The sequence below is a fragment of the Nomascus leucogenys genome, chromosome 19 (assembly GCF_006542625.1).
Source record: "Nomascus leucogenys isolate Asia chromosome 19, Asia_NLE_v1, whole genome shotgun sequence".
In the NCBI taxonomy this organism is placed as follows: Eukaryota; Metazoa; Chordata; class Mammalia; order Primates; family Hylobatidae; genus Nomascus; species Nomascus leucogenys.
Window position 1 is genome coordinate 7,822,669 of NC_044399.1, and position 144,179 is coordinate 7,966,847.

At 44.7% G+C, this 144,179-nt stretch overlaps 1 long non-coding RNA gene across 2 annotated transcripts; it reads right to left on the reverse strand.

Annotated features, from left to right (window-relative positions):
- Positions 1-36,896: 36,896 nt before the first annotated feature.
- On the reverse strand, positions 36,897-98,981 carry LOC115831544. Of its 2 annotated transcripts, XR_004027056.1 has the most exons (5): positions 98,196-98,981; positions 97,314-97,456; positions 91,590-91,691; positions 39,129-39,269; positions 36,897-37,075 (listed from the first exon to the last, which is right to left on the reverse strand). It is a non-coding gene; the product is annotated as an uncharacterized LOC115831544 (long non-coding RNA). The 2 variants fall into 2 exon arrangements; XR_004027057.1 differs by lacking the exons at positions 97,314-97,456; positions 98,196-98,981 and adding an exon at positions 96,548-96,628.
- Positions 98,982-144,179: the final 45,198 nt, after the last annotated feature.

The window sequence follows — 144,179 nt, forward strand, 5'->3', positions numbered from 1 at the left end:
TGCAATGGCGCAATCTCGGCTCACCACAACCTCCACCTCCCGGGTTCAAGCGATTCTCCTGCCTCAGCCTCCCAAGTAGCTGGGATCACAGGCAGGCACCCCCACACCCAGTTAATTTTGTATTTTTTAGTAGAGACGGGGTTTCTCCATGTTGGTCAGGCTGGTCTCGAACTCCCGACCTCAGGTGATCCGCCCGCCTCAGCCTCCCAAAGTGCTGGGATTACAGGCGTGAGCCACTGTGCCCAGCTGAGATTCCACTCTTCTAATGAGCTCCCAGATGGCCCCTCTGCCCTGGCCCAGGGACCACGCTTTGAATACAAGGTTCTAGGATTCATTAGACATCCGCATAGCTCTAAGTCAGGCTAAAAGTCAGCGAATAACTAACTGGCCACCAGTCCTTTTGGTTGGCTGTCTGGACTATGTAAGGCATAAATCCACAGACTTCACCCTGTCCTTGATGACTTGCATGAAATGGCTTTGACCTCCCTCCTGCATGCCCAGGGAACAACTCCAAGTCCTCCCCAGATGCCTTTTAATTCGAGTCACTGATATTGCCAGGGGTGGCTCTTGCCCACACCTCACCTCATCTGACCCCATCAGGGACTGTCGTTCCTCTGCCTCACAACAAACCCATGGCAGCTCCCAGCTGACCTGTCCCCAAACACCATCACACCAATTAATGCTAAGGTTTTGTTTGCAGCACACTTGGCCAAAGATTTGGAGTAAAGGGGTTTTGTTACATCAGGGGCCTTCACTGCCAGGGACATGTAACTTGAATTTTAGATGCCCTTGTTCTCAAGAGTCCCATCAGCTCTGTAAGAAAAGATGTTTGCTCACCTCCACAGGCCTCTCCTTCCCATCTCCACCCTCAATTACTCATTTCTTCATGCAAAATAGGGTACTTTTATATCCGTATATGGTTTTCTTCCAAACTATGCCTTTCATCCCAAGCAGGAATTTTGCTTAAAAAGAAAACAGCATATACTCCGAACAGAATTTACACTATCCTCTTAACCACAACACATTGCAGTCGAGGTCTGCATTAAAACTTTTTATTTTCCTCTGCACAACACCTGGGTTAGACTAAGCCATGGAGAATCACTTATTCCACTGAGTCTTAGGAGCTGGCCTGGGACAGCTACAGGGGTTCACACAATCCACAGCACACCATGACCTTCCTACCTGCTTTCCCAGAGATCGACTTTCATGATCATTTCAACATTAGTCCCTTGTAGCAAAATTAGAGCAGCAAGTCTGATGAATTGAAGGGAAAAGAATAATCCAGGCCATTCATTAATTGGAATGATCCATGTCACCCCATCTTTCAGCACCATGGATAACTGAAAGTTGACTGTACTGTTAAATTAACATCAACATTAAGCTTTCACTATAATTAAACCTGCATTACATTATTCTTTAGGGCCAAGGCATAAATCCCTTGGTGGCTCATGAGTCAACACACCCAAGCCCAGGAGCTGGCTTTCATACGCACGCAGCCAGCCCGTGGAGGAGCCACACTAGCAGTCCTTATAACAAGAAGGCATCCTATTTTTATTCCAAAAGTCCTGGACCAAAAATCAGAAAGCGAAGCAGAAAGCATCTGAAAAGAAATGCACCATTTGGTTTGTCTCCAAACACACTTGTAAAGACACACGCCCTTCTGTTTCTGTATTTTCCCCTTCAGATTTATGACGTACACAAACAGCGAGAAGACAAACGTCCCCATTAAAACAAATTAATCCTGTAATGACAAAAATTATAATAAAACAATTGAGAGGAAGCTCACAGGTAGCAGGTATCCTCCAGGTCCTGGATAACCCTCCATCATGGCAGGTGTCCTGGAACATTCTAGCCGTCGGAAAATAAGACTTGAGAGGGATGGGTGCAGAGAGTCCTGGTTCATGTGCGTCTCCACAAGGATGGATGCTTGCTACTCCAAGTGTATCTGGACTCTGCCTGATCATGATGTGCAACTCGAAAACGCGTTTCCTTTTCGTTTTTTTCCCTTTGAACAAACAAAACCAGAACATGGGCATTAGTGCAATTGAGCCCCTTTATAAGAATCCCAGCTGCCAAATGAGAATGGAACATTGTCAGAATGACAGGAATCGGGCCCAGGAAGAACTGGGGCCCTGAAGCGCAGGGGCAGCTCAAAGGTGGCACTCCTGACACAAGGACACCCTGCCACAGTTGCACCAGCAAATGCGCTTTAGAGGGAGAGGAGAAGAAGAGCAGGGAGAGAGAAGAGAGATCATCCCAGAGTATGGAAAACTCACAGGATTTGACCCCAACCGAAGGAGCAAGTATAGCCTGACCAGGACTTGAGTCTCAGAACCCGTTTTGCAAAATGAGTGATATGACATGGCTCAGTCCCTGCCTGATCAGGAGCAGAGACTGTGCAGAGGGGGAGCTGCTGTGAGAAGTCATGGTTGGAGTGTGGAAGCACCCCTCAGTCTAACTGTCCTCAGCCATGAAGCTAAGCTGCTGGCTTTCCTCCCTAGTCCTCACCATCCCCAAGGCAAGGGGGACATATCCCATTTGGAGAGTGTTTCTAAGGGATATTAGTGCCCGATCTCATTCAATCTATGCACAAGCTGCAGGTGGGGCTGGGTGGTGGCGTGGTCACCCCTACTTTACAGCCAAGCACACACTACAAATAGTAGTAGTTACAGCAGAGAGATGCCCCCTATTCAGGTCTTCTAAACCCCAAACGCACAGCAACCGGTCCCTTCAGCTGATTATTATATCACCAAGACCTACACACCCAGAAAGCTTGTACAATTTCCATGAAAGAAAAGAAACAACAAGAGCACCCTTTATAGTTTCCACATTATGGTCGGTAGACATTGAAACTAATTCAACAAATCTTGAAACATTAGAGGAAAGCTCTTTGCCCTTTACTCAGCGTTTTGATGATAAAATGCAAAATCAGCATCAATTAACTAAACATTTTTTTAACTTTACGCTACAAATAATCACTGACTTCTGTTCTTATCTTTGTTTCTAAGCAATGGATAATGAGAATTATTATTATTATTATTATTAATGAGAATTGAGAGCTTTTTATTCACAAAGATACTTGGTCAACAACTTTTCAAGGGTTCTTTTAAAGGAAAAAACAAAAGCAAAAATCTTGGAACTACGTTTCAAATGTTAAAGCTAAAGTAAGATATTTAAGATTTACAACCAATTTATTTCTACTTTGACTTATGATTTTTCCTAGGTATACAGGGATGGTTCGATATAAAAAATATATATCAGTGGAATTCACCACATTAACAGATTTAAGGGAAAAAGTTATAAGGTTAGCTCATTCGATGCAGAAAAAACATTCAATAAATTTCAAAATTCCTTTAAGAAAAAAAAGCTTCTGAGCAATATATAAGAATTTCTTTAGCTACAGAAATAGTATTTAGCCAAACTTTCCACAATATCATCCTAATAGTGCAAACTGACCTCTTTCCCATCAATATCAGTAACAAAGTATATTAGTCCATTCTCAGGCTGCTGATAAAGACATACCTAAGACTGGGTATTTAAAAAAAAAAAAAAAAGAGGTTTAATGGTCTCACAAATCCACATGTCTGGGGAGGCCTCACAATCATGGCAGAAGGTGAAAAGCACATCTTACATGGCGGCAAGCAAGAGAGAATGAGAGCCAGGCAAAAGGGGCTTCCCCTTATACAACCATCAGATCTCATGAGACGTATTCACTACCATGAGAACAGTATGGGGGAAACTGCCCCCATGATTCAATTATCTCCCTCCTTCCTCCCACAACATGTAGGAGTTACAGAAGCTACAATTCAAGATGACATTTGGGTGGGGACACAGCCCAACCATGTCACAAAGCAATAGTCCCTACAGATGCCACTGCTACTGATGAGAGGGGTGGGAAACATTGACCCTAAAGCCAAACTATCAGGATTTCAAACCTAGCTGGGCTCTTACTATTGTGTCATCTCAGGCAAGATTTAAATTCTGTACACCTCAGTTGCTTACTGGCAGACTCTCTCCTCCACCAAACTTCAGTCAAGCTCGTCTGAGCCCTCTTTTCAACTGAGCCTCATCCTTGGGCCCTGCCTTTAGCCCACCTCTTCCAGTTGTAGCAAGAATTCCACTAAGTCAGTTTATTGGGAATCCCTGCCTTGATATCTGATCACCCTCCATAGGTGATCAGTTCCGCATCTTCTACCTGTGATATCTAAGTCTCCCACCTACCTTCAGCAAGAATCCCCTACTCTTGATGTCTCCTCTTAGTCATTTTCTATCTACACTCCACCCCACTCCCACTCTGCTCCTTGGCCATAAAGCCCCAATTGTCTTGCTGTATTCACGGTCAAGCCCTATCTCTCTCCCAATTGCCACAGTCTTGACACCTATTTGTATCACCCCAAATAAAGTCTTCTTTACTGTTTTAACAAATGTCTGAATTATTTTTTCTTTACCACTACCAATAAAATAGGAATAATGATACAACATACCTCATAGAGTTGTCACAAGGATGAAAAGAGTTAATGCATGCAAAGTGTTGAGAAGACTATCTAGCACTTAAAAAAACCTCTATAAACATTAATAATTTTTATCGTACAGTTATACATAAAAATATAAATGAGTGGAAAGCAATCAAGGAAAATGTTAGAAAAAGTATGAGAAAACCACAAATAAATTATTAAATATAAAGCTGCTGGGGCACAAAACCAGTTTTAAAAATCAATAGCAGTAATAGGCTGGGCGCAGTGGCTCACACCTGTAATCTCAGCATTTTAGGAGGCTGAGGCAGGCGATCGCTGAGATCAGGAGTTCGAGACCAGCCTGACCAACACAGAGAAACCCCATCTCTACTAAAAATACAAAATCAGCCAGGCGTGGTGACGCATGCCTGTAGTCCCAGCTACTCGAGAAGCTGAGGCAGGAGAATCACTTGAACCCAGGAGGTGGAGGTTGTGGTGAGCTGAGATCACACCATTGCACTCCAGCCTGGGCAATAAGAGCAAAACTCTTAACTCAAAACCAAAACAAAACAAAACAAAAAATCAATAGCAGTTAAAAACCAACACAATTTTTAAGTTAAACAAAACAAAATAATGTTTAAGTAACAACATAAAAATTCTTTAGTAGCAACGAACTATAAGTTGCCTGGAAATAACCTAACAAAAAATGGGTAAGACATTTATGAGGAACAATAGAGAGCATTTTTCAAAGGCAGGAAGACAAAGTAAGTTGAGAAGTGTATGTTAACATGTGGAAAGACTCAATAATCTATGCAATTCTCTCAAAATAATCTATAAATTCAATACTTGCAATCAAAATCTTAATATTGCTTTTCTCAGAGCAAGCAGAAAAATAGCAATGTTTGCTATGTTTACTCTCAGATATCAAGATTACTATAAAGCTATAGTACTTGAATTGCTCATCATTGATATAGATATGGTATACTAAACCAATGATACAAAATAGAGAACCCCAAAGCACACTTACAAAAAATAAAAAGTATAATACTTTAAATGAGATAGTTAACATTCACGGAGTATTAGTGCCAGGTTCTGCATGAAGGAATCAAAGTGCAGTATTGCTCGTTTAATACTCAAAAAGTAGTTACTCATAGTTTCTCCTCTTACAAGTACAGAGAACTGGGGCAGAGATGCAGAGAGTGTGTGTAAGCAGTCAAAGATGGCACACTTACCCCCTCATCAGTCATGGAGCCAGATTTTGGAGGCAGGCTGTATGCCTCCATGACCGCTGCTGTACTATGTCTTTTAGAAACATGGTACTCTACAGAAGCAGCCTTAAAATTCAGTGGGTAAAAACTAGAATATTCATTAAATTGTGATGAACAATTGGCTAACCATATCTAACACACACACAGACACACATACACACGCACACACACATTCCAGAATGATTAGACCTCAATTTAGAAAGTAAAATTTTAGAAGATTTAATTGAATGCCTTCATAGAGTTGGGAAGAGCTTTCCTAAACAAGTTACGAAAGCACTAACATTTTAGAAAAAGATTGATAAACTTAGCTATATTAAAATTTCAAATTTTTCTACTGCTTCTCACACTTGTGCATGAAGATTTAGGCACATAGATGTTCACTGCAGTGGTGTGCAGTGAATTTTACCATTAGATGCCTAACAACAGGAAAATGATTAACTATGTTGCCCTATGTTTATATGATAGTTATTAAAATGAATGAGGCCAATCTATGTATATTAACATGTCTACACTTCAAATATAATTCTAAAAACATCAAGTGCCAGAAACATTGAATACAAAACACTTATGTAAAGTGTAAAAACATATCACACAATGCCATCTATCTTTGGTGAGGGCTGGGGACGGGATTAAGGAGGAAAAAGTAGAAGACTTCACAAGCATGTGATCATTTCTTTGTTTAAAAAGATGATATAAAATAAAATGTTAACAACATTAAATCTAGGTGATAAATACCTGGATGCTCACTTTATCGCTCTCTGTATGTTTTGGAAGGTTTTAAATTATTGCTAATAAAAGTAGTTACTAAAAAATCACGCTTGGGGCAAGGCAGGGTGACTCATACCTGTAATCCCAGTGCTTTGGGAGGCTGATGTGGGTGGATCACTTGAAGCCAGGAGTTCAAGACCAGCATTGCCAACATGGTGAAACCCCATCTCTACTATAAACACAAAAAATAGCTGGGCATGGTGGTGGGCACCTGTAATCCCAGCTACTCAGGAGGCTGAGATAGGAGAATTGCATGAACCTGGGAGGCAGAAGTTGCAGTGAGCTGAGATCGTGCCACTGCACTCCAGCCTGGGCGACAGAGCAAGATTCCATCTCAAAACAACAACAACAAAAACCTCAATCTTGGGTGAAAGGTAGACCTCAGACGGGAAAAGCAGAAACAAAGACAGCAGTTGAGTGGCTGCTTCTCAAGCCCAGGCAGGAGGTGGAGGAAGCGTGGAATCAGTGATGGCAGCTGAGGTACTTTGCTCATAGATTAGATGCAGGAGGTAGATAAAGTAAATTAGAATAATCCAGAAGACTCCTGAGTTTTTTCTTCAGGTAACAAAGTGGATGGTGGAGCCATTAACAGCGATAGGAAGGGTGCAGAAAAACAGGTTTGGGGGAGAAATTCAGAGGCTTTTGTAGATATTTTGAGTTTGAGATCATTATTAAACATCCACATGAATTGTTGGGTAGACAATGCACACAGGTGGATACAAATACAAACCTGGAACTCAGGGGCAATGTCCGGAGTAGAGATAGAATTTGAAAAACCCCAGCTCAAAGAATGCATTTACAGCCACAGTCCTTGGTGAGCTCTTTTCCTCAGAGAGTGTGGATGGAGAAGAGAAGTGAGCAGAGAACCAAATTTGGGGTGCTCCAAAATTAAGAGGTGAATTTAGGGAGAGGGATTGTGGTCTGCTGAATAATGACCCCTCCAAGGCGTGTCCACGTCCTCATCCCCAGCACCTGTGAGTCATTCTATTATGTAGGAAAACGGACCTTGCAGATGAGCTCAGGATGCTGCAATGGGGAGGATTATCCTGGATCACCTGGGTGGGCGCCTGTTTGACAAGGGCCCTTAGAAGAGGAGGCAGAAGAGTTCAAAGCAGGGAAAGAAGATGTAAGACAGAAGCAGAGGCCAAAGAGGAGAGAAGATGCTAGGCTCTTAGCTTTAAAGATAGAGGAAGAGGTCACAAGCCAAGGACTGCAGGTGGCCTCTAGGATCTGGAAAAAGCAAGGAAGGAATTTCTCCCTTATAACCACCAGCAGGAACACAGCCCTGCCACCCCCTTGGTGTTAGCCCAGAAAGATCCTTGTTGAATTTCTAACCTACAAAAGGGTAAAATATCAAATTCACATTGTTTTAAGCCACTACGTTTGTGGTGATTTTTCACAGCAGAATAGGAAATTAATGCAGGGAGTCACTACCAGAGAAAGAGTGGCAAGTGAACCCGGGGAGAACAGCAGCCATAAGATTGTTTGTGTCCCACAAATCCATTGGGGAAACTATTTCTAAAAGAAAGGAGCAGAGCTCTGTGCCAGACTTTGCTGAAAGATACCACTGATGTAGAGAAAGAACTTTGCACAGGATTTGTTAAGGTAGAGGTAACCTTGATGGAGCAGCTTCATGAAGTATAGGCTTCCAACCTGCGTTGATTGGAGAGGATTAGAGAGTGAGGCATCTCAGCACAGGTCTCCTGTTAGGGGCTTGAGAGGCACGGGAGGTCAAACAAGGGTCCTGGGTTTACTTGAGAGGAGTTTGAATGCTGATGGGAATGTGCAGTAGAAACTGAAGAACAGGTCTTCATACAGAGGCAAAGCCAAGGAGTGCTAGGGGGATAGAGTGCAGGGCACGCTCCAAGACACTGGCCACAGAGAGAAGCTACAGGGGGAAAGGTGGGAGTGGAGGCAGCTCCCACCCTTCATCTCTGAAGTTGTGATGGGCCTTCAGATTTGTTCCAAGCTGAGACAAGGACTGGTCCTTTGCATTCCTGTATCAGCCAGGAATTGAACATGAGCCAACCTCCAGAAGGTGACTGACCCTTGAGTAAGGCAGTTCCCTATGGCTGAGGGCAATTCTCAGAGCAAGAGGCAAGCCACCCCCAGCTCCTGTCTGTCACAACTCAACAATAGATGTGTTGGCCCTGAAGAAAGATCTGGGGAGAGCACCACAGTCTCCTCTACAGCCCACCCTCCTTTACATTCACTTGTTTCTTCTAATAAGTGTGCCCCATCAGGGAACAGCTCTGCCAGGATCTTGGTTGGACTGGTTACCTGGGAAATTTACAAGAGAAGATTAGATAAATAAATTTCAACCACCACTGCTGCGATTGATCTCAAGTATGGAATGTGCATAGGAAGATATGGGTGAAAAGATGAAGTCGTTACCTGGGTGCCTCTGTCTGCTTAGGGACGTGAGATGGAGGAGAAAGGAAGGGAAGGGAAGGGGTTTAGGAGGTTGGAGGGGATCCAGGAAGTGAAGGTGTCATTTGGCAGAGCAGAAAAATGTCCCACCATTTATCAGGTAGAAGACCAAGGACAAGTTACTTAACTGCAGAGTTTCCATTTCTTCACCTTCCCACCAGTCCCATTCTTCAATGGTATGTTTCTTGAGTGCAGAATCCACTTCAAAACTGAAGCATCAATAGTCTAAGGTAAAAGGACACTAAAATAAATCATAGGTTTTCTCTTATATTCCCTAGTAAAAAACTTACAAATTCTCCCAAATATCATGCCTTGTATTTTGAGGAAAACAAATCTTAAAGGCAAAGCCTGTTTCGCGAACTTGAACATCAGTAAGATGGTCCCAAAGAATTAATGAGTTCAACAACTCAAGGTTCTCTGGAACAAGTTCAAAACATTAGAACTTAGTTTTCAGTGTAATTGTTATTAAAAGTCAATACGGGCCGGGCGCGGTGGCTCACGCCTGTAATCCCAGCACTTTGGGAGGCCGAGGTGGGCAGATCACGAGGTCAGGAGATCGAGACCATCCCGGCTAACACGGTGAAACCCCCGTCTCTACTAAAAATACAAAAAATTAGCTGGGCGTGGTGGCGGGCGCCTGTAGTCCCAGCTACTCGGGAGGCTGAGGCAGGAGAATGGTGTGAACCCTGGAGGCGGAGCTTGCAGTGAGCCGAGATAGCGCCACTGCCCTCCAGCCTGGGCGACAGCGAGACTCCGTCTCAAAAAAAAAAAAAAAAAAAAAAAAATTCAACACGAAGTTTCTCATCAGCTATATAAAACCTGTTATCATTTCTTAGCCTTTGTGGAACACAAATCTACATTGCTAACTGTGTGTTTCCAGAGGAAAAGTCTGCTATCACTGCCTCCGCATTTAATGAACTATTTTGTAACCATAAAAATGTGATTAGTTTATTTATATTTAATCAAAGCACACTACAAAAACTTGATAAACTTACTCCTGAGAGCTTTGCATCATTGATGAAAGATTAGAAAAAAGTATTCAGCAACTTAATCTGATTTACCATCATAAATATTCAAATTTTACATATTTATTCCTCAAAACAGTTGTTTAAGTGGCTTTAATTTATTTTCAATTTTATTGTCTCAACTGTATAATGCAAATCACTTGTTGAAATTGTTCGGAAACACAATCCAATAAATGTGAAACAGTCTCTCTCTCTCTCTCCTCTCTCTCATAAAGTGAACTAAAATGAACATGATGGAGCCTCAGGATCCCATAGTGCATCATGCCAATTTCAAAGTGTATATTTGCATCATACCAATTAAACGAGTTCCCTGCATGTGCAAAGTGAGTAGATGCTAAAATTTCACCATTATCGAAGTTTTCTTTGTTTAAAAAATTACCTCTAGGATTTCTGTTTCCAGTAACATGCAAGGCTGAGTATTTTGATCAAACACTAAAAATTCTGGATTAAAATGTTTTAAAATTCTTAAAAACATCTTTACTACATAATAAGGAATTATCAGGTCAAAATCTAAGGGAAAGTCGGTAACAAGAAATAAGAAGAGCAATGAAATAATTTCTACCTTGAAAGCCAATCTGGTGAACTTTCATTTTCACAGCCTTTATGAAAAAGCCCAGGTCCCATTAAAAAGTAGAGTCCAATAGGAGAGGCTTCTTCCGTAAGTCTGGGATCCCAGAATATTATATCTTCATTGTAAGGGCATAGGGGAAGTAAATCCCACACCCACAAACACACAGGGACCGCCCTTGGTGCTGAGAAGACTGGACTGAGAGCAGGGGAAGGCTTTGAGAATTTACAATGAAAAATAGGCTTTCTACTCAAATCAATGCAAATTTGCATTAACTAAAACAAAACTTATAGCTTGAAGATTTTTGGTCTTTCCGGCAAATATCACTACCAATAAAATGAAATTAGCTCTATGAATATCAGACGAAAATAAATTTTAAAGCAAAACATCCTTAGGGATAAAGAGAGTCACAGCCACAGCACAATAATAAAAGAAAATTCACTGAGAAACTTTTGTCCGAAGTTACATTGTTTTGTTTTATTTTGTTTTTGTTTAGTGAGGAGTCATTATTACCCTCACTCATGATTGTTTTTTCTAGAACCTGACATATTCCATAAAGCCTAATATCCTAAAGGCCTAGGATGTTCTAAAATCCAGCTTACAGGAAACAGCCTGAAATTGCATGAAAAAGGTTACCGAGAAGTGATATGGTTTAGCTGTGTCCCCACCCAAATCTTATCTTGAATTGTAGCTGGCATAATTCCCACATATCATAGGAGGAATTTAATGGGAGGTGAGTAGATGCTAAAATTTCGTGGCGGTGGCTCTTTTTCATGCTGTTCTCATGACAGTGAATACGTCTCAAGAGATCTGATGATTGTATGAAGGGGAATTCCCTGCACACCCCCTCTTCCTTGCCACCATGTAAATAAGACGTGACTTTGCTCCTCATTCACCTTCTGCCATGGTGGTGAGGCCTCCCCAGCCATGTGGAACTGTGAGTCCATTAAACCTCCTTCCTTTATAAATTACCCAGTCTAGGGCATGTCTTTATTAGCAGCATGAGAAGAGATTAATACAAGAAGTGTTCTCAAAGAAACCTCTTTAAGGAAGGAAGGCAGAGTTGGACAGAGAGAGAAGACAACTCACCATAAGGTTGCAGCGGAGACCTCAGCCTTCTCCAAGGATCTCTGAAGCTGTGATGGGCCTTCAGATTTATTCCAAGCTGAGACAAGGGCCAGGACTTCATATTCCTGTGTCAACCAGTAATTGAACATGGGCCTCCTCAAGGAGATGCCTTAACCCTGAATGAGTTCCCTACTCCTGAGGGCAATTCCCAGTGAGAGAGGTGAGCCACCCCTGACTCCTGTCTATCACAGCTGAGCAATGGATGTGTTGGCCCTGAAGAAAGATCTGGGGAAAGCATCACAGATTTGGTGGTGAACTCCCCTACAGTTCACCCCGCTTTAAATTCACTTGCTTCTTCTAGGAAGTGTGCTGCATCAGGGAACAGCTGTCCCAGGATTTTGGCTGAACTGGTTACCTGGGAAATTTACAAGGGAAGATTAGTAGAATAAATTTCAACCCCCATTGCTGCAGTTGATCTCAAGGCTATAACCAATATTCATCATTCTCCTCCTGCACCCTTGGTTGGAGATTCCCCCTAACCTCAATTCGCACCTCTGCTCATCTACGTAGCTTGCCTGGTGGGGCAGTCCAGACCATCATCTCTGAAGGGTCTGCACCTCTAGTTATCATCTTCTTTGCAAGCTTTGACATCTGCACTTGGCCACTTGTAGTTAAAACTGAGCCTGGGAGCACCAAGAGACACCCCGGTGCATCCTCCGAGCAACAATCACATTCTTCCCTGGCCCCTGTGCATCGTCAGTCCCACTTCCCCTAGTCAGCTGTGCCCACCAGGATGATATCTCCCTTTCTTTATGGCTGATCCTTGTCATGAGAGACTCTAAGTGACAAAGTGGCTGGTGTAAATTAAAGTTCATTGGGACTTTTGCTGTGTCCTCCTGCAGAGGCATTCTTGCTCTGCAAGCCAGGATCTCTGCACACACAGAACCTCATATGTGAAAGAAAGAAAGCACACATTCCCTAAGCAGGTCACTGGGGGTGATGGTAAGTAAGGCTGCTCCTACTACTATTCTTTTCTTTGGTTCCAACCTATTTGGGACACAGCAGCATTGACGTAGTATGTGCACTGTCCTGGAGGACAGTGGCCCATCCTCATAGGATATCATCTCTAATCTGGGCCCTTAACTATTTATAGAAGGCTCATCCACCTCTCTGTCAAGCTGGTAGCTTCTGGTGATGTCATATGTGATGGGGAAAGTGGAACCCATGGTCATGTGCCTACTGCTGAATTTCCATTGTGATAAAGTGGGTTTCTTGACCTAAAGCACTGTTAGGTGGAATCCTGTGTTGGTGGATGATGATGCTGGCATAGGCCCTGCAGGAAGGAAAGGTAAACTTATGCCAAGACTATCTGATGACCCAAGTCTAGAGGAGTCTCTATCCCCTGCATGGGAGAAAAGGTCCACAGAGCCAACTTTCTACCAAATAGTTGATTAGTCTCTTAAAAAGATTAATATGGGGGCTTGGTGTTGCTAGTCTCTGCTGCTAACAGATTAGACATTCAGCAGCAGCAGCATGTAGAAGAGCCACGGAGAGTGGGAGCCTGTGCTGATGGGCTCTTGCACGGCCTCATTTCTGCAACTAGGGCATCCACTGTTCCTGCACTGGGTGAGGCAATGACAGGCTCACTAATGTCCACCGGCCAAGTCGCCTATGTGGTTGTTTCTGCCCCTTCCACAGTGAGTGCTCTTTGCTGGTGATCACCATGTGATACCCAGATCTTCACACTCCGCACTCACCCTGATAGGTCCATCCACAGGCCCCTTTCCCAGACTTCCTTGTCTCTTGTGTTCCAATCTTTCTCTTTTTCTAACATCCTACTGCCCGTGAGCCTTGCCATAAATGTCACAGGGCACATATGCTTACCTCAGGCCACCTCACTTTCCCTACAAAGTGGATGACCAGAGGACCTCCCCAGATAGAAGTGCATCAGAAGATTTCCCCTCACTGCTGTCTCCCAAGGCCATCCCTGAGTGTTGCTGCCTGCAATCCATGTTAAATGCACATGCACCAATGCATCAAGCCATCCTGGCCTGAGAGAAGGCAATCAGTGTAAGCAGATGGAGAAAGAGCAGAAGAAGAGTGGTGGATGACCTGAGGGCCAAGAAAACCATTTGTGCAACTTCCTTGTTCTCTCTGGCCCTGCTCATGTTCAGTCCTAGATATCCTACTTCCCCTTCTGTTGGGCCCACCCAAGTGTATAAGCAATTGAGTCTGACAGAAACCAGCCTAGCCATGTGGTTACTCAACCTCCCATGATGAAATGCTTCATCTCTATCAGGGCTGAGAAGCACACCAGGAGCTACTTCTCAAATGATGTATTCTCTGGTGCTGATGGCATGGCCTTTCTCCAGAATGCCAGGAGTGCAGTGATTCTCCCAGGGCTTGCCATGAGCTCCGTACGATGTCCTTTCCATACCTCTGTGATGTATCATACGTGCATGTAGTGCCATCAAGTTCTGCCACACCACACCATAAATGCCATAGAGTACCATACAGTTGTCCAGGTCATATGGCACAAATGACAAGGTTACTTGCACCATCATCACCTGGACCTACTGAGAATGCTTTTCTTTCTAGGTCCCAATCAAAGATGACAGCCTTCCACACCACCCAGAAAATCGGCTCAAGCTGTGTTCACGAGGGCCGACTATGCTTCCTCCAAAAGCTAAAGAGGCGCCTCAGCACTGTGCTGCTTCTTTAATGGGAGGAGGTATGAAATGCAATCTCTCTTTACTTTGGAGGGACTCTCCTGTTAAGTCCCTAAAAACTCCACCAATGTGGAAGGCCTCTAAGTCTTCACAGGGCTGACCTCCCAGCCTCGCTATGCATGTGGCTTAACAAGACCTCCAATCCACTTGCCACTGCTTGCTTATCTGGTCCAATGAGCATGCCACATCAAAGTTGTGGGTAAAAGTGGTAGTCTATAGAATGTCCAGACAGAGCAGGTGACTTCAGACTAAAAAACAACAAAAGTTAGCATGCTTAAAAAATAACTGGGTAATTCTAAGCTCCTCAGAGACAACTGAAATTTGCCTCATTTAAAAACTAAAGATGCATTTAAAAATATAAAATCAACAAACTATAATATATGATTTAATCTCTACCATTATCAAAATATTATGATTTTATTTATTATATGAGGAGCCTGTTTTAGAAACAAATACGCAAAATAAACCATAAATAAGAATTTTTTTAAGCAACAAAGTGAGAGAGTTCACATGGACTTGGAGTGGGACCATAAAAGTATTCTTTGTTTGTTCCAGGTCAGCGTGAACTGCTTCTGATCCTCCTTTGTTCAAGGATGAAAAACAACAGTTCACCAAGTCAATAGCTTCCTTAGAGAGGCCAAAGACTCCGTTTAATCTTCTCTAGCAAAAGTTCCACTCTTGGCACAGCCACTGAAGGTGGAGATATGACTTGACTCACTGTATGGATATTTACTGTCCCCCATCATGGCCCACCAGGTCTGTGTGAGGGGCAGCCTGGTGAATTAAATGAGGCTATGGCAAGGGCCACAGCCCCTGCATCCTTTAAGTCTTTGAGGGTAACACTCATCTCTGACATTCCTGCCATCAACACAAGATGTGGTCATATCTGTGGTTTACGATCTCGTAGGGGAAGAGGCCTACCCCACTACAACATCTTTTATTCTAGGCCAAGGGGCCAACGTGCAGGTTCTGCCAATGAACCTGCCATTGACTCCTATTATACTAGAGAACCAGGGAAACGAAGAATGTGAGCTAGTCTTGAACCAAGATTCCATTTATTACCTGCCTTCCTGGTCTCCAGTCTAATAGGGCTACGGTAGCATCTTGGGTCTCCAAATATCAATGTTAGTTTCATAGTCCTTGAAAAGCTAAGGCATTCCTCTTTCCCCAGTATGCATTTGCCTGAATAAATGTCCTAGATACCTTTAGGAGAGAAGTGGGGGAATTATCGCTGAATGCACCTGCTGTAATATGGTACCATCCTTCCTGGGAGGAGCTCTGCTTCTCCTTCAGTCAACAGATTCTGGGGCTGAGAATTAGCTCCATTCAAGAAACTAGGCAAGAGATCCTGACTATTGTACCTCCTGGTAATCCACACATGCTTTCTTGGAGAAATTAAGCATTGCCTTTGTTGGGTGCCCATCTATCTCCCTCCTAAAACAATGAGCCTATTGAGAGCTCTCTGCAGGGCAGGAACCCCCTGGGTGCCCCACTGATCTCATCTCTCATTGTGATCATGGCCTCTGCCTTGCATCCAATGGTGAGCACACCACCCAGCCTTTGTAATCCCAGGATCCTGTCATCCCTATTGCTACCAGGAGCCAGTTCTGTGATGTCATCATCTGTCATCAGCTCTGGCACATAGAGCACAGCCATTCCTGAGCTCAGTGACTTTGGGGCCACTCTCACCAGTGCATTCCTTTGTACATGGGAAGTCCTCCTCACGCTAAGATAGTCAGCACCATGGATGCTAGCATGTCCACTCCAGCATGCCCAATTCTCTGAGCCATTTGGTCCCTCCCTCCACCATCTGCCTGAGTGTGGGTCACTGCTTTCTCTAGACTTTTAAGCATCATCTGAGTTGAGTCTTAGCGTTCTCTCCAGGGATCTTGACCAAGATGCTTAATCCTGTACCACCTAGAGTGCTCCCTCTCAATAAACTCAACCTTATTCAATTTTATATCTACACTCTTTGATCCAATCCCATGAATATATTCCCAGGTCCTCTGGGACATATTAGCTTGACCCCCCCCACAGCTCCTTCACCTGATATGCCCTTTTAGCCAAGCCAGCCCACTCATCCCTAGTCGGGCTGTGCTGAGATTTGGTTCTTGTTATTTGTCTGGTTTTGCCAACAGGAAAGATGAGGGTAGATCCTGATGGGTCAAGCATTGTCTTGTATGATGCCTACCTCATTTGAGACCTCTGTATGATCTTCAAAAAAGGGAAGTCTTCCTTTTTTTTTTTTTTGACCGAGTCTCGCTCTGTTGCCCAAGCTGGAGCACAATGGTGCAATCTCGGCTCACTGCAAGCTCCACCTCCCGGGTTCAAGCAGTCTACAATCTTCTACATGACATGAGAAATAGGCCATTTCTGCAGGCCCAGGGGAATCAGGGGCATGTAAGTGTTCAGGGTTCCCAACTGTCCAGGGCTCCCACCCTAAGTGTAAGGGTCTCACCTCTTTCCCATTAGAGCCCTGTGTCTGAAGGACTGAGAACTTAACCTACTCAGGGTTCAGACCAGTCCCCCAGCCGACCTGCCTTCCAGCTGCAGATCATCGGGGTTTTCGTAAATGCTGCCAAGGAAGTGCTCTGGCTTTCACAGTTTGCTTGCTTGAAACCAGTGATGAGTCATCCTGCACCTCTGCCTCTCTCTCTCTTCAACACTCAGTAGCCCCAGCCTCAGCCACCCAAGCCCACAGGCCTTCTGGTTATCATTTCATCAGCCGGCCACCTGCTTCCTCTCCAATTTTTCATTAGGGTCTGCGACTCACAACCACGTCCAGTGTCAGCTGCCTGAAAGGCTTCCTAGAAACAGAGTCTGAGATGGAACTTGCATGCAGAGTGCTGATCAGGGGGTGTTCTTGGGAGATTCTCCTGTAAAGAATCAGAAAGGCAGGATGCTGCAGAAGCTGAAGCTGGCTGCAATGAGGCTACACTTGGAGCCACACCCAGCCAATCCTAAGTGGCACTCTCGAGCTAGGATGGCCCATCAGAGTTGTCCCAAGTTGAGGCAAGAGGGCCGAGCCTTTGCATTCCTTCCTCGGTCAGTTTCAGAACCTGGGGGATATGACCTGAAATGAGGCCCTTCCCTGCAGCAGGAGGAGGCATCCAGTGCGGGCTCTGCCATGGCCATCATCAACTGTCACTGCAGCAAGCGGGGAGACCTGGGCAGAGCACCCCAGGGGTCACTGCAGCCGAAACAGGACTGCTTGTCTTTCTGCTCTCACACTCCTTACCTAGGGAAGAGCAGAGAAAGGGTTGCTTGAATGGGAGGAATAGCAAAGGGAACAAAGAAATCCCAATGAGGGGAATCCTCTCAGCGCACCAGCCTCACTGTGTACTGAGAGGCACCCACTCCCTTCCCTGCACTCCTTAGATCTTGTTCACGGGTTGTTGTTGCTGTTGTTGTTGTTTTTAATGTAAGAAACAGAATCTTGCTGTGTTGACCAGGCTGGTCTCAAACTCCTGGCCTCAGCGATCCTCCCCCCTCGGCCTCCCAAAGCACTGTGATTACAGGCGTGAGCCACTGCATCCAGCCTCATTCATCTTTTTGTACCACATTCTCTGCCCCACCACTCAAATATATCTCAGGTGCTGTGCTAGTGTCTTACACATCCTGGACCCTCAATGCGTAGCATGGTAGCACCAAAAGGTGTGAAATACAGAAATGAAATCATTAAGTGAGTCATTCATACCCATCATGGTTATTTATATGGTAATTTATATGGTCAAGCTTGACCGTCTTGGAGGGCCACTGTCATCACAAAGCAGAAGGCCCACCAGGGCACCCTGACTTCGTGCAGTGAGCCGGCCCTCAGGCTTGCACAACAACAACCCCCAAACCCTGGCATGTTCCCAGCTGAGCCAACATGCACCAGACCCACCCAAACGTGGCCACATCGGAGGCATCTAGAAACCGATTTGAACACTGCTTCTTGTGGTGAGGGACAGGAAACCAAGAGGACACGGGGGGCCGTGTCGAGGTTAACAGGGAGGGCTGCAAGGCCAGATCTCTGGTTTCTGTTCCTCTCCAGCGTTCGTCCTCTCCTACTGTTGTTAAAAATCAAACGTAAGATGCAGAGAGCCAGTCCAGGCTGCCCAGAGGACAGGACTGAGCCTCGCTCCCCACTCCATCCCCAGGGCCCAGCACAGGGCCTGGCACAGAGGCCATATCACAAGTCAAGAAGGAAATCTTTCCTTTCTGCCAACCCTAGATCTTCCCAGAGAGGAGCCCTGTGTCCCCTTGAGGGCAGGATGGGTGGTCAAGGCAGGGACGCAGTAAAAACTAAGGTCGTACACCAGCAAGCTATCGACAAGCATTTGGAAAGCTGTGTCTCAACCAAGATAGTTATTGCAGCTTTATTTGTGTTATCAACAGTCAAAAAAAAGGGAGGGGGGGCGGTGGGAAGACAACTTACTCTGAGCCCTAGAATGCCTTGTCATAGGAAGTTCTGGGGGTAGGTACACAGTTACTATTTATCTCATGAATAAAAGGGTGGATGGAAATAGGCCAGGAGTTGGGGAACTTCACACAACAAAATCCAAACTTAATGACGGTGACCAAAACACAAAAATAATACAAAAGACCCCAAATTGTTACTGTATTTAGAAATAAGATGCAAATTATTATTTAAAAAATTGTCAGATTGCTACAAGGCAATTTTTGGGGTGTTATAAAAGGCCTCTGGCCCAGGGGCCTAACAGCCTCCTAAAAGAGAATATCAGGAAAAGCAAGTGGCTAAATAGAAGAAAATAAAGGAAAAGGAACTTGTCATTCAAACTGCATCCTGCCTAGGAGGGAATCCACACACTCAGGGAATCTCAGACCCCAGGACTTCAGACTGAGATGGACTCGGCGTCTCTGGCCAATGAGAACCAAAGTCCTTCACGCATCGTGCTCCCTGAGACAAGAAAACGTAGGTGGGCTTTAGGGGAAAAACAAAAACAGACAAGGGCAGTGGGAGTTTTGATTAGCATAATCTTTACAAATCCTTGCTTTGGAATTCCAGCTCGGCCACCTACTACATCATTTGGGCAAGTTTCTTAACCTCCCAGAACCTCAGTGTCCTCATCTGTAAAATGACAATTATAAGAATGCTACCTACTTCATCATAGTGTCGTAAAGACTTACTAAGATAATTTCTGTTAAGTGCTTAGCATGTTGCCCTCTATGCAGTCTGTTATTTTTGTGATAGCGTCAATGTCACCATTCACCTGCTGTGCAGTTTTGAGCAGATGATGAACACATGTGTCCTCCAGGGGCTCCTTCTGCGATATCCCCTAGGCAGCCCGACAAGACTCAGCAACACAGTGCTAGGGCCAGATCCCTGGCTAGACACCGAGGTGTGGGTGGGGCCCTCGTCTCTGACCTGCCATTGAGTCACAGTGTGAAGCCTGAGCAAAGCCATTTCTCTAGGGACCTTGGCTTAGTTTTCTGGTAAAATACAAGTTTCATTCTAGGTGTTCTCTCAGCTACTTCCAGGCTGTTTTGGAGCCTGTGCATTGATACAAACACAGGCTCATGCTGGAGCAGTGATGGCCATGGACATCCTTAACTCTCCTAAGAGCCACCCAGGGCCTCCCAGGTCACCTCATCAGCTGTCCTCACAGGGAGCCACCCTCTGGGAGTATTTATATCCCTCTGCTTTGATTACAGCTGATTAGTAAATTTACAATGTGTTTGAATTTCACTAGACTTACATTTCACAACAGAGAGCAAGGTTTAGTCAACACTTTCACTTGCTAAGGGCAACCATCCAGGCTTAATAAGGCTTTCCCTAAACAGACACCTTCTTTACAAACTTCTAGGAAGCCAAGTGTCAAACAAAAGTCTAACGTGAGACTTTTCTCTTGATTCCCTATTATGGGCATTTGCAGTTTGCTTTGCAATTGCATTAGCAAGTGCACACTTGCGCACGTGCCTGGAAACGTGCACACACGCACAACGGAGCAATGTCCCAGGGTGACGGTTCCTGATGGCCAAGAACAGCACTGGGTACTTGCATGAATAAGACTTTAACAGCGTGAACAGGATTTTCTGAACAAGTCTGGGGATAAAATACCTACCAGCTGCCAGAGTAAATTACCAAAAAAAGCAAAGGAGAAAAGCAGTTCTTCCAAGACAGTCATCCAACCTCCTTACTCCCTGCACACAAATTACCAGGCTTCCCGGAAGCCAATCTTAGGTGAGATGAGGAGCAATGGAAGCTATTTACAAGTTTAAAAAAATCAAATTTTTGCTTCTGGACTCCCATGCTATGACGTCACTATCCTGTTGCACTGGTCTGAGAAAAAGAATTATATCTCTATGGGCCTCAGTTTCCCCATATGTGAAATGAGAGTTTTAATTAAGCACTATCTCAGATCCTTTCTGCCTTCAAAATCATGGGAAATCTCTGTCACAGATTTTTTAACCCATGTGAGGCCTTGGGTCATTATGAGTATCTGACAAACAGGTGGGTCTTCTCTCCAGAAATACAGACAAAGGCTCATAAACATGGAGAAGTTTACACAGAGTGGGAAAGAGGATTCGGAGAACCCCTGAAGCCTGTCCCGGAGGATGGGTTGAAAACTCTCAACTCTGGAGGAGATGTTGAAAGACAATTTCTCCAAAAGAGAAGGAGAAGATACAGTAGCTAGGGAAGTCTGGAAGTCTGAATTTTTAATTTAGAAATAGATATTGTGATTTTGTTGTGAGCTTTGAAAAATTGAGCCATGATTCTGTATAACGCCTCTAAGACAAGATAAGATGTTAAAGCAGGTTCGTGACCATGGTCAGCTATGGAAGCGGTACACAAGGCCAGTTAGCAGTGTGGAGTAAGGTTCTGAGAGATGAGGTGGTATGGGAATGTCTCGGGCTGTGGGCAATAAGTTGAGTGTTTTCCCAGATGTTCTCTCCATGTTCCAGAGAAGGTAGAAAGCTGGCTACCGACCAAATCCGATTTTGACATTCCTGTAAGATAGTGCCAAGCACTCAGATCTCATCGGCCCCGTGTCAGAGGCAGCAAGGCACCACACCATGGTTGGATAACCCCACATTCAATCCATTTTACTGAAAGCAGCACAAATAAACTAAGAATCAGAGCACTCAATGACTCATATCAGAGGTATGAATTGAAAGTCAACACTTGTGTATAATCTAACTGAAGGAGAGTTTATAGCGCAGAATTCTCTCTGTTGAAAAGAAAAACTCCAAATGCGTGTGTGTTTCTATGTGTGCACACTCACCATCTTACGCAGCACTGCTCATTCTCAGAAAACGAGAAAGAAGAAGAAAAAGCAACTCAAAACTTTTGTTTGATTTAGAAACAAAATTAAAGAATAATTGTCAAAGCTATCGCTGGAATAATGATATTAAAAGAGTGATTCATTCTGGTATATTTCTAGAGACAATGTTTACCAGGAACTCCGTACTCCCTCTGTACCCATCACTGAGCATGATATGTTTGCCCTGGCTTCAATTCTCTTTTTCAAAGGAATATTTTGGAGTATGCAGCTACCTGTACCTCTCTGTTTAGTGATGATGCCACTCAGCACTGTGTGTCAATTTAATACATGGGAACCTTCATCCCCTACTACTGTAGTAATATGCTTACAGGCCAAGGCCCTACACTCCTTGTTGGTGTAGCCCCACGACACCTAGTGTGATGCTTGGCACATAGGTGATTGTAAGTGTTGGTAAATTACATTAAAAGTTCGCTCTGGGCCAGGCGCAGTGGCTCACGCCTGTAATTCCAGCACTTTGGGAGGCAAATCACCTGGGGTCAGGAGTTCGAGAGCAGCCTGGCCAACATGGCGAAACCCTGTCTCTACTAAAAGTACAAAAATTAGCTGGGTGTGGTGGCGGGCACCTGTAATCTCAGCTACTCAGGAGGCTGAGGCAGGAGAATTGCTCGAACCCGGGAGGCAGAGGTTGTAGTGAGCCGAGAACTGAACGTAAGGTAGTGGCGAAAACACGGGCTGCGAGGCAAGGCACCGAGTCCTCATTTTGCCACTCACTAGTTGCTTTAACTTCAGAACTTCTTTTAACTTCCACCAGCCTCAGCTTCCTTAATAAAATCAAGAGTTTGGATCAAGTGTGAAATCCAAGTCCAATTTGGTTTTATCTTCTATGTGGGATTGTTACCGAAGGACTCAGCTTCAGAAGCGACTCACCTGAGCTCCTGCCCATCCAAGTAATCAGAGTATAAAGACACAGGCAACCCTTCAGGCTTACGTGCTGGCTCTGGGCCTTGGCGATGCATGGGTCGATGTATGGAGGCTGGCTTCCCTGTTTCTAGTGCCTTCTGATTTACATGGAGCCTGAAACCTATTCTGGAGGCTATCTGCATTTTAAAGGCCTTTTTAAATGGTCTTATCTGAGGATTGCATTTGAAACTTGCACTAAAGGCCCACGTTGCCTCAGGAAGAACCTGCGCTTATCAAAGCTCACAGGTAGTGAAATGGCCTTTATTTGGGGAAGCCTTTAGAATCCATTACAGTCATTGGAACATGGGGCTCTGGGGGGCTCTGGGTGGAAAAGCAGCTCCACTTTCCTGAACCCACTTGAACGCTGCCGAAAAGTGAAAAGAAAGGGAAAAAGAAGGGAGAGAAAGGAAGGGACGCAGGTGGTCAACCTCAGGAGGTCTGCTTTTCCCCCTCGACCGAGTGATCCCAAATGATCTCCCAGAAGCCAAAGCAAGAAGGTTTGGTGGGAAATCAGGCAGCACAGTCATGGAAAGGCGGCCTGAAGACTCAGGGTGCATCTCCTGCCGACCTCAGGGCCCTGCTGTCTGGCTTTTCTGCCTCAGGGTGACTTCTCAGTTCTCCCTCCTCCTGGGCGGGGTCTTCCCTGGCCCCTCCTCCACCCCCCACATACCATGCCCTTCCTTGCCACCAGGCCTGGCTCTCCTGAATGCCTGTCTTGTCTCCATTGCTGTGTTCACTTCATTGCAAGATGATGATCTGTGTACATTTGCGTCTCCCCTATTGGAATGAAGTTTCTTTGAGGCTAAAAGTTGGTGTATGTACTTTCTGTACTTAGCACACAGCTGGCACACAACACGAGTTCAACGAAAGACTAACTGAATGAGTGAACAAACGAATGAACAAAACTGGGAAGGTGGGGATGACCCAGGAATACATTTATCCAATAAACTCTTACTGAGGGCCAACTCTGTTGCTAGACTGAGGGGACAGTGGGACTCACAGGGTGGTGGGAAGACAGGGATGTTCTCAAGCTTTGCCCCCTCTCGAGAGGCAGGCACCCTTCTAGTACTTACTGGAGTGCATTGCAATTCTGAATTCTGTGTCTATGTCTTTGGTCTCCCAGCTAAATGAGCCAGCATGGAAACAAGGCAGCAAGTGCTGATAAGGGTCACTGCTGGTCACTTCTGGTCCACCGGGACATGCTTTGGAAGGTCCTGTCCTGTAAACGATCAGCTTCCCCTGGGAAAGAGCTGAGAAGCTGACAAGACTGGCAACCTGGGAGAAGGCAGCAGTGTTCTGAAAAGGAAAGCTGCGATCTGTGTCAGGCCAGACCCTCTAGGACAGCCAAGATCCAGCATGCTCAGCGCGCAGAGGGAACAGGACATTGACACAGCTGCAGCGATGGCCAGAGTGTGAAGGAAGAAGCTGCAGCAGGAACCCAGGAGGTGGGGAGTCCAGGCAGGGGACTGAAGCCCCGGCCAGGGCCAAGGCAGGATGTCTGTGCCTGATTTGCTCTGTCTTGTTCCAGCCTCCTGGGACAACTTACCAGGTCTGAGGTCAGGCCTATGACAGTACAATGGGATAGAGTCTGAAGTTAGCACATCAGAGCCCTGACAATCCTTTCTTTCACCCTAACATCCGGGACACAAGTGGTCTTGAGTATTTCACACTGTAAAGCATATGTGTCCACATATACATAGATTTTGAAACTGGACTGCTTGTGTTCAAATTCTGGCTCTGTCAATTACTAGCTATGAGACCTTGGGCAAATTCCTTAACCTCTCTGTATCTCAGTTTCCTCACATGAAAATGGGATAATCATAGTATCTACCTAACAGAATCGTTAGGATTATAAGAGGTAATTTATGCAAGTCACTCTGAATAAGCCCTGGCACATAGTCAGTGCTATATATGTTGTTGTTATCACGATTGTTAATATTATTTATATATTAACATACAGTTATGGAAAGGGGGGCATATGTACTCTGATTTTATAGTGCTGTATATTAAATGATGACAGGGAGAGAAGAGTCACCTGGTTAACATGGCTATGTTAAAAGAGAGGGACTTTTACTCCATCTGAAACCAAGTGGCAGAGGGCGTGTGGTGGCAATGGGTGGGGGTGGCTGGGTATGTCTGCATTCCCCGGATGGAAATTTATAGCGAAATGGGTGGCAATCATTTCTGGTTGTTAGATTACTTACCTGACACGGGGCTAATAATTAAGAGTCGCTGAGAAAGGCAGATGTAGTTTAGAGCAGAAGGGCACAGGATCCCATCCCCGAGTCCCGCAGTAAAGTGGCTGTGTGTGGCCTGGTCAAGCCGCCCACCGTGGCTGGGACTGGTGTTCCTCCTTTAAAATACAAGGGGACTGAAACTAGAAGCGGCATGGAGAATGACTAGCACCCCAGCTCAGCACCCTGGTGGCTTCCCGTGATTAACTCCTCCGACTTCTCGGCAGCTCCGAGAGACAGGCAAGCAGACCGAGCAGCTTAACTTTACAGATGGCGGCAAAGATGTGGCTCTCATGGGAGGCGGTGACCTGTCCTTGAGCTCGGATCTCTTGACCTCTGGGGTCTAAAAAATTACCAAGGCAAGCCTGGGGGAGTGGGCCCCAGAGAAGGAGGGTGCCCCACAAGTAAACAGGAGAAGTGGGGTGTCTTTCTAACGAACCCTCTTATCAGCGTTCCGAGTATTTGCACTCAAATGGTTAACCAAAGTGACACCCAAGGCAGAAACAGGCCTGGAAAGGTCTCTGATGAACAGAGGCTGGTGCGGCGAGAGGGTGTGTGGGAGGAGGGGAGGAAGTGGCACTCTGGTGGCTTTGTGCAATTATTTTCCAAGACTAACAGGATGCTGTTTTCTTCAAACAAATCTGATGTCCTTGTGCCCTATTGCCCTTGATTTAGATCAGTTTCAAAGACAACTTCCCCCAAGGTGATCCGGGCACGTGATGCTCCTTTTAAATTGTCCTTCAGAATGCCTTTGAAGTATTGGTCCTTGCTAGTGGGTACATTTTCCTTGGCCCAGCTAACTATCAAGTCGTTTTCAAAGTAGTTTCTTTCAAAAGTAGCCCCTTTGAAGTAGTTTCTCAGTAGACATTTCAGCATCAAGCTGTACAGACATTTATGTAAAACATCACATCAGCCACCAGGCTGCTTCAGAGGCCAAAAGCAGCCCAGGGTTTATCAAGATCTGAGCGTCCCACCCAGCAAGTGAGAGAGGGCTCCCAAAAAGGCAGAACAGAGACGAAGGTTGAAAAGCAAAGCCATCTCACTCCCTTGGTCACTTGCCCACTCATTTCAAAGAGGCATAAGGAGCCCCAAGTCTGCATTACCACTATTCTAGAGATGAATGAGGCACAGTTCCCGCCATCAAGAACCCCGCAGAATGAAAGGAAAGGCTGACACCAGCCACAGTGATGAGAGGGAAGTGCAGGACAGGTTAGGAGGCTCTGGAGGGCAGAGAGGCTATTGGCTGAGGCTAGAGGAGGCTTCTGGGATGGATCCTGGAAGGATAAATGGGGTTCCTCCATGTGCTCTATCTCTAGAATGCAGTGGCTTATCCAGAGGTGGGCTCAGTTGAAAAAAATAAAACTTGATTTTCAATGTTTGCCAATTTCCTTGTTGTAAACACTCCCGACTAAGAATAGCAAATTTTAAGTTACCGATGGAGACCAATGTGACTTCACTGAATGCAGAGTTGGGAAGAGACATGCAGTGGCCACCATGATATAGTATGTCACCCTACAGACGGGAGGGGCATAGAATACATTCAGGAAAATAGATCATAGCAAAATCATTAGGAAGTGATGAATTTGAGTATTTATCATCTTTTTGCTACTGTTTGTTTTGTTGTAAATTTTTTAAATTTAATGTTTAATAATGGCTGTGTTTAATAACCAGCTTCCCAGATTCCTCAAAGTGTAATAGTCAGCCCTCATGAACTGACACACGCCAGCTCGCACACTCCGGGCTATTTCTTCACTCACCTCTACAGCTGTGGTTTGAGCTACCATCGCATCTGCAGGAATGTGACTCTATCCTTCTGCTCAGTCTCCCTGCCTCAAAAGCAGTGGCTACTCCTCCCATTGTACCCTGCTTCCAACCCATTCTCCACAGGGTAGCTGCGGGAATCTTTCTAAAAGGCAAGTGTGACCCTGCCATTCCCGTGATTGAACCCTGTGATGGTTCTCTGTGTTTTTTCATTGTCCCTGTGGTGTGGACCCCTGCCCATGCCCTGAGTCCTCCCAGCCCCATCTCCTGCTCTCTACATTCACAGGACCCCAGGACTGCCCTGCCCCAGATGTCTGGAAGCCCCTTCTCTCGTTCTTTATGACGGGCAAGCTCCCGCCTGTCCTTTCAGATCTTCACTTAGATTTGACGTCTCCTGGGAGATTTTCGTTGGCCCCTGAGATCAGAGGTGGTGCCTCCTCTGTGTGCTGGTGGGGTCCTAGGCTCTAGCCACAGAAGCACCTGTCAGCTAGATGTTGGTGAGATGGTTTTATGGCACCTGGCTCAGCACGGGTCCTGATGCAGACGGTCCAGGTGTGACCCCTGGCTCTGCCATTCACTGGCTTTGTGTCCTCTGAAAAGCCACGTCACACCCCTAAGCCTCTTTCTTTCCCTATAGAATGAGGATAACAGCAGCCTCTCCATCCTCCTTCGGAGGGTTATTTTGAGCCTTGAATGCTTTCATGTGGACTGAGTGCCTTGAACATGGACGTATTGTCAGTGTTAAATACGAGTTAACTAATACCCGCTTTGTCTCCTGTGTCTGCCCCACACCTGATCCCCATGCCCGTGGAGGCTGTTTCCATCTTTCGTCTGTGGTCTCCATAAGTGAAGCCAGTGTTGAACACCCAGGAGAGGCTCAGGCACTGCTGAAATGGAAAATCCAGAGAATGAGGGGCCCATGGAAGGCAGAAGACGTGGGCCCGCCTGCTGAGGGAGAGCAGGTGAGGAGGCCAGAAACTTATTCCTCACAGTTTTGGAGGTTGGAAGTCCAGAGTGAAAGTCCAGCAGGATTGGTTTCTGGTGACGGCCACCTGCTGGCTATGTCTCCACATGGCCAGAAATATGCACATAAACTGAGAGGCAGGGAGCTCTCTGCTATGTCTTCTTGTAAAGACACAAATCCGATTAAGTCAAGGCCCCACCGTTATGACTCATTTAACCTTAATTACTTCCTTAGAGGCCCCATCTCCAAATACAGCCACACAGGCGGTTAGGGCTTTAGCATAGGAATTGCAGAGACACAAACATTCAGTCCACAGCAACCTTCTTGCCCTAGCCCCCTGGCTCTGTACATACACAAAAAGAACAACACTGTCCTCCCCGCATTCTCTGGTGTGGAGAGGTGAAAGGGAAAATCATCTCATCAGCACTCCACCTAAGCCAGCTGCTCTAGCCACGACTGCTAATGACCAGCTAAGCATGTCCATTGATTCTGGAGCCTGAGAATTTTTTTTTTTTTTTTTTTTTTTTTTTTTTTTAACAAGGGATGTTATTAGCTGCTAACTGCTGAGATGAGAAAGTGTGGTCAGACCATTCAGGTGCTCAGCCTTTCAGCTGAAGTCCCCTCCCAGGGGCCTGCCTCTGCCTCGGCATACTCAGAATTTTCCAGCCAGTTCGGTTTCTGTCAAGTAATTATTTACAAATTAGATTCCCAGGGAATACATGATCAGAGAATGTAAGCATGGCACCCTTAAATCGCAACAAACTATTGCTCAATAAAAGACAAACCACTAACCCAATAGCCACTGTTAGAAAACTCAGGGACCTGCCACAGTACCAGCCCACAACTGAGAGCATTTATCACCACTTAGTCTTCCTGAGTACAGCTGAGAATTTATACAGGGACAGTGACAGATAGATGCTCTCTAGTCTTAGGGTATCAGTACACAATACTTTTTTTCAAATCATTTTCTCAATTCAAAATACTTGAGCACTCTATAAAATATGGGAATTATTTGTGGTTTCATTAAAGCTATCATAATTGCTTGTTTTAAAGCATGTACTATTGCTAGGAATAGGTTAGGTATTATGACATATCCTGCAAAATATCTTCAAATAGCCAGTCCCTCTGCCTCCCTAGAACACGGCATATGTTACTCAATGTTACAGATATTCCACTGGAAAGACTACATTTACCACCCTCTGGCTGCGTGTGGTCATCTGAGCTCTGGCAAAGGCTGTGCAAGATGAAATGTATATGTCAGGGTGAAATGGCAAGGCGTGGGGGCTTTCAGAAAGGCTGCCTCATAAAAGCAGAAGGGAAGGGAGTGCCACTCTTTTCCCTCTTCCTCTTTTCTGCTTTCTGAAATATGGATGTGATATCTAGAACACCCACAAATATCTTGACCATGAGATAACCTTGAGATATAAGCAAGCCATGAGCTAGGATAGTTGAAGAATAAGACAGGAGGGGCCTGAGTGGGGGTGACCATGCCACAGTCACCCAGCCATCCACAGCTTGCACAGAGAGAGTGAACTAGGCTTTGTGTCATCAGAGCCTCTGTTCGTGATGTGCACCCGCACCTGTTCCTCAGTGCTGCCATGCCCATGTCACGCTAGGGTCCACAGCGGGCACATTCATCTGAAACCCGGAGCTCATTTACAGACAGCGCATTTGTGATTCTTTCATTGATTCACTCACAAATTATTTGCTGAAGCTCTGTTTGCCAAGCTTCCAAAAGCCAATTCTGTCCCCTAAGGTTTCCAATCTAGTTCAGACATAAAATCAGCCATTATGTTGTTAAGATATAAGGCAAGATATCTCAAGCAGGACAACTCTCCTGTGCTAGAATTGTACTAGTGTCAAAATATTGGAATTGGATATGGCTAGTCTTTCTTTCTTTTTGAAGGTCTTCAGGATAGAAATTTGGGAGAGAGGTGGCCAACAGGGCAATGCGTGTGCTTGTGTGTGTGTGCATACATGTGCTCTTGTGCATGTGAGGATGTTGGAAGATAGAGAAGGAAAGATAGAGAAACAGAAGAAAAGCACGTGACGCTGCAGATAAATGCAACCAAATTAACATTTCCTCCCAAAGTACTATGATTCTTAACATTTACATCTAAGCACTAACTTATCTGCACTTAAGGGCTGTGAAAACTCTAGCCACCATAGCAAAAAATTTAGTATAATAGCTCAACTCCATATAATTTTATTATTTCCAATAAAAACAAAATGTTAAGTATATAACTAAATAGAATTGAGTTTTTATGTTTATGTAAGACTCTTCACATCATTGGACTCACCCATCTATAAACTGCATTTTCTACCATGGCCCCAAGTATAAAAAGGATGATATGATTACCGTAATCTCATGACATCTACACAATCCTGGGAAAAACCCAAACAACTATGAATCTCCCAGGGGGGAAAGGTCATTTTGATATTTCTCTGATGTTAGTTATTACTAAACTCACAAATTTCAAATTATAGTCATATTATTTGAAATTATAAATATGATATGCCTAGAATAAGCCCCACTAACATGTGAGCACAGCTCAGAGGTAGAATCAGCCACATCATGTACTTTACACTGAAATTCCACTCTTTTTCAAGAGTGTGTTAATGGCCTCTGCCTGCAAGTGTGGGCCCATGTGCTTTTTTCCAAAAACCAAAATGACAATAATTAAACCAGGCAGCTGCTGCCCCTAGCAATATGACAACCTCTCCCTGCTCCCTGGAATTTGCTGGAATCACCCTACTCGAGCTCATCCCGTTCGAATTAGCTGCTCCCTCCCTGTGCCCTGGCAATCTGGGTGAGTTTCCCATCTATTAGCTGAATTATTCAGATGTTTTCCCACAATGGCCCTAGCAGTCCTCATATAACTAGTTTCTAAATCAACAGTGAATTACATTATTGACAATCTGAGCAGATTAATTAAGAAATCTGTCAGGAATGACGAGATGAGAGCTGGCTCCTGTTCAAGGCGGATCCGCGGTCTTCAAGACAGAAGCACGCCTGATGTGGCTTCAGAAGTGAGGGGTGACGAACAGCAGCAGACCCAGGCACAGGCCACACCCACTGGGCTTAGCAGCACAGCCGCGTGGACAGGCTGGGCTGGAGGTAGTAAGTCTCACACTCACACAGCTTCACAGGGCTGCCGGCTGGCTTGCATCAACTAAAGTGTGGGGCTGAAAAAACATTCTGTGCCCTCAGCACTTTTTTTTTTTTTTTTTTTTTTTTGAAGTTCGCTGTGCCAGCTGATGCATGCCAACTCGCTCCTGCCCCCCCCCCCCCCCCCCCCCCCCCCCCCCCCCCCCCCTTATAGACCCCCCCCCCCCCCCCCCTCGCCCACTTTTTAATGTGAGCTATGTATTGTTATTCCCATGCGCAGATCCTGGGTGACAGAAACCATCATAGCTATGTCAGAAGCGGCTACTTGGCTTTTAGGCTTTTAAATGCCTGTGTTTTGGGGGGTTTTCAGGCCCCCCAAAAGCCAAACATCCTAGAAAACCCATTCTGGTGCCCAGCAACAAGAAAGCAAATTCTATTCTATATCCATCTATTCCTTCATGCATTAGTCCATTTTCACACTGCTATAAAGAAATGCCTGAGAGTGGGTAATTTATAAACAAAAGAGGTTTCATTAATTCACAGTTCCACTTGGCTGGGGAGACCTCAGGAAACTTACCGTCGTGACAGAAGGGGGAGCAAGGCACGTCTTACATGGCAGCAGGTGAAAGAGGGAGTGAGCAGGGGAAACTGCCACTTTAAAACCATCAGATCTCGTGAGAACTCCTTAAAACCATCAGATCACATGAGAACTCCCTCACTACGAGAACAGCACAGAGGAAACTGCCCACATGATTCAATCACCTCCCACCAGGCCCCTCCCTCGACATGTGGGGATTACAATTCCGGATGAGATTTGGGTGGGGACACAGAGCCGAACCATATCACCTCATAATAAAATTATAGTTGCTTTCGCCACAGAATCTTGCAATCGAAACCCAACATAAATGCAAGTAAATAAATAAGAATTAAAAATCAGAATATCACAGAGTTCTGTTTGATCTAATTGATTTAATTTGAGGATTTTTTTGAGACCCTACTAGATCCATCAGCAATAATTTTGCAAATTTTCAGTGGATAACACAAAAGATGTAAATTCCGAGGTCCTAGGTTCAAGTTTGAATGAAGCCCTTAGGAACTGGGTAGCCTTGGACCTGCCACTCCCAAAGCTGAGTGTTTTCACCTGCAAAGAAAAGATCCCTGCCTCCCACGCTGCTGTGAGGATCAGGTAGAAAAATGTGTTTGAAAGAGGGAATGGCTGGTGTGTTATCCAACACACAAATATCTCATTTCACTTAATATTTACAACAACCTGCAATAAATGCATTATCTCTGTTTTAAGAATAAGAACATGGAGGCTTAAGGAAGGTGAGTACATTTGTCAATATCAGAGGGTTGCTAGTAGCAGAGGCTGGCCCTGAGTCCCAGGCATCAGGCTCCCACATGAGGTTAGGGGTGTCCTGGGGAACTTGGTTTGTAGCTGAGCTCCAGAGGGTGAGTCAAGGTTTTCAGATGATAGGGAACATGGTGAGGACAGGAATGCTGGGAAGGAGGGTGCCCTGGGCATCCTGTAGAGGAGCCACTGTAGGACCGGGTTGCTGTGTAGGTGCACGGTGTGTCTGAGAACCAGCAAGTCATCTAATGAAGCCAAGTGGTGCCAAAGGAGCCAGGCAGAAGGTGAAAGAGAGGCCGTGACAATTATCCTAATAGCAACAACCACAACAGCAACCTGATTGACACTAACGAGAATGAGCTAGGGGTCTGATGGCATTCAGGGTGTTTCACACATGCTAATTAACCCAGTGCTCCTCTCACCACGTGATCAATGAAGACAGTGAGGCCGAGAGGGGTGATGTCACTGGACATTGGTTATGAAGTGGACTTTGAGAGCCTGAAGGACAAGAGGAAATGTGTGGCCCCGAACAACAAGAGACCATCATGAGAAGGGCAGGTGGCCGCATGAGCAGTGAGCTTCCCATCACTGAAGCTTTCAGACAGGAGTTAGAAGAACATTTTCCTGGGATGTTGTAAAGCAATTCTGACATCTTATCTCTTCCACCTCCAGATTCTGTAAGGCTCAGAATTGGGATCAGTCTCCTGACCTGGTGTTCTTAAAAGTCCTCATTGTGCACACCCAGTCACCTAACAGAACCAAAGGCAAAGAAGGGTAGAGTTTACCAAAAATGGGAATAAATTAAAAGGAATATCTTCCTAGATCAGAGACGAGACCGTTCAATCCATGATGATATGCAGTTGGCACACGGTCAGGAATGAAAAGAAGCTACAGAAATGCAAGTCAGGAAGAGAGACCTTGACCAGAAGGAATGAATGCAGATAAGACTGTCTCCAAAGACTCAGGGCAGGCCAGGCACAGTAGCTCATGCCTGTAATCCCAGCACTTTGAGAGGCTGAGGTGGGTGGATCACTTGAGCCCAGGAGTTCAAAACCAGCCTGGGCAACATGGTGAAACCCTTTCTCTATCAAAAATATAATAATTAGCCAGACATGGTGGTGCACACCTGTAGTCCCAGCTAGTCAGGAGACTGAGGAGGGAGGATCACTTGAGCCCAGGAGGTAGAGGTTATTGTGAGCCATGATCTGCCACTGCAATCCAGCCCAGGCAACAGAGCAAGACCCTGTCTCAAAAAAAAAAAAAAAAAAAAAAAGACTCAGGGCTGCCTGCTGGACCTGCTTGGACCTGCAGGGTGGGTGCTGATTTAGGACAAGAATAGTATCAATTCGAGATGGATTCTAGAAGCCACTAGTCTACAGCGGCCTCATATCTCATCACTCACTGCTGTTTGCTTGGAAATCTGCAGTCTTTAGTTCCACTACTCAACTGAAGCATCCAGAGCTCTGGGGGTTCCTCTCAGGGACGGGCTTGGGGCATCAAGCATCCTTTTCAAGCATTCCCCTTCCCCCACCCTCAGCCAGAGCGAGAGTCTCTGATTAATTTATCATATTTGGTTTATCTTTGAGACTGTGTTGAATAAAAGGGTTTGGCTGCTTTTGTAGACTAAAAACGCTCTCCAAAAACATTAAAGACTGTTTTTAACCTGCTCTGTAAAACATCTAATTCTATGCACTATGCTGAAATATTTTTGGGGGTGGCAATGTAATTTTCACATAAGAGTGTCCTGATTTTCCCGAAATTCTTAGATTCTAAAATTCTGCATTTTCTGACATTCTGATTTGCTATTGCCAATCAAAGAGTGACAGTCCACACCTGCCTCTTCACCCCAGGTTTTCTGTGGTAGAAACTTCCTCTCCTTAATGAGCTGGAAGAGTTTTTGAAAACATTAGAAAGGAGACAATATTAAAATGACAAAGCCTGTGAGTAGAAAAAATTCAAGACCAGAGAATAGAAGAAAGTCTCCTGCTTTAGTTACTGAGACATTCTCCACGAGGTAGCCAGCCAGAGGGACATACAGTGATGGAGATAGCCACGTTCATCACACGAAAAGCCAAACCCCTCCATGAACCCACCCAAGCATATACCTGTCTCCAGGCTTACGTAGTGGAGACTGAATCATTCCTTAAGTTGCTAAAATCTACCTTTAAAGGTTCCTGAAAGATGTTGCAATCATTGTGGGAAATAGATCTATGTGTCATGCAAAATGAGCTCATCAACATGATGCATAAATTGGGCACCAATACAAAGTTTAATATTTCAGAGTAAATGGTGAATCTTTAGGAATTCATCTATTTAGAAACCAACAACTGACTAGGAGGATACATTATTTCTTTTGATGGGCTTTTTACCTATATTATCTCATCTAATCCTTCAACAACTCTCAGCATAGCTGCTATTATCCCCATTTTATAGATAAAAGAACTAGGGCTCTGCAACCTCACATGAGCTACTTGCCCAAGCTATCAGTACTTGAGCCCAGGTCCTCTGATTAAGCATCTTGCATTCTTGCTCCTACAGTGAAGGCTTTCAAACAGTGGCCCACAGAGACCCCAAACTAACAACAACAGTAATAATAATGATCCTAACAGCCATGATAATAGCTCACACGTATTGAGTACTTAATATCTACCAGCCACTCTGTTGAGTGTTTTAGACACTTTATCCTTTTAACTTTCTCTGGAATCCCATGAATGATTCCATCACTTGACCAAAGTCACACAGATAACATGGGGCGAACCTGAGCTGAAACCCAGGAGGCATCAGGTTGACCCACCAGCACCTCTCCTTCTATGGGATACTTCAGAGACCATTTCTGTAGGTGGGAAAATGAGAGGTGGGCACAGCAGCAGGTCTTGGGGCTCCCAATTATTCCTCAAACAGAGCAGCTCTTCTTTCTGTCTTAGGATTCCATGAAGGCATTGATAGAGCAGAGGGTCACAGTAGGGCTTCAACGTGGCCTTTAGCCCTACCTTCTCTGGACTTACACAATCTCCTACCCAGCACAAATGAACACATCCACAAATTAGAAACAAGATTCTTTCTATGCAAACACACGTGCAAGGCAAGTCCTCAACCAAAGGACTCATCTTCACACCCAGGTACCACTTGGGATTTCATTTAATGAAAGGGTTCTGTGGCAAGCATAAATAATTTACTTAATTAAAGTTTCCAAATGGCTGCAGTGGCAGCCAAGCAATGGTATTTCTACTATTCCAAGAGAGGGTGCTTCAGACTCTTGCTTCTCAAAGAAATAGCCCACGGACCGGCAGTGTCAGCCCCGCCTGCCAGTTAGTTAGAAACTCACAACCCAGTAGATTCCACCCAAACTGATGAGTCGGAACCTGCATTTTCATAAGATCTCCATGAGATTTGCGTGGAGATGAAAATTCGCAACATAGGGCTCTAAAAGACCACCAAGTAAGGCGATTTGAAAAATGGGACGAGATTCCAAAACTTTCAAGTGATTTCCAGCACTGACTTGGGATCTCTCTTCTCCATTATCCATTTGATGAAGGCTGTGCCTTCAGAAATCCCTCAGCATTGGTCCATTTGTCCTCATTAACATCGCATAGTTCATCGCAGACTTATCCTGGTACAGAGCTTGCCCCTGAGAGTGGAGCAGAGGCCAATTATTGTAGCCTCACACAGAAGCATATGACTTTCTTTTAATCCTCGAATGGGGAAGTGAAGTCATCTTTGGAGGTCTGAAGCTGTCAAAGACGAGAAACTTCTTTTATAATAAAACCCAGAGGGAATTACACCTTGTTTACTTTAAAAGTTTTAAACGGAACATATGTGCACTTAGATTCGGAGTCCATGGAGAGGATTAATCATATTTTACATGAAGAAAGACCTACTCACAGGACCCTGGGCAAGTTACATAGACTTTCTGAGCCCCAATTCTTTTCATCCATAAAATAGAAATAATAGTATCGACTTCACAGCATTGATTGAATATGCGCAAAGTGCCCAGAAGACACAATAAGTATGTATATGGCACACACACACACACACACACACAGAGAAAAGAGTTAAAAGTTAGTGTGTTATTTCTGCACAGTTAAATTCCAGAAGTAGGGCAGTTATTATTTTCTTCCTTACACTATTCTGTATTTTCAAATTTTCTACAATGACTGTTATTTTAATAATCAGAAAAGATAATCATTTTTAATGAGGATGATATGTCACTACAACTGGCTAACAGAAAGCCATGACTTCTGGAAGGCTGGTGGTGGAGAAGCTGTGGAGGATAATGAGAAAAGCACAGAATTACCACATCGTGACCTTGCCACTTCGGGGCTATTACACCTTGGCCAAGTCCCTTTGCCTCTCCAGACCTCATTTCATCATTGGCAAAATGGAATTACAACGTCTTCTCTGTAACTCCACTGCATTTCTAAGAAGGTCAAATCTGATCATGTATATAATGTGCTTTCTGTAATATAAAAGGCCTCCCTGTTATTATTTCTGTATTATTATTATTATTATCATCTATGGGCAGAAAACATTAACACTCAAGAAAAAATATATTCACATTTTTTACTTTATATGAAAATGTGGACATAGATTATATCCATTCTTTTAGGAATATTATGTTGGAGATGAAAATAACACGGGTCCCTTCTAATATGGTTGAGTTTTACTGATATTCATTTATCTATTGATACAGGTTGAACTGCTTTAAAATATAATTGATTAAACAAAAAGCTCAACCAGTGATGTGGCGTGTAAGAAAACAGCTTCCTCATATCATTCTTCCCAGTTTTAAGATGAAAAGCTATGGACTGTTGAGTCCAGACTGAGTGGGGGCTCCTTCACTAGGAATACAACATACTGTTGAGAATTATTTCCCCCCGGCCAGTTTTCCTTGGTCCTGACACTTTCTTCTTCAATCTATCTAACTAAAATATATTTACCCTTAGCAAGTCCAATCCTTTTCAGAAAAAACTACAAATGGTCACGTCGAATAATCACGAATTTATTTATTCTAAATATTATTACCACAGAAACCTGCAATGTAAAATACTTTCTAACCTCGCACTCCACATTCAAACAAAACATATTGTGCAGACTCTTCTTAACTTATGACCAAGAAAATGCAGCTAGAAAGATGGAATCTTCTCATTTCAGATGATTCTGTAAATGAAAACAAGAGGTTTGTCATTAAGTGGTATTGATGATACCCACAGTGTTCATATGTTTGTCAATTTCATTAACCTCTCAAATTAGGTATTCATAATGTGTTAATGACAGTGTAACACATCATTACATTATTCAATGTAATTTTGTGGATATTATGTATAGTTTGTAATGTTAGAATCTCTTGTCTTTACAGCTGTTAGAAAACATTATACTTTCCAAGATGATTAGGGACATGTGAATACCAAACGGCAGAATCCACAGCTCAAACAATGGTCCCTGCTTGGCCTTGAATTCTGATCAGGGTATGACTAGACAGTTTCCACTGACAAAAGACTAAGCTCCCTTTAACGTGTTATACAAGAACTAAAGAATCACAAAGCTGACAGAGAGCTTGAGAATTTGTCAATCAAATTTCTTCCCTTCAGGTTGGTGGTGATAAATTGAATTATTATCTATCAAACAGTCCCTCCCTCTCTCATTGGAATAGAGCACACTTTGCTGCCCCACTGACTATTGGGGGGATTGGCCAGTGTCTTGTTTTGGCCAAGGAAATGTAAGCAAACCTGATAAAAGCAAAGGTTTTAAATGTCCTCTCATGGCTGGTTTGTCCTCTTGCACTCCTGTAATCCAGCGTGAGAAGAATATGGCCCAGAGAGCCCCTTCCCCTTTAGTGTAGGCCCCAGAATAAGCCCCCTGGAGCAACCCTGAGCCTGAACTCAGCTTGGAACAAAGCCTGCTCAAGCCCAATAAGATTAGCAGAACCTCATCCAAACCACAGATGCACGGCTAGCTAAGAAACACAAATATTCATTACAAGACACTGAGAATCCAAACTTTTTTGTTACACAGCATTCTCGGGGCAATGGTAGACTCATACAATGGCAGAACTCTTTAACTGTTCTGTTAAACTGACAACTGTTGCAATAGGATCATGGAATCTTCTGAGCTTTGATTTCAGAAGACAGCATTTCTGTCTCTTTCATTAAAATCTTGGCACTTATACAAAATGATATTGGGTATATTGCTTAACTGTGTGTACTTCAGTTTTTTAATTCATTCATTTGATAAGTCAGTCACTCACATACTTTTTTTAAGTTCTTGTCATGTTCGTTCATGTTTATTATGCTAACCACTGCAAATAAAATAGGGAATAAAATAGACATGTGTTTTTTGTTTTGTTTTTTAACTACAGGTACCCACATTCTATAAAATGGGTGTAACTCCTGGTCTGTTAACCTCATGAGGTAAGTGGAAGAGATTATAAAAGACAGAATGCAGTAAGATCATCTTTGTGAAAGTACTATAAGAGTTGAAAGCCATGAGCAAATTTGAGGGAATTTTATTTTGAATTTTTAGGATTTTTATTGTTTGAAATCTATCCCAAATTTTAAAAGATCCATGATCCTGCTTATGATAAGTCTATGTCCAACTCTGAAACAGCTCTTCTTATCTTCAGCTTGCAGGAAAATGGAAATTTTCATTTGTTTCATCAAATATTGTATGTGTTTTATATTAGCCAAGTTCTGAATCCAGCATAAGAAAACTAGGAATCCCTTACTTCGTCTCTAAGGCTATTAGAGAAAAGATGAATGAATTCTTCCCTTCCAATTTTTTCGGATTTATTTATATTTTTCGAATTTGTGTGTGAATTGATGCTAATTCCTTCACTTTGGCGATTGTTTAGTAACAAGGTTTAAAATGGATGCATTTGAATGGCAGGACTTGGTAAGTGGGTGTCAGTGAAGTGAGAGACAGCCCAAGGATCATAGACAAGTCAACTCCTAGAGCAGAAAGACACTGGAAGCATCACCCAATCAAACCCCCACCCGCATATGCAAAAGCTCAAACCCAATGGCTGCAGGACCATACTTCGGAAGAGCAAGAATGACACTGGCAGCTCTCGACCACAGTCCCATGTCCTCACTTTAGTTAAACTTTACAGAAAGTGAAACAATCAGCTAAGAAAAAAAACCAACAGGCAAGTATCTTTCATCTGCGATGCTCAGTTCTGGGTTGGGAGATGGGTAGTAGAGATGTATGTACTTACCCAGAAAGCATTTCCAGTCTCTAGGTGATCTGATCAGCTCAGCCAGGCAGCCTCCTTCAAAGTCATCATGTGCTTTTTCTCTTTGAACCATCGAACCCAGCAGTCAGTTGAGTCCCCGCAAGGCGCTTATCTTGTTTCTGGCTGTTGGGGTAATGATGTGTCACTGACAGCTGTTGCCCACATTTGCTCCTTCACTCTCCCTTCTGTGTAAACATACAGACGCAGTTTGCATCCATGGAGCACCCTCTATCCTCTCTATCCAGTGGCTTTGTTTTCACTCTCTCCTGGCCCACCAGCTGTATATTAAAGTAAAAGTAAGTGACTTGAAACAGCCCTCTCTACTTCTTTGCATGTATTTTACTTTTGATCTTTGCAACTCTTTGAGGTATCCATTATTATCCTCCTTTTACAGATGAGGAAATCAAAGCTCAGAAACTAGCTTGCCTAGGGTCCCACTGTTAATAAATATCTGAACCAAAATTCAAATCCAGATCTGCCTTCAAAACATTTCCCCTTCGCACAAAGGCACACTTCTTAACAACGGAAGGAGCTCTGCAGCCACGTGGCTTTTTCTGCAGATGAATCCAGCTGGTCCTACTTCTAAAACCCACAAATATCAAATGAAGCAGGAAAATGAAAACTGGGAATTTCATTTACATTTCACTCAGCTCTATAGCGTTACCTATGCTGATAAAGCCCTTCTACATTTCCTCTAAAAAGGAAATCAAAAGGTTCTTTGTAATACCTGAAACTCACCCAAGATCTTGTCATCCTGCCTCACAGCCCTTAAAGCCCCATTCGCATCTGCCTGGAAAGTATCTCTTGGTTATCACAGTTTAGAAAGAGGCATTCATCTCACTAAGCTACTGGAGGGGTGAGTTAGACAAGCAACCCAGTAAGGTTTAAAAATATATATAAAGCACAAGATGTTCTTATATCTGCCAGTGAGAGCATGTTCCTTGAGACTCAGAGAAGAGGCAGGGGAGGCAGCATGGGGAGACCATGGCCAAGCTCAACCTAGAAGAGAATTAGGGGTGAGCACTTAGTTAATGACTGCAAAGTGCTTTGAAAATGAAAGTGTATCTTAATCCCAACGCCTGCCTGGTAAACCATGGTTTTTCCCGTCTTGTCGCCCCAGAGTAGTGGATGGAGGCAGTCAATGCTCTCCCAAAAAAGCCAACAGTGGTGGTCACCACCTTACATAGTCCTCATGCCTCACCCAAGATGACAACATATTCAAAGTGGAGAAAGAAGTCATTTTTTGCATCAACTTAAAAATAATAACAGTTCTGCTTCCACTGCTTAAGGCCATAGCAATCTTTCTCTCGTGGGGAGTGAATGATGGAGCTCAACTCTGCATCCATAGAGAAGGTTAATTTGACCCACTGAAGGCTGCCTTTCTCATGGCTGTTCACATTTACCAGGGACTGTCTAAACACACTTTCCTGCTCTCAGAGGAGACAGGCATTTTGTGTCATCAGCGGACGTCTGACAGACACAGCTGACCCAACTGTCCCCAGTGCAGGACTTCAGCTGCCCTCCTGACTTGGGAAGTGGCTGCGGCATTGAGTGCAATGGTGAGAACCAGGTCCCCTAGGGTCCTGGGCTCGGTGGACTTGCCTCTCAGAGTCAGGCTGTTCTTTTCACACCTTCAAGTGAAGCCAAACTCTGTTTGTCAGCTTTACAGCACTGTTGTACCCATCGACAGAAGCCTGCTTGCTGGCAGCCCCTGCCTGGAGCTTGCCTCTTTGCCTCCTTCACCCCCAAACCCCTCCTTTGGTGGAAGCCCTCTACTGTGGCCCAACATCTGGTCTTTCTCTTTATACTTCAAAGTCAGCTCTGGAAGCTCCATGGTGAAAAGACGGGGCTGGTGTTCCTGGGAGAAAGGGAAGAATGAAAACCTGCTTCAGTGTCATGGAGTGGAAAGAATATAGGTTTCTGCATCAGGCAAACCTGGGTACAGCTTCCAACTCAAGTCATGCACCATCCAGGGGACCTTAAGCCTCAGTTTCCTCATTATTAAATGCCAAAGAGTCAAGTGAATGAACTTGGGCAAAGTTTTGGGGACATGGAAGATAATAAATGGTAACAATTATTAACTATTTCAAGAGAAATTAAGTCAAGGAGGGTAGACTTCCACTGAGTAGCTCCAAGTGACAACTGACATTTATCACACACTTGCTGTGTGTCTGGCTTTGATCTTCTCTCATTTACTCTGCTCAACAATCCTATGATGCAAACATTGTCAATATCTGCATTTTCCACAAGATGACCGTAAAGCCCAGAAGGATTAAGTAGCTTCCCCAAGGTCACACAGTAAGTACTGTGATTCAGACACAGACAATCACCCAACAGAGGCCATTCTCTAAAGCACCAGGACATATCTGCCCCCTCCACGGAAGCTGGTGAGGCTCAGGGTTTCCATCTGAGGACCTGTCATTCCATGGCTCTCTGTTGTTGTTTTTCACCAGGGAAGTCAGAGTAGAAGAAAAGTTGACAAGTGTTTATGAATGCTGGGAAAAATTAGTGCCGGAGCAAGAGCGGAGCGGAGAATTGTCTGCAGAATGAGAAAACACAGGTGGCAGCAGCTACCTACAGACGTGACTTAGCCCAGATTCCCCACCAAGCAGAAACTGAGGCCAACTTAGATGCTAATGTTTTATTGAAAGATCCAATCCGTGGGTAGAAACAATGAGAGGAAAGGGAAGGATTGAAAGCAAGCACAGGGTCGGTGTGTAAACACGTGGTCGTTGGTTCCCAAGCCACCAAGAGATTTAAGGGTCCCTGGGCCACGTGGGGCCCCTGGAAACAGGCTGCACGGAGAACCGCCCTAGAGCAGCCTGCCCAGGAGGCCAGGGGAGGAAGTGGTCTGCCAGCTCCCTCATCTCCCACCTCCTGTTAGTCACAGTCACCCCACAGGCAGTGACACCCATACTTCCCAGGGGGTCATCTAGCTTCTCCAGGTAGCTACAGGGGACACAGATCCCCCTCTGAGGCATTTCACTCTGGCCTGGGAGGGGTAGGGGTCAGGGGCCCCCCAAGCCTAGTGCAGCCTCAGCCAACAGAGTATGAGAGTGGCCATGTGGCGTCTGTCGTCACCTCCCAGGGATCGGGGGCGTAGGAGGGTAGCAGCTACCTGGGTGCTTCACAAGTAAGAACCCAAGGCTCCTGGAGACAAGTGAGGCCCAGAGAACTCGAGGACCCAAGAGGGGCCTTAAAACTGTGACTAAACAGGACCTGGAGTCCCTCTGAGGAGTCACAGGTCAGGCACAGGAGGCCATGCCAAGCTGCAGTCCTGGGCTAACTCACAAGTCTAGGGGCTTGGAGGGGCTCCGTCCAAGAATACCAGAGGTTCCCGGGCACCCAGAGCCATAGAGTCAGGCCAGCTAGGGCAGCACACATGGCTGTCCCCACTCTTAAGACAGACCAGAGCCCAGGCCGCCCCCAGGGCTGGGCAGGAATCATTCTGACCACCGGCCTGGGGAAGGCCACTCATCCCAAGGGCTGGTGTCAGGAAGAGGCTCCTGGACTCGGAATGAGAAGTTGCCAATTCATGACCCCCCCGGCCTCCTGCTAGCTGCACACCTTTGGATGAGGCCTTGAACCTCATCTCTGCAAAAGCAATCCTAGCCAGGCCCTGCCAGCCCCTGGAGCCTCTGTCTCCTCACCTGTAAAATGGGGTAAGGGTCCAGGCTGGTCCAACTCCTGGGGCTACTGTGAGGATCACAGGGCTTTGCCGATGAAAACCCTACTGCCCTGCCCTGCCCTGCAGGTCTGTCCTGCGTGCCCCTGCTCATCCACCGGGCCCATGGGCCTGAGGTCAGGGCAAGGCATGGCCACCCTAGCTCAGTGTCAGCCCAACCCTTCCTATCGGAGGGAAGCAGAGATTGCCCTGTGCAGCCTGCTTCCTGCCCCATGACGAGGGGCTTCCCCTTAAGATGATTTTGTTTGTCACAGCCCATAAGGGGAAGGGTATTCCCTGAACCAGCACAGCCCTTTGATGGGACCAGGGGGCCCCTGTCCTGCATCCAGCACTCCTATCATGAAGAGAGGGACAGGAGAGTCGATGGGGGAGGGCACAAGCCTTCCCAGGGAGACCTGACCCCATCCACGCCTTGTACCCAAGCCCCCAGAATTCCTAGCCTAGATGTTTCCAAACCTACTTCCAGGGCCCAAGTCCGATCCCCTGGACATCCCAGAGCCTGGGGAGGCCCAAGGCCCACCCCTGTGGGTGGAGCACCCTGGCAGGGAAGAGTGAAGTCCAGGAAGGGAGGAGAGGAGATGTGAGAGGGGGAGGGGAGGCCGAGGGCAGCAGGGGCTAGAAGCAGCTTCCTCCAAGGCCTTCTGCCGGCCTGAAGTCTCAAGGAGTCTGAATTCCAAATTTGAACCCAGCCATCAAGGTCAAGGTAGTAGGAGAGAAACCATTTTACTCAACAACGTATAAGCAGAACGTGTCATTTTTTAAATATGAAGATCTTTACCACGTGGGCCCCATTTGAACTCTTGCTCTGGGGACCTGAACATGTTCGGGAGCTATGTCCTTTTACTCAGCCTCCTTCCAGCACCTTCCATCCTCTGCTGCCCTAAACCTCATAGCCCCAGGTGCAGTATTCTCCTAAAACCTGGCTACTCCCTTCTGGTCCGCAGGGCATCTGTTCTAAGGCATTCACCTTGCCTTGATCATGAAAGGAACGTCCTTTGAAAAGGCCGCCGTCCAAAATATTCCCTGCTGTCCATTCATTCACTCATTCATTCCTTTATTCAACAAATGCTTGTGTATCTCCTTCTGCACCAGGCCACACTCTGGAGATAGTGCAATGAACAACACTGGCAGGAGGCCCTGCCCTCATGAGCTTCTATCCTGGTGGACAAAGACACACAGCAAGCCAGTGAGCACGTGAGATGAACAGAGCATCAGGAAGGGCCACCAGCACCCCACGCCTGCATACCCACTGTGACTGCCCACGGCTGGGGGCCTGGCCCACAGCACTTCACACGGTGGACAATGAAGCCCTGAGGACTCCCTGTGGCCCTTAACTCCTAAGCGACTGGGCTGGGATTCCCACTCAGATGGTGCTGAGGCCAAAGGTCTCAAAGGCTTTCCACCGCCAGGTCCCTCGTGAGTCAGGACTAGCATTAATTATAGTAACAGTATCAATTAGCTCCTCTTGGCTCCAAAATATAATGGCTGCTTCCTCTGGTACAATATTAGGAGCAGGCACCAGATGAAAAAGCAAACGGATCGAACACCACCCACAGAGATAAACTGGCCTTGTGATCAACGATGGTGGATTTTTTTTCAACACAGATAAACAGGAAAGGAGTTTTGGTTTTGAAAATCAACCGATTTCCTTGCTGTAGCCGTATCTAGGTTGGGTATCGAAGAAAACAAAAATAATTCTGGGCACAGAAGGAAGATGGAATATTTCTGCACTCAACACTGGGCCAGTTTGGCTCATTCCCAGACATAAAGAATTATGGTGTCCCTTTTTAAATAAAAATAAATAACGCAGTTCAACCCAGATGGGGGTGCCAGCAGATGTGACAGAACCATGGAGAGTGGGTGGGTGGTGTGCAGCACTTGGCCATTGCTGACAGCAGCCCTGTTGTGAAACACACAGCTGGGAGGACGGCACAGGTGCGCTCACACAGCCGGCATTCCCACAGGCCCACCCACTGCCCTGATTGCGGGCCACCGCTGACCGCAGGAGCCTCCCAAAAGAGGAGGCAGGCGTGGGAGGGCGGCTGCTGCCAGGCCAACGCCCCTGAAAGGGTCAGTCCCTGCTCTCTCTGCAAGGCCCCCTGCCCCCAGCAGCCCTGGATCCCCTTCAATCCGAGGCCCAGCTCCTAGACCTGAGGCCACAGGCTCTGCTTCCTGGCTGCCTCCTGCTTGCTGCCTGAAAGCCTCACAAGCAACTTAATTAGATTAAAAAATACCAAAGGCTACTTAACAGTAATTGAGCATATATTTTCAAACAGCCAGAAGAGAGGATTTTGAATGTTCCCAACACATGGAAATGACAGATGTTTGAGGTGATGGATATGTTAATGACCCTGAATTGATCATTACCCATTGGATCCATGTATCAAAATATCACTCTGTACCCCATAAATAGGTACAATTATTACATGTCGATTAAAAAATAAAATACCAAAGGCAGGACTAGGATAGGACAGGCTTCATGGGGGATTTCAGGAAGTTCCATCTTCAAATTTTGGCTTAGGTGAGTCAACCCCTGAGCATCAAGTTACTTATGGGAGCTGAGAAGAATCTCAATCATGCATGTAAGTATCTCAGCATAGCAGTAAGTAGTAGTAGTTCTTTATGATAGTTTTAGCAGCGATACCGGGGAGGTTTCTGGAACAAGATAAAGAAATTTAATAAAGGTGAAAACCTCTTTCACGATGTTAAAAGTTTGTCTCACTCTGCAGTAATCCCACCTACACACACAAGAGACCTTTTCCTGGCTTTTCATGTTCTATATGTTCGAGGGGTATAGAATTATTTTTCCAAGCACCTTTTGTTCTGTCAAACGGATAAAGAATTGATAGATACATAGAAAGTATTGGCATTCTTGGGGTTATTTCTAATGGTGAATGTCATAATTTCATTAAACGAGACAAATATTTAAAAGACAACAAGTTGACAGTGTTGGATGCCTTTGGTGTGGTTCATTTTGTGTGACAGGTGACAACTCCGTTTCTTCTTTCAAGTGCAATGTTTCTAAAGCCAGATGGAGCCGGGGGCCCTTAGTGCTCCTGAAATTGTGCATGTGTACTCCTTTTTCCACAAGACTGTCCAAGCTCTTACTGGCATCTCGAAAAGCCTCCAAGCTACCTATGGGGATCACCCTCTCTGGCACCAAAGGGGATTAAACACCTGTTTGCTGAAGACCAACTAGACATCATCAGTTTTCCCCTTTCAGGACCCACCCGTGAGCACCAGGTATGTTCCTGTACCCCGTTTTTAGTTCTCCCTTCGCTTTCTCTGTCTGCCTACTTCACATACTCAGGTGCATCTTACAGGGATCCTTTTTCTGAAAATAAACACTTGGACATAGCATAGTGCAAGAAGGCAGGGGAGTGTGGTGCCAGGAAAATGGAAGCAGTATAGTGAGCCTGCGGGTCAGGGGGCAGTGGGGACAGTGGGGCAGCATCCTCCCCACTGCCCCCACCTCCAGGCCCTGCTTGCTAAGGGGCCTACCCCCAGCCACCTCGGTGCTGTAAGGGCACTTTCACTGGGGCCAGAAGAGAGGCCAGTTTCGCTTTTTATGAACTTGATCGTTGAGTTATCCTGGTCACCTACTGCAGGCCGTGGGGGCCGGACATGGGAGATTCAACAACAGGGAGGCTCTGAGGCCTCCGCTCCACTGAGCAAGGCCAGGCCCAGGATCCTTCTAGCTCTCCCAGGAGACCTTTGAGCACCTGGCTCCCAGTGGCTTGAATCAAACAAGGTGATACTTACACGGTTGAAAACAAAAAGAGCTGCTAGTTGGATAAATGAACTTACACACATGCTAGAGTTTCACTTCAGTTCTGTAATGCACCTTGCTTTCTCCCCAACCATGGGGTAGCCTTGGGAGCACCCACCAAAGGACCCAGGCAGGGACCATCTCCAGGCAGTGACCAGTGCCACCACCAGCAACCATGAGACTGTGAACATGTTTATTTGTTCATTTGTTCATCTGATTCCTTTAGAGCCAGCTACTCCGGGTTTCTGAGAAGCCTCACTCTGCCACTGTACTACCAGCTGTGTGGCCAGACCTAAGTTACCTTGATTTCCTCATCTATAAAAGTGAGGAGAGTTCTGCATTCCTCAGAGGTTTGTTGTGAGGATGGAATGAAATAATTATGTAAAGCACATAACACCACACCTGGCAGGTAACAGGCATTCAGTAAATACTATGAGTTGGATGGCATCCTGGCCCCAGCATCGGGGTAGAGAACATTCAGACATTGTTAGCTGCCACTTGACCAAGGTTCACAGATTCAAAAGAAATAAATGAGTGAGTGCTGAAATAAACAAAAGGGGTGGGGTGGGTGCTAGAGGAGCTGTCACAAGCACTGTAAGCGACAGTGCAAAGCTGGCTTGCTCGTGGCTTGTCATAAATGCCCCAGGCAGCTGGGGCTCTGGCTGGGAGACAGGCGGGCTGCTATGTGGCCCTGGAATCCGGGTAGCCCATAAATGATGCATCAAGAGCAGAGCTGGCCACAAACCATGGCGATGCAGGCCACGGGAACATCTGTGCAGACTGAGAGGCCTCCGAGCAAAGGCAGCCCCAGCTGTGCAGGCCTGCCTCTGCAACCCCACACTCCCCACCCCTGCACACCCTCACCCCCACACCCCCACACACCCCACCCCCCCTGCAGGTGACCACTCACCCTAACTGTCCAATGGTGCACCCTCAAGCAAGTCCACCCCATGGTCCCCAGCTCTGGTTTACACAGCAAATGACATTTATTGCAACCTTTAGAAATATAAAATGTTTTAAAGAAGATAGGCACAAGGGTCCCCAATGGCAGTACATGCTCTTTTCTCTACTATTAGGTGGGAGGATGGAAAGGAAAATCTTACCTCTGACTCCAAACACAGAGCCCTGTAGGAACGGCCCCCATTTAGTGACCCTAGCAAGTCCCGGTGCCCAACTCAGGCCTGGCACACAGGGCCCCAGGTGAGGCGCTGGAGCAAGTGTTCTTGCAGAGCCAGTGACCGTGGAGCCTGTGACCATGCAGAGGGAGACAAACACCAGTGGGAGAAGTTGGGAATCACCCTGTCCAACATTCTCGTTCCCTGGGAACCTTCCATCTTCTTGTCTCCACCCAATCTGTCTTGAGGGAACTCTAATTTTTTCAGCAATTTTAATCTCAGAAATGAGCAGGGAAGGACTCTAGTATATGTGAAAGAGAAGGATCCTGAAAACAAGTAAATATCCTGGCCATGGACACTCGGTGAATGTTTAACCCTGCAGGACGGCTGCACTGGTACTTGGTGACCCAACAGGTGATCGGGATCTGCTGGTGATCTTGGTTCACTGAATGATCCGTAGTCCTCTGGGTGCTCTGATCTGCCAGGTGATCCTCCAGGGCACTTTAGAGCTATAATCATGAGCTTCAGAGGAACACAGTAGAATGGAATCTTGCTCCACCACGGCAACAGCCGCCTGACCCTACCCAAGCCCTTTAACCCCTGGGGCCTGGGTCTTCTCATTTGTAAAATGGGGGAGACTGATCTCTATCTCACAGGGTTGCAATGAGTATTAAATGAATTATTGTTAGTAAAGTGCCCATCAATGATAGACTGGACAAACAAAATGTGGTACATCTATACCATGGAATACTATGCCGCCATAAAAAGGAATGAGAAAGAAAAGGGACATGGATGGAGCTGGAAGCCATTATCCTCAGCAAACTAACACAGGAACAGAAAACCAAACACCGCATGTTCTCACTTATAAGTGGAAGTTGAACAATGAGAATACACGGACACAGGGAGGGGAAGAACACACGCTGGGGCCTGTCTGTGGGTTGGGTGGTGGGAGGAGGGGGAGCATCAGGATAAGTAGCTAATGCATGTGGGGCTGAATACCTAGGTGATGGGTTGATAGGTGCAGCAAACCACCATGGCACACATTTACCTATGTAACAAACCTGCACATCCTGCACATGTATCCCAGAACTTAAAATTAAAATTTAAATGTATTTTTTTAAAAGTATCTTAGCAGGACTGCCACAGCAGAGTGCTCTGTGGTTTCCTATCTTTTCAATACTAGTTTTAAATTAAAATAAAATTAAATGTTTCTAAGACCATAAGTGCAAACTGCAGAAACCCTTAATGCAACTATTCGTACTATTGTTATTATTTTCATGGGGAATGGAGAGGGAAGGGTAAATTATAATAATAAGATGATATGTTTATCAGTCAAGACGCCTATCTGAGAAAGGATATTAAGAAAAGTAAAAACTAGCCCAAAGAACCTATCTGTCTCTGCGCTCATTTCTTTTACATAACGACTTTGGAGAAAATGTTTTCATTCATCAAATGGTCAAATAAATGTTAAAGCCCTGAAGATTATTTGGAAAATCCAGTGTAAACTAACACAAGATGAGATTTCCCATGGGTTAATCCAATGGGAGGTTTCACTTGGTCCTGAATTTCCTCATAAAATTATTTAAAATGCTCTTTTGTTCCTATTCTCCTTTGCTACCAATTTAAAGGAAAGAAAAGTGGGTCATGCATTCAACAGAAGAAGGAACCAGGCCACAAAACAAGCCGAGGGTGAAAAGGGAAGTTTTCTGACAGCGTATGTGGCCTCCAACACTAAGTGGTGAGAAGCGCAGAAAACTCAGTCTAAGGGGCAATTATATTTTAGAGTCAAGAACGGGAACACTGTTTCAAAGAGGAGCAGAATTTAGAAAAGCAGTTAACTGTCTAAGACTGCCGAACCCAAACTCTGTCCAGAGACCTGGCCACAAGCAGAGCTGCCGGCAGCCGGGCTTGAGGCAGTTATCTGCTGAGAGGGTGGTCAGCAGTCAGCGTCCAGGGCTGCACGCTCACGGCTCTGCACACGTGGCTGCTAACCCTAAGGCCACTGCCAGGAAGGAGCCCCAGGGACACTTGGACTGCCCACGATGAGAAAAGCAGAAACAGCAGCTGCTGTCCTGCGTGTCACCAGCATCACCACCTCAACTGCTGTGCAGAAACACCTGCCCAGAAACACCAAGAGCTTGTCCACCAGCGCTGTGCATAGCAAGCTGTCCTGTAGAGTGGGCCAGCAACCATTCTCCTAACACACAGAGCACAGCTTACACGTCCAACCATCCAGATCAACTCGTAGTCAGTTTCTCAAAGGCAGAAAGAATGGGTCATCCATTGCTCTATGTTATCCTTCCCAAAACGTAGTCAAATAATTTGCATAAAATAGACGCTCAGTTAGAGTTGGTGAAATCACTTAATGAATGATGAGAGGAAAGAATCCTCATTCCACAGATCCAGTTCAGCTTAAACCTGATCCAACAGATGAGCAGTTCTCAAACTTTTTGGTCTGAGGACCCTTTGCACTCCTAACAATTGAGAATTCCAAACAGTTTTTGTTTATGAGGGTTATCAATGTTTATTGCATAAATAATTAAAACAGCCCACACATTAAGTCACTAGGAATTGAGAGCAAAATGTTCAATGTTCAACCAAGCTTCCCATAGGTAAAACGTGTACAGAATGAAGCTGTATGGCAGTCACCAGTAGGTGCAGAGGAAACCCGGAACAAGCCGTACAGCACAGACCGGCCACAGGCGCCAGGCACACCTGCAAACAAATCAGTACCCTGTCAAAACTAATTGTGATCACTTTTGAGAGCTGAGCAGTTCCAGCATAGGGAGTGGCACTGTGCTTGGCATTTTCACATATGTCACCTTGAATGATTCTCCTAACACTGCAAGGATCCATACTACCTCTGTTTATCAGAAGCTGTAAAGAAGAGTCGATGAGATTCACTTAACTAGCATCAAACAGCTCCTAGAAGCTGGAGAGGGATTCCAGTGGGGCCATCCATATTTCCAAAATCCTTGCTATCTCCACGGATCAAGCTGTTTTCCTAAAATCGATCATTTCTTTACTTCGGGTCCCCAGATCCCTGCCACCGTTGTTCAGAAATGAACAATATGAGAATGTTCACAGCAGGCTACTGTTATACATTCTTTGTTGGTTTGTCTTCTTGAAAAAAAATTTGATTAAGGGCAAACAGAGAGTGGTCACTCAATGTTTTGAATCAGAAATTACATTTTTAAGATTTCAGAAGTGGTAGAGCTAATTCCTATTAATGTATATTCTTGGACAGGGCTGACCTTCCCAGGGGCTGGAATTGTTACTCATTCACGTGTCCCCAGGGTCTGGTATGGTCCTGGCTCACAGAGACGTTCAATATAGATTTGTTGAATTGCCTATTAAGTATATGTATTATATGTAGAATATATACATATATAGATAGATTCTCTGATTAAAATTTATTTTTTCAAATTATATTAGAATAACACTAAAGGAAACCTATAGTAATTGCTGTTAATCTGATAAGGCCAATGGAAAAATTATAGAGCCATAATGAAATTTTCTTTTTCCTTTAGACATTTTATTTGCATTTATTATTATTAACAGGTACCATATATTGAGGCCTTTTTTAACATGTCAGTCCCATTTTAACTTATTTATGATGACATGTACTACTTGCTGACTGGTTTAGACCTTTCTTATAAATTAGTAAAAAAGCATAATTTAAGAATATATGTGGATAAGTAATTTAGACAGAGGATGAAAAAGGGCAATCATTATCCTAGAATATAAAAAATTATAATTTCAACAAAATTGCTAAGACACGTTTTTCTGTAGAATGTTCCTCCAGAACTCCAGCAAGCTTCCACAGAAGCATGAGGTTCATCAACACATTGGGTACGAGATGCTGCCGATCAGAAAGCTGGATTGAGTAGAGGTGATGGGGTGAGGCTAGAGTGACTCTTTCATAAAAGAGAGGGGGACAGGGCAAAATAGAGCAATCTTGTCAACTTATAAATGAGTCCTTTATTCATAACCACGAGCTAATGTGAACCAACATTAACCATGAGCAATTTAAAAAAAAAAAAAAAACAGAAAATTAGGACTCCCAAATAACCATTTAACAAGCATTTTTTGAACACTTTCAAACCTAGAAAAAAAACAAATTGGGCCTTTAAAAAAAGAAGGAGCAGAAAGAGACAAGTCAACCAAGCAGTTCCTATCGCCGCTCGAGCCTGGCGTTGCTCTGAGCTGTGCATTTCAATGTCATCCTTTTTGCTTGTTCTTTCTCTGATTCAGAGATTAGCCCAGCATATTATATGTATGTTTCCCACTTCCTGACCACACACTTTTATCTAAATTTCTTCAAGGTCTCACAATGAGACACCAGCAACTTCTTTAAGAACTGATGTCTTTTTCTTAGCCAGCTTTTGTGTAATCATTTCTTGTTACAATTTCCAGATGGCATAAGTGCCTTTGTTCGTTCAACAAATGTTTATCGAGCTTTTTTGTAGGTACCTAGGACCCGGATTTGAGCAGGTGGAAAAGGGCCTTGCCTGCATGGAACTTGCATTCTAGTTTTAAGGGGCAGAAAATAACAGAGGTGATGAGTCAGACTGGAATTATACTGCATAGTACAGCCTAGAACCAGAATGGGGAGAAGGTAACAGGCTGTGTGACAAGTTTTGGAAGAATATTCCAGGAGGAACTGAAAATACAAGAATGCTTTGGGACAGGAATAAGCTAGGCACGTGGAAAAACAAAACAAAACTATAAGTCTAAAATGTCTGAAATACAATAACAAAAACATCCAAAATGAGATGAAGGAGGAAAAACAGGTAGAGGCCAGATCCTATAGAGATTTCTAGGTCATAGTGAGGATATTGAAATTGACGCTAGGGGCAATGGAAGTTCACGGAAATATTTCAAGCAAAGTAGTCAGAAAGTGTGATTTATCTTTCAGAAAGTTTTGACTAATACTTTTAAATACACCACTCCAAATTCTAGCCCCAAGTTCTTCTTTAATGGCATGAATGCCACACAGATTACATGGAGATAGAGCAGAGGCTATTAGGACATCTATTAGAAATTCCATTTTTAATAGATTTCTGATTCTAGCAAAAGAAAATAGCTCTAGGCTGACAACTCAGCTTGGCATATATTAAAAATCTGTTTGGAAGCAAACTGTTTTAAAAGTACCTTTGGTTTTAATTAGTTTAGCATTTTAATTCTAAGAAAGCATGAGAAACCTTAATAAGAAGCATTTTCCATTTGGGTGTTTAAGTCTGCACCATAATGTTACATTAAAATCATTTCTGGTGTGTTAATTAATAATTATCTTAGGAATATTGCAAATGTGAAAGGCCACTGTGACTCACCGAGCTTCATTTGAGCTCATTCCATTTTAAAATTCTATTAATCCTTGTTATAAATGACAGGATCATTTAATTTCTTAAATGAGACATTTTTATTACACATTGGGCCTTTCATCTAAGTGAATTTTATTGGCTATGACAGGTCCTAAAACTCATTTTTATTTTTCAAAATGCATTTTGTCAAATATTTTGCCTCTAATGAATGAATGTTTTGACTCCAAATAAATCCGGCTATGCTTCCCCAGTTCTCCTCCCAAGGATCTGAAGAGCACTCACTGTATACAGAGCTCAACGGGGTAAGAACAGAACAGACAGGTGTCACTCAAGTCCAGGGTACATCCATGAGCTTTGCAATCACAACCAAAGCAACCACGTGGAAAGGCACTTTTGTGCACATAAATGGCCTTTTACCATTTTTAATTTGCAGCCTATAAACAGCAGTATGATGGATAAGATAAAATCATTCAAAATGTTAAAAAGATAAATAATTTAATATTTATAGCAAGTTAGGATACATCGAAAGGCTTGTATTGGGGTTACAGAAAATCGATGTCCTCTAAGAGGTGACTGCCCCATCTAATCCTTCCTTTCCACAGTCATCGACATTGGTTTAAAAATATTAAAACATTTAAAATATTGTTATTGAAGAGGCTCCTTGGTCAAAGGCTGGAAGAGTTGCATTCACTTTTATGCTAAACTCACTCAACAATTTGGCATTTTCCACATTGCAAGGGAGCCAGAAGTCTGTGGGGTTCAAGTAGTTTGCTCAACTCCTAAATCTTATTATCGCTAGTATTCTAATGATACTATTAGTATCCACCTCTTCCAATTTCATATCTCTTCTACTTGCTAAAAAGCAATAGGAATAGCAGCCCCTTTGATGGAAAAAAATGTTTTGTTATTGGGTGCTTTGTTTTTTATTCCTTTTTTTACCTCTTTTTAAAAGTAAAGATCCTTCTTAAAGGTACAGATCCTTGCTGTGACCTGTGTGGTCATTTTGATAACCATGAAACAAGTGGGGAAAACTGAGGCTCCAAGAGATTAAGGTACTTGCCTCAGGTAATGCAGGATTCACAGGCAGATCTATCTGGAACTTTCCACGGGTGCTATGCTGCCTGCTGTGTTAAGGTTATTGTGACTTGAGGCAAATTGTGGCCTGGAGTCACTAAGCATTCAAGACCACATATGAAGGCACAGAAAGCATCAGCACTTACAGTTTCTAGGTCTCAAACAGTGAGTAAATCTCAGGAGAACTTCAGTGGGGGTGGCAAATTAAAGAAAGCCACACATTGTTTGACACTTGTCTCATGGAGATATGAGTTCTATTTTCCCTCCCCTTGGACCTGGACTGACCAGGAGCTGCTTTGACAAATAGAGGATTGTGAAAGTGACTCCAGGCTATGGCTGTCAGAAAAAATACACAACACCCAGCCCCATTTGGATTTCAGATAAATTACAATTTCTGCATGACTATGTTCCATGCAATATTTGAGACACTCTTATACTAATAATTAGTGTTATTCATCTGGAATTGAAACTGAACTGGGCATTCTCTCATATTTGCTAAAGCTGGCAACCCTACTCTAGGCCAGTTCCAAGACTTGCCTTTAGGAGAACTGGAAGCTTTCACCTTGGCCCCTTGGAGTCCTGAGCTCTCATGTAAGGAGTCTCTATTGCCCTGATGGAGAGACTGTGTGAAGAAGACTTGAGGGGACAGGGAGGTAGGGAGGGTCCCATTGAGCCCAACCCTGCAGCCCACACTGCCAAGGCTCTAAGTATGGGAATGAAGCTGTCTGGGATGGTCCAGACCAGCCCCCAGTGAACTCCACTGTGCAGTCCTGGTCCACACCAAGTGAAACAGAAGGCTCATCAGTTAGGCTCTTCCTGAAACCCTTATCCACAACATCATAAAGCATGATAAAATGGTTATTGGCCAGACGCAGTGGCTCAGGCCGAATCCCAGCACTTTGGGAGGCCGAAACAGGTGGATCACAAGGTCAAGAGATTGAAACCATCCTGGCCAACATAGTGAAACCCTGTCTCTACTAAAAATACAAAATGTAGCCAGGCGTGGTGGGGTACACCTGTAGTCCCAGCTACTTGGGAGGCTGAGGCAGGAGAATGGTTTGAATCCAGGAGACGGAGCTTTGTTGAGCTGAGATCATGCCACTGCACTCCAGCCTGGCAACAGAGCAAGACTCTGTCTCAAAAAATTAAATAATTGTTATTATATTTAGTCACTACATTGTGATGATACGGTTTGGGTGTGTCCCCACCCAAATCTCATCTTGAATTGCAGTTCCCATAATCCCTACGTGTTGTGGGAAGAACCCATGGGAGTTCATTGAATCATGGGGGCAGGATTTTCCCATGCTGTTCTTGTGATAGTGAATAAGTCTCTGAAATCTGATGGTTTTATACAGGGCAGTTCCCCGCACATGCTCTCTCTTGCCTGCCGCCATGTAAGATGTGCCTTTGCTCCTCCTTCGCCTTCTGCCATGATTGTGAGGCCTCCCCAGCCATGTGGAACTGTGATCCCATTAAACCTCTTTCCCTTATAAATTACCCCGTCTAGAGTATGTCTTCATAGCAGAATGAGAACGACTAATACATGTGGGGTAGTTTACTATGCAGCAATAGATCACTGGAACAGAACTGAAAAAAGAAAGAGGAGCAAAAGTGAAATCAAAGCTAAGGCCCACAACCATTGGAGGGTAACAAAAATCACAAAATGGCCTTGAGACTTTGGAAAACAGACAACTGTTTATTCCACATTAATTTTTAAATTAAAGTGTTGAATTTATTTTAACCTTTACTTTGGCTTTTTGAGTGAAAGTTGATAATTCACAAATACAGTTTTAAAAATATGCCCTGAAACATAAAAATAATTCTAAGGAATATTTCTCAATCTTCACCTCAATAGGTCTTTCCCTTTACTGCATGGTACTTTTTAAAGAATAATTTAGAATAGCTTGTTTATGAGTTATCAGCAGCTGTTGATTCATTTGCTAATTAATGATTCAGGCAAAATCAGTGTATAATATCCAGTGATAACCAGTTTATAATTACGAGTTCCTTCCTTGTCATAAACCTTATAAATTACAAACAATTTCAGAATTTTTACTCATCATTAGCTGCTGAATAGACTCTTCGAATGATTCCATTCATCATCTCATGAATTACATGCAAGCAAGAGGCCTAAGCTTTTTTCTTTGTCTTTCCTTCTTTATTATTTCCCAGGACCAGTCAAGGACCAACACCTGTGGATCCTGCCTCCTAAATCGCTTTCAAGGCCATGCCCTTCTCTTTACCCCCTCATGGTTTAGGACAATGATGACAGTATTTTAACCAGTCATCTTGCCACCATCATTGTTCCTGGGCCAGCCGAATGGTATCACCTTCAGATCCCGGGAACCTCTTTGAATTTGTTACCTTACCCGGCAAAAGGGACTTCACAGCTGTGATTAAATAAAGGCTGCTGAGGTAGGGGATTTTCCTGAATAATCTGGGTGTGCCTCGTGTGATCACAGGATTCACATAAGAGGGAAGCAGTCCGTTACAGTCAGAAGGAGTGAGGGTGATGGGACAACAGAATGAGAGGCTGGAGTGATGTGCTCTGAAGACCGAGGAAGGGACCATGAGCCAAGGAACACAGGAGGCCTTGAGGAAACAGAAAAATCGAGGAGACAGACTCTCTCCTGAAGCCTCTAGGAGAAACACAGCTCTGTTGACACTTTGATTTCGACTTCTGACCTCCAGACAGTAACAGAAGAAATATGTGCTGTTTTAAGCCACCAAACTGGTGGTAATTTATTACAGCAGCAATGGGAAACTAATCCACTCCCTGATTAGTTCTTCACACCAGCAGGTCTCTTTAAGACACACATATGTTCATATCACCCCCTGGCATAAAACTTTTTATAAAGACTTCCAATTTATATTGGAATAAAGTCAAAATTCCTGAACGTGGCCTACAGGAGCTGTTCCAGCCTAACCTTTGTCCTCGTTTGTTTTCATTCATCCCTTTGCTTGCCAAACTCTAAGCAAAGTGGCCTTCTTTTTGTTCATCTAACAGTCCAAGTTCTTCCTGCCTCAAGACCTAGGACAGAGATCAGAACCTGTCACAAACCTCATCTGTTTTCTTCCTAGTGCCATAAAGAGGCTATACTTCGAGTCTCCCTTGAAGTTACCTAGGACCATGTGACTCTTTGGTCCATAGACAAAATAGAAGACTGATCTCTACCCCTGCTGACCCAGGCCCCTGCAATTCACCCTGCCACGCTCTGCTTCCCTCTGATAGCTGAACGCACAGGACATGGGGTTTGGAGGTTGGTAGAGTCCAGTTACCATGTGGCTGAATGAATTTCACTTTGGCAGTGATGTGAACAGTGGTGGATTGGGATAGAAAGACTGGAGGTAGAGGGACCAGTTAGGAAACCACTGATAAAAAGAATAACAAAAATAAATGTATATTGTTACATTGTTAACATTTATTATATCATAAGTATAATATATACCAAGCACTGCACTAAGAATGGAATCCCATTAAAACTCATTTACTCTTCATAACTACCATAGGGGTAAGACGATATAATTAAGCCTATTTTACAGATATGAAAACTGAAACAGAGAAGTTAAGTAACTTCCCAAGATCATACAGCCAGTGAGCAATGGCGTGACAAGTCCAATGCTTTTAACTACTACTTTATACTGGGGTTGCTGTTACTTTCAAGGACAGTGACAGCAGAGAAAGAGAATTCCCAATGTAAGGAAAAAGATGTCAGACATGACACAAAGTGTTTAACCACAGTGAAAACAGAGGAGGTGTGTTATTCTGGCTCTTTCCAGCTTTTAATTTAGTCTCATACAAAATCCCCTGGATACTAGATTCCCTTTTTTAATAGAAACCAAGCCTTGGAATCAAGTAACATTCCACCATTAAGGTGTCCTCAAACCTGTGCCTGGTTACTTCTGCCCTTTCACTCCACATCTCTCACAACCTCTAGACAAGGAGAGGCCAAGAGAATATTGCAGGGAACTAAACAGAGATCACAGCCAAGGGTAAAAATGAGGACATTGCTTCTTGGGAAGTTGGAGTGAGTACTTGGGATTACTCCAAACAATTGTAATTCTCCTGGGTGCTTGTCACCTTTGCCTTTCCAGTCCTAATCTCAGTGGTAGGTATTTATAAACAGTACCTGTATTAGTTCATTTTCATACTGCTATAAAGAACTGCCTGAGACTGGGTAATTTATAAAGGAAACAGGTTTAATTGACTCACAGTTCTGCACAGCTGGGGAGGCCTCAGGAAACTTACAGTCATGGCGGAAAGGAAAGCAAGGCACCTTCACAAGGCAGCAGGAAGGAGAAGTGCCTGGTGAAGCAGGGAAGAGCCCCTTATAAAACCATCAGATCTCGTGAGAACTCACTCACTATCACGAGAACAGCATGGGAGAAATTGCACCCCCATGATTCAATTACCTCCACCTGGTCTCTCCCTTGACACTTGGGGATTATGGGGATTAAAATTCAAGATGAGATCTGGGTGGGGACACAAAGCCTAACCATATCAGTGCCCAATCCAGCTGCTCCTGATTAGGGAGTGACATTAATAGAAGGCCCCTCCATAGTCCTGGATTCATAAAGAGTTCTCTGCACTTAGGTCCCCTATTGATTTGATCACATGACTTTTTTTTAAATTATTTCTTCAAATAACAAGTCCAGGCCTGCATGCAAGCTTGCTTCAATTAGAGGCCAGCACTACAATAATTGTAATTTTTTCCTTTGGTATGCGTGAATGTTCCCATAGGAACGTAATTTAGCTGGACATATTAAATCATGTCATCGGCAGTCACAAGCCAAATGAATTATTGATCAGTGGCTGTGAAATCAAAGTGCATCTGCAGAATTACATTTGGGAGCAGGGATTCATTTACAGTAAACTTGGCTCTGGAAGCGCTCCATCTGACTGAGTGCAGGGTGGAGGGATCTTTCCATGGCTTTACTTCTTATTCTCTAAGTATCTGTATTGTGTCTTTGAAAGGGCCTTGCTGACTCTAAAGTAAATACAAATGCTGCAGTGATTATCATTTCAGGTGATTGTCTTCTATTTATGAGTAGAAATAGAAAATTGGATTTTCCAGCCTGTATATTACCTCCTACCCAAAATGACACCTCCACTACCAATATTCCTCAGCAGCCATTGAGTCACGCTGTGGCAGGCACTGCCCTCCACTTGCAGGGCTCCTTTGCTGGCCTTCCTTGCTGGGATTGTTCTTCCCTCATACAGCCACATGGCTAGTTCCCTTGCCCCTTAGGTGTCATGCTATTTAATCGTCTCCACCCTGTTAGGCCAGCACAATTATTATCCCCACTGGACAAACAAGGAAACAGGCAGGGTTAAAGAACTCTGCCAGAACTGCACAGCTAGCAAGCAGGACAGGTAAGATTCAAACCCAGGCGGCGTAAGTCCAGATCAGATGTGCAGCGTCTCTACCCATGGGAGACAGGAAAGAAGAACGTGGGCAGCAGGTGTCTGGGGAGCCTGCCTGGCTAGTATCTGAACAGGCCATGGAATGTAGGGTGGGGGTGATTTTATCTTCATACCCCTCCTCCCCATCTCCCATAGGCACTTTTCAAATTTGCACACAGGTCACGTGGGTCTTCTGAAAATACAGATTCTGACTCCCTCGGAACAGGGTAGGCCAGAGGTCTTGCATTGCCAACAAACTCAGGTAGTGCTGATGCTCCTGGCCCATGGCCAGGTCTGGAAGGCTGGGTCAGGGGAGGAAGGCTGAGTGAGGAGGCTGGTACATCTGTCAGGGTCCTGGCGGACCAAGATGGCACATCCAAGGGCTATTGAAGAGCTTATTGAAGAGACTGTTTCCAGAGGGGCGAGCAGGTTAAAGGAACCAGCAGGGTGACTTAGAGACCCAGGACCTAGCAGCAGGAAGCTGCTACCCAGGTCTGAAGGGAGATGAGGAGGGGGGTCTGGCCCTGGAAGAGGGGCCATCAGGGGAATCATTTCCAAAGGCATCATCTGGTGCCTGCGCCTCTGCTAAAGAGGTGGTTAGTTTGTGTGGTCTCCTGCATATAGTGTTCAGCTACACCTTGGCCTCTTGAGCATGGAAAGCCATGCCCCCTCTGGGCACCCTGTAACCATAGTGTCAAGGATCCCACACCTCCAGTAACCTCCATCCTCTCCCACATGGAGCCACAAGAACCTGAGACCTCTTCTACACCTTCTAATGGACTCGGAAAGCTGGAATGGGGTGAGGGTGACCTGCATCTTTCTCCCAGGCATATAATACTGTGGTCTCAGCTTGCCTCCTGCCTTCAGAAATCTCTGGACCCAAAATAGACAACAGCCTCTACGGCTGAGCACATCCTCCAACTGCAGGGAACCTGTGTGAAGCTCTCCTAAAGACTCCCCCAGATTCCACTTTGACAGCAGCACCAAGACGGGACCTGGGACTTCTAGAGCTCAGCAAGTGTCCAGAGGGAGAAAGCTGCCAGGCTCGTCATGCTGCAGACACTTCCACAGGCCCTAATAATTCCCCTGGAGACCTGCCCTTGACTTCAAGGAAAGACACCACCCTCTACTGTGGAACTCCCCCACTGCCACAGACTCCATGCACCCAAGAACGCCAGCCACCCGACTTCCTGGGGATGGCAGTGCTAGGATGGTGGCTGGTGTTTATAGGGCCTATGGAAGGTGTCCAACATTAATTTCTAACACTCTCTTTAGAATATGAGAACACTTAACACATTTTGTTTTCAACTATGGGTCTTAGTTGCGCAAGAAAAGCTTCATGCATCATCTTATGACAAATGAAACCAGAACATACCCGTAGATGGACTTGTTAACAATGCTGGTGAAAGTGTGGTTAGGAGAGGTGGCTGCACCTTCTCAGAGAAGTGAGCTTTGGCATTGGGTTTTATTGCAACTCTCACCTTTACTGCAACTGTAACTGAGCCTCGTTACAAATCCTGCGCATTTACTCTTCCCAAGGGCCTTGTGTGTGACGGATACTCAAATATTTTTTGATGTCTGTAATGCAACCCCATGTTCTTTGTCAGATGGATTTTAAGCATGTGATTAGAGGTCATAGCTGCAAAACCAGCTGGTGCCAGAGGTCCTTCCTCCTCCATCTGAAGCAGCATTTCCTCAGAGAGTCCATGGAGTTTGGGAGAAATGGACAAGAAAGAGCTGAAGGAAAGGGGATCCCCACAACGTCAGCTACACCAGCCAAATAAACAGAGGCCATGGGAGGGGTGACAGATGTTGCTGTCAAAACACATCATCATGAGCATTGTGACACTAAGCTGACACTGTGTCTAGTAATAAGATTGACATATGAGGTTCAAGTCATACAATCTGGGAGGTTTTGTTATAAAATGATCAAAATACGTGCAATTTCTCTCAGGACCTCATCTCTCTATATATTGTTGGAAGGCATCTGATTCCAACTATACTGGCCACTCCTAATGGGTTTTTCTTCAAGCAAATTTTATGGCCTTCAGGCTCCAAGAAGCATGATATCCACTTTGTAAGTCCTTCCTAATTGGTTATCCACATTCCTACGCACTGCACCCTATGTCCCAGGGGCATGTGGTGGCTGTGGAAGGCCTGCTTTTTCATGATTCTGTTCAGCTGAGCATTCACTTTGAGGAGTAGGATCCAATTTCGGTCTGGATTGTTAATGGTATTATAATAACCATAATACCTAACAATCATGATGTGCTTACTGCATGCCAGGCTCTGTTTTAAGAACATTACATGTGTTACTTCACTTAACCCTCCAATAATCATACGACACATGTGCAGATTAGGAAACTGAGGCACAAAGCTGGATAGACTACAGTGACCAGTGACAGGGTGAATCATTGAGACAGTGAAAAAAACAGAGATGAGGACTCGATGCACCTGCTTTCTACTCCAAATTTCTATGGGTGATCCTTTATGTTTTCCCTCTCTGCCGACTAGCAGATGATAAATAACTCTGTATTTGCAAGAAGAATCTCTCAGGTGTCCACACACGGTTCACTTTCGCTCTGTAAGTCTAACTGCAAGACTTCTTTAGGGAACATCACCCAACAGCATAGACCTCATAGTGATGCAAAACAAGTAAGTCACATTTGTGATAACCAAAAATTGCTTTGTGTAGTAAAGCATGACTTTAATAAGCTTAAATGGTACAATTGCATAATTTACAATGGATATACTCCAATAGCACCATTTCTATAGCTCACACCCTGGCAAAAATTTCAAAGCCTAACTTCCATTGGAAAAATAATTTTCTCTTTTGCAAGTGGTCTCTAAATGAGAAAAGGCATTTGTATCAATTACTTGACACAGGAGACATAGTGTTGATCTACAAAATGAATTTTAGAAGGGAAAGGGATGAGAAGAGAGAGAGAAAATAATTTTAAGTAAATTGCATGCCGGACCTGCCACAAGAGTATCTGGGTCCCAGCAAGAAGAGAACCTAGTTACTCCAAGGCAACTCACACCTCACGCTCTCTTTCCACTGCCACTTGTTCAATTGCACCTAACACCTAGTCCCACTGTACTCATGTACATTATTTACCTATTGAGGCAAAGCCTACAACAGTAGAAATGGACACAGAAGTGTTGCTTAGAAAAAGGAACATCATTTGAACAGCTGAAGACTGCGCGTTATTTATCAGGATATTCAACCAAGCCAAAGGAAAAAGCAGCCACCGTGCATAGGGAGTTACAGCCCTGCTTGGCCCAGCGGTGACACAAATGGAGTGACAAAGTGAGCTGGGAGAAGAGAGCAAAAACATCCTCCCAGGTTCTCCTGGACAGAAAGCGGGACCTCTCCATCCCCTCTACAAGCATAATTCATGTGCTTTTCAAGCTCATTTCAAAACAATGGAATCCTTGAAATCAAATTCCAAACAGCCTGGAAAAAGAAGATACTGACAGTTATGAGAACCAGAGATGGTTATTTCTAGGTAGGTTCTGATTTTTTTAGTTACTTGTTTTCATCTGTTCCGCACTATACCATGCATATCACACATCGTACTGGAAAAAAAATGCATTGATTCTGAGGCCACACATCAATAAATCAATTCCTGCTAGACAAGACATAGACAAATGAGTATTGCAGAATGGGAGGAGCAGATAGCCAAAAGGGCTCGTGACCTAGCCCCACTGCCTCCTCCACAAATTCTGACTTTCAGCCGCTCACCAAAGCCCTTTGAGCCTTGTTTTCATATTTTAAAACAGCATTATTTTAGTATTTTATCTGTCTGTGTCAGGCCTGATTTTTCTGCCTGAAATTGTATCAACTGAGTTCATGGTGCAAAAGGATTCTGCATTTTGTAAACCTGTCTTTAAAAGCCTCCCTGGCAGACAAGGTACCTGTCAGAGCCTCCTGTCGTTAGCTGGGGCCTTTTGATTGAGCAAATAGAATGGGTAGAAATGGGCCAGACGCAGTGGCTCACACCTGTAATCCCAGCACTCTGGGAGGCCGAGGCGGGTGGATCACCTGAGGTCAGACATGTAAGACCAGCCTGACCAACATGGTGAAACCCTGTCTCTACTAAATATACAAAAATTAGCCAGGTGTGGTGGCACATACTTGTAATCCCAGTTACTTGGGAGGTTGAAGAAGGAGAATGAATCACTTGAACCTGGGAGGCAGAGGTTGCAATGAGCCAAGATCGTGCCATTGCACTCCAGCCTGGGCAATAGAGTGAGACTCCATCTCAAAAAAGAAAAAAAAAAAAAAAGAATCGGTAGAAATGCATTCTGCATGTGAGAAATACATGAATTTTTAGGGGCCAGAGGATGGATTAAATTATGGCCCCACCCCCATATATCTTTGCCATTCATGGAAATGGGGGCTGAAGGACTCTGTTTGGGCTGCTGGAACAGAATCCCAGAGACTGAGCAATTAATGAAAAACAGAAATGCATTCCTCACTTCTGGGGCCTGGGAAGTCGAAGATCAAGGTGCCAGCATATGGTAAGGGCCTTCTTACTGTGTCCTCACGTGGCAGAAGGCAGAGGGCAAGAGAAAACAAACTCCCCGCATGGAGCCCCCTTATAAAGGGACCTGATCCCACCATCTACAAGAGAGCAACCTCGTGGCCTAGTCACCTCTCAAAGGTCCCACCTCTTAATACCATCACATCAGCAGCACCTGAATTTTGGAGGAGGCACATTGAAACCATAACAAGGATCAACACAGTGAAGGCACCAGAGATGAAGACGGGATGGGGAGAAAGCACCAAAAGAAAGTGAAGCTCACAGACTGAAGCCGGCACTTACGAAGAAGTCTGAGTTTTGAGGCAACCCAGGGAAAAGCGGAGTAGATGATTATCCACAGTGGGAATAAGGAAGAGGTGGTGAAAATGGGCACTAGGCTAGAAATGCCTTCCTGCCATCACGACAGCCTAAATTGGGGCTGGGACACCATCCTGAAGTCCAGCTGTTCACAGACAAACCCTCACAGGTAGTAATACCCCATTGACAAAGCATCTTCCTTTCCCTATCAGAAAGCAGCCCCCACGGGGAATGGGGATAAGGGAAATGATGGGAGAGCCAGAAGTCTTCATCACACCCTAAAATGCCAGGACACGAATCCTTTCACCAAATTCTCAAAAGATCCATCATTCTATACTACTCAGCCATAATATGGAACGCAGTAACGGCCTTGGCAGCAACTTGGATGGAGCTGGAAGCCATTATTCTAAGTGAAGTAACTCAGGAATGGAAAACCAAATATCGTATGTTCTCACTTATAAGTGGGAGCTAAGCTATGAGGATGCAAAGGCATAAGAATGATATAATGGACTTTGGGGACTCAGGGGAAGGGTGGGAGAGGGATGAGGGATAAAAGACTACTTATCAGGTATAGTGTACACTGCTCAGAAATTACCACTAAAAAGCTTATCCCGGTAACCAAAAACCACCTGTACCCAAAAAACTGCTGAATTTTAAAAAATAATAACTACATGTGAAAAAAAATCTATCCCAATAATTCTCAAACAAGATTCCCTGCACCCAGCATATCATTGATTCTCACAGAATTCCCCTAACCAGGTGGATTTATCCAAATGTATTGATGGTTATGCAAACACCTACCTAGCAACAGTCCTGGGTTGAATTGTCTGGAGCCTAGAAGGAGGTGGAACCTCCAAGATTCATACCTGAGAATGGACACCATTCCTGGACAGCCCAGGGAAGGTCTAAGCTGTAAGGAGATGCATAAGCATGGGTAGACACAGTGGCATTGTGGCCAGGAACTCATTGTAGGGACAGAGAGGCAGTCCAGTCTGCTGGTCACAGCACATGGTAGATGTTTCAGTGAGGGCACCATCTCTATGTGTGACAGATCCCAGGAACGGAGCTCTGCAGAGCATCGGTCAGCAGGTTGCAGGATTCCTGTGACCACACCTTGGGTGGGAGGCGCACATCAACACCAGGGAAGATCAACAGAGGAGATGCTGCTGGGAGACCTGGGATGCTGGTAGATTACAAGGCAAGGACTTAAGGACAGAAATCGGCAATAAAAAAAAAATTAATAAATAAATAAATAATCAAGGACTAGGATTGGGACTCAGTGACAAGGCAGAATTCCAGAAAGGCAAACTGAGCAGCCCTACTGTAAACTCAGCTCTAGAACATAGAGCCCCAGAAAACCTAGCTCATGGGCCTCTGCCCACAGTCAGGCAGGCACTGGGGACAGGGAACACACAGTTGGGCCAGCAGGAAGAAAAAGGTTGTTCCTGGTTCTGAGAAGTAAGAGATTTCAGGGTCTTGGAAATAAGCCCAGGCCTGAGAGACAAAACCAACAGCTTTAGGGTTATTTTTTTCTATATACTAAAATAACAGTAATGTTGTTTAGAAAATCAGATAATAAAAACACAAAAAAGAAAGGTAACCCATATTGATTCTCCTAAGTGATATCCATCATTAACACCCTGATATATAAACTTTCAGATTTTTCCTATACACACACACACACACATATATATATACACATATACATTTGTGGGTTTTACATATATCAATATGCAAATTTTATCCAAAAAATGTATTTATATGAACTGGCTGTTTCATGACCAGCTTTTTAAACTTAGCAATATATAATGCATATTTTCTCATTTCCATAAATATAGATCAATATTCATTATTTTGCATAACTGATATAGTATTTATTTTATACATGTAGCATAATGTGCTTTACAAAACCCCCAATGCTAAACATTACTTTCCACCTTTTTGAATTCATAAATGGTGCTGCAGGAAACATCCTGTATGTTATTTCCTCAGTCTAAGTTTGCGAAAGTGAAATCATCAGATCTAAGCCCATTTTTAGTTGTTACGTATTGCCAAACTGACTCCATGTAGCAGCTTGCACGCTCATGAATATTTATGTGAGAGGTCCAGGATCCTGTCACCGCCATCTTTCACACCTCAAGGGCATCTATCACTTGGAATGTCCCTTGTTTATGTCATTCAGAAGGGGTCTCAGGTCACTCGTAGCTCCCTTCCCCCCAGGTAAGATCTCAATATGACACCTGCAACTCACGAGAGCACAGACCCCAAGAACCATGTAAATCATATCTTCTTGGGAAAATGTATGTGTCTTTACTCATTTTTACTTCCATATTAAAATCTTTTCTTGGAAATTTTTAATATTCTATTTGAATATGGCTTCTGTTTCTCACAATTCAGATCAATGGGCCACCAAACAAATCTAATAACATAACAAAAAATTGCCTTACAAGAAACATTTAATATCACCCTCATTATTTGATTCCATTTAAGCAGTATTAATAGTCCTAGCCTTGTGCAAGCAGAGGCATTGAGTCATGGTGATGAGAAGCCACATGCTACACTGCATTTGGATTGGAGCTGCTGTGCACGTTGCATGTAGACTGAGCCATCCAAAACATAAGCACAATTATGGGAGAGGGTGCACATAGCTTCTTCTTACAGCAATACCTAACTAGAATTTTAGAGAAGAGAAGAAGATACTTGGGGGAGAAAGAAAGACTACAAGTCTATTTAGACTTTCAAAAAAGATATTTCACAAAGTCTCAAAGACTATGTGTTAGTAATAGAGATGTTTTTGTCACGAATGTGACATTGGGTAAGAACTGGGAAAGATAGGAATAGACGAATATAGACTGAATGAGGAAACACACCAGGAAGTCTTTGAGTTCCCTTAGTCCATGGAGGGCTCTGGTCTGCAGGAAGCTTTCCCAAAGCTGAAGAGAAGAGAAAGGGAAGGGGAGGGGAGGGGAGGGGAGGGGAGGGGAGGGAAAAAAGGAAAGAAAAAGGGTAAAAGGAAAGGAAAGAGGAAAGGGAAGGGAGGGAAGAGGAGGGGAGGGAAGAGGAAGGAAGGGGAGAGGAGGGAAGGGGAAAGGAGGGGAGGGAAGGGGAGAGGAGGAGAGGGAAGGGGAGAGGAGGAGAGGGAAGGGGAGAGGAGGAGAGGGAAGGGGAGAGGAGGAGAGGGAAGGGGAGAGGAGGAGAGGGAAGGGGAGAGGAGGGAGGAGAGGGAAGGGGAGAGGAGGAGGGAAGGGAAGGAAAAAAGAAAGAAAAAAGGAAAGAAAGGAGGGAGCAAGTAAGATGCATCTAAGATAATACATTCAGGAGAAGTAATCTAAGCCAGGATTTCATAGGGGCCAGTGACATAATAATAGATAGATATTCTGGGGAAAGGCAGTTCTTTGGATAAATAATTGAAGGAAACACCTCATTTTCAATAGCTCCCTCTCTTTCTAGAATATTCCCAATGCACATTATCATTTTTAAAGGCTATAAGTCCTTTGATTAGGAAAATCATCTTTAATTGTGTTTATCCCACAATTATTCAAAAACCCATTTATAAATGAGTACCTAGTATGGTCTCACAGAATACCAATGTTTCATGAACCATAAGTTAATCTAAATTGCACATATGAAACCCTGGTTGCCAGAATTCTTGTTTATAACCAGTGGTATGATAGCAAACTGGCTCACCATTAAAAAAGAAAGAAAAAAAAAAAAACAACCTGATTTGAAGTGTTTGCCAATTGCCATGGTGTAAATACTACTGTGGCTGATTTGAAGGATGGCTGTTTAACAACCAAGGAAGGTTTTAAGGAATGGTGTAGACTATTTCTCAAAATCCCTGAGTGTTCTACTATCCTGTACAGCAAGCCAAACTATCAAACATAACCATAAATGTAAGCAAAAAGCATTTCTCAGCCTTTACAGAGTTGATGATCCATAGTTCTTAGGAAAAACGATGAGATTAAATCTTTGTGAAATGGTAAATGGATTAATTTCCCCATGATATACCTCATTCTTTTCTGGTGAATATGTCTACATGTCTACATAAAGAGATTAGAGAACTAGAAGAAGGGCAACAAAAATAATAAAGATTAGAGGAGCTTCTGTGTGAAAGTAGAGTCTGCAACAGTGAAAACTGAGACTGAACTGATTGAGGCCTGCAAAGGCACTAAACGGTACATGAAAAGGGAGAACATTTTTTAAAATACCATTTGTTGATCAATTCTGTGTGTTCGGTAGTGATTATACAAACAGAGCCTTCAGGGAAGGCGTCTTCTGGCTGTGGGATGTTTTTAGGCATAAGTAGGAGTTTTTCAGATACACAGAGGAGAGGAGAGCATTTGAGGCAAGAGAACCCACTAACACCCCAAAAGTCTGAAGGAATCAGTACTCATTTATTTCAAAATAAATTTAAAAATACACCCCCACATTAAATTAATGACATAACATATTGAACTGATAGCCTTGAGTCAGCCACCTCGGGCTGAGCAAAAAGTTGGTGCCACCAAACCCCTCTGATGGTAGAGACCACAAAAGGTGGTCATCACATAGAGACGCTACAGTTCTGCCCCAAATCACCCTCACTGTCCAGCCCTGAGGAGGGAACACAGCATCTCTGGGCAGGGAAGATCTGTTCATTGCCCAGCCCTCCTCCTCGTCCTTCACCATCAGTGTCAGGTAGGCTGATGACGAGGAGATGGAAGCCAAACTTCCCATTGACACGGTGTGCATTTGAAAGCAAGCATGCCTTGGCTGTTCCCCAAAAGACCTACTGGGAAGGATTGTTTTTGTCATGCTGTTGTCATGTTGTCAAATTGCTAGGCCTGAGAAAGTTCTACTCTTCATAATGAGGACTTTAAAAATCAACTTTCCTGATACTGGGTATGCTTTCTTTCAGCCCTTACTTGCCAGTTTCAAACTCTGGAGTCCTGAACTCAGGGAAAGAGAACTGCTAAAAACACATTACGTGGCCCTCTCAGTCAGTTCCAGGCTGCTATAATAAAATACCTTAGACTAGGTAATTTATAAGTCATAGACATATATTGCTTACAGTTCTGGAGGCTGGGAAGTCCAAGATCAAGGTGATGGCAGGTGTGGTCCTGGTGAGGGCTGCTCTCTGCCTCACTGAGGCACCTCTTGCTATGTCCTCACATGGGCAAAAGGGCAGGAGGGCAAGAAGGGACATGTCTCTAAGGACATTAACCCTTCAGGAGGGTGGAGCCCTCCTATTCAATCACTGCCCCAAAGGTCCCACCTCTTAATACCATTGCATTGGAGACTGTTTCAACATTAATTTTAAAGGGACATAAACACTCAAACCATAGTAATATTTTTCCCTAACACATGTGTAAGCATGATGTAATTTGGGAGCAATCAAACAGTGTACCATTCCTATGGAAGGTACAAAAAGAAATCTGGACTTCCCCTATTTTTAATCAGGAATGGAGGTCTAAGTTATCAGGAGCTGCCCAATGAGACTGACACAGTTTCATGGGTCACATGGCACTCAGCTGCACGGAGCCTCCAGGGACCCAGACACTAAGTAAACAAGATGTTCATGCACCACAATTAGGATTAAATGAGCATATGGCAGAAGAAATCTGCTTGCAGGAGAAAAAAAAATGAAAACTAATATTGCAGGGAAAATGGCACAAATTAGGCAGAGTCACTCGTGGATCTGTGAACAGGAGAGTACCAACCTACAGAACCACTGCTAGGGAGCAGGGCATGGTGGGAAAGTTCCTGGAATAAGGCTACATGCAGAAGTGCAGATCACGCTTCGTTCCTGCATACAACTTAAAAATCCAACTGTCCTGCTCCCTGGTGATGTGTATGTCTCTGGCAATGATTTAGCAAGCAACATGGCTTGCTTTGAAGAAGACATCCTTTAACTATAATTGAAAGATAACTTCCTAGAGAAGGAATGAGCAGCCAGTTTAATTTCTCACCTTAACTTATATTCAGTTGCTCTGGCTTCAGAGAGGATTTCCCTGAATACTCCTCACAAGCTGACACATGGGTCAAGGAGCCAGACAGGACATGGGTACTCCCTAATCAGGAGGCGGAATAGTTGTGCAAATAAGCCCTCACTTCTTAAAATCAGGCTTAAAGGCTTTATAAAAGGCATCCTTTCTTAAGTCATTTTGTAGCAATCAAATTGGCCAGAAATGTGTTCCTAGTCCCCATTACTGGGAAACTTTGGCCCCTGGTTGGGTTGTCAGGGGAGCTCTAGGCTTGGACATTTGTACATATTCATCCCGGCTCTTGTTAAGGGGACCTAGGTATTAAATCTGACACTCTTCTGGTTCAGTTTTCTTACACAAAGAAAATCAATTTTGTGGTGCTATTGCCAGTTCAAGTTCTTTACAATCATCAAGTTCTTGACAAAGTTATATCATTAACCACGAGGAAGGTAGATCTCAGTGCAAACTAAATATTATTGCCTGAAACACACTTGTAGTAACTACTCTCCAAAGGTGTCCCCCCCTCCGCCGCCAGTTAACCACACCTCCCAATACTTATGCCCTTCTGTAGCCCTTCCCACATTCTAGCTGGCTGGTGTAGCCAATAAAATGCGATGGAAGCAATGCTGCTTGACTTCTGAGGCAGGGTGCAAGTTTCCGTATTTGTCTCCTGAAAGACTTATTTTGGAGAAAGCCAGCCACTATGCAAGAAGCCTAAATACTCTGATCCTGCCATGCTATGAGGAAGCCCAAGCTACCACGTGGAGGAGCAGTATGTAGAGAGGCCCAGGCAACCGCAGTTGTTCCAGCCATCTTAGTTGGGTGCCAATCATATGAGAGAAGAAGTCATCTAGGACCCCAATCCAGACAAACTTTCAGATGAATTCTAATTATAGTCACCATCTGACTGTAAGCACCTGAGATTCCATGTCAGAACTGCCCAGCTGAGCTCAGCTGAGCCACAGAGCTCTAAGACACACAATACATTATTGTTTTATATGACTAAGTCATATAGCATACAGCAATAGATAGAAGGACCAGTGTTCCCCTCATATTTCACACCCAAGGTTTGAACACTGTCTTGGAGTCAAGAGGCAAATGCATCTGCTCATTGAACAGAGAATGTTCATTCAGAATGAAGCAGAGTATAGCAGGAGGTAGAAGTGTCATACCATGAAGGGTAGCGGATTGCAGGAACTGGTACCATCTGGGCCGCCATCATTGCCTGAGGGACTAGACAAAACTCTTCCACAACCACAGCTCTCTCACACCCTCCTAAATTTGCACAAGGATTCACCATTGCCCAGGGAGCTTTCCTCTGAATGTCTGCCTGAAAACTTCGTACTCATCATTTAAGTTGTGACCTCAATGCTTACCCCTCCAGAAGCCTTCCTGCCCTTTTCAGGTGGCCTTTCCCCTGACTCATATCTGACTTTCTACCAAGCATCTTATAGCCCAATCGGTTGCCTGCCACCATCGTATGGGTGCCTGCCTGCATCTTTAGCTCCTGTGCAGCGGGGCCCCTGAGGGCAGGGACAGTAACTGTATTAGCCTCCTAGGCTGCAGTCAGAGAGAATCACAGACTGGAAGCTTCAACTCCAGAAATTTATTTTTTCACAATTCTGGAGCCCAGAAGTGGAAATCAACGTATGAGTAGGGTTGGATCCTTGTGAGGCTGTGAGGGAAGGACCCTTCAGGCTCTCTCCTGGCCACGGAGATGGCTTTCTCCCCGTCTCTTCATACCATCATCTCCCGCTACCTGTGTCTCTGTCCAAATTGTCTTTTCTTAAAAGGACACTGGGCATATTGGATTAGGGCCCATGTTGGACCTTAATTTTAACTGAATTGCCTCTGTAAAGACCCTGTTTTAAAACACAGTCAAATTCTGAGATATTGGGCCTTGGGATTCAAACATATGGATTTATTTGGGGTGAGGAGCAGTTCAGACCACAGCAGAGGCTTGTTCTTCCCTGTGATCCCAACTCTTAGCTCTCAGAAGGAACCAGCCCTGCTCACACCTCGATTTCTACCCTGGTCTCCAGAACTGTGAGAAAATCAATGTCTGCTGTTGAATCTGTCAGGCTGTGGTTCTCTCTGACAGCAGCCTGGGAGACTAATACTGGTACCATCCCTGCCCTCAAGGCTCCCTCTGTACAGGAGCTAAGGATGCAGGCAGGACCCATAAGACAGCGGCAGGCACTCTTTAACTATAGGAAGCTCAGTAGAAAGTCAGACGGAGGTCTTAGCGAGTAGATGCTCTAGGAGGGAAGAGGAGTAGGAAGGCCACAAGGGAGAGGCAGGAGACGGAGGGTGGGAAAGAGAAAAAAGGGAAGAGGGGTGCGAACTCAGTGTGGCTCAGCAGGAACGAAACCACCCAGTCAGAGTTTGCTGCAACTTTGAAAAGGCAGCTCCTAGAGTTCTCCATACGTAATCTGAAAGAATAAGAAACAAACAAGATAATAACAGTATAGAAAAAGGAATGTTGGCAAGACACGAAAAGTGGTTTGGAGAGGAGCGTGAGTAGAAGAGCAGAGAGGAGGCAGGAAAGAGATGCTAAGAATGGGAACTGAAAGCTGCTGTCCCCAGCACACTGAGTGCAGGAATCACATAAAATGCCACCAGGGAAAGAGATGAAATCTAATCCTCCCACCTTGACTACCAGACTAGAAAGCATTAGGATAATAAACGCACAAGAGAAAATAGAAAGAAAATAAGTGGACGGGGCTCTGACTCAAAATAACAGAATTTCCTGTGAGCACCAAAATGGAAACATATCTATACAAACCTTCACAATTATATACATAGGAATATATGTAATCAGAGCACAAACACATCGTGATATTCATAGCTTTGCCACATTCAATTTAAAATAGCAAGGCCAGGCATGGTGATTCACACCTGTTTCCCAGCACTTTGGGAGGCCAAGGGCAGGGGAGGATCACTTGAGCTTAGGAGTTTGAGACCAGCCTGGACAATATAGCAAGACCCCAGTCTCTACAAAACATACAAAAATTAGCCAGATGTGGTGTAGCACACCTGTAGTCCCACTACTCAGGAGGCTGAAGTGGGAGGATCACTTGAGCCCGAGAGGTTGAGGCTGCAGGGAGCTGTGATCAGTCCAGTGCATTCCAGCATGGGCAACAGAGTGAGACCCTGGCTCAAATAACAAGAATAATAATAATATCAAGAAATATTCTTAAATCACTTTGTCTAATTATTAGTGAATAATGTAAATATTTAGACATGTGATGAACAAGATGGGGAAAACCCACCTTCACCTCTGACTTTAATTCTATGAGAGAAAAACATTTATTTCACATCTAACAGTCATGACCTAAATAGATGTTTTATAAACATAGCACCAAGTAAATATCTTGATCCCTACACCACCTTCTTCCTGAAATTATTTAGGTTGTTAAAAAAAAATGGTAAGGAAAGGCCGGGTGCGGTAGCACATGCCTGTAATCCCAGCACTTTGGGAGGCCGAGGTGGGCGGATCACGAGGACAGGATATCGAGACCATCCTGGCTATCATGGTGAAACCCCATATCTACTAAAAATACAAAAAAATAGCCTGGCGTGGCGGTGGGCGCCTGTAGTCCCAGCTACTCAGGAGGCTGAGGCAGGAGAATCGCGTGAACCCAGGAGGCGGAGCTTGCAGTGAGCCGAGATCCCGCCACTGCACTCCAGCCTGGCTGACAGAGCGAGACTCCGTCTCAAAAAAACAAACAAAAACAAACAAACAAACAAAAATGATTAGGAAAATATTCTACATGAGACATACAATCTCCTACCACTTTGCAAAGGGCACAAGCACACCCACCGACGTTTAAGCAACATGCATGCAGCTGTTTGCAAGTTGGTCTGCAATAGGCGCCATGGCTTCTTTATAAACAATATATTGTTTAACGAAACCCCCTAGTCCACTTAGAAAAGATCGTTTTAAACCCAACAGTAGCCAATATAGAGAGCGTTTGGAAGTTTTCAACACTAACGTGCAAACAGACTCACTATTTTCTGAAAACAACGCTCCTCCAGTTATCCCGGCGCTGGAGAATCAGGCACCGGATGGGACAGAGCACGTGGATAAAATGTTCTCCTGATTAAATGTAGGCCAGAAGTCAGGGGAGGTGGGGAGTGGGGAGAAGATAGCGATGTGCTCAGAAATTCCCGGCTTCTCATTATTAAAGTGCTCTCGGCTCACCTGCTACATCCAAATCAAACTGGCGGGATTGGCGTCAGCACCCGCAAATCGGTATTGTCTGAGCGGTGGGCAGCTGGAACCCCCTGAGCGTCTTCTCTTGTCAGGGATGAATCAATCATCTCGAAAGATGTCAGCATCTGCCCAAACCATTTTATATTAGAATAAATGGCAGATGGTGGTGTTTTTATATTTAATCAGTTCCACCAAATGCAGTTTCATCTCTTATAAAACGAAACCATCTGCAGCATGTAGGTGCACAGATCTTGCTAAATGCCCACCATTGAGCCCTTTCCCTGAAAGGTACAGCTAGACATGCGAACATCTGCTGACATTAGGCACGATAAGCCCAGAAATCCTTTAAAATAAAGCCCCATGTTTTTAATAAATACTTGCACGTAATCATGCTAAATATTTCTGATTGATGTGCCCTCCATATGCAGTCTGAAACAGAGGTTTCCCTTTCATGCCCAGCATAGGTTTCAAACATTTCTGGAAACCTCTCATTCTAAAATGCCTGAAAATATTCTCATAACAAAAAGGGTCATTTTTTTTTTTTTTTTTTGCCTGTGAATCTTCTTTATAAGCATTTTATCTTTACTTTGACATGAATTCTTTCAGAGCAGGTTGGCTATGGCTGCTACAGTAGTCAACTTCACACACACACACACACACACGCCCACAACAACAATATAAAATATCATTTACACTTACATTTGTGTATCGCCATTTGGGTGGGTTCTGACCAGATGCAAAAAAAAAAAAAAAAAAAGACCTACTTATTTCAAACTGCTGGCAGATGGAACCCCTACGTTTTGGCCACAGAAAGCAGCAAGCAATCTTACCACCAACAGGACTTTCTATGCTTTATCTCTCCTAGAAGTGGAAGCCAGGGTCAGCATAACGGGGTCCCGAGAGGGAGCTCTGTTCTTACCGTGAGTGCTGGCTGGGCCCCCTCTCCCCAAGAGGCAGAAGGCTGCAAGGCTGGGTGATCCAGAGTCTTTGATCCCACTGGGAATGGAGGAAGCAGCGTGCTTTTCCCATCAGACTTGTATAGTCAGCAGGTGAGACGCCATTCAACCTGACGACGTCCTTTTATTATTGTTTTGAACTTTGACCAGCTGCAGCCTCTCAGAGCCCAAATTCCTGAGCTTGGCCTCCAGAGCTCTTCCAACCTGGCCCCAGCCTGCTTCACTCTCCAGCTCTGCTTCCTGAACTGCCCATCACAGACATGTTCCATACATCTTATTTTATAAAACAGATGTCCCCCAAATCCCCCCAAAGGAATCCTCATCGATCTGAGCCTCAACGTCTGTTTCCTATCAATAGCTGTCTCGGAACCTGCCGGAGACAGTCTCAGAACCTGCCGAAGAAACAGTCTCTTACCCATTCACAGAAGTTCATATAGAAATTAGACATAAACTCTCTTAGAATATAATGCTAGAAAAGATAGGTATAATAGTGCCTACCCGAGCAGAGAAATCTTTATTGCCCCTGAAAAACTGATTTGCTTTCAAATGTCAGATTGTTTCTCTCTTTGCCCTGGCTGCCAGGAACCTCTGAGTTGAATGTGATGTCAAATCCTACTTACTGTTACCACCCTCATGTTTCACCCTCTGCTTCCTGCTTTATTCCCCGAAGTTTCTATTTAATCTTTGTTAAACGTAGCGAGTTCTCATTATTGCTACCCTTTGGGTTGGTTGATGTTCCATTTGTAGGTATATTATAAGGGCATATGTGACTGAGTATTTCAAGATATAAAAAAGCCTCAGATGCTTTTGAAAATAGAATCATATAATAAAATTCAAAGTTTTAGATCTGATTTCTTTTAACCTGGGTATGTGTTTTATGAGAGTGGGGATGGGGGAGAGAAATTAAATTCATTCTCTTTTGATAGTGGCAGTGAGAGGGCCCTGATATGATTTGTGTGTTTTTGCCCTCTAAATCTCGTGTTGAAATGTGACCCCAGCGTTGCAGGTGGGGCCTGGTGGGAAGTGATTGGATCACGGGGTGGATCCCTTATGAATGGTTTAGCACCATCCTCTTGGTGATGAGTGAGTTCTCGCTTAGTTCACGTGAGATCTGGTTGTTTAAAAGAGTGTGTCACTTCCTCCCCCGCCCTCCCCCTTGCTCCCATTCTCACCATGTGATGTGTCTGCTCCCACTTCAACTTTTGCCATGACTGGAAGCTTCCTGAGGCCTCATCAGAAGCAGATGCTGGCACCATGCTTCCTGTACACCCTGTAGAACCATGAGCCAATTAAACCTGTTTTCTTTGTAAGTTACTGAAATGCCTCCAGTATTTCTTTAAAGCAATGCAAGAGCAGCCTCACACAGGCCGTCTTTAGGCATCGGGAGTCTGTCCTGACTCCTGGGCATGAGCCCTGCAGCTCAGCAGGTGATCTTCTGCACACAGTGAAGGGATGAGAAAGCAGCCAGGGATCAAACAAGGTGTGAGGGAAGAAATGTGGAATGGGGAGATAAAACTCCTTCCTACTGGGAAAACAGTTTTGTCCAAACTAAATAGGGAAGAAAAGAAGGAAAGGAGAATGTTTGGGTTGGGAGGAACTGGTAAATGTTTAACCAATTGGATGGCAAACAGGTCTTTGAATTCATAGTGACTGCCCTTTCTCCCTGGTGGATTCCGTTGCTACTTTTGCCCAGCATCCCTGCTTTCCACCTTCATCCAGTGAAAATCAGCCAGAGAATCTCATCACCTTGGCCACAGTCAAATGAGTAAACCTGTGCCCAGGACAGAACATCCTCCTTCCTTGGAATCTGATGTAAGGATACTTGGAGGAAAGAGCTAATTTTTCTCTAAGTGTCCTCGCCTGGGGTGGGAGGCTGCTGCTGTGACTGCCATGTCTCTCACTGCCTAAAGGAAGCAGATTTGTAGGCCAACATAAAGAAGCTCAAGCTCACAGAACCTGAGTTTCTGTCACTTGTATCTGAAAGAATTCTGACTCACACAGTCTCATTTTACAAGTCAGGGGAGAGAAGCCCAGACAGGCGAAGGAACTTCCTGTGGCCACCTAGCAAGGGGTCTGGGGCTCCCAACCTTGCTCAAGGCCATCCTAGCTGCACCCTGCCACTCAGTTCCCCTGTGTGGGCTGGAGGTAACCAATGCCCTATGTTCAGAGTTCACTCCCAGGAAGAGGAAAGACCGCAATCTTCAATGAGTTCCCTCTCAGTCCCCTTCATCCTTGTCATTTCCCCTCCCTTATCCTCCTAAATTCACAGGGAAGAAAAAAAAAAACTACATGACTATGCACACTCTCTGAAAAACTACCAAAATTAGGAACTCAGCCATTCCCCCGAGCCCTGCTCCCAACTGGTACCAGTAAAGACATTGCCATTTTTTTCAATAAGGAAGAACTTGCGTGGTGAGATTTCACATGTGTTTGAACAACAATTCATGTTTGTCTCAGCCTCCCTCTGGCTGAAAACCCCCAACTGCTTTGCAAAAATGATACTTGCCATTCTCTCCATGGAGAAGAGGAAAACAGTGAGAAGGAAGCAGAGGTGTTTCTCCCAGGTCCTCTATCACAGCCGCACAGAGAAGCGGCGTCTTGATTCACACCACGGTGGAGGGAGCCTTGGGATCAACCCCTGACCTAAGCCCCATTTAGTGACTGTGCCAAGGGAGTGAGTTACTTCCTATCCTGAGCCTCCTTTTTTTTTTCACCCATAAAATAGAGATAATAGGAATGTGATTCAGTGAAATCCTGTATTCAGAGCACCTGACACAGGTCTTGGAACACGGCAGGTCCTGTGTTAATTTTAATTTCCTCCTCCTTCCTGTCTCTGCTGATGAGGAAAAGAGTGTTTCCTGTGATACACCACTCTACCTGCTCCCAAGTAAGCCACACAGAATTATCATATCTTCTCATACATAAATATACATCAGATGAATGGTGTAACATTATTAGCATAATGAATATTCTAATTATGGCTGTAACATTAAAACTGGCACCAAACATTAATCTCTAGGGAATACCAATTGCCAAGGTTGTAATTACCAACCTGTGATGGGGGGGTACAGAAGGGATTGAACTTGTGAAATCAAGGAGCCACTACATTTTTCAAAACACAGGAGGAAATCTATTACAATAGAGCATTCACACACACACACACACACACACACAACACACACACACACCAGCATCCCACCACTCTGATATCATTTCTTTTTATATCACATTACTGAAATGACAGAACAGGTGAGTGCCATAAATTTAACTAGGACCACTGACAGAAGATCTACAAAGGCTAGGAGCTAGCTAGGAAACTTCCCCATATTTCTCTAACAACAGCCCTAGGCAGGTTTTCAGCAGAACAGGCCCATTTCCCACTTGGGAATCTGAGGTGTAGAGAGGTTAAGTAATAATAATTGTAACCAAAACAAAAAGTAACAATTTTAAGTGTTTTTTATCAGCAACATTTCCAGAGTGATTTACACAAATTATAGTTATTATCACCCCTGTTGTATTCCATGATACAAACACTTAGCAAAAGTCATTTGGCTAAATTTTGGTGGTGCCAGCGTGAAACCAAGGTTGTCCCGGAAATGCTAAGAAACCCTTCCCAATGTCCAAGCTCACACAGGTCCATAGTCAGGAAGCTGTGATTAGAACCCAACTCTGGAATATGGCAAAGTCTACACGCTAGACAATCATTTCTGGCATTCAGCAATTAATGTGACATGATTTCTTATGGGTTTCTGGAAAATAAAAGAAATATAGGTTCAGCTGGTTGCCTAACTGAACTGGAGTGCTGATCACAGAATTTCTGGTAAGCCAGGGCAAAGTCGGTCCCAGGCATTGTCAGACACCAGACTTGAGTCAACAACTCAGATGGGAACAAATGAGGTCACAGCTTATAGTTTTAGAAGACAAGAATATAGGCAGAAGAATGTGCAGATGAGACTAGGGTGCTAACACTGGGGAATGCATACGCGTCTCAGCTATCTCATCAGCAACATAGGCCTGGCTTTGTCTGGAGTTCAGGATTTAAAGCCCCGCTTCTCCACATCCTTATTTGTTTTCTGTAATGCACCTGAGCCCACTCTTGGCCTCAGGCATCCAGGGGCAACTGAGGTCCAGAAGCCTAAGCCTTGAGTGGATATTGTACCTGCTCAGTTAAAGAAAGTGTGTGTGCCTCCATCCACAGGCACCACGGGTGCCACGTGCTGGGCCAAGTCCGTGTCCCCCTGTGTGTTCAGCACTGGAGACCACGTGGGGCAGAGCATCCAAGAGCCGGTGCTTGGACCTCCTTTGGGGTTTCAAGTGAGAGCCTTCACAGCCACAGAAGCCACGATCATTTGTCTCTCTACACACTCTGCCTTTGCTTTCCCCAAATCCCAATCAATCCTTCCAACAGTGTGTCCATTCACTCAGGCACTCATGTGTTCATTATTCAGGGCGCATCCTTGACAGGTGGAGACGCTGACCCCGCCCCAGCTCTGGGAGTGAGCAGGCTAGCCTGGCGTCCTCTGGGGTTTGATGAGGGCCAGGCATGATTAAAGTCCATTGGAATTAAGCCTGGACATTTGCTGCTGCGGGTTACATGGGGGCAGCCTGACAACAAAGTCTCAGAGGAAGCCAAAGCCATGCAATGCAGAGAACAAACGGGTCTGATGACGCCAGCCAACCCAGCTCTCCACTCCCGACTCCCTGGCACATTTCAGTAAGCAAAGCCAATAAAGCCCTTCCTCCATCCTTTTTTTTTTTTTCCACTTTAAATCTGCTTGAATTAGGTTTCTTGTCATTGCTTCTGGAAGAATCCTGACTTATAAATCAGCCTTCAAGGCCCAGCTCATGGCCTGCTTCCTCCGCAGAACTCTTCACTCGGTGAAAGGAGAAAGCAGCCCCTGCCTGGCTCTATGGCGGATTGAGAGCCATGCTACTGTGTGCTTACTCCTAATGCCTCCCCCGCCTGGCTCTATGGCGGATTGAGAGCCATGCTACTGTGTGCTTCCTCCTAACCTAATGCCTCCCCCGCCTGGCTCTATGGCGGATTGAGAGCCATGCTACTGTGTGCTTCCTCCCTAATGCCTCCCCCCCGCCTGGCTCTATGGCGGATTGAGAGCCATGCTACTGTGTGCTTCCTCCCTCCCCCGCCTGGCTCTATGGCGGATTGAGAGCCATGCTACTGTGTGCTTCCTCCCTCCCCCGCCTGGCTCTATGGTGGATTGAGAGCCATGCTACTGTGTGCTTTCTCCTAATGCCTTCTCAATCAAATGCTGAGCTCCTGAACCAGGCAAGCCTCTTACTTTACATTCTGGGATGCCACAGGACCTGAGTGCTGAGTAATAAATGCTGGGTCAACAGGACTTACTGCTTATTTGCTGTCTCGCACACTTTTAGCCGCTCTGCTTTCATTCAGTAGAATTTTTCCCAAAGCAATCCCTATCTGTCCCCTGACCATCTTTCAGAGGGAATATTCCACAAACTAGCCCTATTTGTGCGTTCAATCAGTGGATATATCCTTTAGCGCTTAGTATATGCCGGACCTTGGTGCTGGGTACAGGTGGCGCAGGCGTCAGTATGTCCTCGTGGCCTAGTTGGCAAACAAGTGGCCCTCAGTGTGAGAAAGGTCATGGCAAAGGATGAAGATGCTACAAGAACCCGCAGGAGGAAGCACCACCTCTAACTTTGATATGATCTGTCACGTGGCTGCTGATGCAGAACTGGAGACGGGATCTGGATGTACAGACAGGTGGGGATGATAGGAGGCTGAAAGAGCTGATAACTTCAGGAAAAATTAGCATGCTGTTTGTATAAGGGAACATATATTGAAATCCATCTGTCATGGTCTCCAAGGAGATTCTGCAATATAAAATAAGTATAAAAATACAAGAAAAAATAAGCACTCACATGACATCATAAATAAATAGGTTTGGCAAATACTCACAGAATTGGCAATTTGTTACCAGAGGCCACAAACTCATGGCTCCCTTCAAATTTTAATTTAAAAACTTACAAATGCAGACGAAAACATCTGCATTGTATTTCCAGAGGAATACAGCCCTGTGACTTCAGAACCTTATATTCTCAGTTTCCCAGGGAACCAAATCAAAGGAATCCATCTTGATATGCCTCCTCTCTCTGAAATCTTACAGCAAATTCATTCAGTGAATACTTCTAAAACCCTATATATGTTAAGCAATATGTTAGAGGACCACAATACAATGGTATATGTTCCCAGAACTTCTAGTCTGATGGCAGATCGAATCAGGAAACATTCATTGATCACTTGCTATGCACTGTGAACCGATGGTATTTCTACAGAATGCCACAGTCAGTGATGACAGGCTGATAGTATTCTGACTGTGCATTGCTTTGCTGTGTGTATTGCAATATTTGCCTATCTAACACCTATGGCCTCTACTTTGGGGGAAAGGACCATGTTGACCTTTTAGGGTCCTCTCACCCCCTCTCGGTCCAGATAGTGTGGGTGGGGCTGGCAAGCAGTCCTGACTCCTAGAAAGGATAGGAAGCCCAGGGCTAGGCAATGAGAACATTCCATCACTCTGTCCGCAGCCACTGGGTCAAGGGAGAATGTGACCCAGTATGGGCCAGTTAGAGCCAGAGCATCAACCTTGAGAATGCTAGAGACAAACAGGAGACTGAAGATTGCTTTCCATTGGCTTAGTGACCTGAGAGGACAGAAGCCTGAAGTCTCCTGGACCCACTATGTAGGGAGCATGCCCCTGAATATGAAGCCACGGGAAGGGAACAGATTCTGTCCCATTGATTTCAGTAACCACTGCTCTAGTTCTGCTCGCTGGAAGCAGATGGTTCTGCCCTGACACTTTTTAATTGCATGAACCCACAAATTCCCTCCTTTGGCTTAAGCAGTAGAAAACAATTGCTGTCACTTGCAATCAAAACATCTTAATTAATACTGTATTGAATCCACTCAACTCTGGGGTAATCAATTAAGGTGAGAGCCATGTATCTTTTCCTGTGTACTCCACTGGCCCTTGTCCAGTGCTCCCTGAAGGACCCACGCAGCAAGTACTCACTAGGAGGATGAACAACCCCAATTATAACTTTACAGGGTAATTCACACCATGTTCATGGAGCAGGACCAACACCCTGGTTCAAAGTGTTTTAGCAAACGGGTATCAGTGACTGAATCTGGAGGCCATAAAGTTGTTCTTAGCTTTGTGACTTCTCCCCAGGGCAAGCTGGCTCTGGGAAACTAATAGGTTCAGATGAAACTCACAGGAGAATGATTAAAGCAGATGGTAATTTACTAATAACCATAGTAGCTGCCAGTCATTGAACAGTTACCATGAGACAGACTCTAGGCTAGACATTTACACATCTCATCTCTGTTGCTGTATTATAGGCTCAGGAAAGAAAAACAACATCCCTCATCCGTCTTCTCTTTCAGAAAGGGTCATGACAGCCAAGGATGGCTTTGTAAGCAGATGCCATCTGCTGATGCAGCCTAAGCAGCAGGTCCCTTACTTGCCAAGGCCCCTTCCACGGCCCTGCATGCTCTCCTTGGAGGGCATGGAAGGAAGGAAGGAGGGCACGGAGGAGGAAGCGTGCAGCTCTGCCCCAGCCTGGGGTCTTCCTCTTCGCCCTGATGATGGTCCTCAGCATGGGGCAGAGTCGACAGGCTGCAGCGCTGTCTCTACGCCACACCAATGTCCAGCCCGTCTCTGACCCTAACAGGAAGAATCTGAAGAAGCAGCTGCTTTGGTCCTGCTCCGTGTTTGGAGGTATCACACCCAATCTCACTCTCAAGGGCCAACTCACCCCTCAACAATGACAGGGGTTGGAGGGCAGGGAGGTGCATGGACCTGGCTAAGCAGCACCAGCCACTGAGGCAATAGTGCGACAGCTGATGCCTAGTGAGACCCACAGATGACAGTTGCCCAAGGTCATCTCTGGGAAGCAGCTCTGCACAAGCAAGAAATGGCAGGGGCCGTCCCAATGAGCACAGTGAAAAGTCCTGCAGGTGAAAGTGACTTCCCTAAACCACCGAGAATCCGCAGCAAGCTCCATCAGCCATCCCTGAAGAAAGATTGAATTCTTTCCACTCACTCAAAAGAAAATAACATTACAAAACTATCGTCATATGAAAAGGCAATCACAGGACATGAAGCCAAAAATCTGGAGAAAAAAAGATACACTATAGAGGTGTGTTGGGCAGCTAACTAGCAATAGTGTGCTATTTGTGGGGGTTTCTGTCATGACAGTGGTATTTGTCAACTTTTTTAATTTGTTGTGGTTTTTTCCCCATTCTAAATAAATTTTAATGCCCATACCTTATTGTGTATTTAAAATCTGTACTTTTTTTTTTTAAGAGAGCACCAAAAACTGTATAAGCTTTCGACTCCACACAACCTGGATGTATCCTTGGCTTTGAGAAATCCGACATATCAAAAGTTAACTCCCCATTCTCCAGCATGAGGCCTACATCTGTTTTCTTTATTTATCAATAGAGATGCATCCCTTATTTTTAAACCTAAAGGGGGGAATACTTTTGACTACTTTTTTTTGTTTTTTTATTTATATATATGTATATTTTTATTATACTTTAAGTTATTGGGTACATGTACACAGCGTGCAGGTTTGTTACATATATATACATGTGCCATGTTGGTGTGCTGCACCCATTAACTCGTCATTTACATTAGGTATATCTCCTAATGCTGTCCCTCCCCGCTCCCCCGACCCCACAACAGTCCCCGGTGTGTGATGTTCCCCTTCCTGTGTCCAAGTGTTCTCATTGTTCGATTCCCACCTATGAGTGAGAACATGCAGTGTTTGGGTTTAGCCTAACAAGGTTGATGAAGGTGAGAAACGCCAGTTCAGTACCTGGAATTCACCCCTGGGGCTGCAAAAGGGTGAGAACCCCTGACAGACAACCGGTCAGAAGGAGAAGTGGAGGCGTCCAAAGAAAACGTAAAACTATTCCATGGTTGTATACAGGATCAGTGCTGAGGATAAGAACCCTCTTCCCACTACAGCCAGCTGATTAACTGCCAAGACAAACCTGGACTCCACCAAATCCAAAGCTATCAAGTGGTGGCCATTTCCAAGTTTCCCCACTCTACGTCCACACCCAAACCCGCTATCACCCAAGCCTGGGTGGCTTTCTGCCCTGATCTCCGCCATCAGCCACTGGCCTGTCCTTTCTGCCGCGTTTTCCATTTCCTCCTCCCACCCACAGCATGGGGGGGGAAGAAACTCCCAAACAGAAGCCACCTAAATCCTACTGGCCTTCAAGTTTAATTCCATGCATCCTCTCCAGATAATCTCAGCCAGCACCCATCAGCTTCCCTAGAAATTGCCAAGTCTGAGCTTCTGCTTATAAACTCCCCCGCAGCCTGCAAGGGAATGCTCTCTGTCCTGGTCTTTCCGGTCTCCTCCCTCATCTGCCCAGGGGCTATCCAGTCCTCTTCTTGCACAAGCTGGATATGTCACCACCTCTCCCACCCCCTCACCAGGGTCTCATATTGGTCCAAGAGTTGCCACACAGAATTTGAGTCCCTCTCAAGGCCCCCATTCTCTGCTTAAGAAGTAAGCCCCCAAACAAATGGATGCAAAAAATCAAGGATGCAGAAACACTCCATAGAAGTTGGTATAACTAAAATACTTAATTCATTGATGTGTCTCAAGAAGGGAGAATTGATAAAGCCATGGACTTAAAAATAAAAATAAAAATAAAAAAATAAACAGTGAACTCTGCATGCTTGTAATACAGTGGCCAGCACATGCCCGATGTCCCCTGGGAGAGGGCCAGGCTTGGAGTCTGTTGGGATACCCTGGAGCTGGGCTATCAACTCCTCTGGGAGGAACTCCCCAGCAGATCCACCTGCTGCAAAAGCTCCTTGTGTGAGCAGACAGATGAGGGGGCCGCTTGCTTAAGTGGGCAAGCAGCTGCCAAGAGTGTGATTTAAAGGATGCTATGAAGACACTGTGCCCCACACATCTCCCTGCTATGCCCCCCAGCACACTCTGGCTGGAACTAAAGTCCCCATCATTGGAGCTGCAAGCACCCAGCCTTCTCAGTTACTGAGCAGAGAATGCATAGATGTCTCCATTGACCTTCTGGTGCCCAGAGCCTAAATGCAGGTGAGGGGTAAAACAAGCACATTTCCCGCAAGGACAGGTGGGGCACACACAAAGAGGAGGATCTCACTCTGTTGCTTACTTCTGTTCCTTCCATTTTTTCCCCTCTGCCATGCCACATTCCACACAGGATTTAAGGCAGCTCCAGGCGTTTTCTGGCCTCCACCATCATGAGCACGTCCCAAGGGTCAGCATGAAGAATGCTGGACTGGTCCCTTCAGAAGGTGACTGAGACCCAGTGCTGAGGGAGCCAGAAGAGGCAGGAAGGACACAAGAGCCACAGGGGCTGTGCTAAAAGCCAAAGGCTAAGATGGCCCAGGCCATGCCAGGGAGGGGTTATGAGAATAAAGAGGTGTTATTTTGCAAGTCTCATCCCATGCTTTCTGTATGAGCCACCTCTGCAGAAGACCAGCCACCCCTTCTTATCTCCACTCTACCTCAAACCAGCTCCTACTTTGCCCTGGCGATTACTTCCCTGTATCTTCACTTTACACATCCAGTTCTCTACTGCCTGGCAGTGATTGTTGAACAAGAAAGTTATGAAAGCCTTTTAATGACTTTAAAGACGTTAAAAATGATAAAATGTGGAATCACCAAATATTTGCATTCATGGCTATACTATCATTTTGCAATATAAGAAGCGTATATTTAATTTTTAAAAAAGAAAAGTCTGTTAGGAGAATATAGCACTGAATAACTGTAAACACTCCCCAGGGATTTGGAAATGAATAACATAGACCCTGTCTCCTTTTTCTAAAGAAATTTAGTAATTATGTTGCTGCTAAATGCAAACCATTTGATATACTATCTGGCCACTGAAATTCAACCAAGAGACACTAAAAGTCACCTGCTCCCTTTTGGAAGGTCTGTTACATTTCTACCTCCATAATGAGCGGATGTGTAAATGTAAAAGAAAAAAAATGTTGAGGCCGCAGTTATGTGAAGCTCCTCATCCAAGCTCTTCAGGTAAGCAAATTACAGAAATCATTTTCCATCCAAGGGTCGAGGCTAATGCAATAAGCCCAAATCAAATACGACATGGAGAAATCACATATGCTGATGCTAGATAAACAAACTAAGCCAACTTTAACTTACCAAAGAACAAAGGGGTAAAATGATATTGAAGGAAGGTTATGTAATTTCTGCGTTAAATATTGGATAAGGTACTCAAAAGCAGTTCTTTACACAAGGCCACAGACTCACTTTTGCATATGATGCTATTCACATTGAAACATTAAAAATGCTGTTGATACTTAATATATCTCTGTAGTTTGTGTAATGACATTAAACTGTTGTACTTTCTAATTATGCTATTTTTAATTTTGATGCAATAATTATGTCAGTCAACCCAAAGATCCTAACTCAATTAACTCTACATAGAGAATATTCCTGAAAATTTTATCATTAAGATTTTGACATGTTTAGCACCACCTGATGGTACAAAAGAGAGATGGGAATGGGTCTTAATATTTGAACCACAGAAAGGGAAATTATGTCTTATTATATTAATGTATATGTCTTAAAACACAAAATATTTTGAGAATTTTAGGATGGGGCATCAATTTAGAAGATTTTCATGTAAAATCTATCAAAATTATATTTATATAGAAAAAATAAAACTAAGAATAAGAATTTACAAATCACATCATTATTTCTTCATATCAAAACATTTTATTTGATAATCTAAGTTATAAAGAATAACCCATATACAATTATGTATTTCACAAAAGCCCTTGAAATGCCAAAAAAAAAAATGCCAATAGAGAATACCAAATATCACACATGTTGCCACATGATGCTTCCCAAAATTTGGACTCTTCCATATTTAAAATACAAAGACTTAAAATATGATGGAGAATTCCAGTTTTACTATGAAACAGAAAAAAGCTATTTTAACCCTCTTGCAAAACCAATTGGCAAGTTGTGACAAAACTCAGAGGCCTAGGCAACCCAAATTATAACATATGAGGAATAGAAGTTGAGTCTACACTCAAACAGGAGAGAGGGTTGCAGGGCTACAGAGTTTAGACAAGGGTCAGAGGGCAAGGGTCCCAAAGGAAATGGCGTACTCATAGAGTCAAATGAACCTCCGTTGTTGGGGACAGCAGGGAGAGGTGGGGAGTGGGTGGCTTCCATGGACACAGAAAAGGAAAGCAAGACATGGTGAGCTAGATGGGAAATCTATCAGACACGCCATAAATGCAGGAAGCAGACTGTCAGTGAGGCAGGAAGCAGAAGAAATAGTATTATGGGCAGGGTTTCATCTACACATTTCAGATGACTTTCAAAGTAAAGGCTGGAAAGAATGTCCTCAAACAGGCTGTGTCCTGTGAAGAATTCCTGCTAAAGCATTCATGGCCCTGCCCTCCAGTGTGTCACTCTGCAATTAACTGGACCAGAAATAATTTGCTTCATTCAAATATAATTATAAGAAAAAAAAGCCAGCACCCAGATCAATGAAAAGAAAAATTACTGCAGGAAAAGAAGTAAATCTTACATAAACGAAAGACAAACATCAACTAGAAAAATGTTACTATGGAGAAGCTCAAAAGTATGATCTATAACATATCACCATATGTTTAAAAGAATTAAGCAAATCACCTTGACAGAATATGATCTCAAAGTAGCTGCGAGAACTCGCGGAAACTACATTTCACCAACAACAGGTGATAAAACAAGTTGGTAGTACTCAGAAAAGATTTGGAAGACAAATTAAAACCATCACAGAAACAAAAGCCCCATTGACAGCAGTTTTGAGGAATAGAGAAACTGGTAACCTAGCAAGACATAGCAATCAAAAGACTGAGAAATGCAATCAATCAAAATAAAGTTAGAATAAGCAAAGGTTTAAAAGAGCCAGAGAGAAAAGGAAAGATAAGGAAGACAAACCAAGAGATCCAACATATGCCTAATTGGTATCTCCAAGATGAAACAGTTAAAATATGCTTATATTTGTATATATCTAAATACATTAAGAAAACTTTTGAAAAATAAAATGTTTTGATCTATAGAATCAAAAAACATATCCCAGAGAAAATTGAGAGTCAAAAAAAATTTAAGAAATTGAAGACTAAGTGTATTCTATAAAATAATAAAAGAGAACATTAAAACAAATACAAACTTAGAAAATTGTTGAAACAAATACACAGATAAGAAAATATTAGGTCACAAAAGAAACCTCAATTAATTCCTCAAATTAGAAATAATAAAATGTGCCAATCAAAATGAACAAAGCTAGAAATTAGTAATAAAACTAAAACATAAAACTAACAAACAAATTCCTACCACTTGGAAACATAAAGGCTTTTTCTCAATTCATAGTTAAATAAGAAACCAAAACTGGAATTTTGTTATAATTAGAAAACAGCAAAAATTAAAATGCTATTCAGTAGAACCAATGGGTTACATCTAGAGTGGAACTCAGAGAAACACCCATAACCCCAAATACATATATTAATAAACAGAAAAAACTAAAAATATTTGAACAGATCATCCAAAGGAAAATAATAGAAAATAGATCAAGGAAAGTCAAGAATAACAGAAGGAATGAATTAGCAAGCATAAAATATGAAATTCATTAGGAAACTAAAAAATGATAGTAATGATAAATCCAAGAGCTATAAATAACTGAATATATAAATATATAAGTTAATTATTTTCTAACCTAATTTTAACAAATAAAAAATACACAAACACTGTAAGACATGATAAAGGGAGAAATTTTAGGACTCATAAGAGATCACTTTACTGAATTGTCTGTAACTCTAAGAATCTGAGTAGGTGAAATTATTTTCTAGAAAAGATAAATCACCAAAACTTTCATCAAAAAATTTAGGAATTCTAAGTAGACCAATTACTCTAGAAGAAATAGGGAGAATTGTCAAAGTGCTAATACCTCCCCAGAGCAGTGAGTTTAGATAGCTTGACAAGAGAATTCTATGAAACCTTTAAAAAACAGAAGTCTCAGGCCGGGCGCGGTGGCTCACGCCTGTAATCCCAACACTTTGGGAGGCCGAGGCGGGCGGATCACGAGGTCAGGAGATCGAGACCATCCTGGCTAACACGGTGAAACCCCGTCTCTACTAAAAATACAAAAAATTAGCCGGGCGAGGTGGCAGGCGCCTGTAGTCCCAGCTACGCGGGAGGCTGAGGCAGGAGAACGGTGTGAACCCCGGGGGGTGGAGCCTGCAGTGAGCCGAGATCGCGCCACTGCACTCCAGCCTGGGTGAAAGAGTGAGACTCCGTCTCAAAAACAAAAAAAAAACAGAAGTCTCCAGCATTCTTTCGAACTATTCTAGATGGTGAAAAAATAATAAAGACTCTTTTTTTTTTTTTTTGAGACAGGGTCTTGCTCTGTTGCCCAGGCTGGAGTGCAGTGGCACTATCATGGCTCACTGCAGCAGCCTCCACCTTCCAGGCTTAAGCAATACCCCGACCTCAGCCTCCCAAGGAGCTAGGACCACAGGAACATGTCACGATGCCCAGCTAGTTTTCCGGATGTTTTGTAGATATGAGATCTCACTGTGTTGCTCAGGCTGATCTTGAACTCCTGAGTTCAAGTGATCCACCTTTGCCTCCCAAAGTGCCGGGATTATGGGTGAACCACCGTGCCCAGCCTCCATTCTTTCTAAAGCAAGCATTATATTGATGAACAACAACAAAGAGGACCCAAAACAAGAAAATCTCGTTTTAGAAGAACAGTGAAAAATCCTTAACAGAAATATTAAAAGAACAATATATGACAACCAAGCAATATAAATTTCAGAATATAACAATTATTAAATATCACTGAATCTATTAATATAAATCATTATATCAAAAGAAAAATCGAAAGATCACCTCCTTATGTGATGGAAAAGGAATTTGACATAAGTCAACATCCATTTCTATTAATTATTCTTAAATATGGTAATAGGTAGATGATTCCTCAATTTGATATAAAAATATAACACTTATTTTAAAATGCCAATTAAATGTGTTTGTGTATATTTAGTTTGTGTGGGTGTGTGTTATCTAAAAGTCAGACTTTCTAATAGAGGAAAGCTAGAAGCTTCCAATTTAGTCAAGAAAAAGATAAGAAAGCTCATGATCACAACTACTGACTTTGTTTCACAGGTATTTGGCCATCCAACTAATAAGAAAAATACATATGAAGTATAAAACTTGGAAAAAGAAATTCAGATTATATGACTTTTAGCTTGGAAAATAAAAGGAAATCATTGAAAAACTATCACAGATAATTTAGTAAGATAGCTGGATGCATATTTTATATAAAGAAATCAATCACTTTTCCAACTCATGATCAGATTGATGAAATTCAATATGCTGCCATAGACCAAGTTCATATTAACTTCAGCATATAATTTAAAGTGAAAATAGCAAAGCACTGAAGTATTTATATGTAGTAAATTACTGGCCAGGCACAGTGGCTCATGCTTGTTATCCCAGCACTTTGGGAGGCTGAGGTGGGTGGATCACTTGAGGTCAGGAGTTCAAGACCAGCCTGGCCAACATGGTGAAACTCCGTCTCTACTAAAAATACAAAAAATTAGCTGGGCATGGTGGCGGGTGCCTGTGGTCCCAGCTACTCGGAAGGCTGCAGCAGGAGAATAATTTGAACCCACGAGGTAGAGGTTGCAGTGAGCTGAGATCATACCAATGAACTCCAACCTGGGTGACAGAGTGAGACTTATTTTCAAATAAATAAATAAATAAATACATGTGTGCCCTCCCCACCAAAAAAATTAAAAATAACGTATGTAGACACATAAGCTTACAAATGCATAAAATATCTATAGAAGGAAACTCCTAACACTGGTTGCCTCTAAGGAAGGGAATCAGATATGGAAGGGAGGCTGCCCTTTCACTGTACTCTCTTTATACTTTTGAGTGTTGTATCATATGCATATAAGAACTGTCCAAAATATAAATAAAATATATTTTGACCAACATGAAGGAAATATATACTTACTGGCAGTGTTTCTCATTCCACAGTTAGTTTTTAAGGATTCTTATCTTTGGAGTCTTAAAATACTCCTAAAAATTCTGGGTCTCAAAATTTATATCTTCGAAACTGTTGAGAAAAACAATAACTATTCTAATCATGATTCTCTTATAACATTTAAAGTTGTTTTAAACTAAAAGCATAGCCTTATATCTTTTTATGTTGATTTTAACCACAAAGCATCTTAGCATCATTATAATGTGACTGTGTCATCCATTGTGTGGCATTTTGCCTTCCTCAGAATGGAGGGAGGGAGGCAGTGGGTTAAAACAACGTGAGTCTGCACGGGACCTGCTACCCAGATCACCAGGACTCAAGCCACAGTGCTGGCACCTACAAGCTGGTGACCCTGAGCAAATTCTTAACCAAAGCCCCCATCTGTAAAATAAGGATGATCATAGCCTCCCTCTCAAAAGGCCGTTGTGTGGACATTGAGTGAACTCATTCTTACAGAACACTGCACGAGTTACCAGCCCATGGTAAATAGTATAGACGTGCAGCTAGGATGGTTTTTCAGATTTGGGATCTCAGCTCAGTTCTTTTGGAAAGTGGTGTGCCCTCTTAGATGGCCCTGCTGAGGAAGAAGAGCCCACGCCGCTTGACTCTTTCAGTCCTAATTCCCCGTTTGTGGTTTCTTTGTGTGGGAAGGTAAGAAGTCTGAAAAGCAAGAAACGCGTGCCCTACTTCTGAGTGTGGCACAAAGGATACCCACAGTTTGTGGGCTCCTCCTATTTTAAAATTCTAATTCTGCAAAACAAAAACCACTGCTTTCTTCCGTTGGGTCAGCGAGGCAGTGGATCACTTAGCAAAATTATTTTTCACTTTAGAAGAAACATGCTGATTTGTATACAAAGAAAAAATAGGCTTTTTCAATGCAGAGTAAACTTAACTAGAGATTGTAAAAAGATCATCCTTATATCCAAGATAGCCATTAAATTACAAACTACAATTACATTTTCTTCTACTACTAATTGTTTAGTGTTAAAAAAGGATGAAGGAAATAAAAATTTAAGAGTTAATTCTCCGCAAAGAGAATTTAAGAGTTAATTCTAACTCTTAAATAAAAATCTCCCGCAAACACGAACTTAGCGTCTGTTCTGTGCCAGGCAATAGTGCTAATTATTGAGTATGGAAAACAATATCAGAGTTCGTTCTTCTGAGCACTTCAACCTAGCACCTCCTCTAATATGCTGCAATAATCAATGTTTTAAGATATCAATTAAAGAAGGTTTAATTCTGTATCATATTTGCATTTTGGAAAACATCTTACTCAGATATTGTCTTTACAAATCCTGGTTTCTATCTGTGTCGCTAAAACACCCTTTTCTACTTTTTGCCTAAAGAACAAATCAAAAGTGGGTCAAATGTCTTCTTCTTCAGAAACTTGTCCCAATACCCCTCCATGCCCCCATCAGCTCCACTAGGTTGGCTGGCACAGGGCCTAGGCTCTCTGGGGTATCCTTGCCGTAGCCCTGAACATGCTCTGTTACCAGAGTCTCTCTTTCCTGAGAAGCCCCAGCTCCTTGAGGGCATAGATTCCATTGTCCTCATCACTATATTCTCAGCACCAATTACAATGCCTGGACTGCAACAGGTATTTCATAAACGGTGGATGAAGGAATGGATGAGCAGTTTCAGAACCATTCTGGCCCTCCCTTTACCCACCTGGCTCAACCTCAGCTTTCCCCCGGGATTTCTATGGCATGGCCACTGTCTTAGCTAAAATCCACTGAGCACTGCTTACAGTGCTACCAGCAACTATGTGCAAATCTAGAAAATACTGACAATCAGTAGGACATCTTTAGGCCATATCATTCTCTAATATGATGGACTAATTCATTCTCTAATATCATGATTTATAATTTGAGTAGAAACAGAACATTTGGTATTCGGTGAAAATAATTTGTTTTGGGAAAAAAAGGATAAAAATATCCAAGAATACCCAAATCGATAGTAATAGCATGCAGATGTTCTTTGTCATGAACTTTACCGTCAGCGCACTGTTAGGAATTCCCTTCTGTCCTTGAAAGAATAGACTTCGAGTTCAACCTGAAACTGCAAAGTACACAAATGCAAAACCGCACACACTAATGGGTACAAAATCATCACCAAACCAAAAACAGGTAGTAGCTTACAAGATGACAAGTCTGTCTCAGTCATTCTAGGCAAAGCCTCCCATGCATGGTTCTCTGAGCCTTTTGCATCTCTTCCCTTCTGTTGGTTTTTGGGCATTTTTCTACTCTCTTGATCATTTCAGTACCAGCAGGAGGGTAGGAGAGGCAAATAGAGATGAAATCATAATCCTCTTTCCTTCCCCCTCATGGTATTTATGATAAAAGGCTTGAGGGAAAAGAGAGCTAAATTTAAGAGCTGAAATGAGGGCTTTGAATAACCCTAGGGTTGTGATTATTCATGGCAATGGCTCTCTCCTGTTTTCACAGACATTTGATTCAAGTCAACAAGTGCATCCTGAGAATCTATTCTTTCCCAAACAAAGTGCTAGGCATTTTGAGAAATACAAGAGAACCAAAGATTCCAGCTCTGCTCTCAGGAAGTTTTTCATCTCTTGAGCAGTACAAGGTTTACATATGTGAAATAACCATGAGCCATTAAGACAGTAAGAATAATCAAAAATCCAAATAAATAGAATAAATACACGTATGATGGAAATTCCCAGCGTCAGTTGCACACGCTCAGACTGGCTCTTCTCTCATCCCCAGCTACACAATGGCTGATGAGAACTGGCCTAGAATCTTGTCTCCTCTTTTATAATATATTAACACCAAGAGCAGCAATATACCAAAGTTCAAATATGGTAACAAGAATGAAGACAATGCAAGATTTTTTACTAACAAAGATACTCTGAGAGCCTGGCCACCGGGTCACGCCAACATCGAAAGGAATTAATTTTTTTGGTTTCCAGCTCTGAAGCTTCTCACTCAGGATTCCAACAAACCACTCTCCCTGGTGACCGGAAGACCCGAACAGTCACTATCTCATCCCTGCCCCGTAAAGAATGTCACACAAGGGCACTTGTTCTATAGTCGTGGTCAAATAGCCAGTGGGAAGCTTTGTTCCAATTTGGAATCTAATTCTGTGATATGTGTAGATTATAATACATTGCAATTTTTCTTCATTCTCTTTGCATGTAAATTAATCCGCTGCACTGGAACTACTACCTAAAACAAAGGCGGTTGATTTATAGTCAGTCTCTCCCTCATAAATCACACCTGCAGCGTGGTGCTCAGGGCCCGCCGGGCTGTGCCAGCACTTACCTTTTATAAATGATTTGGGGTGACCTCCCATTGTGCAGCAGCCTGATACAATCCCATTCTCCCTTCCCACATTCGCTTTTCCTTGGCTGGTTATTCCCACAGGGACTTCAGATCCTGTGTTTGCAAGCATGCCAGTTGTGTTCTGTTTTGTTTTATTTTTTACATCTAGGAGTGTCAAAATTAAAATCTATGGCTTTGCCCCCCTGTATTTGCTGTCTATAGAAATACAGCTGTGCCTCTTGTCCCCTCCCTTGTAACCACCATTCCTTTCAGCGTCTCATCTGGGTCACTTTTAGAGTCAGAAGTCTGACCTTTCAAGAGCCTAGAGTGTGAGGGGGCAGCCGGCTTTCTCATTCAGCAGAGGAAGCTGGCTAATAACCACAGAAGTTCCCCCATGAAGTGTTCTGTTGGGTCTTAGGGGAGAAATGCTCAAAGTCCATCATTTCCCGTGCATCTGGTTTCCCTGCCACTTTCAGAGACCTACAGGAAGCCAGGCGGAAAGCGTGTCAAGGAAGCAGGGACTCAGGATAGCAGCCATGCCTGGGAGAGCTAAAATCAGCCATCACCACACCCTTTCCTGATGGAGTAGGCAGTGTCAGGAGAGAAAAGGGTGACAACATGTTCTTAAAGCCCAGGGTACTGACAGCAGTTCCCTGAGCCCAGATCTGAAAACTTATTTATCTTTCCTGAAGTCTTGAGATGTTAAAGGCTCCTAGCACAACACGCACAGCAGAGCTGGCAGCATCCCCTGTACACATTGCCCTGTTGTTAACGGCTGTTATAATGGCAATGGTATTGTTAAGAAAAACTTTAGATAAATTAATTCAACAGAGTTTAATTGAGCAAAGAACAATTCTCGAATTGGGCAGCGCTTGGAACCAGAAGAGGGGTTCCGAGAGCTCTCCATTCTGCTGCACAGGCAACATTTATGGACAGAAAACACAAGTGTGGAACAGAAACGGCCTGACTGATTACAGGCAGCCTTTGCCATATTTGAATGTGGTCTGATCAGCTTGCGGTCTGCGATTGAATGAAGTTCGGCTGCTGTGATTGGCTGAGACTCAGTCATGATACAAAAGTATGCTTCAAAGGTGGGCTTTCAGTGAGTTTACATACTAAGTTGCCTTGCAATCTGTTACCTAGGGACTCAAGGGAGGGAGGCCTCCTCGGGCCAAATTTAGCTTAATTTAACAGTGTCATTATTAACAAAAGTGAGGGATGGGCAGCTTCACCTATCTTGGTAAAGGGGATGGGAGCCTCTGGTCGGCCTCCACTGGGTCATCTCGGGCAAGCCACACAACCTCAGCAGGCGTCACTTTATTTTCTAGTGCGGTGAGCATAGGGGCCATGTTTTAACTTACTTCTGGCTATAAAGTTAAATTATTCTGAGATGTATGCAGTCAAGGAAGATTGACGTTTATTAGGAAAGCACTCCCCCAAAACTTCGGTATAAGAACCAGTTAAGTGTTACCTGGTGGGAAACATTTGGGACATACTAGGTTTCCTTATGGCAGGACTTCTCAGAACCTTTTTTCGGTCTCCTTTTTTTTTCCTGTTTTTTTATTTTATAGGATTATTTAACTTACCAAAAAAATACATGCTCCTTATAAACAATACAGAGGTGAATTAATTAAATATTGATAACCTCACCTTTGTTACTCTAATACCAGCCCCAGAGGTAAACAACACTAGGTTTTGGTATGTCTGCATCTTCCCAAAATCTCAGGTCCACCAGGACTCCCTAGGAGGAGGGTGGAGCAAGAAACCTTATCCAAATTGTTTGACCATTGTACCCATTTTCACATAGCATCTCACAGGTCTATGTCTTATTCCGGTTTACACACTAAGGGAAATATTGAAATAAAGCTAAGGATTGCTTTTGATGGAATAAGATTCTTTTACCAAATCTATAAGAAATCCACACAGGTAAGAGGTCAACAAAAACAACACTATTTAGACCCCAGATCACAGGATCCATTCATTCTTTTTTTTTTTATTTATTTATGTATTCATTTTGAGACAGAGTATTGCTCTGTTGCCCAGGCTAGAGTACAGTGGCACAATCTCGGTTCACTACAACCTCCACCTCCTGGGTCCCAGCGATTCTCCTGACTCAGCCTCCCAAGTAGCTGGGATTACAGGCATGCGTCACCACAACCAGCTAATTTTTGTATTTTTTTTTTGAAAAAAAACTGATGGCCAGGCTGGTCTCGAACTCCTGACCTCAAGTGATCCACCTGCCTCAGCCTGCCAAAGTGCTGAAATCACAGGTGTGAGCCACAGCACCTGGCTGATCCATTCATTTTTAGTAAGATTTGGGAGAATCTTTAAATCGCCGAGATGCCACAAACAGCTTCTCTGAAGGAGGCTCTCAGACCCAGTGTCCGGGTTCCTCCCAGCTCGGGCTATCACTTACCCTGTGTGTCCTCAGTTTCTCCAAGCATCAGGGATGGAAGATGGTGGGACTCAAAACCACCCCTGCCACACACACAAAGGCTGGCAGAGGCTGACACTGTGATCATTAGGTTCTCAGCTCCAGCAGCAGGTCCTTGGCAAGCACTGTTGAATTTGTGGAGGAATAAATACAACACTCATTAACAAAGTGAGAAAACAGCTAACAAAAATGTAAGGCCTATCACCTGGCCTGGCTACTGGTCAGAGCCTCTGTTCTCCAGCTTGTAATATTTTACTTAATCAACACAAAAAAACCTCTGAATTCAGCAGTATTATTCCTGTTTTGCTGAGGGTTCAAGTTTGCATGACTAGAAGTCCAAAATCTTGGTTCTATAGCCTCTGATTACAAGCCAAGTGATCACACTCCACCACAGTTGCCTCTATCCTTCCTTCCTCCAAGTCCTGCAGTCTAATCCTTAGGGATTGTGGATTGGGCACGACAGAGGGCAAGACAGCTGGATGCAGGCAGCAAACCTGAGGTCTGGGCAGATTGAAGGGTAACTGTGCGGTCTTTAGCCTAAGTGAGCTCTCACGGTTTTCACTCTATCAGCACCCCCATGACATTGTCTATTTCATCCTATCTTCCATCCAACTTTCAGCCTATTCCCAAATGAAAGTGATTCCATTATAGTGGCAAGCTTGGACATTTTCCAAACATAAATAGCAACATTAACACATCGTAACCAAAAACACAGGGAAAATATTACTACTACTGTGTGTCTTCGCAGGTCACAGACCGAACTTGATTAAGTACTGAAATACAAAATGTCCACGTTGGCCTCTAAACCATAGATCATTGAGATGCACTATCATTTATTCACTGAACATGCACTACAACAGGTACCCGTGCCCTATCCTGAGTGAGACACCAGAGATGCAAAGGTGAACAGGACAGGTGCCCTGTCTTCCCGGTAGTCACAGCCTGGAGAAGAGGCCAAACCTGCATTCAAACCATCACAGCACAGTGAGTACCTAATAGTGGAGGAATCAAACCCAGGTGTAGGCAAAAAACAAAATCAAAACAACGACAAAACATTTGCAATAAAATCCAGGAAAAAATAGAAAATATTTTTCAGGTGAACCCTAGAAACTGTATTTTAGGCCCAACTATAAAACCTGCTCTGGTTTAGTTTTCGTAGACTTACAAGTTTCCATTTTCCACATCCAAACGTGCACAGAAGAGATTCAATACCTGTGAGGTTCCAGTGGATTTCAAAATGCACTCACCTCTTGGTAGTGAAACAAAAGCTTATTCTTGCAAAGAGTATCTCATGATATGTATGGAGAAGATTTCAAATATCCAAGATTAGACTGACGATTAAATATTTGGTGTTGGAGCAGTACAAAGCGTTCTGAATCTTCAGAGGGAATGTTCTCAGCAGAGGACACAGCAAATTCAAAGTCCCTGCAGCAGGAAGGGGCATGGCCCAGTACAGAATATTAAGGCCAGTGTGGCTGGAGCCAGGCAGCCAAAGGGAAACGAAGACATAAAGGCAGAGAGTTAGACAGCACGGTAGGTAGTTGTTTTAGGACATGAGGACATGTCATCCTTTTAGGACATGAGGTAGTCCTTTTAAGATATGAGGCGTGGGGGAATTTCACCTCTTTTTTTTGAGACAGTCTTGCTCTATCACCCAGGCTACAGTGCAGTGGTATGATCTCGGCTCACTGCAACCTCTGCCTCCTGGGTTCAAGTGATTCTCCTGCCTCAGCCTCCCGGGTAGCTGGGACTACAGGCATGCACCACCATGCCCAGCTAATTTTTTGTATTTTTAGTAGAGACAGGGTTTCACCATGCTGGACAGGCTGGTCTCGAACTCCTGACCTCATGATCCTCCCGCCTCAGTCTCCAAAGTGCTGGGATAACAGGCATGAGCCACTGCTCTCGGCTCATCTTTATTATGAATGCAATATGAATCTATTGGGAGATTTTTAATAGAGGGGTGATGTGCTCTGATATACATTTGTTAAAAGGTCATTCTGGCTGCTTTGGGGGAAAGGAATGGAATTTAGGTGGGAAAAGCTGGTTGTAGAGAGGCCAACTCAAGATTAAGAGACAATCATGGAAAAGTCCAGGGAATAGCTGGCATTGGCTTGGTCCCGGGTGGTAACATTGGAAATTGTGAGAATGGTGGGACTAGAAAGATACTTCAAAAGTAAAGCCAATAAGGTGTGGTGTTAGATTTGATGTGAGGGTAAAGGAAGTGGTTAATCCTCAATGAACCCTGGGTTTTTGGACTAAGAAACTGGGTGGATGGTGATGCCATGAAGCAAAATAAGTTTTGAGGGATGAAAGTGGGAATAAACAGCAGAGCTTTGGCCTGGTTAGTTATGAGATGACCCTAGGACATCAAAGTGGAGCTGCAGAACAGACAGTGATGTGCGAATGTGACCTCCTTGGCAGGGTCTGAGGGAGGGATACCTTTGTGGTTCATCATCATGCATCCTCTCACTGAATCTGCTAAGCAGTGATATGGTGAGTCTTGTAGAGTAAATAATTATCCACATTTTCCAGGGAGAGTACTGAGGCTCAGAGAGATTGAGTTAATTCAACAACAGCTGCATCAACAGGTAAATCATACCTCTGAGAATACAATCTCCACCAGCAAGTCTAGTGCCCTTTCTACTACACCACAAAGAAAACCACAGAGAATGTAGCAAGAGAGTGGCTAAGAATAATCTGACAGAATGTGCAGGTTTGTTACATAGGTATACACATGCCATGGTGGTTTGCTGCACCCATCAACCCGTCATTTACATTAGGTATTTCTCCTAATGCTATTCCTCCCCTAGCCCCCTACCCCCCGACTGTGTGATATATCATACAGGCCCTGCTGTGTGATGTTCCCCTCCCTGTGTCTATGTGTTCTCACTGTTCAACTCCCACTTATGAGTGAGAACATGCGGTGTTTGGTTTTCTGTTCTTGTGTTAGTTTGCTGAGAATGACGGTTTTTCAGCTCCATCCATGTCCCTGCAAAGGACATGAACTCATCCTTTTTTATGGCTGCATAGTATTCCATAGTGTATATGTGCCATGTTTTCTTTATCCAGTTTATCACTGAGGGGCATTTGGGTTGGTTCCAAGTCTTTGCTATTGTGAACAGTGCCACAATAAACATACTTGTGCATGTGTCTTTACAGCAGAATGATTTATAATCCTTTGGGTATATACCCAGTAATGGGATTGCTGGGTCAAATGGTATTTCTGGTTCCAGATCCTTGAAGAATCGCCACACTGACTTCCACAATGGTTGAACTAGTTTACACTCGAACCAACAGTGTAAAAGTGTTCCTATTTTTCCACACCCTCTCCAGCATCTGTTGCTTCCTGACTTTATAATGATTGCCATTCTAACTGGTGTGAGATGGTATCTCATTGTGGTTGTGATTTGCATTTCTCTAATGACCAGTGATGATGAGCTTTTTTTTCATGTTTGTTGGCTGCATAAGTGTCTTCTTTAGAGAAGTGTCTATTCATATCCTTCTCCCACCGTTTGATGCGGTTGTTTGTTTTTTTCTTGTAAATTTGTTTAAGTTCTTGTAGATTCCGGATATTAGCCCTTTGTCAAAATAATAGATTGCAAAAATTTTCTCCCATTCTGTAGGTTGCCTGTTCACTCTGATGATAGTTTCTTTTGCTGTGCAGAAGCACTTTAGTTTAATTAGATCCCATTTATCTATTTTGACTTTTGTTGCCATTGCCTTTGGTGTTTTAGCCATGAAGTCTTTGCCCATGCCTATGTCCTGAATGGTATTGCCTAGGTTTTCTTCTAGGGTTTTTATGGTTTTAGGTCTTACGTTTAAATCTTTAATCCATCTTGAATTAATTTTTGTATAAGGTGTAAGGAAGGGATCATTGTTGAGATGTTCTACTAGCTATCCATTATCCCTTCTTTGAAATTATAATCAGACAAATGTCTATAAAAATTGTGTAAGACTTTGAAATGGACCAGAAAAAAAAAAGACTGTAGTCTGTCTTGCCTAGTTCACCTTCCAAGTTTTCACTAACTTTCCTTGTCTTTGAGCTATTTTACAACTATAAACTGTAGAAAACTGATAGCAATGCAGGTGATTTGTGTCCACAGAAATGCAAATTGTGTTTGGTGGTGATGGACTTGGTTACTTCTCCTGGGATATTGACCAGTTTTGTGTCTATTTGTAAATTCACTTCAGTGTCCCTGATTGCCTACGTATGTATATTTTAAATTCTCTTTTGAACTGGTAGTAATATCTTATTGGTTCTTTTATTAATAAATGAGTTAAAGTAAAGCTTTGATAGCCATTAATTCATGTTTGTATAAGTCATGATTTTAACACTTTTTAAAAATTATGTTTAACATAGATTACTTAATAATAGAAATGTTAAAATCATTTAAAAAATATTCCCCCAAATTTTGAAGAATTTATTTTTCTGAAATAAAATGCTTACATTTTAGAAACCACTTTTCGAATTTTAGAACTATAGGTCAATGTACCAGTAAATGACCTGTGAGACTTTCTTTTTTTTTTTTTTTTTTTTTTTTGAGATGAAGTTTCACTCGTTGCCCAAGCTGGAGTGCAATGATGCAATCTCAGCTCCACCTCCCAGGTTCAAGCGATTCCTCTGCTTCAGCTTCCCAAGTAGCTGGGATTAGAGGTGCGCAGCACCTCGCCTGGCTAATTTTTTGTATTTTTAGTAGAAACGGGGGTTTCACCATGTTAGCCAGGCTCATCTCGAATTCCTGACCTCAGACGATCCACCTGTCTCGGCCTCCCAAAGTGCTGGCATTACAGGCATAAACCACCTCACCCAGACAACTAGTGAGACTTTCTTATATTGAATAGTTTGTAGTGAGATTAAGGTTTCCATAGCCCACAGATCATGAATGCTATATTCAAACCATTTTCTAAATGGTCGTGGCCAGGTGCAGTGGCTCACACCTGTAATCCCAGCACCTTGGGAGGCCAAGGCGGATGGTTCACTTGAGATGAAGAGTTCGAGACCAGCCTGGCCAAAACGGTGAAATCCGTCTCTAATAAAAATACAAAAATTTAGCTGGGAGTGGTGGCACACACCTGTAATCCCAGCTACTCAGGGAGGCTGAGGCAGGAGAATCACTTGAACTCAGGAGGCGGAGATTTCAGTGAGCTGAGATTGCACCACTGCACTGCAGCCTGGGCAACAGAGTGAGTGAGACTCCATCTCAAAAAAATTAAAAATAAAAAGTTTTTTAAGTGGTTGTGAGTCTTTTGTAGCTGAATGCCAAAAACTATTTGCTCCTCACCAACCACTTAACTCTTTGTTGAACAAAGAAGATGGGTTTTGAAGCAACTTGGTACATCCATTCTGACAAAGAAGTGTTGTGTAAGTGTGGCTGCAGTGATGGATAGGGGTTGGTGATCTAACGAACATTTTATATTAGAACAAAAGCAAATATCTCCTCCCCTGGGTATGAAGAACTGGCCACAGAAGATGGGAGTTGAAAAATTTGTAGAAGAAGCCAAAAGCCTATTAGGAAAAAAAAAGACAGAACCAGACATTCAAAATTGAGAATCTGTTAAGACTAATCATGTCCCTGTCCCAAGATTCCCAGGAGGAATTGATCAGGAAGTCACAGAGAGTTTATTTGCTGGTTTGGACTCAGTACAAGGCCTGAAGTCTTGTTGAGAAGGGCTGCTCCCAGCATAGCTTGTGCTGGTAACTCCTAAACATAGCCACCCAAGCACTGTGTCCTGTGGCAGGGAAAGCTTGGCTAAGCCTATCTATATGAACTGTGGGAACTGTATGCTGGGAGGCCACCCATAGACCACGATCTCAGCTTGTGCAGAAATGGAGAAAACAAGGGCATCAATACAATGGATGTGTGTTCACCGGGCTGTGCAGGACAGATCTTCAACAGTGCCACCATGTGGTTGTAAGGAACAACTGTTAATAGTGGCTATTGAGCACCTTCCCAGTTCCTTCATGGCTGAGATTTCGAAGCGGAATTGACCGAACCTGCATTATGTTTTAACTGGACCTCATAAGAGATAATTAAAAAACCAGAATTGGAAAAAAATAAAAGCATTTGACAACTCTTCATAGCTTTTTGGCTCTTTCAACTTCAGCTCCTGCCCTTTCTGAAGGACAGAGGAGAAAGGGGGCAGGAATTGCCATCTATTGCTGGTAAAGCAGGTAAGATTTGAGCCAGGGGCCCAGGCCCATCTGATCAGAAGCCCCTGGTCTCAGATTTTAAGACTCAGGTATTCTGGCCATAAGACCAGGACTCAGTGACGTTCTGCCAAGGGCCATAAAACTTGGGACAAAAATGCAAATTATGGAAAACTTTAGTTGCAGATATCTTTGCTTCTAATGCCAATAGAGCTTCTTGGGACAACTGAAAGACAAGGCTACATATAAAGGCTTTTTGAGTTCCATAAAGAAAGACACTAAATAAGTCCATGCCAAGCCAGCCCTTCAGATAGGTAAGCGGAGAACCAAGTCAGAACCCCCAGAATAGACACTGGATGTCTACCACTGCAGTTTTCACTTCCACATGACCCAGAGTTGCACTTCCAGGTAGGCCTGGTGGTTACTGAAAGTGACCCAAGGTGGTGAGGCTGTTAGTCCAGGTTCTCCATTAACTTTGGCCCCACCTGCAACCATCGTTAGGTTAGGAGAGGAACTTCAAGTACAGACTTCACCCGGAATGAAACTAGCTCAAAGCAAGAAATTCTTAATAACACCATTACCTCCTATTTCATACACACTCAGGGTCCAGTCTCTGGGTCAAAGTCCCATTTGTTTCCTTATGTGCCTTCTGAATGGTCCCCTGTCCTTAGTCTCTGTAAAATGGAAACAACTAGATGGAACTTAGTAGCTCACTCAAAATGTGCATGTTTTCTGTAATATCAAAAAGGTCTAGACTTCTGGAGGGTTATAGAACTAAAAGCCAGAGAATCTTACAGTGATCAAAACTGGTCAAATGCCATTAGCTAAAAATCTTTCAGGGTTTTCTCTCTAAAGAAAACAGAAACCAGGCAATTTTCAGCATTTTTCTCTGTCCTAAATCTATCCAAACAAATATGCTGGGGAGAAGAAGATATAAGCACTTAATCATGAGAAACATATTTGACAAAGAAAGATCATAATAGGAACTGAGCAGGGAAAGAGAGCACAAGGAAAGGGGGCAGGGGAATAAAATAGGATGACAGGAAGAATGAATTACTTCCCTCTTGGTCAGTCATTAAATTTCACCCAGGCTAGTGGTGAAGGAAAGTCATTCCCACACCATAAATAGGAACGGAGCAGTCCTTTTTCACCTTCAAATTTCAGCCAAGGGTCCATATCACGAACCTTCCTTCAATGTTTATAGGAAAAAGGAAGTGTTATAAAATATATTCTCCTGAATAAATCTTAGATAGCTTCAGCTGTAAGATTGTTAAAATTAAAAGAAACAAGTGGTTGAGCAATTGAAGATTATCAATGCTAACTGGCAAAGGAGAGGATGGCTGGGTATGAGTCACTTTGAAAATACTGGGTCTAGTTTCCTGAATGCAGTATTATTCATTAATTATTCCTTCCTGCCTGCCTTGTTTCCTTCCTTCCTTCCTTCCTGCCTTCCTTCTTTCCTTTCCTCATTGTGCTTTAAGTAGTTCATACCTTCATGGGAGAGAGGCACCTAGTACACAAATAGCTGCATTAAAATGACAACAGTGGTAACAGTCACAGAGTGGGCCTGTTAAGATACCTCCACTCCTTGGCAAGTTCAAAAAGGGCAGAAACTGAGGTTGAAGTAGCTGAGAAGTTATCATTATCATTTAACTCCAATTTTACCTAATTTGATTTTTTAAATTCTCTCTCCTGAAACCCAGGTAGGATATAGAACCAAATCTGGTGGCAGGTATAAGGAGCTCAGGACATGAGCAGGACCTGGGTAGCAGGGTTGGCTTGTCCTTGGTGGGGAAAACAGGTACTGCCTTGCTCATGGGCATGACAACCAGCAAAACAGCAGTCGCTGTCATTTACTTAATGTGGACCATGTCCTCTGCATTTGCTTACCTGCCAAAGGGGATGACCTTGCCAATTCGCCTTTTATAGGTGAGAAGACAGAAGCTAAGAGGTTCAGTAGCAGCCCAAGAACACATACTTTTGGATGAGGTGGGATGGGGTGAGATGGGGTGGGATGGGATGGGATGGGATGGGATGGGATGGGATGGGATGGGATGGGATGGGATGGGATGGGATGGGGTGGGATAGGGTGGGAAGGGCTGGTATGGGGCAGGATGGGATAGGATGGGATGGGCTGGGGTGGGATGGGATGGGAAAGCCTGGGATAGGATGGGATGGGGGTGATGGGATGGGGGTGGGGTGGGATGGGGTAAGGTGAGATGGGATGGGATGGGGTGGGATGAGGCGATGGGATCGGGTGAGGTGGGATGGGGTGGGGTAGTGTGGGCTGGGATGGAATGGGATGGGGTAGGATGGGGTGAGGTGAGATGGCATGGGATAGGGTGGGGCACTGTACTGGAGGGAGTTCTAGGGGACAGGGATGGACAGTGCAAAAGCGCAAGGGTAAGGAATGCACGAGCTGGCTCAGGTTGCCCAGATCTCAGAGCCACGACTGGAGCAATAGATGAAAACGAGGTCAGGGGTCAGCTGGCGCCCATGCCGTGGAAGCCTTGATGCTCCCTAGCTTGCATGCACCCATCACTGCTTCTTCATACAGATATCTACAAGAGTGAGGTACAGGAACAGTTGTCTCTTCTTTCTTGAGAATGCAGCACAAGTTCTGTTTTTGTCTTCAAGTATTGCAAACGGCAAGATAAGATCACCAGTTTCCTCAGTGAGAGCCAACGTGAAGGTGGCTCAGAGGTCACTTGATGCCACCATCAGCAAAGGCTGAACAGGGTCCCTGAGGCCCAGGGACTCAATGGAGCCTCAGAGCTGAGAGACAGATCAGAGCTGGGATTGGGGCAGCCTGGGTCTAAATGGAGCACCTGCTGCTCAGTGCAGCCTGTCACACAGGGAGCCATTGGCCCTTCCAAAGAGCCAAGAAATGGGAAACCCAATCTAGGCCTTCAAAGGTGGGGAAAAAAGTCACATCAGGCCAAACCAATCACGGAAGCCCCTCTGTGCAATGGGCAGAATGTCCTTCAGGAAGCTGCCCTCCTGGGTCACTGACAGGAGATCCTCTGCTGCCTTCAGGGGTGACAGGAGCTGAGGTCAAACACAACTTCGGATCACACCTTCTTCCAAATCAACCCCATGCTCTGCAGACATCACTCACAGCACAGGCCTAAGGCCCCTCTCCACACACAACACACACACCGGCAGTCCGGCCGCTGGGAGGAGACAAGCCGTGTGGACACTGTGGGAAGGAAGGTGTTGAGGAAGTTTAAGAACAGGCCTCCTCCCAAAAAGAGCTAATGTGTGGGGTCCCAGTGGGGGCCCAGCCTGCCCAGGAAACCACTTAGTGACTAATACTGTGGGCAGTCAGAATTCTCTTACCTTAGGCAAACTCCTTGTAAGAAAATCACTTCTTAGAATCAAAGAATCACAGGATTTTTGAGCTGAAAAAGTCTTTCGTCTTTGTCTTGTGTAGTTGCTCATCTTAAATGGTGCTGAGAGGAATTAAGGACTCCTGAAACAAAAAAAAAAAAAGAAAGGAAAAAAAGAAAAAGAAAAATACGACCCAACAGGGGGCCTAGGCAAATTTGCTTAACTAAAGGATCCCTGTGAATAACACCTACCAGGCAAAGAAAGTCACGTTCCATCAGAAGACACCAACAGCATCTTTGGTTAGGAATCAGCCAGCCTCCACCAGCCTCCAAATGCTAGCCACGCAGCCTGCCTCGGGAATGCAGTCCACAATCCATGCCTTCTCCAGCAGAGCCAGGAGGCCAGAAGCCCCTCCAGGGGGTGTTGAGCCAGAGGTCCGAGGCCTTGCAGATCTGATGCTCCAGAACCAGGGGTTCCCTCCCTGTGCCTCACTATGGGGAATGGAGATGGGAGGTCCTGGAACCCAGTTCAATCCAACCTAATTCCTTCAGGCCCAACCAGGGTCCAAGCTCCAGGGCTAGGCCTGCAGGGTCAAACACAGACATTTCCTGCCCAGGGGGTTCCTGTGAGCCAGTGAGACACCACAAGACAGCGTGGGGTGGGGCTCTGGCCAGAGCCCGCCTGGCCCTGCTCTCCTCAAGGGACTTGATCCAGCACCTCACACTTGCCCTTTGGTGTTTTCTGGGCCTTGCACATACCTTGTCCACGTTATCAGTGCTTGAAACAGAACCAGGTCTGGGCAGGTCACACCAAGGGCCGATCACTAGGCTTCCCGAGCACATCTGTCCGTCTGTTCTGCCTTGCAAGCCACTAACAGGCCGTGAATACTGATTCAGGGCCCTGGCTCCAGGGAGGCGAGCAGTCAGGAGGTTGGAGGGGTAAGGATTCCCAGCTGCTCAGAGGTAGAGTGTGAGAAGGAGATGCTGAGAAGCTCCCAGTTTCCCAGTCCCTGTCACTGTCATGGGAAAGAGAATGATGCCATTGAGAAAGATGTGTGGAGGGCAACCTGAGGAGCCATTTATTTGAAGAACTGGCACGTTAGCCAGATAGCACCAGCAGCAGGTATGAGCTGAAGGGCCTGTCACCCTCCCCAGGACCACCTGTCCTGCTACCTGAAACTCAGTGGCCCGGGCCATTGCTCTGGAATGATTCTGGAGCATAGACATCAACACATTCATGTAAGTTCTATCCCAGACTCCATGTAACAAATCTCAGGTCCCAGTTACCAACTGAAGAGAAGGAGGATTAGGCTCTGGGGAAGCTCCAGGGACCTCAAGGAGTACAAGAATATTCTGAGGCTAAAACAGTTGTAAATTCTAAGATGGAAACCAATACTGTGCAAACTAAAAAATGGAGGGAAAAGAAAGTTCCCTTTCTTTGCAGGCGAAACAGGAGGATGTGCACTTTAGTTCTGAAGTGCACCTGTTTCTGTGTGCAGTCTTGCCTTCATGGGGTTTCTAATCCAAAGGAAAGCTACACTGCAGCCCAGCATAAGCAACTCATAATGAGGTAGCCGTGACTTAAATGCTAGTGGTGTCCCCAAGCAGTTCAGTCAGTGAGTGAGCAGCGTCTGTCTGAGATTCCAGGTCTTTGAGTTGACTGGACCCTGCAGGCCTAGCCCTGGAACTTAGACCCTGGCTAGGCCTGAAGAAATTGGGTTGGATGGAACTGCGTTCCAGGACCTCACATCTCCATTCCCCATAGTGGGGGCAGCGGGGAGACACATGGTTCTGGAGCGTCATATCTGCAAGGCTTCAGGCCTGTGGCTTAGCACCCCCTCGAGGGGCTTCTGCCCTCCTGCCTCCGCTGGAGAAGGCACTGCCTGCGGACCTCCTGTGTCACCCTCATTTGGGGTCCCATGATAGGTAGACTGTATTAGATGCTCAATAAATATCTGCCAATTTTTAAAAATTCTTTGAAAATACAGAAGAGCCCCAGAATGAAGGGGCCTGACAAATTAGAAATTTCTCTACAAGAAATTCACATTTGCAAAGCAAAGAGTCTCTCCCTTGAAATAGGCTCACTGTTGTGAATGTGGAAATGTGAAGTGAAGGCTTTCTTTGGAAATCACTTTGTACGCTGCCAACACCTTCCTGCGCTTTTGCTCCAACGGCTGATCCACAGAAAAAGCAGGGTGACAACCTCATTGTTCCTGGGTGACCAGCACCTGCCTGTGGGGTGGCCCTTCTTTGAGAAGCCATGGAATACCAACGCATGGTCATTTGTCAGACGCTCCCAAGAGAACAAATCTTCCAGAAACAGAAATCCTCCCACAGCTACCTTCCCCTCTGCAGGCCAAGAGCTCAGACCACAGCCTTCTGAGGGTCTCCAGCTGCCAGGTCTGTTTGGGGGGAAGTTGATGAGGTCAGGCAGGAGAGAAGGAGGAAGTGGGGAGCCACAGGGAAGCCGGGCTTGGGAGCTTCAGGGCCTCTTGCTGCTTCTCATAGGTCACCTGCCCTTCACCTTCCCCCTGCCCAGCACCTGACAAGAGGACCTCCGTAAGGCTGCTCTCCCAGGCTCACAGCAATGCCAGAACGGAATGCAGAGGAAGGCTTCCTGTGCAAATGCCTCCTAGAGGGGTAACTGGCCTAAGCTCTCCCTAAGGCGTGAATAGCTGATATCTCTAAGGCAAAGATTGATGGGAGAATAGGGAACAGGCAGGTGTGGGTAGCTCATTGAGAGTACAGAAGAGGCAGCATTGCCACCTCATAATTCTGTCTCAGGCCAGTCCCAGGGAACCCACGGGGAAGGCCAGCTACACAGCCGCAACACCAGTGGGCGGGCCGAGCTCGCAGGTCTGGCTGTCTCGGCATGGCCAGCCGGCCCCAGAGTTCCCTTGTCATTTTGTCTTTTAGGAAGGCCACAGCAAATTATCAACCCAAGATGTTACTGTGATGAGTCCATAGTTTAGGTCCTCATTCCTCCTGCCTGCCCCTACCTGGTGTGTGGCTTTGGTCTCTGTGGACCTTTGGGCTTTGGTCTCTGTGGACCTCAGGTTTGTGAGGCTCTTTGAAGTTTCACTGTTGAAAGGAGCCCTTCATTCCCGGGAGAAATCCTGGTATTCCCAGAATGGGAACAGCTTTCCCAAAAGACTTAATTCATGTCCCACCTGGTCCAGAGAACCCCATGAGGGGGTTACCGCTGTCCTCATGAGAATGAGGACAATTTCTGGAATGCCAATCTAGAGACGTGTGAAGAGCTCCGCCTAGGCTGAGCAGTGGCTGCAAAGTCGAGGTTTGCAAAACACAAATCCTTTCTACTGCTTCCCCTCCTCTTTCCTACTCCCCTTTCCATTCTGTTCCTTTCCCTTCTCTCCCCTTCTTTTTTCTTCCATTTCTCCTTCTTTCCTTCCTCTCACCTCTCTTTTGCTATTCTGCCTTTAATCCTACAGCGGATACCCCATGATTTCCATACAGAATGTTCTGTATTTCTAACACACTGAGGCTGAAGCCACACAGAAATTGAGCTATGAGGCCGGGTGTGGTGGCTCACACTTATAATCCCAGTACTTTGGGAGGCCGAGACGGGCAGATCAACTGAGGTTAGGAGTTCGAGACCAGCCTGGTCAACATGGTGAAACCCCATCTCTACTAAAAATACAAAAATTAGCCAGGCATGGTGGCACACGTCTATAATCCCAGCTACTCAGGAGGCAAAGGCAGGAGAATCACTTGAACCCGGGAGGTGGAGGTTGCAGTGAGCCGAGATTGCACCATTGCACTCCAGCCTGGGCAACAGAGCTAGACTCTATCACAAAAGAAAGAAAGAGAGAAAGAGAGAGAGAGAGACAGAGGATGGAAGGAAAGAAGGAAGGAAGGAAGGAAGGAAGGAAGGAAGGAAGGAAGGAAGGGAGGGAGGGAGGGAGGGAGGGAGGGAGGGAGGGAGGAAGGAAGGAAGGAAGGAAGGAAGGAAGGAAGGAAGGAAAGAAGGAAGGAAGGAAGGAAAGAAGGAAGGAAGGAAGGAGCTATAAGCTACTAGCTCAAGTGTATACCTTGTACTACAAAAGGGAAAGGCTTCTTTAAACCAACTTAAAAAAAGAAAGACAAGGCAACATGTTTGCTCATTCAGGGGTGCAAGAGCTTTACTGTGTAAGCTGTCCACCTGAAGTGTCTGCAGCTCCCATTCGGGTGTGAACAGCTTCTCTGGGAGAAACACCCATCCAGGCCATCCCTTCCTCAGAGCATCCCATCAGAGCCTAATAGGGAAATTATTGTTATAGTTTATTTAGGGAAAAAACATAATTCAACACATGACCCTGCAAAACTGTACAGTGTAACAGGACATTGAAGTGACTTTTGCTCTGGCACAGGGCAGCGCTGAGTGAAAAGATCTCTGGATTCTGAAAGCCCGGTTGTCCCGGGCTGCCACTTAGGTTGGCGTGCTCGCATTAATGTTCTGCAGCAACTTATAGTCCATGAGCAACCACAGGACTTTTATTGTCTGCCTTCCTAAATCTGTCCTGCTATAACTTAAAAAAGAAGTTACAGCATCTCTACAACACTATTTGGTTTTAACTGGGTTGCTAAATGTGTTTGCTGAAGTCAGCTATAAGGCGTTAAGCACTTCAATGGTACAGGGTGTCAGAGATAAATTCTGCAGTCAGTGTGTGGCACTGGATGAGATTTATTTTGCAAACTTTGCCAACCCCAAAAAGGAGATTATATGTTTTGGGAGATAGGGCACCATCCTGTTAGTGAAGTTCATTTAGATGTATTTCTTATACCAAAGGGCATTAAGTCTCTCTATAAATATTAACAGAATTGTGTTGCAAAGTATAAGTCCCAAATGGGTGTGTCATTTGGCAGACCGTGCCCCCCAGGTATGGATTGTGCCATCCCCAGGGAGAACTGGCTTCTCTCTCCTGCATGGCATCAATTTTATAGGCTTTCATTCCTCCGAGAGAATTAGAAAACATTTGGAGTCAGCACTTCCACAATCTTAGTTTTGTTTCTCAGAGTAGCTGCATATTTGGTGGCAATTAGGATGTTCAGGTGCTAAATCAATGATTTTCTCCATGGCCCATGACTTATGTTTGTAATATAATAGACATACCAAGGGTGCCATCCCCTTACAACTGTTTATAAAAATAACCCAAAAATGAACCTATTAATTTTATTTCTAAAAATTATTTTATTTAAACCAGTGGTTTAAATAAACTGGGGGCAAAATTTTGCACCTCCTTCCCAGAGACATTTGTCAATGTCACTTTTTGTGTAACGTCTTGGGGGCATGTATTGGCATCTCGAGGATAAGGCCAGGGATGCTGCTGGACATCCTACAATGCACAGCACACCCCAGGCCGGAATCATTCAGCCCAGGATGTCCACAGGGCCAAGGTGAACAGACCTGGCAGAAACCTACTAAGAATTCTCTTTCTTATAGAAACAAGAGACAGATAATTCTCTATGTATGAGTGTTGAGTGTTTCCAATGTACCAGCACTTTGCTGAGGTTGTCTTATTTAATCCTGTCTCCATCAGAAGCAATCTTTTCTGATATGACCTGATAATTGTTTTGTATAAAGTCCTGGTATGATCAAAAATGGCCAAAGTCTTCAGGTGGGGGGGGGGGGGGGGGGGGGGGGGGGGGGGGGGGGGGGGGGGGGGGGGGGGGGGGGGGGGGGGGGGGGGGGGAAGTCTTCAGTATCTCTATCTCCAACCCCAAATTTCTCTCCCTCATCTCACTTAACTTTCCGGTGGCATTCAACACTGTGGACCACATTTCCCCCAGAGAAACCCTCTTTTCTCTGTCCAGCAGCTACCTCGTCGGCCCGGCCTTGTCTGCAGCCTTCACAGACATTCTCCAAGCCAGTCAGTGCTGCAGCAACTCAAGGTTCAAGCCCAGGTCCTCTTCTTTAGGGCCTCTCAAAGGCAACTCAGCAAACACCCAACACTTAACCCAAACTCCTAATCTCCCTCTCTGAATCCTTGTCCTCTTCCAGGTCTCCCAGGCTTGGTCAGGGATGGCCCCACATTTATCCACTTCTGGCGTCGGAGCCCACAGGTCTTCTTTACCCCTCACTTCCCGGCTGCCCATAATCCAACCATGAACAAGTCCTGAGCTTGACTTTCAAACATCTTCAAATCCATGCACTTCTCTCCAACCCTATACCACCACCTTTGCACAAGTTACCATTACCTTTAACCTGGACAGCTGAGGAGACTCTTGCCAGATCTGCCTGCCTCCCCTCAGCTCTCTCTTACCTGTGGCCACAGCGATTCTACCAACCATGCATTACATCGTGCTCTCCCGTCCTCACCCAGCCTACCTACACGCATACATACACACACACACACACACATGCACACACGTACATGCACACACACACGTACATACACACATGTACATACACACATGTGCATGCACACACATACATTCACACACATACATGTACATGCACACACACACACATCTTGAAGCCTGTCACTGGCTTTCTGTGGCTCTTAAAACACAGCTTCTGAACTTGGCCTACATGACCCTATGCGTTCTGGTCCCTGCCACTTACTCAGCCCTTCAGACACACTGGCCTCGCATCTCTCACATTCATCTTCCCCCTCTGACCGCAGGACCTTTGTCGAGCCTCCTCCTTCGGCTGAGATCACCTTTTCCTGATCACTTTCCCCTTTAGCTCGTACCTGTCCTCCAGATCTCGGTTCAGCATCATTTCCTCCTGGAAGCTCTCCTGCTCTCCCAACCGGATCCCTGTGGCAGCCTCTCAGCCAGATCTCAGTTCAGCATCATTTCCTCCTGGAAGCTCTCCTGCTCTCCCAACCGGATCCCTGTGGCAGCCTCTCAGAGCACCATGCTCTGGTCCTCTGAAGCTCTCAGCAGCCTCAATTTGGTCTGTTTTCTTTGAGTCATTGTTTGGTTGTTCTCTATCTCCCAGACTGGACTATGAGCAACTTGAGGACAGGGAAACTGAGGCCCTAGAGACACTAAAGAACTTGACTAAGGTGAATGAGTACACACAGTGGCCATCTGACCCTTCGGTCCACCGTTCCTTACCCACTGACTATGTGATATTGAGGAATTGCAGTGAAACATGAGTAAATATCTAAACTCTGGTTTAATCTCAGTGTCACCTAAATAACAATAGGACAGATCTTTTAAACAGGATAGATGGATGAATGAATGAATGAATGAAGACTTCTGCTTTCCATTTGCCCTCTTCAGATACTTAGCTGACTTTTACAGTTTGCAAAATTTAAGAATGGGCTACCTAGGGAGACACATGCCCACTTTCACCATCTTATTATCCTGATTAAGCGTTGAGTCACGCCTCTCAGCGCCATGCTACTTAATGGATGTTCTTCCATCTCAGTCAGTAGCAAGAAGGACCACTTCTGAGTCCGTATCTTTTGGCAACATTCACCATTTGCTTCCAAGTAAGGAGGCCACTCGGCCTTTAGTGTCCAGCATACTTCTTGTTTAAGATCACCCTGACTACCACAAAGGCCTTTTTGTTGTATCAGCTTCACTACCAGGAGAAATGGTTTTAAAATAAACCGTGGAGTATCCCTTAATAAAGGGATAATTGGCAGCCAGTAGTTCTGCTGTACCTGAGGAACACTGAAATAAATCATGGTTAAATCAAGTTGTTTCCATAAAGGAAAAGTGTAAAACCCTGGAAATATCTATGTAGTATAGAAATAGGATGAGAGGGAAACACAACTCTTAAAATAGAGCCCGTAGGAAAGTTCATCAAAGGCAGATGCTCAAGAAAACGTAACTTTTATGGTTTCAAAAGGACAGTAACGTGAATCAACTGTCCAGTGATCCTACCCAAAACACAACCACAGCTCCCTGGAAAGTGGTGAGTTCATAAATAGGTGGCTTTGTTCTAATTTTCCATCTCTAAATTTAGATTCATTGCAGTATACAGCTCAAGGTCTTAAAATGCATACCAAGGAGTTTTTACTAAATTCCAAATTGACTTTATTCATTTTGTTCTGCACTTAAAAATGCGAGATGTATTTTGCACAGCCCATGAATTACAGTTACCTGTTGGGATGGGAATGGGTCTTTAGTTTTTCATTTCTGGGACCACCATTGGATGGTGTCTGACAGCTTTAAAAGACAACACAGAGCTGGTTGGGGGTGGGGTGTGGGTGGGAGTGCTGGTGCCTCTTGGTGCCACAGGGCAATGGGCTTCACTGCCTTGGCACCAGAACTGGCATGAGCCCTGGGCTTTGCAGGGTGGGAGTTAGCAAACTCTGTAGATAGGCACCAGTTAAGCCCTTGTTTTACTCTTTGCTCACAGGTCTCCTCTCTCCTCCTTTCTTCCCCTGCCTTCTCCACTTGGCCCACGGGAGCAAAACTGGGCAGCCCAGCCCTTCTCTCAACCACGGTCAAGTAGACTCAAACCAGAAGCCCAGCTCTGCCTGGCTTCCCTTCCCCAGGTGCCACATCTCCATCTGCAAAAGGACATTGCTCTGCTGGCCTCGCGAGGCTTCGTGAGGATTTCATGGGAGGACGCAAATGCAGTAATGTCGACCATCCACATTGATTCACATCCCCCCCTCCACCGCCTCCCTGTTGCTAAATTCACCTGAGATGTTCTTATGACAATTTCCGGAACTACCACCTGCGTAGACCAAAGCTCTCCTCTCATCCATTCCTCCTCTTCCTCTCCCACAGCCTCATGACCAAGTCTGCTCCTGCCTTCTGTGTACTTTGGAGTCTTATTTAGCTTCTAACACTTCTGGACCAGAATCACAGCTGGGTACAGTGTCTACTACGCCTAGATCACAAAGAGGCAGAAGTCATCAGAATCAGCTCCCCACAAAATAACTTCCAAAGGCAGCACTCACCAAATGCCACTTGTGTAGGTCATCTCCTACAAAGTTCTGCGTGCAAATTATAATTTGTTTTAAAGGCAGTGTTTCTGCTACTGAATCATACACTATCTCAGGCAATCACAGGAAAGACCTGGGCAAACGCAGACATGTAATGTCATACAAGGACGGAGCTGGGGGAAAGAGAAGCATTGCTGGGCCGGGGAAGGCTGCTTTGCCCAGTCCAGGCTACAGTACCCGTGAAGTTACTGCTGTCCTAAGAGCACTCCCATTATAACAGACTGGGTTCCAGAGGCACGGGCAGAAGGTGAAAGGCCAGGATGGGAAGAGGAGAGACCATTAGGAGCTGGGAATGAAGACAGGAGGAGGCAAACCAAATACAATCCCAGAGCTTGGTTTTCCTACACAGCTGCCCTGAGCCCACCCCTCACCCCAACTGCCCAGGCAGCCCGTTCTAGGTGGTGATGGTTCAGGCTGGGGAGGACAGCTGTGGCTCAGCAATTAGGGGCAAGGGCAGGCCAAGACACCTTGATTTTTCACTTTGGTACCTGTGATTCGAACTATTTCTTTCCCTTTTTGGAACATTGAATGATGCCATCAGTGAAACTGCAAATGATAGGCACGTCCCGGTTCACCAACAGATTACCCCCGTCACCAACGTGATTCTTTGCCACTCATTAAGGAGGGTTGGATTCACTTGCTATGAATGATGGTTGTAAGGACCCCCCAGCCACATAGAATTCAAAATTCCAGCAACAATCCCAGCATAGGCACACAGGGGGAAGGCCCCTGAGGATCCTGGCACATGCCCACCCTGTATCTGCCAGCCTCTCCCTGCACCAGGCCTCCAGGGAGGAAGGAAGCAGGCAACCTCCCCAGCACCATTCCTGAATCGGGGCCTGGAAAGCAGTGACCCCTGGCTGCAGTGATGGCTTGACTCCAGAACTACACCCTAACACGGCCCCTTGTAGGCCACTCTGTCATGGAGGCACACCTCATGCACAGCCTGGCACGGTGGGGACTCAGGGACTCTGAGGGCCTCACACCATGCAGCTCAGCCATTCCTGTGAAAAAGAATGTGCAGACCCCCGGTGTTGGTACGAAGAGGAGGGTATTGTCTTTTACAACCACAAAACATCCACAATGCAATCGTCTCCCAACCTCAATGCCAGAACCCCTGCGGCAAGCTGGCCAGGTGAGGTGGGCTGCTCCAGGTGGCTGAGGGCACCTCTGAAGCTGCAGCACAGCTGGAGAGGGGTGGCCCTGGCCCCAGCATGGTGCATTTGCTCTGCAGGAAGAGGCACTGGAGCTGAGTCTGCTGAATGATGCAGTTCACTTCCCTGCCTCTCACAGGCACAATTTGATATATTTTTCAGAAACCATTAAAAAGCTTAAGCTCATTAATGTAAATGTTTCCCCACCTGCCCTCTCCACCCAGGTGCCTGGTCATGTGCCAACTGGCAACTGTCAATGATAATTGCACCAATTCACCAGGGATCATCCTACCAGCTCCCTGTGCCTCTCAACTCTTCTCCTGGAGGTAAATGGCATGGCTGCCTGGAGGGCCCTGGAGCATCAGCAGGTTTTTGGAATGGGCAGCCTCTAGTTTTGAATCAGTTTATAGCAAAGTCCCAGAATGGTGGGGGCAGACATCTGGGGCCTCTGCTCCACAACCACCAGTTGGAAACTTGATCTCAGCGTTCCTTTCTAATTCACATTCTGCCCTGACCTTCAGCTTAGATATCATCTACTTAGAGTAGATGGAGAGAAATAAAATGGCCAATGACTGTTGACTTGTCATTGGGCATCCAATGCAAAACACCACGTGCCCTTCCACTGAGACCAACCCTGGCTCTTCACTTTGGAAGCAACCCAAATTCAGCCAGTGACTTGCCTTAACTCTGGTACCTGGCACACCTGATGATAGAACTCAAGAGGGAAAAAGAAAAACATAAGAAATAACCAACAGGGGGAAGTAACTATAGCCCTAAACAGTTCAAAAATAAATGATCTGGGCATTACTGTTCAATGGAAGACCACAACAGTTTAACAGTGTTCATGGAACTGGAAAGCCGCTTCATGCTACCAACGTGTGTGGGTTCTTGAATATGACTTGGGTCTATGTCACCACCAAATCTCACGTGGAATTGTAATCCCCAGTGTAGCAGATAGGGCCTGGTGGGAGGTGATTGGCTCACTGGGATGGATTTCCCCCTTTGGTGCTGTTCTCATGATAGAGTCCTCAAGAGATCTGGTTATTTAAAAGTGTGGCACCTCTCCCCTCTCTCTCTATTCATTCTGCTCCAGCCACGTAGCTCACAGCTCTGGAGCCTGTACAGGATTCAGAGTGGCTTCTGCTTCTGGGGCGGCTTCAGGAAACTTTCAGTCATGGTGGAAGCCTCCCCAGAGGCCCAAGCCACTACGCATCCTGTACAGCCTACAGAACTGTGAGCCAATTAATCCCCTTCTTTATAAGTCTCAGGTATTTCTCTAGAGCAGGGCAGGAATGGACTAGTACATCCTTCAATTAAAATCACAGTGTGAAAGAGAAATGGCTGTCTGTTGAGGACTGCTTTGCAGTTAGTTTGATCAATCATGGCTGAAAGCTGAAAGCTGGCCAACAGGAAGAAAAGGAGATCAACTCTCTCTTGTAGTTAATTTCTACACTAGAAATCCACTGCATTCATACCACTCATTGTCCATTGTTCTAAAACTGCATCTATTCTTCCAACCTGATTTTGCTGGTTTTATCAATTCCTCTTACTTTTCCCTTTCCTTTTCTTTCTTAAGGATTTCCATGTCTACTTTCAACCCTAACCCTCCTCCCTCTGAGGAGCAGTATCAGCAGGTGGGGTAGTGAAGGTCAGTATGTGCCTTTTCCACTTGGGGCTCCCGAAAATATTGTCTTTGATTAGGGACTGCGTTTTTTTCTTTTCTTTTTAACTTGTGTTTGAGCCACTGTGTTTGCCCAGTTTCTGAAATTGTCCTGTGAGGCTCAGCTGTCCACCGTCCTTCCAGCCTCATGAGCAACATAGCTCACTGTCTCAAGAAGGGCTCTGGGAAGTCCCAAAGCCTTCCCGGGCCGTGCCCCAAGGCCTGTCCCTCCCTGCTGGCCCTGACATGCCAGCCAGCTCTGCTCTCCTCATCTCCAGCACCACCCAGCCAGGCTCTGGGATGCCTGTCTGGCCACATTCCAGGACAACCTGATAGTCCTTCCTCTCTGCCTGTTCTCTCCACCTGTCCTCACACACTCGTCTCTCCTCCTCTGACCTCCACTATCTTTTCCATGGCAGTTAGAAGTCGAAACAGACCAAACAGAAAAGATATGCTGACCGTCGCTCATCCACTCCCTCCCTCCTTGTATATCACCTACGGCATGCTGGATAAATTTCTGGTGCATGTGCAATTTGGAGAAATTCCAGAGGTCTGCCCTCCTTGTCTCCCTGGGTCACAGGGAAGCAAATGACAAGGAGTTGGCTATGGTCCCCACTTTATAAATGAGGAAATTACTTCTCACTGGCACTGAGAAGTCATTTTTTCTTTTATAAAGTGGGGACCATAGCCACTTGACTATGGTCCTGACTCAAGCAGGGCCACACAGCCAATAATTGGACATTCCTGTGCTCAAACTTCAGGTGTCAGCTTCCAATTGCTCCAATCTGTCAATGTCATCCTGCCCCTCAGTTGCTGGCAAGTGAAGATATGAAGTAAAGTAAGGCTTAACCCTTGAGGAACTTAGGCTTATAATGGGCCCAACAATAGATAGGTGAAGGTTAAAATTTGCAAAAGCAGCAACAGAGAACAGACCACGATTAGGTGTCCAAGGAGTGGTGCCCACCACGGGGCATGGAAATGATGGGATGGCTGGGAATTGAAGGGGTCAGAGATGCAAACATGACAACAGTAAGATTGGACCTGAACTTTAGCCTTAAAGGGAAGCAGTAACCAAATCGATGAGAAGAATGACAGTGGTGGATTGGCAGGTAGCACAGTCTGCGGAAAGGCAGTAAGACAAGAGTAGGTAGAGCTTAATCAGAGAACAGGGAGAAACCAGGCTGTCTGAAGGAGAGAGCCCCATCCATGAGCAGCAGTAACCAGGTTTGCTAGGCTGGCTGGGACATAGGGACTGAATGGCAGACTAAGGATCTGTCCCGGCCTTCCCATGTCATTCTGTGTCCTTGGTAGGAATGACATGCGTAGTTGTTCTGTTTTACAAATGCTACTCACATTGAATTTTTAAATATTCCTCCCCTATTTTTATTCTGTTGTCTGTTTTCTCTTGTTTCTAATATCAGTGAACCTCCACAATTTTAGAAATCTTAATGAATTTATTCACATGAATTTAACGTAAATGTAAAGAAACTAATTCCCATCTTCTTTATTAGCTTATAGTCAAACTAAGAGCTTCAGGCCCGAGAATAATCTTCCCCTAAAAAGAGATGTACTCTCTCTTTTCTGCTGACAAAAACTACATAACAATCCTCTTTTCCTTTTTGCCCTTGCTGGTAGGAAGCTCAGAGATACATTTTGACTCAGCCACAAAAATTAATTAACCCCCCCGGTTGTCATATTTGCTTTGCCTCCTTTCTCCTTTATTTCCAGTGCTTTGTATGTTTATAAAGCTTATTGTCTCTATATCCTTTGTTGAAGTTCACCTCGAAGCCTTTGTGGAAACAGGCAAAGTAAGTAAACATCAGCCAACCAACAATGTCACTTTCTGTTTCACTCAACTCTTTCCTTCATTCATTCAACAAGTATTCAGTGAGCCTCGACAATGTGCTAAATCTGTGCTGGGAGCTCAGGATTAAGAAAGAATGGGCTGAGTGCAGTGGCTCATGCCTGTAATCCCAGCACTTAGGGGGACCAAGGCCGGAAGATCACTTGAGGCCAGGAGTTCAAGTCCAGCCTGGGCAACATGGCGAAACCCCCTCTCTACTAGAAATGCCAAGAAAATTTAGCTAGGCTTGGTGGCACATGCCTTTAATCCCAGCTGCTTGCGAAGCTGGGGCACGAGAATTGTTTGAACCTGGGAGGCGGAGGTTGCAGTGAGCCAAGATCACACCACTGCACTCCAGCTTGGGCGACAGAGCGGGACTGTGTTTCAAAAACCAAACAAAAGAAATATATACATACATATTTCATAAGGCTTATTGCTTCTTCACTAAAGGAAGAAGATAAATTGATTTCAAGTTTCATTAAGTGAAGCATATGGGAGAATTCGCTACATAAGGAAGCAGGAAAAGGAGTCCATTTCCTTAAAGTAACTTTTTAGAAGCAGGAAGGCGTCTCTCACACATCTGAGACAACCTGGTATCCAGGCATCCTATGATCTTTCTAAATTTGGTCTCACCTAGATTTATTGGAGAATTGACCTAAGCAATACACTTTTGGGTCTGTTTTTTTAACTGACAAATAAAAATTGTCTATGCCTTATATTTATATTTTATTTATATTTTTCACAACATCATATGTGTATATTGTAAAATGGCTAAGTTGAGCTAGTTAACATATGCAATACACCTCACATACTTCTCATTTTTTTTGGTAAGAACGCTTAAATATGGCCTATTAGTAAGATAACATAGTTATTGGTCTATGTGAGAAGCTGAAATCCTCCGGCCAGTCGTGGTGGCTCACGCCTGTAAACCTAGCACTTTGGGAGGCTGAGGCAGGTGGATTGCCTGAGCTCGGGAGTTCAAAACCAGCCTGGGGAACATGGTGAAACCCCATTTCTACCAAAATATGAAAAATTAGCCAGGCATGGCGGCATGCGCCTGTAATCACAGATACTTGGGAAGCTGAGGCAGGAGAATCACTTGAACCTGGGAGGCAGTGGTTGCAGTGAGCCGAGATTGCGCCATTGCACTCCAGCCTGGGCGACAGAGCAAGACTCCATCTCGGGGGAAAAAAAAAAAAAAAGATAAAGCTAAAATCCCCAATAAAGGAATCCTTGCTTGAAATTAGAAAATATTTTATTTAAAAATTATGCTTAAAAAATCCCAATTAAAATGATGCCATTACCACTGTCCACTCTCAACCCACACACGAATTAATTTTAAAGATAAAGCTTATTTCTAAATCCTTACACAAAAGAACTGATTTTAAATGACATGCAATTGGTAGCAGATCTGAACCACACAGAGCCCCAGCTTGGTGCTCCGTCTCCCCAGCCTTGTGAGGACACAGCCCTCTTGAACTTCTAAACTGCTCCTCAGGAAGCAGAGCAGCATGGAAACGGCGTGAAAACCAAGCCAGCCTTTCCATTCACCAGGGGTTTTCATTCCTATTCAATATACTGGACAAAGTCACCCACAGAGCAACTGAATTACCTCCTGGTCATTCTCGAAGTATTTCAGTTCTCAGGCAGACCCGGGCCATACAAAGTTGTGTCCAAAATCATCACTCTACCTCCAGGTTTCTCTGTAACCAGCAATTTACTAAAAGTACTTCCTGGGCCTCAAGGTGGGAACTTTATGAGCTTCAGATTCTGCAGCCTCCCAGTCTAACCAAAGTTATACGTGATCATTAATTTTATGTTTCAACTTGACTAGGCTACAAGATACCCAGATAGTTGGTAAAACAGTACCTCTGGGGTGCCTGGGACAGCGTTTCCAGAAGAGATTAGCACTTGAATCAGTGTCCTGAGTAAGGAACACCAACCCTCATCAATGTGAGTGTCATCATCTATCCAATGAATAGAGTAAAAGGTGAAGGAAGGGTGAGTTCGCTCCCTCTGCTTGAACTGGGACATCCTTCTACTCTTGCCTCCTGACACTGGCACTTCTCGTTCTCTGGCCTTCAGACTTGGACTAAATTCCCCACCAGCTTTCATGGTTCCCCAGCCTGCAAATGGCAGGTCATGGGACGTCTGGACCTCCACAACCCTGGGAGCCTTTAACATCGTAAACCTCCCATGTGTCTATCTCTATATGTCCTATGGGTTACGTTTTGCTTAGAGAACCCTGACTAATACTATATACTTCCCAACGCCTACTGTAATCCTCAAAAGAAAGCTGAATCTGATTTGCACAGTTTTATTCAATAAAGATCTCTATGACAATGTCAATTCAGGTGATTGGAACAGATAAAACTGAGCCAAAATGCTGTGTGACACTAAAAATCCAGAAAAATTTACAGAAAAAAGTTATTTGTTATTGTTTATTTATATTTATTTTATTTTATTTTATTTTTGAGATGGAGTATCGCTCCCATCACACAGGCTGGAGTGCAGTGGTGCAATCTCCCCTCACCACAACCTCCACCTCCCGGGTTCAAGCGATTCTCCTTCCTCAGCCTCCTGAATAGCTGGGATTACAGGCATGTGCCACCACGCCCGGCTAATTTTTTTTGTATTTTTAGTAGAGATGGGATTTTGCCATGTTGGCCAGGCTGGTCTCAAACTCCACCCGCTTCAGCTTCTCAAAGTGCTAGGATTACAGGTGTGAGCCACTGTGCCCGACCAGGAAAAAGTTATTCTTACTCTGTTTTTCAATCCTACTCTGTACCAAGCTGTAATGGGTATACATACATAGACTATAAAGCAATGAGACCCCTTGTTTATATCCCACAGTGATGCCCAAGTTATCTTCAATATGCTATATTCATTGGTTAATGTGAGTACTTGGTGAGTTTCTAATATAAGCTTTAATGTGTGTGAACAAATTGCCAATAAATCCCAGAATAGACTTTAAGAAGTCAGCATGATCTTTCCCTGCTAGATACCATCTTTTAAAAGGGTAGGAGAAAGTTGTCTGGAAAAAAAAAAAAAAAAAAAACACTTCAGCATGTAAATTAATTTTAAAATGGGCACGGTAGTTTTACATTTTGAAGATAAGAAGATTAACCAGAAGGAACTGAGAGAGAAAATTATCAAACCTGAATGGGGAAAAATGCTTTAAAAAATATAGCTGTGAAGAGAGCTGAGTCATTTGTGATAGAATTTTAAGGCCCTGCAAAAGTCCCGACCATGGTCACAAGTGGTTTACATAAATCCATGTGCCCTCTTCTTTGAGCCAATCAACTGCTCTCCAGCCCTGCGGTGAGTGGCATCGCTAGGATGAGTCAATGACACTGTCACACAGTAGAAAACACAGCCTCCTTTCATCTCGATGATGTGCTTTCTTGAAACTTCATTAACCTGAACCAGAAATCACATCAGACAACAGGGAAGAGACATGGGATGACTTTTGACATGAGATTGAGAGACAGGTGGGTGAGACTTCAAGAAAAATGACACAAAGATAAGACAGTTTCATATTCAAGATGATCTTACTCTTCTGAAAACCCAAACATCAACGTCTTAGGGCCAGAAAGTAAAACTTCTAGTGAATAGGATGTGAAAGTCGCCAGGCAGACTCCTTGCCTTTCGCCATGACACTAAATGAAAGCACAGAAAGTCCAGCAGCTAAATGAATGTGTAAGATTTCTCAGACAAGATCTCTGGGGTCGCTCTAATTATAATACCCAAATGTTGTTAGCAACAATAGAAAGCGCAATTTAAATATGTGATTTGGTGATTTTTTTTAAATACATTTGGGGCTCTTTTGAGAGTTCTGAAATTTCCATAGCAGCTGCGTACTTCAGACCTGGTGGCATTTGGGGAAACACTTGTCAAATCCATACTTGGAGCCCAAGCTGCCTGGGTGAAAACGGATTTTTCCCTATTGTTAAGTGAAAATTCCATGAGCAAGATATTCTTACATTGTGTCCAGTAGAAATATACCTTTACACTGAAAATATTACCCTAATGAGCTTGCTTGTGATGTTCACACTGGAAATAACAGAAACATGCAGGCCCTCTCTGTCTTTTTCTCTTCTATGACCTTCTCCTCCACTTTACTGACAGAGTATGAGTGAGCTGGCAGAAAATCAACAGGGACAAAGGGAACCGCTGGCCTCTTGGTTACAAAGGGCCCTTTCGATACCATCCTACATCTACAATACGCCACCAGTTTCCTCCTCCGTGATGTGGCCTTCTTTAAGGAATAGTTTAGAAGGGCCTGACTTAGAACTATGCCAACAGCTCTTGGCACCACTTATTTGCAGACTCTGGCCCAACTGGCTGAAATCAGTCTTTGCTAATTTATCAGCCAGCACAGGTCTCAGCTGCAGTTTTCAGCTTTGATCAAAGCTGAAGCCCATATCATCATAACATCATGTGTGAGCCTGGGTCTGGATCAGCAGTGGCTGGGAAGACTAAGGAGAAGCACAGAAGGGACCCGGAGCATGGCTGGGCCCACCTGCTCCCCTCATTAGGATGGGATGAAATAGTGCAGCTGATTGGCCCAGGGAGAAGGGGGTGTGGGCTGGAGATGGAACAGAGGATGGTTAGAGAGGGGCTCCCAGGAGGCTGGAATTCTATCTCACCGGCTGCCATCTATTAACCTTGACTAAAGACCTGGCACCGGCCTTGGCACTTACAGATGGTTAGGAACCCAGCCCTCAAGGACTCAGAGGCCAGAGACTGCTAGTTCTAATACAGGTCAGACCTGTAAATGCATGAATGGGGAAGAAATAATCAACCATGGGACTACAGAGAAACAAAGAAATATCAGAAGGACAGACTACAAGGATAGTTTAGCTGCAAATTCACCCCAAAACAGGGAAAATTAGAGGAGGAAAAAAGGTTCCAGGACCTTTTTTCCCTTCATTCAAATCCACTTATTAAGCACCTACCAATGCAACCATTTATTAAGCACCTTCTACATGCAAGGCGCACAAATATTAATAGATAGAGTTCCAGCCCTCCAGGACTTCAAGACACAGACACAAACAACTGTGGAAAAGATAGCATGGTAATAAGATATTTCCCTGTGCAAAGTACTGTGAGTGAGAGACCCTGTCTGGGGGAGGATCTGGAGAGCTTCCAGGAGAAGTTGCCATTCACAATGAGCCTTCCAAGGTGAGTAGGGCTTCAACTTGCCAAGACGGGAGGTTAGCTTTGGCTCAACTCTTGGGAGCCTGAAGGTAACAATGCCAGGTGCACAGCTTTCTTCCCTTTTCTGGAGGTTTGAAGGGGGAGGCTCACAGCCTGCAGGCAGCATGGCCTGCGTTCTCTTACGAGATGTATCTCTTTGAGATACGGCTCCTTGCCCTGCAGAAAAGTGCAGCAGTTAACTGGGGCAGCAAGGAGACCCGGAATTCTGGGAGAGCACCGGGCAAAACAGAGGCTGACCCAACGCAGTGGTTCCCTTACCACAACTGCCCCATGGCTTTCAGTTCAGTTACAGGCTTCTCAACCTCCCTCTCTCAGTCCTCCTATAAATGACCCACACTGTGTCCCACCCACCGCTCTTCTTAACAGGCTGTGCAACCTCAGGCAGCTGCTTGAACTGCTCTGTCTCAAATTCCTCTTCTGTAAAATGGAGACCATTAAAACCAGAACCTCACAGGGTCCCACTGAAGAGTCAATGGAGTAGTGCTTAGTACAGGATTTAGCCCAGAGCCAGCTCTCAGGAACTTTTGTTATATTTAATGATCATTTTGTAACTACATGATCTCCACCACACCCACGACTTCGCCATACCCCCACATCCACGTCTGCAGCTCTCTTCTCTTTCCCCATGGCCTGCCCTAGAAGTCTGACAGCCTTATGGGCATCACCCCAAAATTACAACGAACACCTCTAACTTTTCAGACTCGTCAAATTAATCGTCTTTCCTCAACTGTGCCTCCTTCTTCCTTGATCTTGGGGATGACATCGGCACGCAATGCTTCCCCAAAAGAGAAGTCAGATGCCAGCACAGACTAGCCCTCTCATTTCATCCAATAAATAGATCTGATTTACTAGAACCCCTTGGCTGGATAATCTCCTTCCCCTTCCCAATGCCATCTGGGGACTCTTTCTCCCCTGCCCAGCCCCGGTGCCCCCAGGCTGGGGTCCCCAGCATGTCTCACACGTGATGGCAACACACACGTCTGTTCCTGTCCATGTCCTGGTGACAGCCTCCCTGGCTTTCCATGGCTTTCTGAATAAGGCCTGTGCTGCGGTCGGCACCTGAGGCCCTCCCGGTCTCTCCTGCTTTTCTGGCCAGGCCTCCATAAATGTTGGCCTCACATTTAGTAAAGCATGATGGGTTCTCCACGAATAACTAGAATGGATGAATGAATGAACCTGCCACTTGGTGCCCTGAAAGAACCGTTCCTCTGGCCATTCTGAACTATTAATATTTCCAATTCCCTCAACGTGGCACCCTTGAGGACAGGCCTGTGCCTGCCGCATACCCAAGCTGGCTGGCTCCCTGCTGGATTGTCTGCTTCCTGGGTCCTTCCCGGGTGGAGAAGGTGGCCCTCGGTGCCTTCACGGCGCTTCAGGTCTGTCTCCCCTCTTGGGATGTTATTCCCTAGGCATCAGCTTATTGCTGGTCTTCCCACTAATCTCAGAGTTTCCTAAAGTCGGGAATGATGTCATAGTTGTCTAGGAGTCACTGAGCACTGCCCGGTCTAACACCGCGTTCTGTTAATGATTTATTAACCTGCGAAGGAATGGGCCACATGCCAATTGTGTCACACAAACAACACAAGTGAAGGGAGACATCGGTGTGGCATCTCTTTTTTTCCTTTTGGCTTTATTTCCATAGGGCTTTCCAGTATCTGCCCCATTCTGTCTTACGAGAAGAGAATGGACCTTGGGGTCTTTCTTTCCCCTTCCTTTTTCTGCCAGACGCACTTCCTGCTGCATTGAGAGACTTTTGGAAGATTTGCCTTTCCCTCAAATTTCTCATGATGATGAAGAACTATAATTGCCACTGAATGGTCCAGTTTAGCACAGAGAAAGCCAACCAACATTCACCAGCAGACTTTAAACGCTGACGGTTGAAACAGCCAAGAAAAGTTCATTAAGTGCTAAGCAAGAAAAAGAGCAGGAAAATGAGACAGAACGGCTCCCTGGGGCATTGCAAAAGCAGGCCTTTGTGAGGAAACATTCCTGAAGGAATCTGGGGAAATGACATTGTGAAACTGCAACAGACGGCAGGATAGGACAACGGGCTCCCAGATAACTGCGTGGCGCCACACCAATGCTCCTTGTGGAGGGAGAGCACACCACAGAGCCCCTTGAGAGGCAGACTGGAGAAGGCTGGCCCAGCACACCCAAACGTCAATTCGTTTTCAAACTTCTCAATTGTTTCTTTTCTTTTTGTTTTGTTTTGCTTTGCAGACACAGTCTGTCTCTGTCGCCCAGGCTGGAGTGCAGTGGTGCCATTTCAGCTCACTGCAATCTGCCTCCTGGGTTCAACCGATTATCATGCCTCAGCCTCCCAAGTAGCTAGGACTACAGGCACACCACCACACTCAGCTAATTTTTGTATTATTAGTAGAGACAGAGTTTCACCATGTTGCCCAGGTTGGTCTCGAACTCCTGGCCTCAAGCTATCCACCCGCCTCCGCCTCCCAAAATGCTGGAATTACAGGCGTGAGTCCCTGCTTCTGGCCTAAACTGTTTATGTAAAGACCATTTGTACTCCCCTTGCCTCAGCACCAAAGGGTATGAGAATTCAGAAAAGCATGCCTCCCTCCTCTCAGTTTGCAGTTGAAAACTGGTCAAGAGGAACCAGGTACATCTGGGTTTTTTCTAAAGAAGCCAAGGGTAAAAACCATGACCACTATACTATGGACAGCTCTGGAATGAACAGAATTGTTTTCACACACAGGACCAGCCAGACGTAAAGGTGCATCTTCAAAAAATGTGGTGTCAATGCAATGTGCAGAAACTGTGAGGGGTGGGGGAAGGGGACTCTAAGTAGGATGGTCATATCGTGTATTGTCCACACGAGGTCATTTTTGAGAGCAGAAGGAGAAGTTACTACTTATAACACCTGGACAACTCGTTGTAAACCAGCACTATCCAGGCAAATAAGTGAGTCTGGCCACCTCACCCTGAGTAATGTACTCTGTGAACAAATTGCTGAGGTGAGGAGGAGAAAGAATATCCTAAAAAAATAAAGAAAGAGCTCTCTCTGGACTTAGTACTTTGACTTTTTCCTGATGCAGTTTCAGTCCAAATCACACAGGCATTTCTTATCAGCAAAAGCAGCCAATAAAATACAGAAGGACCATGAGAGAGATGGGCCAGAGCTCTTGTGAAAGTCTTTCAACACACTGGCAGGCTTCTGCCAACAGGAAAACATTTAGCAAGAAGTGTGCAAGCTATTTGTAGATACAACCCGATCATTCAAAGGTAACTGTGATCTGGCACACAACAGCATGTCCCCTTTAAAAATAAGCCCATAAAAGTGAAGCTTTGCTTCACATGTCTAAGTGTTTCTGCATCAAATATATATACATATATATTCCAATCAGGTGATTTTGAAAAAGTGAGAAACAGATACATTACCTGGGCACTGAAATGCCCAGGTTCCTCAGACTTCAGAACTGGCTGAGCCCACAGCACTGCCCTTGCTGGCTACTTCAAGGACAGGTGATTTGAGACAAGCCTTCAAGTCCGCACCCCAAAAAAATCACCTGGAAAAATCTGAAGTCAGGATAACTATAGTTAAAAAAAAAAAAGCCCAGCAGACAGTGCGAACAAACAGACAACAAAAATCAAGAGCGTTGTCTTGCAGCAGGTTCTTCTGTTCAGTGGCCAAAATTTTACTCCTGGATCCTTCATTTTAAAAATAAATAAATACGGCCAGGCATGGTGGCTCATTGTAATTCCAACACTTTGGAAAGCTGAGTGTGTGGATCTCTTGAGCTCAGGAGTTCAAGACCAGCCTGGGTGACATGGTGAAAGCCCATCTCTACAAAAAATTCAAAAGTAGCCAGGCATGGTGGCATGCACCTGCCTGCCTACCCAGCTACTCAGGAGGCTGAAGTGGGAGGATCGATTGAGCCCAGGAGGTCCAGGCTGTATTAAGCCATGATCACATCACTGTACTCCAGCCTGAGTGACAGGGGGAGACCCTGCCTCAAAAAAATAAAAATAGACCTAAGTCCTCTTGACTCATCCTCAAATGCAAACCTAAAGGAGAAAGGGGGCTTCCCACCCATCTCAGATCTCCACTTCTGTGCGGCCACCTTGCAGTGATGCTCCTGGTGCTGGAACAGAATGAGGGGTCATGAGGAAGACATTGTCAAAATCCTCAGAGAGGGAAGAAGGAGTGGCTGCCTCCCAGCACGGAGGCCAAGTTGCAAGTTGACACAGCCTAGCTGCGAGGCAGCCACACAGGCACGTGGCACTGGGTGGGAACAGTTGGCCCTCCAGGCTCAGCACACCTACTGGTCTTGAGCAAGTCCTTCATCCTCTGGAGACAAGCTGTGACTTGGCTCGTCTCAGATGGAGATGCTGTGCAAAGAGCAGGTTGCTGAGCACTCAGTGCCAGACAAGCCCGCCAATTTTTAACGTTGTGTTAAAAATTGTGTATTCTGTGTGTTCTGGGTGTGTGACCCACAAAGAAAATGGAAGCTCCTGGAATTCTGCTTTCTGTTGACTGTCCTCACAAAGTCCATTCACCCCGAAACATTGCCTGCACCACTTCCCTTTCCCCAAGCATAGTTCACATTTTGGCAGAGTAAACCTGTTCGTGTGAACTAAGGTAAAATTTCATTAACTTGGAATCTGCTGATTTGGAATCATTCACACTAGGCTGAAGTTTAACTTCACACCCAGCAGTCCTTTTCTTCTTTCATACAGCAATTTAAGTGTATAAACAGTATTTGGAGGGGGAAGTGTCAAAATGCATCAAAGAATACATTGTTTCAACACATCCAAAGCACTCACTCACACGTAATTGTTACAGGAAATAACTCATCGTTAAATATTCAGTAATTGTAGCTCCCTAAAGACTCCTAACAGGCAACATTTGTATCTTAGTTTTGTTACTGTAGCTCATTCAATTCCTCTACTATTCAGACTGGTGTTTCCCTAAATTCTCCCAAATGAGTGTCATCTTATTCCATTTGAAACGAAAAGGGTCCTATGTCTAATAAACATTAACTTTACAGTGCTTCATTTAGTACCCAATAAGAAGGTGGTATTGACTGTGCTGATTTTTATATTTGAAAGTGAAGATCCAAAAGTTTCCGGTTGCTCTGCTACCAAACACTTTCTTTGTGCCCCATACCATGCTCTGTGTCCTACAGGAGATATGAATCCAGCTAGGAAGGCAAGTCAAGCCCTTATGAGAATAATCTGGTCCCAAAGTCTAGAGTACTAAATCCAAGCACAATAGAAAATCTCCGAAGGCAAGCGACTGAGCAGAATTCAGACCTGAGCCCAGAAGACTGTTTCAGTCCTCTGGAACTTTGCACATGCTGTAGTTCCTTGGATTAAGAGAGCGCTTTCTCACCACCACCTCCTGGGCTGTCTGCAGAAGTCAGCTCAACAATGCCTCCTGAGATGCCTTTGGGCCCTGTTACTCTTGATCTAATAACAGCATCAATACACCTGCCATTTGCCTCACACTGTGCATGCCTCTGCCATCGCACATTACATTTCACATTCCCCTGCTCATCTCTAGTGTCTCCACAACTGGACTGTGCACTTCTTGAGGGCGGAGACCATGCCAGTGCCTCTGGGAGTGACCATCATCTTCCCAGGAAGCAGGAACTCATTGATCTCTCCATAGAACTTTGTCAAATGAATGAATAGATGAATTTATTCCTGTGTTCTACCTCTCTGTAGAAATGTCCTGGCTTTAGACATTAAGAAGTAAGTCAGGGCTGTCACATGGTTGCCCGGTAGCCCTCCTGCATCAGAGGTTGTGCAGCCCTGCTGAGTGTGGTCATCATTTTTAAACATCGCCATTGCCAGACAGTTGCAAAGGTGCTACCATTCTTCCACAAGGGAAAGTCCCTCAGCAGAGTGGACAGTGAGGTCTCTGTCTCCATGACCCACACCTACCAGCCCTCAGCCACCTTCAGCTGGTCCCTATGAACTGCTAGCCCGTCTTCAAGCATCCGTCTGTAATCATCTCCATGGCAACCACATTGCTTGCAATATAGTACCTGTTCATAAGAATAAGCTCATCTTCTGGAAAGAGAAAGGCCAGTCTCATAAATTTCCTGAGCAGTTGAACAAAGTACTAGTGTTCTCGAGGTAGGCTTGCTTCAAGAGCCTCTAAAATAACAGTATGGACTATGATTCAGCCCATGAATGCAAATAATGCATGAATGCCTAAGGAACAGATATTTTGCTGCCTTCCTTTCATGTATATTTTAGTGTTTTCACTTACTGGATCTACGTAGTCTGCTGGACTTCATTTCTTTTTTACTTCAACTTTTCTATTGTTACCCTCCCTAATACATCTGTTGCCAAAGAACCTGTACTCCAACGCCAAAATCTTACTTAATAGAAAATTAATCAGTCTTTAACATTTCCTAACTTCATGTGGGTGACCCATTTTGTTCCTGAGGTTTGAATTGCTCTTTAACCTCAATTCAAACTTTCAGTATTCTAATTAAACTTGATTCTAACCTAAGCTTCAATTACAAAAAAAAATGCCCTCTAGAGCCCCTCACCCTGCCAACAAATGGTCATATTTAATCACTGGATTCATGAGGCAGGGGACTGTGCTGGGCTCTGCCTCTGATGTGCCAGTACCTCCTGCTGGTGCCACCACCAGCGAGAGGTGTCCTATCTGCACGTTCCTACCCCCACCCCACACTTCCCTTGAGCCCTGTGCAGGCAAGAGACCAGAAAGTCAGCCCAGGAAGACAGAGGCTCCAGTGGTCCCCAGATCTCCATAGCTCACTGCCTCTCCACAGCATCTTTCTCAGTCTATTGTCAACCATATCCAAGACTAAACAGAGAGCTGGGCCTGCTACAAGCAGGGAAGTGGGGAAGAGGAGGTGCTGATGTGGCACATGGGAAAAACCACTGTCTTCACATCATCAAAGCCAGCTCTGAATTTTTCCTTCCTGCTTAATGGTCACATAAGCTTTGACAGGTGGGTCACCCTTCTGTGCCTCAGTTACTCAGATGTAAAGGGACAATAATAATAATATCAACCCCACAAGGTGGTTGCAAAGATTAATCAAGATTATATAATTAAGGCACCAGAGCCTGGCACACTATAAACACTCAATAAATATAGACCTTATCTGCCTGTCATCTATCTGTCTATTATCTCTATGTATCTATATCTAAATATGTCTTACTCCTCTAATCAATTATCCACTTCTTGGGAACAGATACCGTTCTGATTTATCTTTTCACCCATCAGAGAAGGTAGTCACTAAGTGCTAGTTGATTTAATGTTGTTAAATTCTCACACTAACCCAACTTGCTGTCATTTTCAAAATATTTTAATTATTATAAGATATTGCTAAACAAACATATGGACTTCTCTTTTTCCTTTCCATACCAGGCTTCCTGGGATAATTTTTTAAACCTCTATACATCCTGCTTCTTATGAGAACATCTGCAACCCAAAGCAGCCAGAAGCTTGGGAAATAGTACAGCAGAGAGTTGCCACCTCATATAGGTAATGTCACATGCATGGAAGCTGTCAACATAGAGAGACAGAGACAGAAAGAGAGAGTCAGAGGACACAGAAAAAGATAGAGACAGAGAAAGAAAGAGAAATAGGAAGACAGAGCCAGATTCAGACATGGAAAGAGACAGAGGGAGGCCACAACACAGAGGGAAGGAGAGAGACGGAGAGGGAAGGAGAAAGAGACAGACAGAGAGCGATCAACCAAAGTGAACTACTGAATTATAAACAGATGTGCGTCTTATTTTGGGAGTACTTCACACAACCCTTCACTGCAGACTACACTGTATCTGGCAAGACCAATAAGTTGTTTATTTGGGCAAAATGGAGGCAGAGCGTGGTTATCTATATGCATCAGGTAAAAAATAAAATTTTCCCTAACATACAGAGACTGTTAAAGTCAAGTTTAATTTTTTGGTTTGAAATAACTGGGTAATGTTTCAAACATCTACTTCATACCATATGTGAAAGATATACTCTAAAGGAATCTTGAGCATTAAAGGCATTTTCAGCAAAATGCTTATGAGTATTGACTATGTGCCAGATGCCGCAAAAGGTACGGGTGGCAAAAAGATGTTCTTGTCTTAGCAGAGGGGAGGCAGCAGTGAAACAAGGGCATTGAAGTAAACAAAGCCCATCAGTGCTGTGATAGATGTTGTACAGTGTGTGTGTTAGGGGAGGGGGATAATTTAAGCTTGCAAATGAGCTCTACAAGTGGGATCCTTTTTTATATATATTTTGAGATGGAGTCTCACTCTGTTGCCCAAGCTGGAGTGTAGGGATGTGATTTCAGCTCACTGCAATCTCTGCCTCCCGCGTTCAAGCAATTCTTCCGCCTCAGCCTCCCAGGCAGCTCGGACTACAGGCGCATGCCACCACACCCGGCTAATTTTTGTATTTTTAGTACAGACGGGGTTTCATCATGTTGGCCAGACTGGTCTCAAACTCCTGACCCTGTGATCCGCCCGCCTTGGCATCCCAAAGTGCTAGGATTACAGGTGTGAGCTACTGAGCCCAGCCAAGTGGGGTCCATTTTAAAAAGCAGATAAAGTAAAAATTCAAGTGTATTCAAAACCATACTTAGGCTGGGCACGGTGGCTCACGCTTGTAATCTCAGCACTTCGTGAGGCTGAGGTGGGCAGATCATCTGGGGTCAGGAGTTCCAGACCAGCCTGGCCAACATGATGAAACCCTGTCTCTACTAAAAACACAAAAATTAGCCAGGCATGATGGTGGGCACCTGTAATCCCAGCTACTCAGGAGGCTGAGGCAGGAGACTCGCTTGAACCCAGGAGGCCGAGTTTCCAGTGAGTGGAGATGGCACCACTGCACTCCAGCCTGGGCAACAGAGTGAGACTAAAAACAAACCACACTTGGCATGGTGCCCAAGTGTTCCCATCTAAGACCAATTCATAAAAAACCCTGAGAAAAATGTTCTCAAATCAACCCTCTTCCACTGCTGTAATTGTCTGTTGGGGTAGCAGCCACAGAGGGAAAAGCCCAGCCCAGAAAGTGAAATGCCTGTCTCTCACCAGCTTGTTACGGGAGGACTGAATCTACCCTGGGACAGGAGAGACTCCTGCAGCAGGATAGTCCCCAAATCAGAGGCCAGCCCCTCCAGCACCACTGTCAAGGAGCAACAGCTCCTCTTCTCTTAGACTCAGCACTCCGTCTCGCTTCAGCTCACCAATGTGTTTTCCAGTCAATCAGCAAACATTATTGAGTGGCCATCACAGCCACCCCAGGCTTCCCCTGGAAACACCAAAGTGAAAAGACCTCACTACCCAGGATGCAAGCACTGATCCTTGATATAGTGTTTCAGTAACGCATGACTCATGGTAGGCAAACTTCAGGGATACAAATGAAACTGGGAAATCCATGCATGGGATTCTTCTTCTTGTTTGGCCTCTTCTCCCAGATCAGCGAGCATTCCCCTTGGAGCTCTCCGGAGCGCAGAGTAGAGCGCATCTTGTGCCAGAGTTATTGGGGCTGCTGCCTCCACTCAAGAGGCTCCTATTTCTCCATCACCCAATCCAAGAATCCCTCCATCAAGTCTGACCCTAGAAGGCGCAGCCAGAGTGACTTCCAGGACCTCCTGCCTTGCTGAGCCTCACTCCAGCCCTTGATGGCGGGAACACCCTCTGACCTCCGTGTTTGTGCTGCCTGCTTCCCATACCCTCAGCCACCCAGGTCACTCACAGGAGAGTGGCCAGCACTGTCTCGGAGCCAAGTGTCTTCTTTCTACCCCATCATTGTTTGGCCTCCCATCAATCAATTTCTGGCTCATTATAAAATTAGCATACCCACAGTTGCCACAACCTACAGATGACTGTTTTTGTCTGAAGCTTTTTAAAAAGCAGATTCTTCAGAAGCTATTCTAGATAAACATATGCCACCCTTATATATAACCAGGATTTTGGAAGAGGGCTATGCATTTTACCTTCTGATGAGAAATGTCATTCTTCCACCAATCACCAGTGCCCGTCAGCCTCCCCATCCCAAACCAAGTCTATTCTGGTCCCTGAAATTCTATTCACTCCTTGGAGTTAAAACTTACAGGATCTTTGGGAAGCTGAATATATACCAGCTATAATTCCTGCTGCTGTGGGCTTTAGTGATCAGGTCAGTTGTCCATGACTGTTGATGAGCAGGACCCTGCTAGAAGGAGGAACAGAGGGTCCAGAGGGACCCCAGGACCAGGCAGTGCCAGGGAGCCGAAGAGGGAGGGGTGCGGAAAGAGCAGTCTTAGGACCCAGCCTCACACCTGCATAGCAGCACCTTGGCCTTGTGGGAAAGCAGAGAAAATGTGAACATTCTCCACTGTGCCTAATTCATTTGGAAGGCACCTCCCTTGAAAAATCACAGCTCGTGAACTTGTCATCTCTGCAATGCCCTTTCCCTCAATTTTACAAAGTTATCGCATGTCATTATGTCATTGCATCACACACCTTAAAGGGAGGGGTCAATTTTTTTAAATTCTTAGAAAAATGGTCATATTTTAGCATCTTGATGATGGTGTCGAGGAAGCCCACCTTGCTTTCCTTTTCAGGTGTTTATCGGCAAAAACCAACCCCGTTCTCAGTCAAGAGCTTCATAATGCATTTCCAGAAGCAGGAGGCCCCACCGGCGCCCAGGCAAAACTTGCAATCCTGATTGAGATGTCTGGGCAGGTCTGGCTGGAACGTGGGGTGGGCTCTCTGGAACTCCATTTGCCCCAGAAACAGAAAGCCTCCTGGGAGACTCCTCCTAAGGCTATGGAAGGCCAGGAACACAAGGTTCTTCAAGTGACAGTGCAGTGGGTTCACAGGGGAATGAGCATCCCCAGTACAGACTGGCCTCGGCACATCTTCACCCTCCGCAGTTCCTGAGGGTCCCCAGGATCACAGGAGGGGGTGGTGCACCCACGAGGAAGGCTTGGGGCTGAAAGTGACAGAAAAACCTAACCACAGTGGCTTAAACAAATAAGGGACTTATTTTTCGGTTTAGTGGCCCAATGCTGAGGTCTCTGAGACCATCTTGGCCTCTCCCTCAAGGTCTCCAGTAGTGGGAACGGCTCCACTTATCACATCTGCCTCCTTTTCTTAAGAAGAGAGGAAACAAACCCTGTAGCAGAAGTTTTCAGGAACTCTAAGCAAACTGTACTTTCTTATGTCTCTTTAGCCATCCCCAGCTGGGAGGCAGCCAAGGCAAAGGGGATTGGAAATGGAGGTTGGGACAGTCAGCCTGCCCCAAGGGGAACACGGCAAGAAGGGATGAGCTTGGAGTCAGCAGCGCTGTTTTCATGCCCAGTCCCAAACTAAGAAAGCAGCATCCACCATCTGCAGAGTACGGCGTGGCTTGGACACATGGTGGACGGCTTCACATTGGTGCTGCCTCATGGCTGTGACCCTCCCTGTGCAGCATGGTGCCTCCTGGTGCCGCCTCATGGTGCCTCCTGGTGCCACCTCATGGCACATGGTGCTGCCTCATGGCTGGGACCCTCCCTGTGCAGCAGTGGGAGGTGGTCCCGGGGCTTTGGGACAGCCCCACAGAGACATAGGTGAAGCCCTGAAAGCACCTTTGTGGTGTACATGGGTCTCCCGAAGGAGCTTGAGTAGGAAAGTGGGGGCAAAGAGGATGCCACGTAGGAAGAGAAGAGGAACTGCCACGCGTCCATATGGGAGCCCCTGGGTCCTTCCAGGAATAACTGAGTGAGATTTCTCCTGGGCTTGAGTTCCCACGATAGCAAGAGACCATGTTGGTATCCTTGGCTTCTCAGCTTGGGGAAACGGTGACCTTCAGCAACTGGAATCCACTAATCGTGTGACCAAACAAATGAAAGACCAAAGGACCATTGGCTAGGGCACTAACTTGAGAATTTATTTCTGAAAAACAAAGTTTTCTTTTCAGATGAAGTGGGATATGAAACATTTATAGAGGGTCTAATGCATGCCAGATACTTTACACGGATTGTTTTATTGAATCCTTATAACCACCCTATAAATAGCCATTATTTTCATTTACTGATAAGAAAACTGAGACTCAAAGATTTTGAAAAACTTATCTAAGATCATGCACCTAAAACGTGGAAGAGCCACATTAACCCCATAGATTTTCTGAATCCAAAGTCCACAGTCCATCCTGAACAGTGCTTGGGTGCCAATTCCTCAAGTTTTATCTGAAGAATTACGTGTGTTCTATATAATACCCCACCTATATCTAAGAAGATCTAAAATAGCTACTCCTGTCAACATCTTGCCACCAGCTACCTAGTAATGCCCCCCAGTATTGAAGATAATGAAAATGCTGGGACTTTTCCCAAATGCATAGGAAGGTGGGAAATCCAGGTCAGACCCAGACTCCCAAGCTCCTTTAACAGGTGCTGTCTACACCAAGGCTAGTGTCCTGGCTCTGAAATCCACAGTCACCCATGAAACGGCTCAGGGATACCCAGGATGAGGGTCAACCAACTGAGATACAATTTAAGGAGAGCCAAAAATCTCCGTCATCAAGATAAATAATATTTTCACGCAACATTTGTTTTCTTCACTATTATGGATACATAATAGTTGTACATATTTATGGAGTACGTGTGATATTTTACTATTAATAGAAGCATACGATGTGTGATGATCTAATCAGGGCAATGGTGGTATCCATCCCTCAAGCACTTATCATCTCTTTGTGTTAGGAATGTTCCAATTTTTGAAATTGGAATTTTAGTTTCTTTTTAGTTTTTATTGAAAATTTTTTTTGAAATATACCATATCTGAGTTATGTTTGAGTTTTTGAAATATACCATAAATTATTGGTTACTATAGTCTCCCTATTGTGCTACTGAACACTAGATCTTACTCTTTCTATCTAGTTGTATTTTTGAACTCATAGTGGGGAGGGGGAACCAAAAGAGGGGATGGTTAATGCAATTTTTTAAAAAATAAAAATTAATGCAAAAAATCCATGATGAACAAAGTATCAACATTTTAAATAAAGACAAGGTGTTTGTGTGCTTGTCTGTTTCCAATCAGCTGTGGTTCCTGGGCCCCATGGCCTCCGTGTCCCCATGAGACTGCTTCATGAGGGTTGACAGTGGTATGCTGTGTTAGGCTGTTTTTGTATCGCTGTAAAGAAATACCCAGGACTGGTTCATTTATAAAGAAAAGAGGTTTGACTGGCTCCCGGTTCTGCAGGCTGTACAAGCATGGTGCTGGCATCTGCTAGGCTGCGGGGAGGCCTCAGGGAGCTTTTACTTGTGGCGGAAGAAGAAGGGGGAGCAGGCCCTTACATGGCAAAAGCAGGAGCAAGGGCTGGGGTGGAAGTGCCACACACGTAAACAACCAGATCTCATGAGAACTCACTCACTATCATGAGGACAGCCCCAAGCCCTGAGGGATCCTCCCCCATGACCCAAACACCTCCCGCCAGGCCGGCCTCCAACACTGGGGATTACGTTTCAACATGAGATTTGAGCAGGGACAAACATCCAAACCACATCACGTGTGGACAGAACAACATTGGACTTCATATCTAGTCATGGGTTTTGATTCCAGAGGTTCTAGTCACGTTTTCTGCTTGGTTCAGAATAGGGGAGGACATTCTAACAAGTACATATGGGGGTGCATGTGCTTCCTCTTGCCTCAGGCTCCAGTTTGGCCCCATGTGGCATGGGCAGGGCTCATCATTTAGTCAGCACAGAGAGGCGACAAGAAACTGAACAAGGAAGAGAACCTATGGTGGAATTAGTATGTTCACAGCTTCCCGTGGGCTAAGAGCATCCACGCACACGCTACGTGATGTGAACTGCTGCGTCCCTTGCAAACATCCCTCTCTTGGGGAGAGACTGTAATTTTTAAATGACCCTAACAATGTTGACATAATCTCGCCACTCTAAAAGACACCAGTGTGTCATAGGAGCAGATGCAAAACATGTTCCTTGTTCACGGGAGCAATTATAATAACTTTGACAACGATAGAGAGGCTAGAAGGTATTAGGCTGGGAACAAGACAATGCAAACAGGACTGGATTAATTTGCATTAAAAAGATTGCAAGAGCAATTAGCACCTCATTAATATGACATAAATGTTAATTTATACAGATCCCAAGTGACCCTCCACTTCCTTCCTCCCCACCAGCATGAGTGGTATGGTAGAAAGCACTCCATGAGAATGGCTTTCAAAGGCTGGGAGCAAGTCCATCTGCCCCGGCCTTCCAAGGAGGTGCAGATGAGCTCGAGTGTCCACTTAGTTGAGGCCACAGCAACCTTCTCACACGAACGGGCCGCCTGGGGGAATTCCGCCGCAGCCCGCAGAAGGCTCTGCGTTCACAGGCGAGCCTCGACCCTGCTGCACACAACAGCGCAGTGGCCGTGGTGGTCCAGGAAGGGCTGCATCCACGCTGGGAGGGGTGGAGCCCGCAGAGAACTGCACAGCTAAGGTTTTCCACCACAAACCTGAAGCTCGTGAGGATCAAAGCAATTGCCTTGAAAAATTGATTTCTTTATACCAGTACGAAAATAAAATAAAGTAAAACCCTGGAGGGTTGTGAATGGCATGAGATATAATCGCACCACTTGAGAGTGAGAGGCACTTAGCGCCTGAGGGTGTGATTAGGGCGTCCTACATCAAAGGACCAAAGGACGGTGTCCTAAAATAGTTCACCCAGTAAATCATTTCACACAATTCATTGTAAATGACACTGGCAGGAAGAGGAGATTCTGGAGAGCTTCTACCAACCCTTTTATTCTCCACTGACCCTTAGGAGGAAGGAGACAGGATGGAAAAGGAGTATGAGGGTAACTGGGTGTGGGCACCTCCCTGTGGGAAAGAAATCTCACGGTTCTTCTCACTTTGACTTATAGGGACACTGACCTCCAGGATGTGGTTAAACACACACGCAGTCACAAACACACTCCCACATATTCTCCCACACATGCACGGGCACATGCGCGCACACACACACACACACACACACACAGCTTGTGCCAGAATCTACCTCCATTTAAGAATTGTCCTGGGTGTTCGTCACCACATCAGTCTTGCAAAGCCTTCTGCAACTCTGCCTAGGGACATGATGGCAGCACCCCAACACCTGTCCCACCACCCCAACACCTGTCCCACAACAGCATTCACAAGTTCCATGGTGCACCCAAGACGCAGGAGAGTCTCCCAAATCCAACTTAACGCCAAAGATGTACGGACCGACCGGTGTGTTCAGAACCCTCTGCCAGGCACAGTGGGGTGCAGGGGATTCTGAGCAAGTCCCCGGGGGGGAGGTTAACACAGTGACTAAGATGGACAGGCCCCAAGAAGCCATTCAAGGCCATTACTAGGATAGAGAAGAACGAGGACAGTTAGGAGGACTCCATGGAAGAAGTCAAATCCGAGATGGTCCTCCTGAAGAATGAGGGAATTTCAGTAGCCCCACGTGGATAGAAGCACTCGTGTGAAGGGAAGAACACAGGCCAAGGCACAGCACAGGTGACTCGAGATGGGTGCTCAGAACCCAGGTCTGGGCCACAGTTCTTGAAACCCTCTGAGATGTGTCACATAGCAAACAAATGGACAAGGAAGTAGAGTGTTGGAAACGGGAATCGACTCAGAGAATGTGAGATAGAGTCACTAGATTGGTGTTTCTCAAACTCAGATCCCAGGAAGTATTCTCAAATCTGCAGCTCTTCCTTGGAAAGTTAAAAGTTGACTGTTTTCCTCGTGATAACCGTCTTAGAGGAAACGCTGCTCTGTGCCTGTCTTGCACCGCCTGGTTCACTTCCTAGCAAGCCTCTGTCTTAGTGCCTGTGTTTGCTTCTGCGCTCATGGGGGTGTTGGCGCCGTGGAATTCTGCTTTAATGGATGCAGGCTAGGAGAGAAGAATAGAGGTGACTTGATACACAAGGAGTGAAGTTGAGCCAAGCAAAAGGTCAGATGGCCTCACAAAGCACAGTGTGAATGAAAGCTTCACAGAAGTTCACATGGAGGACTCTGGTGGGAGAAGTGAGTCTCCAGAGACAGGGCAGATTACGAGGCTGGCTCCACCAGGCCTGGCCTGGCCACCAGCACCAGGACACAGCCGGGTCAACAAAGCATCATCGTAAACTCCACCGGCAGTGGGTTTGGGCTTGGTGCATACTTCATTAGAAAAACTCTCTAGTTTTGTAGACGTATAGGACTACACACAACGAGGCTGACTCCTAGTTGTGTTTTTGCACAAATAGAACATGTTTAAAACAACACCAGGGGACTGGGTTTTTTTTCCCCTTTACAAAGAAGTTGCTACATTACTCCAGTCTGAAAAACGCTACCCCAGACAGTGAGCTTATCGAGGGCAGGGACCAAGTCTCACTTATGTTTGGACTGCTGTTTCCAGCTGGGTGCCTGGCATGTGGTAGGGATTTGACAGAAACTGGTCGAATCACATGGACATCTGGGCGTGTGACATCTGTTGGAGGCAGGGTGGATTAATCCTCCAGGTGCTGTGGTCGCCCTTGGGCAGAGCAGGTTATGGCAGATGATAGTGAGCCATGCACTTGGGATGGCACAGAGTCACTGAGAGGAACAATTGCACCTCACTTCAGGACAGCTGTCCACGCTAATTTAGAGGACAGCAGTGAGCAGAATGGAAACTCAAGAATGGGGTCACCAGGTCAACGAAATTCCAAGATACTGTCCCATTTTCTCAAGGGATTCTTTATGTATATTTTTAACTTTCTGAATTTTTATGAGTGTATATTACTTATTTTTAGGAAAGTTTAAAATACTAAAAAGTACAAGGAATAATATAACAGATACCTATATTTTCAACATGCAGAATTAACAATTACAATTGGCCCTGCCTATCCACGGGTTCCCAAATCTTCACGGATTTAATTAACCCAAGATCAAAAATGTAGTTAGAACTACGATGGTTGCATCTGCACTAAATATGTACACTTTTTTCCCATCATTATTCCCTAAACAATACAGTATAAGAACTAGTTACACAGCATTTAGATTGTATTTGGTATTATAAGCAATTTAGAGATTAAAGTAGAGGGGAGGACATGTGTAGGTTATATGCAAATACTACAGAGTTTTATATTGGGGACTTGAGCATCTGAGGATTTTGGTATCTTGGGGGATCCTGGAACTAATCCTCCATGGATACCAAGGGATGACCTTATTAACATTTTCTCTAATTTGCATCAAATCTTTTTATGTATACACATTTTGAATTACAGATGTAATATGGATATAGTATCTATTAAAGGAGGAGGAAGAGGAAGAAGAAGGAGAGAGAGGGTAAGTAAGGAAAGAAGGAAGCGGGGAGAAAAACAGATAAGGGTAGAGAACTAATCACACATAAAGCAGAAGTGGGCCAGGCATGGTGGCTCATGTCTGTAATCCCAGCACTTTGGGAGGCCGAGGCAGGCAGATCACGAGGTCAGGACATCGAGACCATCCTGGCTAACATGGTGAAACCCCATCTCTACTAAAAATACAAAAAAAATTAGCCGGGCATGGTGGCGAGTGCCCGTGGTCCCAGCTACTCGGGAGGCTGAGGCAGGAGAATGGCATGAACCCGGGAGGCGGAGCTTGCAATGAGCCAAGATGGCACCACTGCACTCCAGCCTGGGTGACAGAGTGAGACTCTGTCTCAAAAAAGAAAAAAAAAAAAAAAAAGCAGAAGTGACTTTCAACCAGTTCCAGGACTATCGAGCTTATCTGCTTCACCTTCTTTTCTGAAACAACCTCCCTCCTAACCTTTTTATTTTCACATGCATATATATGTATCCATATATGTATGCATTGTTTTGTGTGTGCTTAATTTGCATGACTATCACACTCAAAGTTCTATTCAACTTGTTTTTTCACGTATCACCATAGTTCTGAGTATCTATTCATGTTGACATATACAGATCTATTTCTGTCCTTTTAATACTGTACAGTATTCCATCTTATGAAAATACCACACTTCATCTATCCATTTCTCTATTAAAGGACATGTAGGCTATTTCAAATATTTTGCTATTAGAAACAACGCTACAATTAACATCTTTGTCCATGAGTCTGTATGCATTTGTCGGAATGTTCTTCTAAACTGTATGCCTAGAAATGATATTGCAGAGTAGCTGGACCTGCATGTTTTTAGTTTTACCAGATATTGTCAAATTGCTCTCCCAAGTAGCTCTGCAAATTTAAACCTCCTCCAACAATGTGTAATGCCCATATTTGTGCAAAAACTTGATACAATCATACTTTAAATGTTTGCCAACTTCCCTCATGACTTTAAGTTTTGGTATCTTGATTTCATATGCAATTTAGATATACAAGTAAAAGTGAACACTTATGTGTATGTTTACTAGCAACTGTGTGTTTCTCATCCATGAGATGACTTCACATCCTTTACCCATTTTCCACTGCATTTTTTCATTTTCACTTGTAGTTCTTTACATATGTTAAGTTCTAAACTTTTGATATTGGTTAAAAATTAACATTTTTATAGAGTCGTTGACCATGGAGAGAGTTTAAATATTGATATTGGCTAATCGCGTCTTGTTTCAGAAAGTTCCCTCTGTATCTTCTTCTGTAATTTTACATTTTTTATTTCTCAAATTTAGACACTGAGT